The sequence below is a fragment of the Pelophylax lessonae genome (genome assembly GCF_965119305.1).
Source record: "Pelophylax lessonae genome assembly, chromosome: 4".
Taxonomy (NCBI): domain Eukaryota; kingdom Metazoa; phylum Chordata; class Amphibia; order Anura; family Ranidae; genus Pelophylax; species Pelophylax lessonae.
This window is the reverse complement of record NC_138771.1, coordinates 139559242-139669285: the sequence shown is the minus strand read 5'-3', so window position 1 is coordinate 139669285 and position 110044 is coordinate 139559242. Positions and strand designations below refer to the sequence as shown.

Genomic DNA, 110044 nt, shown 5'->3' with positions numbered 1-110044 from the left:
AAAATTTCAGTCTCTCAATGTGCAAAACTGATAGAGACATACCCCAAGCGACTTACAGCTGTAATCGCAGCAAAAGGTGGCGCTAAAAAGTATTAACTTAAGGGGGGCGGAATAATTTTGCACGCCCAATTTTTCAGTTTTTTTTTTTATTTGTTAAAAAAGTTTGAAATATCCAATAAATTTCGTTCCACTTCATGATTGTGTCCCACTTGTTGTTGATTCTTCACAAAAAATTACAGTTTTATATCTTTATGTTTGAAGCCTGAAATGGAATACTTTCGCAAGGCACTGTATATGCAGAATCAGATCCTTTTCTGTGTCTCCCTTCCAGTCAGCTCTGCAGGACCTCCGGGTTCAGCTCCTCTCTGACTCTCAGGTCGACCACCTTAGGCCCCATGGAAACTTCTACAGGGGAGGAGCAGCTGCCCCCTCCCTCCAGGACCCCAAGTACTTTTCCCCTTGGCATTTATACAGTATCTCAGCATGCACAACGCACATTCTTCTGCCAATCACCAGGGCTGTACTAAATGCCTGTGCACTCATTTGTCGGGTTTCCTCCCACTGTGCAGTATGCCTCCCTATTGGACCAGCGTGAAACACTTCAGACAAACAGCTGCACCTGGGCACCACGAGCAGATTTCACTAGTAAATCCTGCTCTCTGGTAGGCAGAGAACAATATAGATATAAATGGCAATCTTTCTGGTAAGCAGAAAAGATCCAAAAACCATACTCTCTCTACCACATAATGGAATGAATATGGAATCAAGTGTCGGTGCTCAGGCTGCAGCGTCCAGATGCATGCAATTGCTTCCAAATAACAAGAAAAGCCGACACACCAATGCTTCATTTTGATGCAATTTATTCCAGCATGACAGCGGTGTACAAAAATACATAGAACACCTGAAGTGATCTAGCAGCAGGGGGAGTGGCTTAGACATGGCGGAGTAGAACCACACGCTTGCTTAGCTCCCGGGAACCCCCCCGCTCCGCCAACATACACGGAGCTAATAATAAGAGAGAAATGACCCTGACAAGGAAAAGGAGAACCAAAGGATCGAGTAAGAAAAACAACACACTTAAGTCTGAAGGTGAGATACTGCAGTTTTTCCCGGTAACAACTGCTCCAGGATCTAAGATGGCCGCGCCTCGTGGCCGACACGTTACCGCAGCGGATGCAGCCAGCGGGAGTGCTCTGAGGGAGGAAAGCACGGGTCCATCATACCCTACCTTGCCGAGAGCCTCGGGAGTAGATGCCGGCGTTCCGGATGAGCCCGGTGGAGAGAGGGGTGGGCAGTCCCCGTGGATGGATGCGGAGCTACGAGCGTTGTTGCAGGCATTGCCTACCAGAGCGGATATCGCTGACATGATTGCCCGGCTGGAGGAGAAACAGCAAGCAGCGGTGAAGGCGGTGAGGGGAGAGATCCATGAGATGGCGCAGAGAGTAAATGAGAGTACCCTCTCCACTCTGGAAGGACGGGTAAGAGACTTGGATTCTGAAGGAGACTATGACGGACACAGAAGGACGATATCTGTTTATTAAGGGGAAAGTAGCAGATACACTACTTACATTTGCAACAGTGTATGCACCAAACGAATGTCAGGCAGGGTTTTATAAGCGAGTGTCTAAATTACTTTTGGAGTTTAAGGAAGGGCAGCTTATTCTAGGGGGAGACTTTAACGTACCATTACTCCCACGACTAGATACATCTACGGGCAGCTCAGCTATACTGCCAGCAGCAAATAAAAGTATTGCACAAACATTTTTTAATGCCCAATGGATAGATGTATGGAGAGTATTACATCCTGCAGACCGGGATTACACATATTTTTCAGCACCTCATAAGTCCTACTCAAGGATTGACTATTTCTTAATTCCGCATAGCCAGTTACATGCGGTTAAATCGTCTACAATTGGGGATATAATATGGTCAGACCACGCGCCGGTACTTCTCATATACTCTGTATCAGAATACGCTGCTTCTCGTCAAAGTTTTTGGAGACTGAACGAAGGCCTCCTACAGATTCCTGAAGTCTTAGCAGATATTTCGTTGGGTCTTCAGGAATACTTTTATTTGAACGATGTGGAGGAATGTGAGATAAGGAACCTGTGGGAGGCCCATAAATCGGTTTTGAGGGGTCTCTTTATCAAACATGGATCTAGACTTAAAAAAGAACGTGAGAAACAGTCAACACAGCTCTTAGATAAGCTTAGACATCTGGAAGCCCAATATAAACATTGTACGTCACAAATTCTAGAGTCTGAACTTATACTAGTTCGGCAGCAACTAGCGGATCTCCTTCTGTTCAGAGCCAAAGCTGCTCTGCAGAGAAGCAGAGGTCGAGGATATGAATTTGGGGACAAATGTGGGGAGGTACTTGCACGCTCGGTAAAAGACCCAAATTTATCAACTTACGTTCCTAATATCATTTCTTCACAAGGGCAGAAACTGACCCCTCCGAAAAAAATAGTGAGAGAATTTGGTCGATTCTATGCGTCGCTATACTCATTGAGGGATGCCCAGGCCTCTGACTCGGAGATGGAAGACTATCTTGTAAAATCCTGTTTACCTATCATCTCTACTGAGATAAGAGAACAATTAGAAGAGCCTATTACCTTGACAGAGATTCAACAGACCATTAATACCATGAAGTTAAAAAAAGCTCCCGGCCCAGACGGGTACACGCTCCAATACTTTCAAGTTTTTTTCCCCATTTTGGGCCCGTATCTGGTTAGACTCTTTAACTCGCCGAGAGAAAATCCTAATATGCTTAGAGACACCTTAGCGGCACATATAACTGTGATTCTGAAAGAGGGAAAAGACCCTACAAGTTGTGGAAGCTATAGACCTATTGTCAGGGATACCACATGCAGGCATCCAGCAAGAGTGATCAGATCAGTTGGCTGCACCAAGGAATCAGGACCCAGATGGATAAAGATGTAAATAAGTTTATTAAGCAAAATGACACACTCCAATACCAACACCAGTGACCATAAACAAGTAAACAAAATATAAATGATAACAGTACAAAACCCCAATAGAACCTAACAAACTATATACAAAGGGATGGAGCAAACAATTGCAGGACAGGACAGGAACAGGAGACAAGGAAAGCAGGGAGCCAGGTAAAGGAAGCAGGATGCAGGGAACAGGACTCAGGATCAGGATACAGGTTTCAGGATACAGGTTTCAGGATACAGGTTTCAGGATACAGGTTTCAGACAGGGACACGGCTAGCAGAGAAAATACTGAAGCACTGAGCCTCAGTGAAGGGCGGGCTTATATTCCCTCAGCAGTCCTCCTCAGGTGCAGCTTAATTAAAAGAACAGTCCAGCTGCTGGGAGACACCCGCTGGTGGGCCCTGGAACTGCGCCCCTCAGTTCCAGGAACAACAGTGCCACCAGCAGGTGACCCACGTAATGACACAGATCCTGACAGTTCCCCCCCTTTAAGGAGCGGCCTCCGGACGCTCCATTGTGCTTCTACCCCGAAAGTCCAAAAAGGTCTCCCCTCCATGTCTGCGGGTCTTCTAGCACTCTCTAGGCCAAAGTCCTTTAACTTGCCGGAAGGCGTGCCACCAGAGTCCAGCAATTGATCATGCGCCCCACCACCAGGGTCTGGAAGCCGTCTTGGCACCCCACAGGTCAAGTTCCTGAAGAGGCGTAACATTAGGGATACACCTGCCCTCATTGCAACACATGTCCCAACACTGGGACTGAAGGCAAGCTGGACATCAAGCAGGGGAGCGCCAGCGGCATGCAGGATATCCGGCAGTGGCAAACCAGGCTGGGCAACAGACAGTGGCACATCAAACAGGGCGGCAGACCGTTGCTCAGCAGGCACTGGATCAGCAAACACTGGGTCAGCAGGCACCGGAACAGCAAGCACTGGGTCAGCGGGCACTGGAACAGCAAGCACTGGGTCAGCAGGCAAAGGATCAGCAGGCACAAGATCAGCAGGCACAGGATCAGCAGGCACAGTAGTGGTCACCAGAACAGCGGGCACGGGATCAGCTGGCACCGGATCAGCGGGCTGAGTAAGAGACACCGGATCAGCAGGCACCGGAACAGCAGGCACTGGGTCAGCGGGCACTGGAACAGCAAGCACTGGGTCAGCAGACTGGGTAGTGGTCACCAGAACAGCGGGCACCAGAACAGCGGGCACTGGATCAGCAGGCTCAGTAGGAGGCACCGGATCAGCGGGCACTGGACCAGCAGGCATCAGAACAGCAGGCACTGGATCAGCAGGCTCAGTAGGAGGCACCGGATCAGTGAGCACTGGATCAGCAGGCTCAGTAGAAGGCACCAGATCAGCGGGCAATGTAACAGCAGGCACTGGATCAGCAGGCTCAGTAGGAGGCACCGGATCAGTGGGCACTGGAACAACAGGCATCAGGACAGCGGGCACTGGATCAGCAGGCTCAGTAGAAGGCACCGGATCAAAGGGCACTGGATCAGCAGGCTCAGTAGGAGGCACTGGATCAGCGGGCACCGGAATAGAAGGCACTGGATCAGCGGGCTCAGTAGGAGGCACCAGATCAGCGGGCACTGGAACAGCAGGCATCAGAACAGTGGGCACTGGATCAGCAGGCTCAGTAGGAGGCACCGGATCAGTGGGCACTGGATCAGCGGGCACTGGAACAACAGGCATCAGAAAAGCGAGCACTGGATCAGCAGGCTCAGTAGGAGGCACCGGATCAGTGGGCACTGGATCAACAGGCTCATTAAGAGGCACCAGATCAGCGGGCACTGGATCAGCAGGCATCAGAACAGCAGGCACTGGATCAGCAGGCTCAGTCGGAGGCACCAGACAAGCGGGCACTGTAACAGCAGGCATCAGAACAGTGGGCACTGGATCAGCAGGCTCAGTAGGAGGCACCGGATCAGTGGGCACTGGAACAACAGGCATCAGAACAGCGGGCACTGGATCAGCAGGCTCAGTAGAAGGTACCGGATCAGTGGGCACTGGGTCAGCAGGCTCAGTAGGAGGCACTGGATCAGCGGGCACCGGAACAGCAGGCACTGGATCAGCGGGCTCAGTAGAAGGCACCAGATCAGCGGGCACTGGAACAGCAGGCATCAGAACAGTGGGCACTGGATCAGCAGGCTCAGTAGGAGGCACCAGATCAGTGGGCACTGGATCAGCAGGCACTGGAACAACAGGCATCAGAACAGCGGGCACTGGATCAGCAGGCTCAGTAGGAGGCACCGGATCAGTGGGCACTGGATCAACAGGCTCAGTTAGAGGCACCAGATCAGCGGGCACTGGATCAGCAGGCATCAGAACAGCAGGCACTTGACCAGCAGGCTCAGTAGGAGGCACCAGATCAGCGGGCACTGTAACAGCAGGCATCAGAACAGTGGGCACTGGATCAGCAGGCTCAGTAGGAGGCACCGGATCAGTGGGCACTGGATCAGCGGGCACTGGAACAACAGGCATCAGAACAGCGGGCACTGGATCAGCAGGCTCAGTAGAAGGCAACGGATCAGTGGGCACTGGATCAGCAGGCTCAGTAGGAGGCACCGGATCAGCGGGCACCGGAACAGCAGGTACTGGATCAGCGGGCTCAGTAGGAGGCACCAGATCAGCGGGCACTGGAACAGCAGGCATCAGAACAGTGGGCATTGGATCAGCAGGCTCAGTAGGAGGCACCGGATCAGTGGGCACTGGATCAGCAGGCACTGGAACAACAGGCATCAGAACAGCGGGCACTAAATCAGCAGGCTCAGTAGGAGGCACCGGATCAGTGGGCACTGGATCAACAGGCTCAGTAGGAGGCACCAGATCAGCGGGCACTGGATCAGCAGGCTGGGTAACAGGTATAATTGTATGTGTTGGGAAAAATCTCCTTTTCTTTTTAGGTTTAGATACAGAAATCTTGCTAGTGGTTGCAGGGCTATGAATAGATTGTGAAGTAGATGGAAGCGAAATGGCAGGATTGGGAGATGGTGGAAAAGGAGAGACAGTTACAGAGGAGAATTTCTGAGAGGTTGCTAGGGGCAACAGAGTAGTAGAGGAAGTTTTCACAGAGTTAAATGCAGGAAAAGTGCAACTCGTTAAGCCAGGATATGAACAAGCAGTGGAAAGCAAACCATACCTAACTGCAGCTGTGGTTGCTACGGGTAACGGAGAGGAGAAACTTTGAGAAAACTGGTGTCCAGAGGCAGAAGTGAATTGGTGTGAGTTAGCTGATGCTAAATTGGAAAGATCTGACCAGGTTTGCAGTAAGGCCTGAACAAAACTCAATTTACAACCCCCTTGTCTGATTAGAGAATATACAGCATTCATGCAATCCAACAGGGCCTCTGGAGAATACACTGAATAATGTTCAATAAAATAGGGTTTATCATCTTCCAAGAGCCACACAAGAGATACCACCTGAGAGACACTAAAAGGAGGTGTTAGGAACGCTTCCTGAGCACACTGATGTGTGTCATGATGTGCTGTCTGCAACCTAAAGGGTTAATCCAGAGCAGACTAATTGCAATAATTGGCAAACAGGCTGCCTTATTTAAACAGCTCAACAGCACTGCACATTGCTGTGTTGTCTTCAGCTTCCTGTGTTCTGAACCTGCTTCCTGTTGATTTCCTGTCTGATACCTGTTGACCCTTGGCTCGTCCCTGACTTCGCTTGTTTGCTGCCTGTCCTGATCCTGGCTCATTTTGACTACTCTTCTGGATTCTCCTTGTCGGCTCATCCACCTTCGGACCTTGACCGGTTACCCCCTGGTGGGGCGACCCTGGGGACCGCGACCTGGTATCCACCTGCAGCCAAATCCATCCTCACCTTCAGAGGCCCTGGTGAAGACCGGTGGATGCTTAGACCCCGCACCTCAGGTTAGCCTGTGCTACTCACCTCGGGTTTCCAACCAAGCTCCGCCCACCGGCAACGGTAAGCCTTCTCTGCACGACAGGCTTCCACCTGCCTCATAACAGTACAACACAGCCATGTCGGAGCCTGCAAGAGAGGCCTCACCGTTGGAGGAAATTTGCCAGCACCTCGCAGCCCTGTCACAAGCCGTGAAGACCCTCCAGGATGGTTACACACAGCTAGAGGGACGATTACAATCCGCCACTCTCCCGGGGAACCCTCCAGTGTTATCAGCTCTGTCCACCTCTGCAGCGTCCACAGGATCTGCTCCTAGTCCCACGGTAGTGATGTTGCCACCGGAACCCCGTGTTCCGAACCCCGAAAAATTCTCCGGAGACCGGGGTAAATTCCGAGCCTTCCGTAATGCCTGCCAATTGTACTTCTCCTTGCAGCCCCGGACCTTTTCCCTGGAGGTCACCAAGGTGGGGTTTGTTGTTTCTTTGCTCTTAGGCGAGCCTCAATCCTGGGCCCATCGGCTTCTAGAGGAGAGCAGTCCCCATCTGGACTCATTATCATCATTTTTTACGGCCATGGCTCAACTTTATGATGATCCGCAGCGGTCCTCCACCGCAGAAGCTGCACTTCACGTTCTCCAGCAGGGTCGCAGGCCCGTCGAGGACTACGTCACCGACTTCCGCTGCCTGAGTTCTGATACCTCCTGGAACGAGGCGGCACTGCGCTACCAGTTCCGCCTGGGCTTATCTGAAGGACTGAAGGATGAACTAGCCCGAGTGGGTATACCTGACACCATGGAAGATCTGATTTCCCAGGTCATTCGGATCGACCGCCGGCTACGGGAGCGCCGGGCAGAGCGGCCTCCACAACAGTTTCGGCCAACCTGGATGCTGCCACGGGTGACTACTCCTGCACGTTTTTCCCCGACTGGACCAGTCCCTGTCTGTCCTGCTCCTACTGGTGCCACTCCAGATATGCCTGAGCCCATGCAACTCGGAGTCATGCGACCAGCCCTGTCTCCAGAAGAGAGGTGTCGTCGGCAAATGGGTAACCTCTGTCTCTATTGTGGAGAAGCCGGCCATTATGTGCATTCCTGCCCTGCAAAACTCTGCAAGTTTCGTTCTGTTCCTCCACCCAGTTGTGTGGCATCTGTTACCAATACCTCTCACCTAGCTTTCCCTGTGTCATTGCAGCTCTCGGAAGGTCCCGTCCCGGTTACAGCGATCATTGATTCAGGAGCCTGCAGCTGCTTTATTGATCGCACCTTCGCTGCTCAACACGGCATACCTCTCCAGCCGAAGACCCAAGACCTCACCATCTTTCTGGCTGACGGATCCCACATTAAATCCGGACCTGTGACCCAGGAAACCCCTCCTCTTCCCATGGTCTCCTCGTCTGGCCACAAGGAGATGATAAGTCTGGACATTATTGCATCTCCCTTATTTCCCGTTATCCTGGGGTTGCCGTGGTTGCAGGCCCACAACCCGCAGATCGATTGGACCACAGGAGCCATCCAATTCCCGTCATCATATTGCAGAAACTCCTGCCTACCCATGCCGCTCCAAGCTTCCAAAGCCCTACTCTGTCTCGAGTCTGAGCCTGAACTACGCTCCGTCGTGCCCCAGGCCTACCACGACTTTCTGGACGTGTTCAGTAAACGGGGCGCCGAGACCTTGCCCCCGCATCGTCCGTATGACTGTCCCATCGAATTACTGCCTGGGGCTGCGATTCCGTTCGGCCGGATCTATCCCTTATCTGAACGGGAACTTGGCGTGCTGAAGGATTATGTGGACGAAAACCTAAAGAAAGGGTTCATCCGCCCATCCACTTCTCCGGCGGGAGCAGGTATTTTCTTCGTGGAAAAAAAAGATCACTCTCTCCGACCTTGTATTGACTACAGGGATCTAAACAAGATCACTATTAAGAACCGCTACCCCCTTCCTCTGGTTCCCGAGCTTTTTCAGAGACTCAGGTCCGCTGCCCTGTTCACAAAATTGGACCTTCGTGGGGCCTATAACCTAGTCCGCATCCAGGAGGGGGACGAGTGGAAGACGGCTTTCCGCACCCGGTTCGGACATTTTGAGTATCTAGTGATGCCGTTCGGCCTCTGTAATGCTCCAGCTACGTTCCAACATTTTGTGAACGACATCTTCAGGGATTGGTTGGACATCTTTGTCATTGTATACCTGGATGACATTTTGATCTTTTCCGCATCCCTGGAACAACACCGCGAGCATGTCCGAAATGTTCTCAGCCGCCTCCGCCAGCATGGTCTATATGCCAAGGCTGAAAAATGCGACTTCGAGCAAAGCAGCATTTCATTTTTGGGGCTAATAATTTCCACGGAAGGAATAAAGATGGACCCCCAGAAAGTTTCTGCTATTCTGGATTGGCCTCCGCCATCTGATAAGAAAGGAGTGCAGCGCTTTGTCGGCTTTGCCAATTTTTATAGGAGGTTCATAAGGGGATTCTCCAACATCATCTCCCCTATCACCCAGCTCACCAAGAAAGATGTCCGTTATTCTTGGACTCCTGAGGCCCAGTCCGCTTTCATGATTTTAAAGAAGCTCTTTACATCTGCTCCTATCCTGAGCCATCCAGATCCCACCTTACCCTACCTCCTTGAGGTAGATGCCTCAGAAGTCGCTATTGGGGCAGTCATCTCCCAAAGACAGGGGGTCAAGGACCTGATGCACCCAATAGCTTTCTTTTCCCGAAAACTCTCCACGGCGGAGAGGAATTATGATGTGGGAGACCGGGAACTTTTGGCTATTAAAGCCGCCCTGGAAGAATGGCGATATCTGCTTGAGGGTGCGGCACACCCTATTCTCATTTTCACGGACCATAAAAACCTTGAGTACCTGAGATCTGCCAAACGTCTGCGACCCCGTCAGGCACGATGGGCACTGTTCTTCTCTAGGTTTTCGTTCCACATCACCTACCGACCTGGATCCAAAAATGTCAAACCAGACGCCCTGTCTCGGATGTTTGACAACCCTAAAGAGGTCCCAGTACCTGACACCATTCTGTCTGAAAATAACTTTCTGCTTCTTCTCACAGGTCTGAGGTCCCGTCTCGAACAAGCCTCGGCTAAAATTTCTGACCCACCGGGAACTCTCCTGTCACGCAGGGATGGCTTGTTATGGGCCGGGGAAAAGATTTTTGTTCCAGAGGACGTCCGAGTGGCAGTTCTGGGTGCCTGTCATGATCATCTTCTAGCCGGTCATTTTGGCATCCAAAAAACTCTTGACCTTCTGCAGCGCACCTTTTGGTGGCCCGAGATGGAAAAGAACTGCAGACACTATGTCCTTTCCTGCACCACTTGCTCCCGGAGTAAGACCGCGAGAAGCAAGGCTTGGGGGCTTCTCAGACCACTCCCAATTCCTGACAGGCCCTGGCAGACAATCGCCATGGACTTCATCGTGGAACTGCCTCTTTCAGCAGGGTGCTCTGCCATCTTTGTGGTCGTAGACCGGCTTTCCAAGATGGCCCACTTTTTACCCCTCAAGGGTACTCCCACCGCGAAAGAGACCGCAGACATCTTTCTCAAGGAGGTAGTAAGACTACATGGTGTACCTACCAGTATCATCTCTGACAGAGGGGTGCAATTCACGTCCCGTTTCTGGAAGGCATTATGTGGGCTCCTGAAGATCGACCTGGCTATGTCCTCATCCTACCATCCACAAACCAACGGTCAAACCGAGAGGACAAACCAGACCCTGGAGCAATACCTCCGTTGCTTCACTACCTTTGTCCAGGATGACTGGGTAACCTTATTGCCATTTGCGGAATTCGCATATAATAATTCCAAACATTCCGTCACCGGGCAATCCCCCTTCTTTGCCAATTACGGGTTCCATCCATCCTTCCTGCCTGACATCTCCTCTGAATCTGGAGTTCCCGCAGTCCAGGACATTTTCAACTTTGTCACCAGCAATAACAAACTTCTTCGGGAAACGTTGACCAAGGCTCAGGCCGCGTCCAAGAAAACCTTTGACGAGAAAAAGAGGGGAGAGTTAATCCTCCAGCCCGGTGATCGGGTTTTGCTGTCCACAGCTAACCTCCGCTTGGCCTGCCCGTCCAAGAAGTTGGCTCCCAAATTTATCGGTCCATTTTCAGTTAAAAGGAGACTCAATGCCGTTGCTTACGAACTATCCTTACCTGATACCCTGCGGATCCATCCTGTATTCCATGTCACCCTCTTAAAGCCCGTGGTTCCTGATGCCTTCCCTGGCAGAAATTCTGGACCTCCCGAACCTGTGATTATTGATGGAGACGTGGAGTATGAAGTGGAGGCCATACTTGACTGTCGGAAGAGAGGTAACCAGCTCCAGTACCTGATCAAGTGGAAAGGCTATGGGCCGGAAGAAAATTCCTGGGAACCGGAGCGGAACATCCATGCTGCAGATTTAATCCAGGCGTTTTTTCTTGCCCATCCTCAGAAAAGCAGTTTGTTGGGCACCCGGAGGTTGCCCTTAAGGGGGGGGCAATGTTAGGAACGCTTCCTGAGCACACTGATGTGTGTCATGATGTGCTGTCTGCAACCTAAAGGGTTAATCCAGAGCAGACTAATTGCAATAATTGGCAAACAGGCTGCCTTATTTAAACAGCTCAACAGCACTGCACATTGCTGTGTTGTCTTCAGCTTCCTGTGTTCTGAACCTGCTTCCTGTTGATTTCCTGTCTGATACCTGTTGACCCTTGGCTCGTCCCTGACTTCGCTTGTTTGCTGCCTGTCCTGATCCTGGCTCATTTTGACTACTCTTCTGGATTCTCCTTGTCGGCTCATCCACCTTCGGACCTTGACCGGTTACCCCCTGGTGGGGCGACCCTGGGGACCGCGACCTGGTATCCACCTGCAGCCAAATCCATCCTCACCTTCAGAGGCCCTGGTGAAGACCGGTGGATGCTTAGACCCCGCACCTCAGGTTAGCCTGTGCTACTCACCTCGGGTTTCCAACCAAGCTCCGCCCACCGGCAACGGTAAGCCTTCTCTGCACGACAGGCTTCCACCTGCCTCATAACAGGAGGAGAATAATCATCACCACCCTTAGGGGTATTAGATAAAGCCAACTCTGCACAGAGCTGAATAAGTGGCTGAATCTCTTTGAACAAAACTCTGCCTTTGTCAACAAACGAGTGGGCCAGACGGATGCATTCCAACAACTGCTCGCTAGTGTAAGTTTTCAAAATTTGGCGACAATATTCCCTGTCTTCTGTTACAAGCAAAGAAAAATAAAAGACCTCCTCTGACTGCATCTTGCAACAACCAGAAAATTCCTAATTCCCAGGTGCAACCGATCTGATCGTTAGTGGCTTCAGTATTCTGTCAGGGATACCACATGCAGGCATCCAGCAAGAGTGATCAGATCAGTTGGCTGCACCAAGGAATCAGGACCCAGATGGATAAAGATGTAAATAAGTTTATTAAGCAAAATGACACACTCCAATACCAACACCAGTGACCATAAACAAGTAAACAAAATATAAATGATAACAGTACAAAACCCCAATAGAACCTAACAAACTATATACAAAGGGATGGAGCAAACAATTGCAGGACAGGACAGGAACAGGAGACAAGGAAAGCAGGGAGCCAGGTAAAGGAAGCAGGATGCAGGGAACAGGACTCAGGATCAGGATACAGGTTTCAGGATACAGGTTTCAGGATACAGGTTTCAGGATACAGGTTTCAGGATACAGGTTTCAGACAGGGACACGGCTAGCAGAGAAAATACTGAAGCACTGAGCCTCAGTGAAGGGCGGGCTTATATTCCCTCAGCAGTCCTCCTCAGGTGCAGCTTAATTAAAAGAACAGTCCAGCTGCTGGGAGACACCCGCTGGTGGGCCCTGGAACTGCGCCCCTCAGTTCCAGGAACAACAGTGCCACCAGCAGGTGACCCACGTAATGACACAGATCCTGACACCTATCTCTTTACTTAATACGGATCTGAAAATGTTTTCAAAAATTTTAGCTACTCGATTGGCTCCACACCTCCTTGATCTAGTTCACCTTGACCAAGTGGGATTTGTCTCAGGCCGGGAGGCTAGGGACAATACCACCAAAATACTAAATCTGATCCACGTTGCAGATACCTCTCGAATACCAAGTGTCTTTATCAACACAGACGCAGAAAAAGCCTTTGACAGGGTAAACTGCCGATTTATGTTTTTGGTTCTTAAACATATAGGCTTGGGAGATAATATGCAACGTTGGATCACTAGTATTTACTCAAATCCCACTGCACAGGTCAAGGTGAATGGACTCTTATCTGATTCCTTCACTACCAATAACGGTACAAGACAGGGATGCCCTTTATCTCCCCTTTTATTCGCTCTTACGCTGGAACCCTTTCTTTGTACGGTTAGACAGAACCCAGATATACAGGGATTACAAGTAGGCGAGGGTCAGTATAAGATTTCTGCTTATGCTGATGACCTTATGTTCTCCCTGAGAAATCCAACTATATCGGTGCCGAATCTACTGCAGGAACTAACCAGATACGGATCCTTAACGAATTTTAAAATCAACTATAGTAAATCAGAGGCGACGGGAGTAGGGGTGAATGCGTCTTTTTTGCGTACGCTACAAACAAACTTTTGTTTCTGATGGACTAATAGAGCTTTATGTTATCTTGGTACATACGTTCCACCATGCTTATCTAGGGTTTATGAGTTGAATTTTCCTCCTTTGATAACGGAGACACGCATACTCCTAGATAAATGGCACATGGGCCTCCACTCGTGGTTTGGCAGATGCAATTTGATAAAGATGAATATTTTGCCCAAGCATATTTATCTGATAAGAGCTTTACCGGTTCGCCTACCTGCTCGATACTTTCACTTGATTCATGCTCTTTTTATCAAATTTGTTTGGGCAAAGAAAAAGCCCCGCTTAGCGCGGAAGCAATTAACCTGGCCAAAAAGATGGGGCGGTCTGGCCCTTCCGGACATGCAAAAATATTATCAGGCAGCTCACCTGAGTAGAGTGGTGGACTGGTGTAGACACCAGACATTGAAATTATGGACTAGTGTAGAACAAGCACAGACAAATATCCCCCTTAGAGGAGCACTTTGGTGCTACGTAGACTTACCTTCACAACTAAGACTACATCCTCTTATAGGTACTACGCTGCGCATAGGCCATCTGGTTAACGTGAGATACTCTATTATCCCCCCCAGTTCTCCAATGCTTCCGGTGATTGGAAACCCTCGATTTAAGCCTGGATTTTGATCCCCAGAACTAAGCGCGTTAGGTATAGCTGGGTGTGCTAGAGCTGAGCAATTTCTGGTAGCAGATAACTGGCCGACAGTAGGGACTCTGATGAATCAGGATGGTGACTTCAAGCTAACCTTTTGGTCGGCCTTACAACTTCACCATTTCTTGAGCACCCTGGCGAATCCGGAAGAGTATTCAAGGAGTCTGTCTAAATTTGAAGGATATTGCCTTCAATAAGAAGAAGGAGTGCTACTACATACCCTCTCCTTATTATACAATCTACTATTGTCACCACCAGATAATTCTGATCTGACTTGGGTGATCAAATGGGCAAATGATCTAAACTGTACTTTCACAACAGCACAAATACAGAATATGATCTCGCTGGTTTTTAAAACATCTATCTGTACTAAAATCCAAGAGACTAACTTTAAAGTGATGACTAGGTGGTATTATACACCTAATAAACTCCATAGGATATTTCCAGATACACCAGCGAACTGTTGGAGATGTGGAGGAGAAGATGCAGGGATACTTCACATTTTTTGGTCCTGTCCGAAACTTTCGGAATACTGGTCTGGGGTGAAATCCGTTACCCAAAAATTTACGGAATATATTATTCACGAAGACCCGGCTTTTTTTTTTGCTCCATTTATCAGATATTCCCATGCAGAGATATGAGAAGTCAGTCGTGCGACATTTGGGCAAAGGGCTGTAACCCAGCGTTATGGAAAAGTCCACATCCCCCAACGATAAAGGACTGGCTACGTAGAGTAGAAGCTATCAATAAAATGGAAGACTTGATATTGACATCACAGTGTAAATGCGGACTGTATACGGAGACCTGGGAGACCTGGAATACCTTTATTTTGTCAGAGGAGGGAGTAAAGCTGAGGCAGACATGAGCAGAAAGGGGAGAGGGATCCATAGGATGACTGCTGTGCAGGGGAGGAGAGGGAGAGGGGAGAGGGGGAGGGGGAAATGGAAATAAAATTCTTTCCCCTTTTTTTTTTCTCCCTTCTTTTTTCTTTCTTTTGGCGTTTGTTAGGTGTCTGTGTACGTAAGCGGGGTAATATGGTTGAGACTAATAAACTACTAGACAGCATCAATGTTTGAGGCATTCACAGACAATGGGGAGATATATAAATCTAATAATTTAAGAGAACCCCCCGAAGAGACATATATTTGATGAGGCAGGACTGGAATGACCTCTGAAGTATGTAGGAGTGTTAACTTTGTATAACTGGACAGTGCTGTATTACATGCTTTTTTCTTGAATTGTTGTAAATCTTTATTTGTGCTTGGAAAAAAATAAAAGATATATTTGAAAAAAAAAAAAAAAAATACATAGAACAAAATGCTAACTATACTCTCTTTCTAGCACCTACCTAGGAGGGTGCTACACAGACATGGACTGGAAACTGGAGGTATGAGGGAGACAAAAGGAACTTTTCCTAGTCTCGGGATTAGAAGGACTACCTACAGATGACCCCCACCTCCCCATAATCTCTACTTATCTAAGGATGGACTAAACGGTAATTCTTCCTCAAAGAGAAACTGTTTTGAGGTGTCTCTTGCAGGGGAATTTAGCTAATTAGCAATTGAGCCAAAGGATCCCCTACATGGTGAAGCTTATCCTGGAGATCTGGCAAAGTGTATTTGCCAAGCCATCCACACAGTAGCATAAGACTAAACCGTTAGAGGTAGTGAGAAAATGCAATGAAAAATGTACGCCCTTTGAAATTCTGATGGTGATGATTTGTTTTCGGCCTCCCATACACTGCTAGGCTCCAAAAAAGTCTCACATATGTTGTATCCCTGTACTCAGGAGAAGCAGCAGAATATATTTTGGGGTGTAATTACACATATACCCATGGCATATGTGAGCAATATATCATTTCAATGACAACTTTGTGTAAAAAAAAAAAATTTTTTTTTAATCATTTGACAAAAAAATGAAATATTCAATGAGCTCAACATGCCTCTCAGAACATTCCTTAGGATGTCTACTTTCCAAAAAGTGGTAGTTTGGGGGGGGGGGGGGGGGGGTTATACTGCCCTGCCATTTTAGCACTTCGTGAAATGAGATAGGCAGTCAGAAATTAAAGCTGCGTAAATTTCAGTATTTACACCATAGTTTGTAGACGCTATAACTTTTGCGCAAACCAATAAAAATACGCTCATTTAATTTTTTTTTGTCAAAGACATGTAGCTAAATACATTTTGGCCCAAAAAAATGACATAAATTGAGTATATTGGATATTTTTTAAAAGACAAAGTTGAAAATGTAATTTTTTCGCAAAATTTTCGCTCTTTTTTTATTAATATCGCAAAAAATAAAAAGCGCAGCGGTGATCAAATACCACCAAAAGAAAGCTCTGCTTGTGGGAAAAAAAAGGACGTACATTTAGTTTGGGTACAGCATTGCATGACCGCGCAATTGTCAGTTAAAGTCACAAAGTGCCAAGTTGAAAAAAAGGGGTCTGGTCAGGAAGGGGGTAAAATCTTCCGGGGCTTAAGTGGTTAAAGCGGAGTTCCACCCAAATGTGGAACTTCCGCTCATTTGCTTCCTCTCCCTCCGGTGCCACATTTGGCACCTTTCAGGGGGGGAGGGGGGAACGGGTACCTGTTTTTGACAGGTACCCTTCCCCACTTCTGGGAACAGTGCCGTGGCGAAGTGAGGACCCCTCCTCCTACCCTCCACCGCCGAGCCAAACCGAATGCACAGCACGTTTTGCGCATGCGCAGTAGGGACCCGCCCGTGAAGCCGCAAGGCTTCCCTGCCGGGTTTCCTGACCGGCAAAGGAAACATTGGCTGCAGGGCTGACATTGCTGGACTCCAGGACAGGTAAGTGTCCTAATATTAAAAGTCAGCAGCTACTCTTAAGGTGTTACAATGGCCCCTCTCTATTCCAACATGACTGCGCACCAGTGCTCAAAGCAAGGTCCATAAAGACATGGATGAGCGAGTTTGGGGTACAGGAACCTGACTGGTCTGCACAGAGTCCTGACCTCAACCCAAAAGAACACCTTTGGGATGAATTAGAGTGGAGACTGCGAGCCAGGCTTTCTCGTCCAACATCATTGCCTGACCTCACAAATGCGCTTCTGGAAGAATGGTCAAACCATCCCCATAGACACACTCCTAAACCTTGTGGACAGCCTTCCCAGAAGAGTTGAAGATGTTATAGCTGCAAAGGGTGAGCCAACTCAATATTGAACTCTATGAACTGAGACTTGGATGGCATTAAAGTTTATCTGTGTGTAAAGGCAATCATCCCAATACTGTAGCTGCTGACTTTTAATATCAGGACACTTACCTGTCCAGGCAGCCTGCGATGTCGGCACCCCAGCCGATTTTCCAAAACGTCGTAAGGGAATCCGGCAGTGAGGCAGTTCCCTACTGCGCATGTGTGAAGTAGGCTTTGTAATGGCCTGGTAGTGGGGGAAGGAGGAGGGGGGTCAAACTTCCGAGGGACCTTGCCGTAGCGAAGACTCCTGGAAGTGAGGCCGTCTACCTGTCAAAAACAGGTACCCGCCCCCCCAGAAAGGTGCCAAATGTGGCAGTGGAGGGGATGCAGAAAGCAAACAAGCAGGGCTTCCCCTTTTAGGCAGAGCTCCACTTTAATGACTTGAATGTTAACCCTTTAATAAAAATGTTTGAAAAAAAATACTTATGATTTATTTAATACTGTATATCAATAAAATGTACAGTACCCTTATGTATACGCATAGACCATATAAAAACAATCAATCATGTTATTTTTTCTATAATGTACAAGTATGCACAGCAAATATGCATATTATGGCAGACTTACCAGCCAAATTGCCCCTCCGGTGATCAGGGCCGGCGCTACCTATAAGGCGACCTAGGCAGTCGCCTAGGGTGCAACTCAGCAGGGGGCGCCAACATCCTACCTGCTGCACCCGGTCCTGGAATCAGTATGGACCGGTGGGTGCGGGCGACTTCCCTCATGCTGTGCTGTGCCGGCGCCCGCCTGAGTGAATCAGGCGGCTGAGCGGGCTCCAGCATCGGAAATCTTCGGCGTTTCTAAGCAGCTACTCTCCATCCCCCTCTCCTCTCCCCCCTCCTCAGTACCTAGCGCACACCCCTTAACCCTGCACGCAGTACGTAGCACACCTCTCAACCCTGCACTCAGTACCTAGCGCACCCCACAACCCTGCACTATCTAAAAAGTGCACCCCGCAACCCTGCACGCAGTACCCAGCGCACCCCACAACCCTCTACTCAATACTTAGCGCAAACCCCTCAACCATGCACTCAGTACCTAGCGCACCCCTCAACCCTGCAATCATTACGAAGAGCACCCTGCAACCCTGCACGCAGTACATAGCGCACCCTGCACTCTTTATGTAGCGCACACCCGCAACCCTGCACTCCCCTGCATTCTGTGCATTACACACTCCTGACCCCTGCCACCTACACCGTATACATTGGCAGGGGAAAGGGGGTGCACTCAGGGGCAGAGCCGGGGGGGGGGGGGGCGCGGCAAAATTAGATTTTGCCTAGGGTGTCAAAAATCCTTGCACCGGCCCTGCCGGTGATGCAACGCTGACATCACCTTGTGCTCTTTCAAGTTCATCTTCTTTGGCCTTCCTGATTGGCCACGACGGGATGACATAACCCACACTTATGAGGTATAAGTGAGTAACAGTGCCTCCTGTAGCAAGCTGAGTGCTAAGGAGGCACCAAGGTGTGTGTGATCCTATTGGGTCCCGAGCTGGACAATGTGTGTAAGCATGTGCTGGTAAGCATGAAGTGAAGGAAGTGGTGCTGGAGTCGGAGGCAGCGATGAAGTGGTGACAAAGTCAGGAAATTGTTTAGGAATAGAGAGATGTAAGACAATGCATTCAGGTAAAAAGGATTAGGCTTTAGTATCACTTTATCCATGGCCATTGATAATTGAGATATTGATTTACCTTTTATTCCAAGGTAATAAGGGCATCTTGCAAAGGCAAGATGAACAACTGGAGATATAATGATTTTGCATATGGCGCAAACTGGAGAATTTTCTTTTATTAGCTTTCTCGGATATGTGATAAATAATTCCCCCTTACATCTTGTACTGACCTGTAGTCTTTTTTGTAAATTAAATAATCTGCATCTAAAATATTTTCACTAGAACAGTAGGCAATAGGCATAAACATTTTATTGATAAATAAATGTTTACCATACACATTTTGCAGCCCATCTGGGGTTTGCTTAGCAGACTGAAATGGAGGCAGAGAAGAGAATATCTCCCAACAGTTCAATGGGACAGAAGGCAGTCGTGTGGTTCTCTCTCTGCCTCGCTTCACTGAGCTGCTTCTCTGTCATGTTACAGACTTGCCTAGAAAAATCATATTTCCTTTCTGAAATGCGTATATTGTTTATTCTGCTGGGGAAACCAGAAAGCTGATGGAACACTGTAACACATTTGTTAAGTGTACTGGAAAAGTTTAGTTACCTTTTATTTAAAATTCAAGTCTTATATATATTGATTGGTCAATTAATCTTTAAGCAATGCAAATCTACATATACTTCGGTATGTTATGAAAGCATGACAGAAAGCCTTGTCTATATTATGAACAGCAGATGTCGGGTTTTTAACCCAGTACAATCCTTTTCGAGTTATAGCAGAAATGTTTACTGTGATGGGAATGCAATCATGCAAATCATGCATCAGAGATCCCAACTAATCACTGTTTGTATTGCAGCACTTAATTAAAAAAATACTGTCCTCTGCACTGTAAGGGTGGACCCTGACATTGCAGGCTACCAGAAAGCGTCCGGTGTCCATTGCTGGTGATTTGAGATTTCTCCTGATGGACCCTGACATTGCATAGGTGTGCGCACAGGGCACACCCTAATCACCCTGTGTAGCACAGATTCCCCCTACTGCCCTGGCTCCCCTCCCCCTTACCCCCACAGCTCTTCCGGCTTCCCTCCTCTCCTCTCCAGCCGGCTGTTGCTGTGGGGATGTTTTAGGATGAGTGGGGAAAGGGGCCAGTAAATATATAATTTGCCGGCCCCCTCCCTTTCTGAATGAGTGATCGGTAATGTGTTTGTGCTTTGGTGTGCACACCCTAATTCATTAGGGTGCGTACACCTATGCTTTATTGTCCCTGCCAAGATTACTTACAATTACGTATGGTGCTCTCTCCTACTTTAAAATAACTTGTCCAAGTCCTCTGCTCTTAATATTTGGTGGATCGGGCCAAGATTGACCAGCTGCCTTTGTCCATCCTTCTCCTTCCATTGGGTGGACGACACTATTGACTATTTGGGAATTAATATTACTCTGGACCCAGCTTTCCTCTATATGGCCAATTTTGATCCACTGCTGACCCGGTTGCATACTGATTTACTCCAATAGCACTCATTCACTTTAACCTGGTTTGGCTGTTGCAGTGCTCTTAAGATGACAATTTTTTCCAGGGTATCTTTTGCAGGCCCTTCCTATCCAGTTACGTCTGGTTTTCTCCAACTTCTCCACCCTCCCAAATGCCAAGGTGGAATAGGCCTCCCAGATTTACGGGCATACTAATAGGCGGCTCCTCTCCCTAGGCTGATCCATTGGCATTGTCATACCAAGGCAAAACACTGGGTGGCTAAAGAGATAGAGAACTCATGCGGAACAGCGAAGAGCTGTCCATGGATCACTCTTTCATTGCCAAAGGATCTCAGAGATCATTCCACTCTTGGTAGCACATTGAAGGTCTCCAGAAACACCTTTCTAAACTCCTCAGTCTCTCCGATACCTTCTCCCATGATCCCTTTTCTGGATAACTGTCAGGATTCAGCAGCTAGGGAGACCAGACACATGTAGCTACACATGGAAACTAAGAACAAACAATGTAGATATCCTTAAAGTGAGATTTATTTACATTGAAACACACAAACAAGTATACACAGCAAACAATGAACATCGGAAACTCCAGCAAACAAGAACCAACCTCAAAGATAAAAATAACTAATGAACCTAACAACTGACTATATACAAATATATACAATATAAGGGACAAGGGTAACAGGGAATACACGGATGCAAAGAAGGGGGGAATCACGACTGTGTACTAGGGCAGAGAGCAGGAGAATGGCAGAGGGGTACAGGATAGATATGGCTATGTATAAGGATCACAGGAACAAGGCTCTGGCAACAGGGAGGCAATCAGAATAATGACGCACTGGGGAAAGGGAGGAAAAGCCTTAAATAGCCACCTGGCAGCTGAACACAGGTGTAACAGATCATTACAGCCTGCTGGCTTCTGGGAGACACCTGCTGGTGGACACTGGAACTGCAGCAATCAGCCCAGAGTCACCAGCAGATGAACTCAATCCTAACAGATTCCCCCCTTTAAGGAGCAGCCTCTGGACGCTCCATAGGGCCCAACCACTGGGGCCAGCAAGCTCACTGGGTACCTCACCGCAAAGGTCTGAAGGCTGACTGAGAACCCTGCAGCCGGGGTCCCACAACTAGTTTTCTGCTAGTCCGATCCTTAATGAGGTGCAACACCGAAGGCTTACCATTCTTAAAAGCAGTCTGTGTCCAAATGTTGGGACACTGAAAGATACCAGAATGCCTAATGCCAGAGTCCCTGGTCCGTGTAGGTACCCTGACACCAGGGTGTCCCATCACAACTGGACCTTCCTTCTCTCTGTCGCTAGAGACTGCTCTGTATTTTACCTGCCACTCAGGTCTACCCAGGGCATAAGTTACCCCACACGGGTCCTCAAATGCGCCAGGGATGGCAGAGATGACCCCAGGTCAGGACAAAGTTCATATGTATCACGTACCTGGAGGTGAGCCTGAACGGTGAGGAAGGCCTCTCTTACGCCTCTGACTCGGGACCTCTGATAGTGCAGACAGGAGGTGCCGAGTATAGAGTAGCACGAGTGCCTGATGTAGCTGGAAGCAGGCTGATGTCCACAGACAGGGATAGCCGGGTAGGTCCAGAGCAGGTATGCAGGCAACTGGTGCTGGTGGCAGGAGCGTAGTGAGACAAGCCGGGTCAGAAGCCAAACGATCATACAGAAGCCAGAAGGAGCAGACTGGAGTGGAGGTCAAGGGACAAGCCGAGGTCGGTGCAGGCGGAGAGCAGAGGATAGTCAGGACAAGCCGGGTCTGGTACTGGTAAACAGGATACAGGTAGCAGGTTCAAGTCAACAAGGCTGAAGACAAAGCAGCACTGAACCTGTGTGCTGATCCAGCTTAAATAGTGCTCTTCCTTGATGAGAAGGGTGGAGCCAGGATTAGCCTGTGAGTTTAACTCATCCTCTGCCAGAGCCTTTCTGACAAAACCTCTACTTACAATATGGAACATCACTCTTTCCCATAGGACCTCTACTACTAGGGTTGTAACAGCAGATGCAGTTCATGTTCAGAGTGGATATCTGGACCTCCTGGCCTTGGCATAACAGGATCAGTTGGCTGCGAAAAGAAATTAGGACAAGCAACAGTAGGGATCTTTACCCACACAGACAACTTATTTAGGCCACATATCACTGGAGCTTCAGAAGCCTCAGACACATCAGCAGGCGGGAGCTTACCCAGTCAACAGAGTCCAGCTTTACAGCAAGTAGTAAATTGGCTTAGTCCAGCTGGGCAGCGGCCCAGGTATCAGCATAGTCCAGCTGGACAGCAGGCTGCAGGTCACCCACTGCAGACTTGGCAACAGATGGCAGGTCACCCGCAGCAGGCTTGGCAACAGACGGCAGCATGGAGGAGGGATGGACACCAACAGCAGGCAGCAGCATCAAGGCGAGATGGATAGATAGCATCAGCAGGCGGCATGCTTGGAGGAGGGATGGACACCATCAGAAGGCGGCAGCATGGAGGAGGGATGGACACCATCAGCAGGCAGCAGCACGGAGGAGGGATGGACCCAATCATCAGGTGTCAGCGTGGAGGAGGGATGGACACCATCAGCAGGCAGCAGCCTGGAGGAGGGATGGACACTATCAGCAGGCGGCAGCATGGAGGAGGACAGGATCTCATCAGCAGTCAGCAGCATGGAGGAGGACTGGATCTCATCAGCAGTCGGCAGCATGGAGGAGGACTGGATCTCATCATCAGTCGGCAACATGGAGGAGGACTGGATCTCATCAGCAGTCGGCAGCATTGAGTATTGGATCTCATCAGCAGTCGGCAGCATGGAGAAAGACTGGATCTCTTTAGCAGTCCGCAGCATCGAGGAGGACTGGACACCATCAGCAGGCAACATGGATAGTGGCAGATTTGTAAGAGCAGGAAAAAAGTTCTGTTTCTTTTTGGACTTAAATACTGGAATCCTGCAAGTATTTGTATTGTGTGACCAGAGTGTACTACTGATGGAAAGTAGTAACAGTACTAGGGAGAATAGTGTAACGCTCCGGCGTTTGTTTAGTGAACTGGATTTGCAGCTGCAGAATTTCCACTCAGTAGTCGTGTAGAATCACCATATCCAACTCTCCAGACTCATCATTGTAGCCCAGCCTGCCTCAGCATGCAAATATACAGACACTCAGATAAGATGTTCCTGGAGTGATAGGTTGTATACGATAGTATAGAGGTGATGTGCTGAAAGGACAGGCGTGAGTAGTGATAGCAATGATAGGCACTCAATAGTAATGTTCAGGAGTGTTAGCAGGTGGTGATAGATAGTATGCAGATAGGTTAGCAATCATGTACAAGTAACAGGTGGTAGGGGACAGCAGATGAAGTGTACAGGAATTGCTAACTTAGTGCAAGGATATAGATGGTAGTAGACTCAAGAGCTAGCAATCTATGTAACAGTGCAGATGATAGAAATAGTAATGCATAGATAGCAACAGTCCTTAGTATGCAAGAGTAGATAGTGTAAGTTGATAGGAAGGAATCCCCTGTGGGGTACTTATCACTAGTTGGTTTAGAGAGATGAGGGGTCCGGTAATGAGATAAAGATCAGGTAGCGAGATACAGGATCAGTAGCGAGATACAGGATCAAGTAGCGAGACTCCGGTCTATCCAGATACTGGGGAAATAGCTGGAGGCTTCGGCAGCGTCAGACAAGGCTGTATAACAAGCGGTTTGTACGAACACCTTGTGAGTGAAAGCCGGCGATTGAAATAGCCGCTCAGAGCAGCGCCTAGTGATGACGTCATGCGGCTTAAAGAGATAGGCAGGTATATGCGTTCCACCTAGCTGAAAAGGTGGGACGCAATGCGGAAGAAATGGGCTGGAAGGATACAGAAGGTACCAGAATCTTACAAATAGCAGAAGTACAGGAAGAGGCCTAAAACGTTGCTATGGGTAACAGTATTGCAGGGGGAGCCTCCAATGGATTACATACAGAGGAAGTGTGGTTACTGGTGGCAGAGTACTGATCTACAGGAGGTAAAGAACACTCAGTAGCAGCTATGGCTAATCAGGGTTGCTAAGCAGGAAGAGATTCTTGATTTTTAGCAGCAGATCTGACTTTATGTGAGTCATCATGTACTGGAGATCTCTGACCAAGCTTGTAGCAGAGGGTGAACTAAAGTCAGTTTGTCTTTCCCTTGCTCACATTGCTCAATTAAAGAGTGCACAGCATCAATACAACCCAACAGCACCTGTTGTGAATAGGCTGAATACTGCTGTAAAAAAGCACCTGCACAATGTTTCAGCAACTGTCCCAAAAATCCAGCCTGGAACATAGTAAATGGGTGAAAACATCATGGCCCTGAGAGATAAACCAAAATAATAGCTCAGAACAGACCTGAATCAAAAGCTAAACTTTGCTTATTGAGAATCTGCCCTCAAGAGCTAAGGCAGGTGCTGTCAGAATGCTTTCCCAGTTCACAGTTCCTCCTTAGTGAGATCCTGCCAAAATGAACAACAAAAATCTTCATCCTCTACTGCAAGCTGGACACGACAAATAACCTTTGCTATGTCCAACTATGGCCCTCCAGCTGTTCAGGAACTACAATTCCCATTATGCCTAGTTATGTCTGTGAATGTCAGATATTTATAATTTCTCATAGGAAATGTAGTTCCTGAACAGCTGGAGGGCCATAGTTTGGACACCCCTGGCCGCCCGACTCTCTGAGTCTAAGCATTTTGACAAAAGCAAAACAAAAAGTCAAAAGCAACTGGCTCCCAGTTCCAAGGTGTAGCTGCTCTGGTTGTTAATGGGCATCACTATTATGCCAGGATTCACCAGCTAGGGAGACCAGGTGCATGTATCTACACATGGAAACTAAGACCAAACAATGAAGATATCCTTTAAGTGAGATTTATTTACAGTGAAACACACAAACAAGCATACACAGCAAACAATGAACATAGAAAACTTCAGCAAACAAGAACTAGCCCTAAAGACAAAAATAATTAATGAACCTAACAACTGACTATATAAAAATATATACAATATAAGGGACAAGGGTAACAGGGGTAACAGGGAATATAGGGATGCTAGGAAGTGGGGAATCACAACTGGGTACTAGGACAGAGTGCTGAAGCAAGGCAGAGGGGTATACGATAGATATGGCTATGTACTGTATAAGGATCACAGGAACAAGGCTCTGGCAACAAGGAGGCAATCAGAATAGTGACACACTGGGTAAAGGGAGGGGCAGCTTTCAATAGCTACCTGGCGGCTGAACACTGGTGTAACTATTCATTACAGCCTGCTGGCTTCTGGGAGACACCTGATGCTGCACACTGGAACTGCAGTAATCAGCCCAGAGCAGGTGAACGCAATCCTAACAATAACCCAAAATCTCTACTTCTCCCCTGGCCACGGCCCCAGAACCCCCTTTAGATTTCTGAAGTGGTCTCCAGCTCTGACATTTCCTTCATAAATGCTCTGCTCTTCTGGTATTTTTTGTCAACTCACGGAACTGGAGACTATCTGTCACAGATGGAAACCAATTTGCCATAGTCTTTCTATCTTATATGCGGCTCTGATTCAGCTAGCGGTGGACTTCACTCCTTGATTTCTCTCTAAATGGGAATCTGACTGTAACGGAACCGCAACCCACACTGTACTTGTGGACTTCCTGCAGTATACGGCTTCCTCCCAGTCGTGAACATAGATATCAGATTTTCCAGCCGCCCCCATACAAAGCTAGCCGACAACTTAGCTTGTACTGGAACCTTCTCTTTATTGAACAGTCACACAGGTTTTATACAGCATGGACATCCCCCTCCTGATCAGATTACCACATACAGGTCAAGGGTTGCCTGATTACATTATCATATGCAGATGAAATTGTATACAGAATTAGAATTAACCTGAACTAATTATCTAGCCATCTGGACAGAAACAATATGTGAGTTTATTAACATATAACAATGGGACATACAGGCTTAACAGAATCCACATCCCACCTCAATAGACAGACAAAAGGGAGAGCCTGTCTCTGACATTGAAGTTCAATACACATTATGATTGTAAACACAGAACCCATTTGAAGCAATCCAAACCATTAAGTATCTGTCTTTCACTCCCAGTGATGGTGAGTACCGTCACACTGATTTGGCCATGCAATTTACTGATTCACAAAAAAGAGAAAATTCTCCACTTTGCCAAGAAGTCTTCTATTGCCACAAAGGTTCGGGAGACCAATTACAAGATTTTAACCTGATGGTACAGGGTGCCCACGACCAGTGGCGTAGCGTGAGTTGTCAGCGCCCGGGGCAAGGTAAGTAATTTGCGCCCCCTACACAAATCTACTAGACCACTGCACAGACCACTACACTGACACCTACACCGACCTAGCTGACCACTACACAGACCTACCTGATTACTATACTGACAATTACACAGACCTACCTGACCACTACACAGACCTACCTGACCTCTACACAGACCTACCTGACCACTACACAAACACCTACACTGACCTACCTTATTCCTGCACTAACCAACCTGATCACTACACTGACACCTACAGTATCTAATTTATATACTGACACCTACACTGACCTACCTGACCACTACACTGACCTACCTGACCACTACGCAGACCTACCTCACCACTACGCAGACCTACCTGACAATTACACTGATCACTACACAGACCTACCTGTTTCCTGCACTAACCTACCTGATTATTATACTGACACCTACAGAGACCTATCTTACCACTACAGAGACATATCTGATTCCTACACTAACCTACCTTATTACTATACTGACACTTACACTGACCTACCTGATCACTACACTGACCTACCCTATTACTACACTGACCCCTACACTGACATCCCTGATTCCTACACTGACCTACCTGACACCTTCACTGACCCCCCCCCTACACTTACACCCCTACACTGAACCCCCTACACTCACCCTTCTTCCCTGCCCCTCCTTCACTGACCCCCCCTTCGCTGGCCCCCCTACACCGAACCCCCTACACTGAACCCCCTTCACTGGCCCCCCTATACCAGACCCCCTACACTGAACCCCATTCACTGACACCTACACTGACCCCCTTACAGTGACACATACACTGGCCCCCCTTCACTGACCTCTACTCTGACCCCTAGAATGGCCCCCTACACTGACTCCACCTACAGTGACACTTACACTGACCCCCCTACACTGACCTTCCCTACACTAACCCCCTCTACACTGACCCCTACACTGACCCCCCTACATTGACACCTAAACTAACCCCCCTACAATGACCCCCCTACACTGACCCCCCCCCACATTGACACCTACACTGACCCCCCCCTACACTGAACCCTTACACTGACCCCCCTACATTGACCCCTTAACTGACACCTACACTGACCCCCCCACATTGACACCTACACTGAGCCCCTAAACCGACCCCTTTACTGACCCCCCCCCACATTTACACCTACATTGATCCCCCTACACTGACCCCCCTACACTGACCCCCCCCACATTGACACCCACACTGACCCGCCTACACTGACACCCCCATACACTGAACCCTTACACTGACCCCCCTACATTGACCCCTTCACTGACACCTACACTGACCCCCCTTCACTGACACCTACACTGACCCCACCCCCCACATTGACACCTACACTGACCCCTTCACTGACCCGCTACACTGACCCCCCTTCACTAAACCCTTACACTGACCCCCCTACATTGACCCCTCCTACACTGACCCCCCTATGCTGACACCTACACTGACCCCCCCACACTGAGCCCCCTACACTGACCCCGCTCATTGACATCTACATTGACCCCTTCACTGACACCTACACTGACTAGGGTTGAGCGGACACCTAGATGTCCGTGTTCGACGGGTTCGGCCGAACTTTAAAAAAAAGTCCGGGTCCGTGTCCCGGACTTTTACCGAACTTTTCCCGGACACCGAACCCCATTGAAGTCAATGGGGACCCGAACTTTAAGGCACTAAAATGGCTCTAAAACACCAAAGGAAAGGGCTAGAGTGCTGCAAATGGCAGCAAAACGTAATTAAGAGCATGGCAAGTGCTCTGCAAACAAATGTGGATAGGGAAATAACTTAAAACAACAAAAAAAAACAGAAAAATAAAACAATGTTCTTCTTCATCTCTGAAGGACGAGGCCCATATGGAGTAGGAGGGAGGTTGAGGTGGTGGTGGATGTGGCGGTGACATAGGCGTGCGCACAGGGTGTGCTGGGTGTGCCTGGGCACACCCTAATCACCTAGGGCACATAGCATTGCCAGTGAGGAGATGGGAAAGATCTCCCTGGGACCTGCTCTGCTCTATTTCTCCTTGCCTACAGGTACATGGCCCCGATACATTACTCTCCCTGCTGGCAAACACATGCATGTGTATTTCAACTTTGGGGTGCACACCTTAATGCAATAGGCTGCGCACACCTATGGGCGGTGTAGGTGGAAGCGGCGGTGGAGGAGGACCAGGGCCGGATTAAGAGCATCATGGGCTTGGTGCTGAGGATTTTGAAGGGCCTTAAGGGCCGTGCCTTGCCATGCACCCAGAGGAGGAAGGGTGCAGCCATGCATGCCTAATTCAACATGGGATGCTGTCTCTGAAGCCCATAAACACATCCATGCATCGCCAACTGTCCCTCCTTGTCCGGCCTTCACGCTGTGTGGGGAGGTTCTGAGGGTGCTGCCTGGGGAAGCGAGCATAGAAGCCAGACTTCTGTGTTTACAAGTGACAGAAGAGCGGTAACAGTGAATATGGCCAACCCGGGGCCTATATAAAAGGTAGGGGCCTGGAGCTGCAGCTCCAATAGCCCCTACATTAATCTGGCCCTGAGGAGGAGGACGAGGTAGCCAACACTGCTTCTTTTCAAAAATTTTAAATGAGGGTACACCCCAAAAGAGTGAGAAAGAGCAAAAATGGAACAATGGGTGGGTAAGGTCGGTATCCATTGCTATTCTGCATAAGGTACGGAAAAGTCCCGTGGGATCCATGCCTGGTTCATTTTAATGAACGTGAGCTTGTCCACATTGTCTCTGGACAGGCGGCTGCGCTTGTCTGTTATAACGCCCCCAGCCGTGCTAAATACCCGTTCAGATAATACACTGGCTGCAGGGCACGCCAGCACCTCCAAGGCGTAAAGGGCAAGCTCAGGCCATGTGCCCAATTTGGAGACCCAGAAGTTGAAGGGGGCAGACCCGTCATTCACTACATGTAGGCGTGTGCACACATACTGCTCCACCATGTTGGTAAAATGCTGCCTCCTGCTAAGACGTTCCATCTGAGCTGCTGGTGCTGCTGTTTGTTGTGGCGTGCTGACAAAGCTTTTCCACATTTCGGCCATGCTAACCCTGCCTTCTGAGGTGCTGGCGGTGCCCTGGTTGCGTTGGCGACCTCCTCCTCCTCCTCCTCTGCCTTGTGCTTCCACTGTGGCCCCGCTGTCAGATGGGAATGCCAGCAGCATGGCGTCTACCAGCGTGCGCTTGTACTCGCGCATCTTGCGATCGCGCTCCAGTGAGTGAATTAAGGACGGTACGTTGTCCTTGTAACGGGGATCCAGCAGCGTGGCCACCCAGTAATCAGCACAAGTTAGAATGTGGGCAACTCGGCGGTCGTTGTGGAGACACTGCAGCATGTAATCGCTCATGTGTGCCAGGCTGCCCAGAGGCAACGAAAGGCTGTCCTCTGTGGGAGGTGTATCGTCCGTGTCCTCTGTATCCCCCCAGCCACGCACCAGTGATGGCCATGAGCTGGCCTGGGTGCCACCCTGCTGTGAACATGGTTCCATCTCCTCCTCCAGCTCCTCCTCCTCCTCATCCTCCTCATCCTCCAGAACTGTGCCCCTGCTGGACAATTGCGTCCCTGGCGTTTGCGTGTGCAGGAACCCACCCTCGGAGCCCCTTGCGAATGACTGCCCTGAAAGCCTTGGAAATGTTACCTCTTCATCCTCCTCCTCCTCCTCATCCTGTGCCACATCCTCTTCCATCATCGCCCGAATTGTTTTTTCAAGGAGGCATAGAAGTGGGATAGTTAAGCTGAGAACGGCGTCATTGCCACTGGCCATGTTGGTGGAGTACTCAAAACAGCGCAACAAGGCACACAGGTCTCGCATGGAGGCCCAGTTAAATTAAATAGCGGAATAGAAAATATGATCCAAAAAAAGTGTATGTATATCACACGTACACAACCACACTGGGCCCCAATTACTATTGTTTGTACCCCTAAAAGGCTAGATGAGGAGTAGGGGGAGTATGGAACAGGCAGCACCCTCAAACCTTCAGAAGTATGAGATGAACCCCAACAACTTGGAAAGGTGGATCTCTCTCACACGTACCAACACAGACTATCCCCCAATTTAACTGATCCCCAAAGGTTTTTGATTAAATAGCGGAATAGAAAATATGATCCAAAAAAAGTGTATGTATATCACACGTACACAACCACACTAGGCCCCAATTACTATTGTTTGTACCCCTAAAAGGCTAGGAGTAGGGGGAGTATGGAACAGGCAGCACCCTCAAACCTTCAGAAGTATGAGATGAACCCCAACAACTTGGAAAGGTGGATCTCTCTCACACGTACCAACACAGACTATCCCCCAATTTAACTGATCCCCAAAGGTTTTTGATTAAATAGCGGAATAGAAAATATGATCCAAAAAAAGTGTATGTATATCACACGTACACAACCACACTAGGCCCCAATTACTATTGTTTGTACCCCTAAAAGGCTAGATGAGGAGTAGGGGGGGTATGGAACAGGCAGCACCCTCAAATCTTCAGAAGTATGAGATGAACCCCAAAAACTTGGAAAGGTGGATCTCTCTCACACGTACCAACACAGACTATCCCCCAATTTAACTGATCCCCAAAGGTTTTTGATTAAATAGCGGAATAGAAAATATGATCCAAAAAAAGTGTATGTATATCACACGTACACAACCACACTAGGCCCCAATTACTATTGTTTGTACCCCTAAAAGGCTAGGAGTAGGGGGAGTATGGAACAGGCAGCACCCTCAAACCTTCAGAAGTATGAGATGAACCCCAACAACTTGGAAAGGTGGATCTCTCTCACACGTACCAACACAGACTATCCCCCAATTTAACTGATCCCCAAAGGTTTTTGATTAAATAGCGGAATAGAAAATATGATCCAAAAAAAGTGTATGTATATCACACGTACACAACCACACTAGGCCCCAATTACTATTGTTTGTACCCCTAAAAGGCTAGATGAGGAGTAGGGGGGGTATGGAACAGGCAGCACCCTCAAATCTTCAGAAGTATGAGATGAACCCCAAAAACTTGGAAAGGTGGATCTCTCTCACACGTACCAACACAGACTATCCCCCAATTTAACTGATCCCCAAAGGTTTTTGATTAAATAGCGGAATAGAAAATATGATCCAAAAAAAGTGTATGTATATCACACGTACACAACCACACTAGGCCCCAATTACTATTGTTTGTACCCCTAAAAGGCTAGATGAGGAGTAGGGGGGGTATGGAACAGGCAGCACCCTCAAACCTTCAGAAGTATGAGATGAACCCCAACAACTTGGAAAGGTGGATCTCTCTCACACGTACCAACACAGACTATCCCCCAATTTAACTGATCCCCAAAGGTTTTTGATTAAATAGCGGAATAGAAAATATGATCCAAAAAAAGTGTATGTATATCACACGTACACAACCACACTAGGCCCCAATTACTATTGTTTGTACCCCTAAAAGGCTAGATGAGGAGTAGGGGGGGTATGGAACAGGCAGCACCCTCAAACCTTCAGAAGTATGAGATGAACCCCAACAACTTGGAAAGGTGGATCTCTCTCACACGTACCAACACAGACTATCCCCCAATTTAACTGATCCCCAAAGGTTTTTGATTAAATAGCGGAATAGAAAATATGATCCAAAAAAAGTGTATGTATATCACACGTACACAACCACACTAGGCCCCAATTACTATTGTTTGTACCCCTAAAAGGCTAGGAGTAGGGGGAGTATGGAACAGGCAGCACCCTCAAACCTTCAGAAGTATGAGATGAACCCCAACAACTTGGAAAGGTGGATCTCTCTCACACGTACCAACACAGACTATCCCCCAATTTAACTGATCCCCAAAGGTTTTTGATTAAATAGCGGAATAGAAAATATGATCCAAAAAAAGTGTATGTATATCACACGTACACAACCACACTAGGCCCCAATTACTATTGTTTGTACCCCTAAAAGGCTAGATGAGGAGTAGGGGGAGTATGGAACAGGCAGCACCCTCAAATCTTCAGAAGTATGAGATTGTGTTCACTGTACCCCACAAAGATTGAGTTCACTGCACCCCACAATGATTGTGTTCACTGCACCCCACAAAGATTGTGTTCACTGCACCTCACAAAGATTGTGTTCACTGTACCCCCCAAAGATTGTGTTCACTGCACCCCACAAAGATTCTGTTCACTGTACCCCACAAAGATTGTGTTCACTGCACCCTAAAAGGATGTTGTTCACTGCACCCCACAAAGATTGTGTTCACTGCACCCTAAAAGGATGTTGTTCACTGCACCCCAAAAAGATTGTGTTCACTGTACCCCCCCAAAGATTGTGTTCACTGCACCCCACAAAGATTGTGTTCACTGCACCCCACAAAGATTCTGTTCACTGCACCCCACAAAGGATTTTGTTCACTGCACCCCAAAAAGATTGTGTTCACTGCACCCCAAAAAGGATTTTGATCACTGCACCCCAAAAAGGATGTTGTTCACTGCACCCCAAAAATGATTTTGTTCACTCCACCCCAAAAAGATTGTGTTCACTGCACCCCACAAAGATTGTGTTCACTGCACCCCAAAAAGATTGTGTTCACTGTACCCCCCAAAGATTGTGTTCACTGCACCCCACAAAGATTCTGTTCACTGTACCCCACAAAGATTGTGTTCACTGCACCCCAAAAAGATTGTGTTCACTGCACCCCAAAAAGGATGTTGTTCACTGCACCCCAAAAAGGATGTTGTTCACTCCACCCCAAAAAGATTGTGTTCACTGCACCCCACAAAGATTGTGTTCACTGCACCCCAAAAAGATTGTGTTCACTGCACCCCAAAAATGATTTTGTTCACTGCACCCCAAAAAGGATTTTGTTCACTGCACCCCAAAAAGGATGTTGTTCACTCCACCCCAAAAAGATTGTGTTCACTGCACCCCAAAAAGATTGTGTTCACTGCACCCCACAAAGGATTTTGTTCACTGCACCCCAAAAAGATTGTGTTCACTGCACCCCAAAAAGGATGTTGTTCACTGCACCCCTAAAAGGATTTTGTTCACTGCACCCCAAAAAGATTGTGTTCACTGCACCCCACAAAGGATTTTGTTCACTGCACCCCACAAAGATTGTGTTCACTGCACACCAAAAAGGATTGTGTTCACTGCACCCCAAAAAGATTTTGTTCACTGCACCCCAAAAAGATTGTGTTCACTGCAGCCCAAAAAGATTGTGTTCACTGCAGCCCAAAAAGATTGTGTTCACTGCAGCCCAAAAAGATTGTGTTCACTGCAGCTCACACACAGAAAAATGGATGTGGATCACTGACACCTGCCTATCTCCAATCCCACACCACACAGCAATATCGATTGTAGTTTGTAGAACACAGTTTCCCTAAAATTCAGCAGACTCTGTCCCTAACAGGATTGAGAAGAGATCGTAGATCAGGATTGAGTGCAGATTCACCCCACCCCCCACACAGCAATATCGATTGTAGTTTGTAGAAGACACTGACCCTATAATTCAGCAGACTCTATCCCTAAAATGCCTACAACTCGCCCTGCCTAAACACTCCGACCTGTCCCTCAATTCTATCCGGACACAAATGGTTTTTTCCTGCCTATCTTTCCCTAATCAGCAGCCAGCACATTGATGTGTGCTCTGTCCCTTAGCTAAGCAGCAGAATGACGCTGCTGCGGCGGCTGCCTCGAACTTATAAAGACTTGGTCACATGCTTCAGACGGCCAATCACAGCTACTAAGACATTTGCAGGCATGGCTGGGATGGCTTAAGGCACACCAGTTAAACGATTGTTGATTGGCTGTTGAAAGCCCGCCATGAAAAGAGCGCCAAAGCATGCAAAACCCGGAAATAAAACGACCGAACACGGATTTTTACCCGAACATACAGTAAAGTGTCCGTGTCCGTGTTCGGGTAAAAAAAATCCAATTATTCGGTACGAACACGAATAATACAGTCCGTGTTCGCTCAACACTAACACTGACCCCCCCCCCCACACTGACACCTCCTACACTGACCCCCACACTAACTCCCCCTACACTGACACCTACACTGACCCCCCTACACTGACACCTACACTGACCCCCCTACACTGACCCCCCCACACTGACACCTACACTGACCCCCCTACACTAACTCCCCCTACACTGACCTACAGCCCCCCCCCCGACCATGTCCACTTTCCTGAGCCCCGGGCCAGCAAAGCGACTCTCACCGGTGCTGTCTTCACTCTGCCGCGCTGCTGGCTGCCTGCCAAAACGATTCAATCCAAACCGGGCGGCTGAAGGGAAGTGCTGAGCTGAGGTTGGAGAAGACGCGAGGCGGAGCCGGGGCTCATGTTTACTCATGCGCCACCCACACTAAGCCACTGGACAGTCCGACAGGCACAGGCCAGCCTGCCATGTCTGTCCAATCACAGGGCGCCCACCGGCCATCGCTGAGCCGGAAGATGGCAGCTGGAGCATGGGAAGAGCGCCAGAAGATAGCAGTGCACTATACTAAAGTTTAAGTGACACTGGCACGGCCGTGGGATGAGCCCCCCCAGATTTTGCGCCCGGTGCGGCTGGCCCCCCCAGCACCCCCCCACGCTACGCCACTGCCCACAACTATGCATCACTTCTTTCCTCAGATGTCAGACACCTGCTGGAGATGTGGCGCTGGACAGGATAAGATGCTACATATTTTTTTTGGGACTGTTTTGGCAAGCAGTGGACTGTTAAACATCTGACAAATGTTGGTGAGGAAGCCCCTGGCATGCTTGCTGCACCTCCCACAACGACCCATTAAAAAATATAAGGCTTCCCTTACAATTCACTTGTTGAACGCGGAAAAGGCATGTATCCCTTTGTGCTGTAGGTTTGTGAATCTACCTTTAAAGTCGCTTTGGTTTTCCAAAATCAATGAACTTAGGGACATGGAGGACCTCATGGCTACCCTACAAAATAGGGAGGAGATCTTTCATGACACATGGAGGCCATGGCAATTTTTTGTGTACACTGATGCCTACTTGCAGAAGGTCTCACAACCTGGCTGAGCCCCCAGGTCTTTTTTCATATTGAATGTAGTTGCATTCCTATGTTGCATTTCATCTGTACATGTTGGAGACTCTGACCTGCCACCTCTTTCTGACTCTTATATTTTTTTTTGACGGTAATCTGTTGATTTGCAGATTGTCATTTCTTGGGTGCTCATTGATGCTGTGTAGACCTTATTGCATTACCACTGATTTTGCAAGTCTGTCTATTTATGTGACCTTGTTATGCACTACTTTTCTGCATGTTTAGAATGGAACTTTTTGATAAAAAAAGGAATTGCAAAAAAACGTACTGTCCTGGAACCAATTCTGTTTAACTTGTTTATAATTGATTTAGAGGTTGGAATAAGTAGTTCAATCTCAGTATTTGCTGATGATACAAAGATAAGAAGAGCAATTACTTGGCTATAGGAACTTTACAAGAGGACCTAGTTAAAATAGAGGGGTAGCCAGCTAGATGGAAGATGAATTTAATATTGAAAAATGTAAATTAATGCATTCAAAAGCTAAAAATATAAATGCAAGTTACTCGCTAGGGGGAAAACATCTGAGGGAATTAAGGATAGAAAAGGATCTGGGGGTCCTAGATCACAGACTCCGCAATAACATGCACTGCCAAGCTGAAGCAAGTAAGGTCAGCAGACTAATATTATGCATTAAAAAGGATATCTACACAAGCGGTGAAACTATAATTCTACCACTTTACAAAACTATAGTTCAGCCACATCTTGAGTATGCATTCAATTCTGGTCACTGATTCTCAGGAAGGATGAGCTTGAACTGGAGAGGGTTCAAAGAAGGGAAACAAAGTTAATAAGGAGGCTGAAGGACCTCAGTTTTGAGGAAGCACTTTAAATAATGAAATTTAAACTCCCTGAGGAAGAGATGTTTAAAGGGGGATATGATTGCAATATACAAATCTGTGAATGGTGACTTCAGCATTGGCAGAAAACGATTTAAATGAAGGTCTCTAAAGACACGCACATACACAGTGAAGTTGGACAGAAGGCAGTTCAGTCTTAAACTGTCTAAGGGGTTCTTTACTGTTTAAGCGGGATGAATGTGGAACTCCCTAACAAAGTTGGTGGTTTCAGCAGGGAGTGTAGATAAATTCAAGAAACTTTTAGATGTGTTTTTTTTAATGAATGCAATGTACAGGGGTATAAAAAATGGTACTAACATAAACACACACACACGTGCATACGCATACTGTTTTCCTCATTCATCTAATCAGTAGGACCCAAGTGGAGAAATTTCTTCAGTCAGCCATAACTGAGCAGGTCTAAACAAGACCCAAAATCCCATGATGCAGTTGGTGATTCTCCATTTAAAAAATAGATTAAGTCTTTTCTTAGCATTCTATTTGCACATTTGCATACAACAGGTTAAGCTCCACCTCTTAACTCGTTGCCAATAAAATCTCTTATACCTTCTCACTGATATTTAATTTTTGTAGAAAAAAGTCAACCCAACAGAGGCAACCCTCCGAGAAAGAGAAGCAGAGGAATATCCTCCATACTCTCCAAATAAAGTCTTCTAGAAAAGCAAAACCCCAAACTTAAACCCATAAGGGTCACAGAGAGAACAATAGGAGCTTTAACGGCGAACCCCTAGAAAATCACCCAGGTCATACTAGTGCTGGGGATGGTGACCCTTTCGAATTGGCAACCATCAGGGAGCAGCTAAGACCAGCTGCACCATATCAGCACACTACAGACCTGTCTGGGGCTACCCGAAGGACCAGAACCCCTACAGTTGTCATCCCATGAACCCTATAGCAGGCAAGGGAACAGAGCGCATGCTTGCATCTGCCTGGGGTACCCGTAGTCTCTCCCAAGTGTTGCACCTCCTTGTGAGGCAGGAAATCAGGACAACCCCCTCTAGGGATTCTCCACTGTAGGCAATCTGTTGAAAAAAAATGTCTGGTTACCGAACTCACTTCCCATGCCCATTCTCAGTGCCGGGAATTTTCATGGCAGAGAAGGCTAAAACATGCTGCGCCACCCCCCACAAAAGAAGAAGCCTTCGATGCTGCTGCCACAATGTACCTGTCGCCCTGGCTGAAGACATAGGCCACAGTGATGTTAGTGTCTGATCGGACCCAGACAAGAAGTTCATGGTGAAGGGTATTGAAAAACCCCTAAGTCAACATGAACACTCGCAGACAGAGGACAGTGAAGATCAGGTGAACCAAGAGCTCTCCCTTCAGCTGGATAGACCGGCATTCCGTAATAATGACCGTCCATAGAAAGAGAAGGAAGTACGCTCCGGCTACCCAGACAGGGGACCGGAATCACCATAAGATGAAAGCCCTCGTCAATCGGTCCAGAAGATCTGGTCGTCTAAGGAAATGCAGGTTCACCCTGAATGGACTGAATTTTTCTTTTCAGAATCCTCCCATGGAACTGCCAACACAAGGCCACCCAGAAAAATGGGTGCCACAGGAATCAGAGTCCACAAGCAAGACTGCGGGGAAGATCACACGCAGGACAATAAAACAATTGGACCACAATCCGAAAATCGTCTTTCAGAAGAAACATGCTGGCATGTCTCCTGGTCAGAACGGTCCTCAGGATGTTCCGTAACCAACTGAAGCCCTGCAGGGGGCCTTGGGTCCCCTAAGCTATCCCTCACCAGCGCTCGCCCAAGAAACCAGTCACAGCAATCCCAACTGCTTCAGCAACACCAGGACTGGAGCCAGCACCTCAGAAAAATACCGGGTGTTTCCCCGTGTCCTATCTATTGTGGCGGGAAAATGCCACTATAGATGGGACGCGCCCCCAACTACAGAGCACAGGAAACTCACATGTCCCTCGCCCATGGGAACGTGCAGGTGAGGTCCTAGACATCTACGGTTGTGAGGGAAAAACCCCCAAGAAGACATGGATGGATTTCAGTTCGATCTACAGCTTGGCCTCTGGTCCCTGAGTCGGGACCGTGAACAGAATGGAGGAACCCTCGGAACACGTGCCAGCTCGGGAAGGGGGACAGAAACCCCCTAGCGCGGCAGATTTAGTACCAGGTGCATAGAGGAAATGGGAATTGGAAGGAAGGAACTACTCAAGTGGATAAGAAGGAAACGCTATACAACAACCAAACACAAGCAATACGCAGACCCACGTGTTGGAAACAGGGGATTCCACGGTCCAAAAACCATCAGGCGATTTGCCTTTAGTAAATAAACCCCCTTGTGTATCTGGGTGTGGTAGAACGGAGAAATGCCGGCAATTAGGGTCAGCAAACAAGAGTAACAAAGGTGATAGGGAATAGAGTTGCTAACAGTTTATGGTGTCAGAAGTTTGGGTTAGGCAGGATCACCTTATTGGTTGCCCTCCTATAACAGACTTAAAGTTGGTTGGTAGGTTTAGTGTTAATAGAAGAGAACCTGATGGCTGCTGCTTCACTGCATATGTCCTCTCCAATTGATCAGACATACATTGTCGCATATGGTCTGTATTTTAGTTTAGTATTTTAGTTCAGTATTTTGGAGTGGGGCGTGGCCGCCCAAGGTGGGCAAATTGTTTAACTACTAAATTTCACCTGTGTTACCCCCCTCCTCCTTGTGCGCTGAAGTAGCACTAAGACACACTTGCTATAGTGCTGGAACCACTGGGAGCATAGAGCTCTTGGGGATATTAAAAAGCCAGGCCAGGTAGGGTGGAGATATAGGAACTTCAACAGGAAAAGGGACAAAAGTAGGTTAGGAATCTCCCTTCCACACACCCAGATATTGTGAGAGTGGTAAGTGCTTCTGTACGTACATTTGCTATTTACCTTAAAGTTATAAGTGCTTATTACGCTTGCAAAAAGTAATTGTCAAGTAGATGTTTTATTGTGTCTCTTGATGACCGCCTTAAGGGTGAAGAGGCATGGTGATGGTCTCAAGGAGTAAGAACAGGAATATTTTTGGGTGTGCAACTTGCAACTTTAAGCTGTAGTTGAAAAGTTTTGACGGTGCTATTTTAGTGCCAGTTCTCCTGTGCATAGAATAGTTGCACTCTCAAAGATACACAGGTCTGCTCGCGTAATTTGATTTATTATGTTTACAGAATGCATAAAGAGAAAGTGTTTTTTTTTTTTTTGCAATTAAATTGTTAGTTAAAATAAATTTGCAATAAGAGAGAGAAAATAAAAAGCATACAGCTGATAAAGAGGTTGAGAATTCAGGGAGTAATAAAAGTAAGGATAGCATAATGAATGAAATATGGAAATCCTTGCCCAGTGTGCAGAATACTTTGATATTAGATGCCCTCAACCCATTTACAAATGTGCCCAATGCTAGTACACCCATGATGGGGATTATTGTAATCCCCTCATTAAATTTAGATGACTGTGAGTTAGGGAATACTACGTATTTCCTTCTTCAGCTGAGATTACCAGAAGGTGTTTAAGATAATGGGTATTTTTTTTATCTTACTTTAAGTAGAATGTTGTCCCTAAATGTCAGTGCTCTGGAGTATCATGGAACAATTAGTGCCACACCTCCAGAGTCTACGATCCTTGACCGAGTGACATATCCTGGACCCCAAACTTTAGTGGATTCGGGTTACTTACATGTACAAGAGGATGTAGCGTTTAGGTGTGTCCATTAAATCCCTGCCCCTGAGAATAGATTTAACAAATATGGTTGAACAGCACCTGGAGAGTTTATAACAAACAGGAAATGTTTGCAAAGCAGGGCAGCATCTCTTAATCTTAATAGGGGGAAAAAAAAAGGAAGTTGGCATTTTTTCTGTAGAGATGTCCCGTTATTGCCTTGAGGAGGGGCCCCCATGTTGCCATATGCTGGTATTAGAGATAATCTTTGTTTTAAGACAAGTTGCCTGAAAAGGAATTGGTTTAGATACCAGAGCTCATGGTTTTAAAACAGGTTTATAGGGAAATTATATATATACAGCTGCAAGAAAAAGTATGTGAACCCTTTGGAATGATATGGATTTCTGCACAAATTGGTCATAAAATGTGATCTGATCACAATAGACAATCACAGTCTGCTTAAACTAATAACACATAAAGAATGAAATGTTGCCATGTTTTTATTGAACACACCATGTAAACATTCACAGTGCAGGTGGAAAAAGTATGTGAACCCTTGGATTTAAAACCTGGTTGGACCTCCTTTGGCAGCAATAACTTCAACCAAATGTTTCCTGTAGTTGCAGATCAGATGTGCACAACGGTCAGGAGTAATTCTTGACCATTCATCTTTACAGAACTGTTTCAGTTCAGCAATATTCTTGGGATGTCTGGTGTGAATCGCTTTCTTGAGGTCATGCCACAGCATCTCAATTGGGTTGAGGTCAGGACTTTGACTGGGCCACTTCAGAAGGCGTATTTTATTCTGTTTAAGCCATTCTGTTGTTGATTTACTTCTATGCTTTGGGTCATTGTCCTGTTGCAACACACATCTTCTGTTGAGCTCCAGCTGGTAGACAGATGGCCTTAAGTTCTTCTGCAAAATGTCTTGATAAACTTGGGAATTCGTTTTTCCTTCAATGATAGCAATCCATCCAGGCCCTGACGCAGCAAAGCAGCCCCAAACCATGATGCCCCCACCACCATACTTCACAGTTGGGATGAGGTTTTGATGTTGGTGTGCTGTACCTCTTTGTTGTCATACATAGTGTTGTGTGTTTCTTCCAAACAACTCAACTTTGGTTTCATCTGTCCACAGAATATTTTGCCAGTACTGCTGTGGAACATCCAGGTGCTCTTGTGCAAACTGTAAATTTGCAGCAATGTTTTGTTTGGACAGCAGTGGCTTCCTCTGTGGTATCCTCCTGTGAAATCCATTCTTGTTTAGTGTTTTACGTATTGTAGATTCGCCAAAAGGGATGTTAGCATTTGCCAGTGACTTTTGTAAGTCTTTAGCTGACACTCTAGGATTCTTCTTCTCCTCATTGAGCAGTCTGCGCTGTGCTCTTGCAGTCATCTTTACAGGACAGCCACTCCTAGGGAGAGTAGCAGCAGTGCTGAACTTTCTCCATTTATAGAAAATTTGTCTTACCGTGGACTGATGAACAGCAAGGCTTTTGGAGATACTTTTATAACCCTTTCCAGCTTTATGCAAGTCAACAATTCTTAATTGTAGGTCTTCTGAAAGCTCTTTTGTGCGAGGCATCATTCACATCAGGCAATGCTTCTTGTGAAAAGCAAACCCAGAACTGGTGTGTGTTTTTTATAGGGCAGAGCAGCTGTAACCAACACCTCCAATCTCATCTCATTGATTGGACTCCAGTTGGCTGACATCTCACTCCAATTAGCTCTTGGAGATGTCATTAGTCTAGGGGTTCACATACTATTTCCACCTGCACTGTGAATGTTTACATGGTGTGTTCAATAAAAACATGGCAACATTTCATTCTTTGTGTGTTATTAGTTTAAGCAGACTGTGATTGTCTATTGTTGTGACTTAGATGATGATCAGATCACATTGTATGACCAATTTGTGCAGAAATCCATATAATTCCAAAGCGTTCACATACTTTTTCTTGCAGCTGTATACATACATAATTATATATATATATATATGTTTATAGATTTACAGTATGTTTTTATTACATGTTATAAATTGTCTGTTTTTGATTTTGTCTGATTGTTGAGAGGTTTCCAACAGCTATTGATAAGTTAAGCCCATGCCAAGCGCACTGTTTAATTGGAACTATATGTCGGAAAAGTGACGTCACTACTAAATTACATGTATTTAATGGTACCAAGATTCCGTATTGTGTATGCCTTAAAATGTGAACAAACAGGTGTTTACCTCATGAAATATATTGTGTTCTCTTACTTTGGGAGTAAAATGTTGCTAAGCCCCGTTTACCTATGGAGGAAAGTTGAAATTTAAGCCTAATACCTATAAAAATTTGCAAGTGTTGGGATGCTAAGGTTCCTCAGTGAGGAAGTTTGTTTGAAAACGGTCTTAAAGTGACTACCTTTTCGGATATTTTTACTCTATTAAATTGTCATGTTGATTTTACTGAATACTGTTTTATTTTGCTTATGATAGTCATATATTGCAAAGTTAGGAAACTAAGTTCTAAATCAGAATGTGTTTAAGTACGGTGTTATGTTCTGGGACCCCATGGTTCCAATCCTGCTGCAATAATATGTTTGAGATAGATGTTCAGTTGAATATATACTGTATATTGAATCTACTGTATATATGTCTAGTAATGGAAACTGCTGCTAGGAAACATTTTATTTCTGCACGCTTAATGGACTTATGTTTGAATTCTTAGAATGGCAGTAGATTATTTTCCAAAGTTAAGAAACACTTTATCTAATAGTTCGGGTGATTCTGTGGTTATTCATGTTGACTGGAGTGTATCCACTCCGCCCCTATTCATGTGAAGAAATCCCCCCCCCTTCTCATTCATGCCCTTATCCAGATGCTCTACTGGAAGGAAGTCATATTGTGATGAAACGCGTAGGGAGGAGCCAATGGCGCATGACGCACACGCAGACTTGTTGATTTGAAACAAACATCTGTGGGTTCATTGTGATCGCTCTGGATTTGGTGGATATGCTGAAATGCTTTTATCGGAGTGTAAGTTACTACTACCTTTAATAAATGTTCTGATGATATATACACGATGAGAGGTGTCCTGCTTATCTCCACATGATCATACTGGACTATTGAGACCAAGGGAGAGGAACACTGGGAAAGAACGCTGATAGGATCCCACGGCTATTTACGTTTTGTATAGGATCTGCTGCCCACAATGACCTTTGTCACGAGGGTCAATGTGATTTAGCAAGAGGGTGTGTGATTGGGTGTTGATGGTGGTCCTCACAGCACTAATAGAAGAGTATATTAGTGAAAGATCACCTTTAAGTTCTCCCCTTGGATGTGAACACTGTCTCTATGAACTATTTAGCGCTACACTTACTCCTACTACTTGAAGGAAGGACTACATCTTTTACATGGAAATCCTTGTTCTAAAGCCACACAGAGGGTCCTGTGGAGATTCCAAAAGCTTTGCCAAGCCATCATCCTGGTATGAGAAGTCTCCACTCTTCATTGCTGAAGGTTAAAGGAAGACTCCTGCTGGAAAATGTTCCTGGGAAAGCCTAGAGCAGTGATGGCAAACATTGGCAGAGCAGATTACTTGGAACTACATTTCCCATAATGCTCAACTACACTGCAGTGTGCATGTGCATTATGGGGAATGTAGTTTCAAAACAACTGGGATGTCAAGGTTTGCTATCACTGGCCTAGAGGAAGAGCCATGATGCCAACCCAAGGCCTGAGAGTTCCAGTGAACACCATGAGAGAGAGAGAGATCCGAGGTACCGGCCCGAAGACCTAGCCCGGAGGATGCTTTTTTGCTTTGTCAGTCTGTCTGTAAATGTCAAGTTTTATCCTTACCCTTACCAAGAGGCAAGTTTTGATGGAGTGGAGAATCTTCTATTTGCATGGGTGGGTACAGAATCAAAATTTGGAGGTAATGAAGAAGGTTAGGAAATAAACTTAAGGAGTAAAATAATGTGGACTTTGTAATCTGGAAAATTTATGGACATGTAAGCCATACAAGAGAGACTCTTTTTTTGCTCTTGTCTATTTTGCTGAAAACTATTCTCATTGACTAAGAGACTGTCATGCCCCTCTTATTTTTTTCACTGACATTTTCTATACAGTTGAGATAGCGGTTTGAGTGATCTTCATTTATGTATCAGGGTCCTGTCATATGTTAATTTGAATGTGTCTATTGGTTTTTGTATTGATATATGCTTATAAAGATGGGCCAATGCATTTATAGGAAAGCAATCAGGGATAATACATACTAAAGACATTTACTGATAGTTGTCCTACTCCTATAGGTGGCAATATAACCCAATGTTCAGGAATAACAAGGAGCGTGTCCATCAATGAACATAAGAGAAATACATGCAGATACTTATCCATCATGCCATATTATCAGGGAGGTATGTGATTGGCCCCAACTTTATTCTGCAGCAGGACAACAACCCCAAATGTACAGCCAATGTAATTCGGAACTATTTTCAGCGTAAAGGAATTCTGGAAGTGATGTTTGGCCCCCACAGAGCCCTGATCTCAACATCATCAAGTCTGTCTAGGATTACATGAAGAGACAAAAGGATTGGAGGCAGCCTACATCCACAGAAGATCTGTGGTTAGTTCTCTATGATGTTTGGAATAACGTACCTGCTGATTTACTTCAAAAACTGAGGTTGATTTACTAAAACTGGAAAGCGCAAAATCTGCTTCCAGTTTTTTTTTTTGTCAAGGCTTAACTGAACAAGCTGAAGTTAGAAGCTGATTGGCTACTATTAACAGCTGCACCAGATTTTGCACTCTCTGGTTTTAGTAAATCAACTTCACTGTGTGTATCTAGAAGGCTTGGTGCTGGTTTGAAGTCAAAAGAGTAGTCTTTCCAAATATTGATTAGATTTAGAATTTTCTTCTTTATGCTCACTTTGCATTTTCTGGATTGATAAAAAACAAATATATATTTTTAAAAAGCATTCTTACTTTACAGCATTTCATCACACCTGCTTACAGTACTGTACCTCTAAGGATTTTGATTTTTAATATACTTGCAAAGATTTCAAACAAACTTATTTCATGTTGTCATTATGGGGTGATGTTTGAAGAATTTTGAGTAAAATAATGAATTTAATCCATTTTGGAATAAGGCTGTAACATAACAAAATGTGGAAAAAGTGAAGCGCTGTGAATGCACTGTATGGTTCAGGATTTTGACCAAGAGAAACAAAGCAATTGAACAACACATTGTATATTGTTGCCTACTTGCTAACCTGATTCCTGTTGATTAGTAATCCAAGAGTTTAGTCTATAAGCTAAAATTTTGGCCAGTATTTTTATATCAACATGAAGAAGCGATAATGATCTAAAGCTAGACCAAGTGTGCAGGTCAGTGGAGGGGTTAGGCAGCATGACAATAGTGAGTTCTAGCATTTCATGAGTTAGGCCGGGTTCACATATGTGAAACTGCGGGTTCGTGCCTGGGGTCCAGTGTGTCCCAGTACACTGGTTCAGGTGCGAATCAGGTCTGAATTCAAACCTGAACCGGACCCAAACACGCACATAATCCTTCTGCAATCTGGACTGCGGCCAGCCCGGACCAGTGTGAACCGGTTTATTTGAGAGCCAGTCACACTCACCTGCCATGCAAATTGGATGCAGGAAATCCGCATATGTGTGAACCCAGCCTTAAGCTGGATACACACTATACAACTTTTGTTGGTAGATTTCCATTAGATTTACCTTCACTATGTAGTGCAAGGGCCTACCTGATTGCATACAAATTGAAAGTGTTTAGGTCTGACATCATATTATATGGTTTTGGTAAGTCTGAAGGAAAAAATCTAAAGAAAATTGTATAGTGTGTATGGCCCATTAGAGTGCTGTAATGTTTCATGGAATTAAAACAGCTGTGTTCAATGTTGGGGGTAGGTTTTCAGAGATTTTATTTCATAAAACAAATTGTAGAGATTTGATTGCTCCCTTCAGCTAGGCTCAGTTTAAAGATTCAGTCAAATAAATCTGCAGTACAACCCCTTTTGCTCAGGGCTTGAAAAATCGGCTTGTAATCTAGAAGCCAGCTAAAAAAGTTAGGAGCCAGTTTTTTTTTTTCTAACTAGCAACAAACCATTTTTTTCCCCAAGGGCAAAAATAACCAATCCCAAATTTACACATAAAGACGACTAGATCCAAACATCATAGGCATTTAACTTATGTAGATAATGAATATATTCTGATGTTACACACCAAGTGTTTAATGAAATGTCATCTTTTATTCACTTGGCTTTTCGTGGCCATGAATATGCCTTGTACTTTTGCAATTAAAGTACCAATGGTCAACAGCCTTTTTCCAGGATCAAAATCCTTCACGGATGGTCCATTCATGTTGGTCATCAACAAATCATCTAAACTTTCTTGCTGCATTAATGATCTGAACTTATTTTTTACAAAGTTCATTAAGCCAAATTCGGTCTCACAACATGTGGTTGAGACAGGCAACACAGACACTGTGAACAACACGTTTCCCAAAACTGGAAATCTGTCTGTGTTGGAAAGTGCCAAATCCAGAAGTTCACTCAGTTTCTTTCCTTTTCCAAGGTTTTTAAATTCATACCACTAATTGTGGATCGCATGCATGCATTTCAGGCAGTGAGAGTTATTTCTGAAAATGCTGTGCCAATGTTGTAATGTCATCAACACCATACTCTTGTAGTGCTTTTCCCGATGGCCAGGCAAAGGTATCAAACACTGCAGTGGAACGTTCAATATTCCTTTGAATGAGAAATCGCTCTTCTAGATATTTTACACCATACTGAATCAATTTGTCCTTTTCATGCCTATATCAAAGAAATTGCAGTATTACCGAGTCCTTGCAACTCTACATCTTGATACTGTCCTTTGAGTGATGTTCCAGTTAGAAATCTCTCCTCATACTGTTTTGGCACATCTTTGAGTGATTTTAAAGAAAAAGTGTTTTTCACATGCAACTCAATTGTGCCTAAGAAAAGCTCTTCCTTTTGAAATAATTTCTAGGTAATCAAGCAGAAAATGGAGCATGTGAACAAATTTAATAACAGTTTTTTCAACAAACCATGTGCAACTGCAGAAGTACTGTCTTTTAAAGGTGGACTGTCACACATTTCCAATCTTTGACAAGAACGCAGAGAGCGCACTGAGTTTGCTTGACACCCATCTTATGGTATGCAAGTACTGACATTTCTGGATTTTTTTCATGAAAACTTTCAGCTACCTGCTTTGACTGTCGCTATGTCTTGGGTGAAAGCTGGTAAAATTGGTACAGCTTCTTTAAAACAGGGTCAAGGTCATGAATTGCATTTTCCCCCTTTCACAGAGCTTAAAACACTAAGGCCCCTTTCACACACTCCGTCCGTCGGACGGACTCAGTTTTTCTCAGCGGGGGATCGATCCACTGAGCAGGAGAATGACAGCTGTTCTCCGCGTTGTGTGCGGAGACACAGCTGTCAGTTCCCCATACGTCTCTATGGGGGAATCGGATGGGAACGGACCGTTGGTCCATTCTCATCCATTCCGATCCGCTGGACGGATGGAAAATAGGGTTTTTCCGATCCGTCCAGCTTTGACGGATCGGATGTCAGCGGACATGTCTCCGCTGATATCCAATGCCCCATAGGGATGCATGGGGGGACCGTTCAGATCCGCCAAAAAAACTGACAGGCGGATCTGAACGGTCCGCCTGTGTGAAAGAGCCCTTAAATTTAATCTGTGTGCAACACATTGAGCGCCAATCACATGGCTGAGATTTTGACATACTTTCTTTACCGGTCCATTTTCAGCTCCAATCATGCTTGCAGCACCATCTGTACCAATTCCAAACAGCTGGTTTGAAAAAAGACAGTCTAAAATACCATGCGTCTTCAGCTCTTTAGTGAGGGTTTCTAAGTACCCATCTGCAATTGCCATTTCAAGAGGTAGGACTGATAAAAATACTTTTTTGATCCTATTGTTCTTGACGTATCTACCATACAATATTAATTCTTCTACTCCTCCTTTTTCAGTTGACCAATCTAGCATCAAACTAACATATTTCACCTCCTTTAGCTCGCAGATGAGTTCCTTCCGGATTACAGTTGCAATATATGAGATGAACTCCTCTCATCTCTTGTCATTTGCATACTCCTCTCTCACAGCAACTCCTAGTTTCCCTCAGCTCTTAAGCCTTTAAAATCTGTATATGGCTTGTATTTTGCAATATAATAGGCCACAATAAATAGAACTTTTATGTAGTTGAACATCCCTTGGTCCATTTTCTGAACGCATACAGCCAGTGGCGTAGCTTCTGGAGCCAAAAGGGCATGTTTGGCCTTTATACATTTTTCATGCTGGTGTGACTTTCTATGTTTTTTGAAGGCCTCCAGTTTAAATGGTCCTGAAAACCCTTTCACAATCTTAGATGTGTAGTCAGAAATGCCAGGAAAAGAGGCACAAATCTCACATATACCTGTGTTATGGTCAAATTTAAGCCATGCAAGTTCCTTGCACCAATCTTGCTTATACTTCCTTCTTCCATCATTATGAGGGTGACTTGTTGAAGGGGACTTCTCTGCTGGTTGTTCTTCTCTTGTGCAGTTTGATTCTGCAGTAACATGTTGCACTGCACTTTCTAAACAAGAAGTCTTTGCAAAGAAATTCATCTTCCGCAGTTACTTGGTATCTTCTAGCATCACAGCTTTTGCGTCACGTTTCATTTTTTTTCTCAATTCACAAAGATGTTTTTGTTGAAATCCCAATATATGTATATTATTTGGTATGCGTAAAAGTTAGTCTACAAATTATGGTATATATACTGGAGTTATTTACAGTGCATTGCGAAAGTATTCAGCCCCCTTAAACTTTTCGACCTTTTGCCACATTTCAGGCTTCAAACATAAAGATATAAAACTGTAATTTTTTTTGAAGAATCAACAACAAGTGGGACACAATCATGAAGTGGAACAAAATTTATTGGATATTTCAAACTTTACCAAATAAAAAACTGAAAAATTGAGCGTGCAAAATTATTCAGCCCCTTTACTTTCAGTGTAGCAAACTCTCTCCAGAAGTTCAGTGAGGATCTCTGAATGATCCAATGTTGACCTAAATGACTAATGATGATAAATAGAATCACCCTGTGTGTAATCAAGTCTCCGTATAAATGCACCTGCACTGTGATAGTCTCAGAGGTCCGTTTAAAGTGCAGAGAGCATCATGAAGAACAAGGAACACACCAGGCAGGTCCGAAGTACTGTTGTGGAGAAGTTTAAAGCCGGATTTGGATACAAAAAGATTTCCCAAACTTTAAACATCCCAAGGAGCACTGTGCAAGCAATAATATTGAAATGGAAGGAGTATCAGACCACTGCAAATCTACGAAGACCTGGCCGTCCCTCTAAACTTTCAGCTCATACGAGGAGAAGACTGATCAGAGATGCAGCCAAGAGGCCCATGATCACTCGGGATGAACTGCAGAGATCTACAGCTGAGGTGGGAGACTCTGTCCATAGGACAACAATCAGTCGTATACTGCACAAATCTGGCCTTTATGGAAGAGTGGCAAGAAGAAAGCCATTTCTTAAAGATATCCATAAAAAGTGTTGTTTAAAGTTTGCCACAAGCCACCTGGGAGACACACCAAACATGTGGAAGAAGGGGTTCTGGTCAGATGAAATCAAACTTTTTGGCAACAATGCAAAACGTTATGTTTTGCGTAAAAGCAACACAGCTCGTCACCCTGAACACACCATCCCCACTGTCAAACATGGTGGTGGCAGCATCATGGTTTGGGCCTGCTTTTCTTCAGCAGGGATAGGGAAGATAGTTAAAATTGATGGGAAGATGGATGGAGCCAAATACAGGACCATTCTGGAAGAAAACCTGATGGAGTCTGCAAAAGACCTGAGACTGGGACGGAGATTTGTCTTCCAACAAGACAATGATCCAAAACATAAAGCAAAATCTACAATGGAATGGTTCACAAATAAACATATCCAGGTGTTAGAATGGCCAATTCAAAGTCCAGACCTGAATCCAATCGAGAATCTGTGGAAAGACGTGAAAACTGCTGTTCACAAACGCTCTCCATCCAACCTCACTGAGCTCGAGCTGTTTTGCAAGGAGGAATGGGCAAAAATTTCAGTCTCTCGCTGTGCAAAACTGATAGAGACATACCCCAAGCCACTTTTTTATTTGTTAATAAATAAATTTCGTTCCACTTCATGATTGTGTCCCACGCAAAAGGTCGAAAAGTTCAAGGGGGCCGAATACTTTCACAATGCACTGTATTTATACTAGTAATGGCGGCGATCAGCAACTTAGTAGCGGGACTATGATAGTGCGGCATACAATCTGACACTGGGAGGGAACTAACCGCCACTGACATCTCAAGTGACAGTAATACAGCGACCAGTGATAATATACACTGTCACTGTACTAATGACACTGGGTAGGAAGGGGCAATCAAGGCGTTAACTATGTTCCTAGTATAGTGTAAAGTGTTTACTATGTGGTTCTTTAACTAAGGAATATGACTATTTTTATTTCCTGCTTTGCAGAAACGCATAACTGACACATCCCCACTATTAGTTTATCAACACAGATCTCTCTTGTGTCATCCGCTCCACCAATAGGCAGGCCACGGTGATGAATCATTGGCCGGGACTTGCTGATTGGCATGTGCTGGAGCCGGATGTGCCAGATCGCTGCTTGCCCGCAGCAGGGCTAAATTTAAAAAACACCTGGCTGGTGCCCAGAACTGCATGTCCTGGGCGTTAGGCGATATCATTTGCACATTCCTGTGAAAGGCATGGCCATGGGCATGTTTTAAAAATGGTATGTTTTAATGGGGGCACAACACTTCTGGCCCCTAGCCACAAATCAAACGCAGTGGAAGGCATCGGGACCATCCCCAGTAGGTCAATGCAGAAAGGCAGCATCACAGCCTGTCCATCACTAGGCCACCATATACATGAAAAACCTTGTACAAACTACGTTTTTTTTTTTTTCGTTCAACCCACAGAAAAAAAAAACAAAAAACAAAACAAACAGCTCAGGTCTGAGCCGCTGTACTAACAATACAATGTTATTAGAGCAATCTCCCCTGCTGAGCTATTGTCTTCTGACAGGGGAACAGCCATTGGCTTAGAGCGCTGGTTGGGAGGCGGCAGCTGCTGATTTTCCAGCATACACATCTGACAGAAGCCAGCCCAGCTGCCATACACACAGGCCGAAATGGTGGCCAGTTTTTATTGAGCTGGCCGATGTTGCCTTCGGCCCATGTGTACGGGGCTTTATGGTGTGATGGACAGCGGCTCACTAGGGAAGGACAGTGCAGCAAGGTGGGGGCGATAGGAGATTCAGTGACCCAGTAACTCATGCCAGCTTAGGTCCATTTCACATGGGCGCCTCCGCTAAGCAGAACCAGCTTGCTCAGCGGGGATCTTTCCCCTGATCCCCGGTGAGCAGGCGGAGGACAGGTCACGAGCGGACACAGACGCAGCCCATTCTCCTCTATGGAGCAATCGGATGGAAACGGTCCATCTGTCCATTGCCACCTAATGCCATCCAATCCGATTCCCCGGACGGATGGAAAATAGAACCACCATCCATCTGTTTTTGGCAGACAGGATCGGATGGCGGCAGGTTGCCGCTCCAAAGAGGAGACTGAAGTGTCCGATCAGGTCCCCTGAAAAACTGACAGGGGGACCTGATCGGACAGCCTGTGTGAAAGGGGCCTTGGGCTGTGTGGCTTTGGCATGGCAGGGAGAAGATGAAAAATAAATTAATTTTAATGAAAAAAAAAAAAAAATCTGTTTTTATCTTTTGTGAGGGTATGAAAAGAACTGAGGCTGTTCCAACCTGCCACCCATCACTCCCTGTCCACTTATTAGGCAAAGGGCGCCAGGTGAAGCCTGCAACAACATCAGTCTCTTCTCCTCTTGGGAAGGAGATGGGCAGGCACTGAGAACAGGGAGGGGAAACACTCATCGCCATTAGTGACTGCTTGTCACACCCCCAGCCACCACAAGAGGGTGCCAGTTCCCCCGAAGAAAGCATCTCACTCCAGAAGGCCACGGCCTCTTAGTCACTGCGCACAGGGACAAGACAGCCCTTGCCGGGATGCTAATTCTAGTCGCCAATGCCACCTAGTGCCTGGGGTTTGCGGAGCCCTGCTTTAGCTAACCCATAGTGCTCTGGATATTCTGTCATGTATTTATGTTTATTTGTAAAACAAAGATATACATATTGTTGTTTTTTTTACCCAGTGCTGCCACACACACACACCTATAAATTAAGTTTGGCAAAATCCTTCCCTTTTTCTCTTATGTAGAACAGATGGTTTATATAAGCAAACATTCTGAGTGGAACATCCTTTAGACATCTAGTTTAAGGCTGTATAGAGGATTATACCTGGTTAGGTGTACTAAACTGTGAATTTAATTTTATCCTATCCCCATTGCAATGACGTACAACTTTATATATTTAAATTCTTAAAACAAAAAAAAAATAGCAATGTAAATACAGGTCCCTCTCAAAAAATTAGCATATTGTGATAAAGTTAATTATTTTCTGTAATGTACTGATAAACATTAGACTTTCATATATTTTAGATTCATTACACACAACTGAAGTAGTGCAAGCCTTTTATTGTTTTAATATTGATGATTTTGGCATACAGCTCATGAAAAACCAAAATTCCTATCTCAAAAAATTAGCATACCATGAAAAGGTTCTCTAAACGAGCTATTAACCTAATCATCTGAATCAACTAATTAACTCTAAACACCTGCAAAAGATTCCTGAGGCTTTTAAAAACTCCCAGCCTGGTTCATTACTCAAAACCGCAATCATGGGTAAGACTGCCGACCTGACTGCTGTCCAGAAGGCCATCATTGACACCCTCAAGCAAGAGGGTAAGACACAGAAAGAAATTTCTGAACGAATAGGCTGTTCCCAGAGTTCTGTGTCAAGGCACCTCAGTGGGAAGTCTGTGGGAAGGAAAAAGTGTGGCAGAAAACGCTGCACAACGAGAAGAGGTGACCGGACCCTGAGGAAGATTGTGGAGAAGGACCGATTCCAGACCTTGGGGGACCTGCGGAAGCAGTGGACTGAGTCTGGAGTAGAAACATCTAGAGCCACCGTGTACAGGTGTGTGCAGGAAATGGGCTACAGGTGCCGCATTCCCCAGGTCAAGCCACTTTTGAACCAGAAACAGCGGCAGAAGCGCCTGACCTGGGCAACAGAGAAGCAGCACTGGACTGTTGCTCAGTGGTCCAAATTACTTTTTTCGGATGAAAGCTAATTTTGCATGTCATTCGGAAATCAAGGTGCCAGAGTCTGGAGGAAGACTGGGGAGAGGGATATGCCAAAATGCCTGAAGTCCAGTGTCAAGTACCCACAGTCAGTGATGGTCTGGGGTGCCATGTCAGCTGCTGGTGTTGGCCCACAGTGTTTTATCAAGGGCAGGGTCAATGCAGCTAGCCATCAGGAGATTTTGGAGCACTTCATGCTTCCATCTGCTGAAAAGCTTTATGGAGATGAAGATTTCATTTTTCAGCACGACCTGGCACCTGCTCACAGTGCCAAAACCACTGGTAAATGGTTTACGGACCATGGTATTACTGTGCTCAATTGGCCTGCCAACTCTCCTGACCTGAACCCCATAGAGAATCTGTGGGATGTTGTGAAGAGAAAGTTGAGAGACGCAAGACCCAACACTCTGGATGAGCTCAAGGCCGCTATCGAAGCATCCTGGGCCTCAATAACACCTCAGCAGTGCCACAGGCTGATTGCCTCCATGCCACGCCGCATTGAAGCAGTCATTTCTGCAAAAGGATTCCCAACCAAGTATTGAGTGCATAACTGAACATAGTTTTTTGAAGGTTGACTTTTTTTGTATTAAAAACACTTTTCTTTTATTGGTCGGATGAAATATGCTAATATTTTGAGATAGGAATTTTGGGTTTTCATGAGCTGTATGCCAAAATCATCAATATTAAAACAATAAAAGGCTTGCGCTACTTCAGTTGTGTGTAATGAATCTAAAATATATGAAAGTCTAATGTTTATCAGTACATTACAGAAAATAATGAACTTTATCACAATATGCTAATTTTTTGAGAGGGACCTGTATGTATGACCGCTCTCATTATCCAGGTCATGTTATAGCTAATAAAAGTCACATTGAACTAGACTTGTTCTACAACTTGAGGATCACTGGACTTCAATTGGTTATACCAATATGATGCGTGCATGCCTGCAGGTTTACGTGGCGTATCATCATCTTTTATATTTAACCCAAAAATGTATTGAGTTTTTTTGCATTAAAATGTAAAAAAAAGTATTTTTTTTTTCAGATAAACCGCTGCACAAATACTGTGAGACATAAAATTGCAACCCCCACCAATTTATTCTCTAGTCTCTCGGCTTTGAAAAAAATATAGAATGTTAAGGGGTTCTAAAAAAAAATTTATAGCAAAAAATACAGATTGTTACTTGTAAACAAAAAGTGCCAGAATAGGCCTGCTCTTCAATTGGATAATGTCAAAGAGGTTCCACAGCTTACCAAGCCACTTCTTTAGAATTGGATTGGTAAGCTACTGTACATAGTGTCTACAACATTACAGAACATGTCCAATTGGATGTGGCCACTAGTGACTACTACTAGGTATAGCAATGAAAATATATTTATGAACCATCTGTACATAAATACATACACACATAGACTGCCATTTAGGCCGCCTGTTTGACATTTTTATTTGAAACAATTTGAAGCATACATACAATCCCCGGAGAATTACACAAATGTGAGGATGTTCTCATAACAGAAAATCCACGAGGACAGTCTACTCTGTACATCATTCTAATATGCACATTGTTAAAAAAGAGGGTAGAAATACTCAGATCTGTTCGTATCAAAACACAAGACGACGAGCGTAAAATCTCTAATTTGTAAAGGTGACAAGATAAATAACAATTCTGTTTTTCATTCAATTTTTTAACCATTATTTAAAGCAAGTAAATAAAGGAAAACTTGGCTCAGCATAAAAATAGGTACATATTGCAAAATTATAAATCTAATAGGCCTTGTATGTCAAGGACATTTTTGATGGGGCTGTGGTACTGGGGGCCCTGCACTCTATTCTCTGATTCAGTACAGACTAATGTACCCTGGTATGGTAAAAAAACCACGAATGTTAGGTGCAGTGCCACTTAGCGGCAAGTCTGGTTTTATATCAAACTTAATACATACCTATGGTCAACAACTTTTACAAAAACATATGTGAAAACTGCCCTTCCTTGACAGAAAATTGCATACATTTTGCCCCCATTAGGGAGATTTACCCTCTCTATTTGTCCTGTTTACCATTATCACCAAAAATGAAAGTAAAAGAAAATCCCAAATTTTGGGTTGTCCCCAGAATAGATATAGTGGGGATATCTTCCAATGGTGACAAGGCGACAACAAAAGGATTTCCTAACTTTAGAGGGATTTTCTTTCACATACTGTTTTTGCTATGGGGCTGGAAGTAAAATGGAAATCTCTCCAATGGTACACAGATGGCAAAAATAAATCTTCATGGGTTATAACCCTTTTTTACCCTATCCAAAATTAAAAAAATAAAAGAAAAAAATTGTTTTGCCTTTAGTTCCAATTCAAATCTACTTAGAAAGCAGTGACTTCATAAAGATGTGAGAAGTGTGCTTTAACCGACCACAAAATAGTTACCAGTACTATATGTGGAAGACCAGGTATGCTGAAAATTGTGCTTTCATCACAGTTTTTTAATTGCTGGAATTTTATATCAAAATGGGATGGCTGTATGAAAATTTTCAGTGTTAGGTCAGTGTTTCTGGTCTAATGTCCCAAAACATCTGCATTTATGTACTTTTCCTGATGTTGCTCAAACTATTCAACCTTATAACACACAGCACCTCCATAGAAGCCAATTCTTTTAAAAGTCAGGATCTCAAATTGGAATAAAGCCAAGAACATAATGTGATCTCTAACTTTGTAAAAACAAGGAGTTACAGTGGTGGAGACCGGGACAATGCCTGGGGAAGCAGGGTTCTAGTTGATGGGAGCATGCAACGGTCTTATATAAAGGGCCATAAAGGGAATATGTGTTACTCCTTTTGGAGCCATGTTAATTTCCTAACCCAAGAACATTTTCACATATATTTATGTTGAGTGGGTAGAGAAATGAATAAAACGTATACCATGCTGAGCAGGTCTGTATGGTGGTATAAGGTAATTATGTATTTATTACATAGATAGGGATATAAATCATACCAAGGTCACAGGAACATGTGAGATGGAAAAATAAAAGCAGTTTGTGAATGAGGAATTATATTTCTCTACCTATAAGATAGATAATATATAAATACAGAAATATATTTACTATATACACGCTCATGCATGTATGTACACGCGCACAAAAAAAAAATCTATATATAACAATATAGAATATGGCCAGTGGAACAGCACCTTAAAAATGTTTTGTGAAAGTATATATATATTTATTTATATGTATATATTTATACATAGTCAATATGACTACATTTAAATACAATAAAAACAATCTTTAATAAGTCATTAGAACATTGAAATCTGGGAGAGAACGGCTACTCTACAATCTCATCGAAATACTTAACAAGGGGTCCTTGCCTGAAAGGGACAAGATATATTCAGCAGCGACACATTGCAAACAGTAATACAGCAGAATGGAAAGTCAAAAGTTGCATATAGTAGCAAAGAAACACAGGAGGAGCGACACAAATCCTGGTTTCAGATTTTACCATTTAAATGATGCAGGAAGAATAATTTAATGTCATTTTTATCACAAATAGCAGGCTCTAGTTCTTACACTGTACATGTACACCATTAGTAAGGTAATCCAGCTCTGTACCCTGCCTTCATGTAGTTCTGGCATCAGAATATCCTCAAAAGACTGATTATCTCATATGGTTATAGGTAGCCTATAAAGCATAGGTTCTCAACATGTGGCCCTCCAGCTACTGCGCAGCTACAAGTCCCACCATGCCTCAGCCTTTGGAAGCCATGCTTGTAACGGTCATCCTTGCAATGCCTCATGGGACTTGTAGTTCTGCAACAGCTGCAGGGCCACAGGTTTAGCACCCTTGCTGTAAAGCTTCCAAAAGGTGATCAATAAGGTACAGAAATAAATGTTAATATTATGTTGCTAAAGCTAAAATGTTAAAAGAATAAATCAAGCCTTTAAAGTCTAAAAGGCTGAAGGTTTTTTACCTTTCATTCTCTTTGCAAGAAGGTAAATAAAACTTCAGTATGCAGCTCCCCCCCCCCCCACAGCCCCCCTAATACTTACCTGAGCCAGATTGTGATCCAGCGATATGCATGAGAGCGGCTGCTCTCCTGGGTCTCTACCTCCTGATTGACTGAAAGTCAACAGTGGGAGCCATTGGCTCCTGCTGCTGTCAATCACAGCTCACAGCCAGTAAGGAGGGAGCAGATCAGGGCCAAGCCCCAATTACTGTATCTTATGGATACACAGAGCAAGGCTCGGGGGCAAGCACGCATGAGTGCCCCCATAGCAAGCAGCTTGCTATGGGGGCACTGGGAGAAGGAGGGGCCAGGAGCGTAAGCGGGGACCCAAAAAAGAGGGCTGCTCTGTGCATAGAACAGGTAAGTATAACATTTTTGCTATTTAAAAAAAAAAAAAAAAAACTACTTTCAAATAGTTTAATTTCCAAGGCATACCATAAAACAATATTGGTGGCCATAGTGATCAGAATAAATCAGTTATACTGCATGTTGCCCAGTGGGTTGCCAGCAAAGAACATGAAAGTCTGGCTAGATCATTTTCCTAGGCAATCTAAACAGCTCTTTCAGTTACATGCATTGTCAGGAGATTGGGGTTTTAGACCACCTGGAAGCAGTTAGTTCCTACAAACCACCTACACTGTGATGATCAACAATTGAAGAGCAGATCAAACTAGAAGACAGCAAACATATATTAGAGTTCATGAACGCAAATCTAATCTAGAATTTGTACTGCAAATTTAATGCACTGGATGGTGGGTCCACCTAAACGGGTTGGTTAAAGAACAGACGACAGCAGTAGATTGCAGACTGTACAAAGCGAAGCCAATGCTTTGCAAAATGCGGTTTCTACAAAGCCACGTAGCTCAAGTGGTTAATGCGATAGGTGGTGGCGAGAATTTGGCAGCTGGCAAAGACAAAAGCTGTCTTGAGGGCTCATGTTTATAAGGCAGGACATGTGCTTTTATTGATCATATTAATAGAATTGTTGACACCAGCTGTAATTTTGTAGGTACTCAATACCTTGCTCCTGCATTCTGGCCTGTTTTGACCTAAGCAAAGCCTCTAAACAAGGGCACATCAATACACGTTATAGACAGAGCCATTTTGACCAATCCTTATGATTAAAAATGTATAAGATTTACACAGTGATCCATCTAACAGTCATTTTCACAGTTTAATCCAAGGCAATATTAAACACAAGATAAAGCCTGGTACAGAATATATTAAAACATTAACCGTTTTACATGAACAGTGAAATAAGTTATTTTTATACCATGAAAACAAAGTCTTGCATTTTTTACCATGAAAACCAACCATGCAGCTCAGAAAGGAGTTGCTACAGAAACCATTTTTAAGAACAAATCAGTATTGCCTTCTTATGATTTTTATGGATACTCATCTTCCCTGAGAGGTTTTACTGATAAATCTAGAACTTTTAATGGGACAATATTTACAACACATAAGAATCTAGTTATTTCACTGAACATTCACACAACTTTTACCCAGGATTTACACATTTTTCCAATTGAACCCTAACAGAAAAAAAATGTGTGAATGCATTTTTTAAATAGACCCCACAGATAACCCAACAAAGAAAAATGAGGCATGCAACTTACAAACCTTGAGTATGTTTTCAGGATACCTTATTTGTTGACACATTCTATAGAGAATCATTAGTGTACAAGTGCCCTACACCATGTAAACCCATTGAAAACAGGCAAAAAATAAATTAGAGACAAACCAGATAGTCACTTGGGATAAAAAATTATCTGAAAGGGTAGCAAAATATGACTACTATAATATGTTTCATAATTAACTGCAGGTGATCGTGGCTTCAATAGGCTCCATTAATTAAACTGCAAAAGCACTTTAAAAAGGTAATGTATAGGTTGTCCAATCATTTTTTTCTAGATAGGGCATTAGCTTGGTATGCAAAAATTGCACTATGTTTAATTTGCAACGTACATCATACTTGTTCATGACATATATGGGCTCTACTTCTTTCTTTACAGTGGTTGTTTTCTTCCCTTCTCCTGCACACAATGTAAATCTCTTGGGTCATGTACTAAAGGTAAATAGGCTATTCACAAGGGAGAGAATTTTTACTTCGTAAGGAAATTTCATCTTCGCTTAGTAAATGAAGTGAAGCTCTGTTGACTACCATCATCCCTCATTCAATCATGTGCAAGCAAAAATTTCTATAAATCTTTCTACTGCAAGACATTGGATATGGTTTTAAAAGTGAATTTTCACCACATTCATGGTAAATGCAAACAGAAACTAGGCAGATGGAAGTCCGAATGAACTGAAAATGACCTCAAAAACGCAAGCAATTTCTCCCTGATAGTATTTGAAAACATGCTGTGTTTGATTGCTTCTGAATCTGACGATCATGTACATAAATCCTAATTGAACCATGGCCTCCGTATAGCAACTAATTGGAAAATCTCAAGATTTAAGTAAAATAACAGAAAAACCTAGAAATAGCAAGCTTTGAAAAGTATGAAAAATTATTTTGTATGACCACAGAGAAATATAAATGAGTAACAAGACTAGATCGTCAAGATTTTATACAGACTGTACATTATCTTCAATTTGGTTTGCCAAGGTAAAAAAATGAAGACAAGTCTCATTGAGGTAGCAGAAGCTTCCGGAGTGATGAGCTGTATTCAGCAAAACTGCCAAGATACCAATGTGCAATATGCAGCAATGTTAAAAACAGAAATGATGTACCTTTGATCAGACCACACTGAAAGTGAATTAAGACACACTGCGATTGATCTACTAACTCCTTTAGTAAATTAACCTAAAGAAAACTACCATATAACTGCTTTTTGCCTCATGCTATTAAATAAATATGAAATAACAGATTATAGATAATCTGACATTAAGGGGTAACCAATCATTTAAAAATGATTTGCTTCAGGTTTTATCATAGTTGCAAACCTTACATACACAAACAATGCCCTCTGACCAAATTTTAAACAAGCAGAAGGAAAATGTTTGCCTACTAAGCATTTAGAGCAGATTTATAAAACTGCAGGTGCTTTATTATCTATTAAATTTATCAATATGGCATATGCTGCACAGGCAATTCTTCAAACTATGCTAATAACCAAGAATGTAGTCCCCTCTTTAAAACTCTTAGGCCCCTTTCTCGCAGCCCGTCCGTCGGAATCCATTTACCTGAGCGGGGGAATCGATCCCCCCGCTGAGCAGGAGGATGACAGCTGTTCATTCGGTCCATTCTCATCCGATCCGCTGGACAGATGGAAAATAGGGTTTTGACGGATCGGATGTCAGCGAACATGTCTCCGCTGACATCCGATGCCCCATAGGGATGCATAGGGGGGACAGTTTAGATCCGCCAAAAAACAGACAGGCGGATCTGAACGGTCCGCCTGTGTGAAAGAGCCCTTATAGAGTAATAATCTCAGTGAATTGGTCAATCTGATTTGCTACAAAAGGTCCCAAAGACCTGCAATAAATTAATAAACTACATTTTTGCACAAGCAGCAACACAGTAATGCCCCATACACACGTGCAGATTATCTGCAGACTTTTGTCTGCAGACTTACCAAAACCATATAATATGAGGTCAAATCTAAACACTTTCAATTTGTATGCAATCCGGCAGGCCCTTGCACTACATAGAAAAGGTAAGTCTGCAGACAAAAGTCTGCAGATAATCTGCACGTGTGTATGGGGCATAAGTGCAAATTTACTTCTGCTTATTCCAAAGACATGGATAAGTGGTTGGTGGTAAGGGTGACTGTCAGTAATGCAGCATTGAAACCGCAGAACTGCATACAAAGCAGAGCCCAAAGTAACTGCAATAAAGTGCTTACCCTTGGCTGTATACATCGGTACACAAGCACCACTTTAGGCTAATTAGGTTCAATATTACAAAATAAAAAGGTTGAAGGTTGAATCCAATCGCTTATTGCTATCAGCTGTTTTATTTTATAGCATCACTTACTTTAAGCCTTCTTAATAAAACAATGGTCAGTACTAGGGTTGTGCTAATACCATTTTTTTTATCAGCTAGTATTAGCAATGATGCTTTCGGTCAAGTACTCGCTGATATCAAGTACAGATACTTTTGCGGTGTGATTTGAGCCCATCCAAAATGAATGGGCTTAAATTGCATTGCAAAGATTCTTAAGGGATATGAACAGAAATTTGGTGTGATTTCTGTCCGAATTGCATGCGGTTTCCCACATCGTTCTCGTTTAAACTCAGGCTGAAATCACTGACAAGCCTGTTTTCATTGCGCCACATTCCTGTTCAAATCCCATGAATTTGTTTTGCAGTGCGATTTGAGCCCCTTCATTTTGTATGGGTTCAAATCACACTGCAAAGGTATCACAGCATTTGCATAGATACATGTGCAAATGCTTAGTATCGGCATCGATATCAGTGCAACCCTAGTCAGAAGAGAATTGAAATAGAAAAAAAAAAGATTGCCATGCCGATTTCAAATTGAAGGGACTCCTGGAAAATTTAAACTCTGTGAAAAATACGTAGGTGAAATGTTTTTAAATTTCTGGATGTGAATTTAGAGAAAAAGTATTTAGTAGTTTTGGGCCTGTAGCAGTAACAGAGAACATATAACTTCTCCGGCATGTAGACAAGGTGCTAACCATTGGTTGATCTAGCATTGTATCCTGCCATTTGCCCTTCCCTTAGATAGAGTAAGCGGTTCTCAGCAGCTGTAATCACAAGCTCTCCAGAATTCTGATCGTTTCTATCAGCATATCATGTGACTGGTACCACTGAAAAGTCAGCACCATTTTCTACAGGAAAGCCAAGCACAGCACTATTCCTTTACTACTACCAGTTGGAACTTGCATAAATCAACTGCTCTAGGCAACTCTCCCTAATGTTGTCTAGTGAAACCAAAGCAACTACAGATCTGTTGACATTTATCCTTCATTGAACTATATACTAAATTTAACGCTGTATGCCACAAGTTACAATACAATGGTACCAGATTCTGATATGCATGAAATCTCTTTAGCCACTGCATCATTTAAATGAAAGTCTGTCCAGAAAGAAAATAAACCATTTGAAAGGTCCAGCTTTCAGGTCTTTAAATATCATGATAGCACTTGAATACTATGATGTGAGTATAATGAAAAGTGAGACTGCTGTAACTTGCAAGAACTGGAAAAATAAAACTTGCATTTCCCCCCCCTTTTTTTTTGTTTCTCTGCTGTCCCCTCATTTTGCCGGGCATTGTTGGTCCGTACAATGGACAAATAGATCCTAAATGAACGGCTAACAGTTCACATAAACAAACACAGTACCTTATATCTTCATTTCTATCTTTTTAATTTGAATCAACATTCCTCCCAGTTTCTCAGTAAAAATAGTTAAGTATTTTATTAACATCTGATTTGTTTTTGCTTCAAAACTTTGATTTTGCTGTTGAAGTCCACTATTTATCAGGCCACAGGGGATCCTGCCTTCTGTCTGTTATTCGTGCTGTCTTTGTGAGTCCGTACATGGGCAGCGTGCGCGCTCTCCAGATCAAAGGTTAAATTGCACTGAGTGCACTCCCATGTCCCCCCCTGCTCTGACTTAAGACTTGAAATCTGCTTTTCTGATGTTTTTGTGTCAGGGCTTGGAGGCCGCTCTTTCTCTTCCTCCTCCTCATCTTCCTTCACCTTGTGTACAATGAAAAGGTGTCTATTTAGTGATATCTGGGATGTGTAACATAAACCACAATGCACACACTGGTATGATGAGCTGTCACTCTTGTGTTGAGGTATGTGCTCCAGAAATTCAGAGCTGCTGTCTGCTGCAAAGCCACACTTTGCACATTTGTACATCGATTTCATTTTCTTAGCATCGGGGCCGCCTTCTTTTGCTTCAGAGTCTTCAAGTTCTTTCTTAATAGCTTTCTTTGAGCTTGATGGCTGGAAAGAAGAAGATGATATTGAAATTAAAGGATAAATGTGTTTTAGAAAATGTCCTTATTTTCTTCTATTCTAAAAGAATTGGAATGCTCTTTATATGTATTTAGATTACCCATCACACCTTAAAGCATTTGTTACCCTAACAAAAAAAAAAAAAAAATCGATCCTATTCCTATAAAGTATGAATAGCAGCACAGTGCTTGTGCTGTGTAATTTGGCCCCTTGTATCATAAAATACGTGGCTAATCCTGCTTGGTTCTGCCCTCCTCCTGTAAGCTGACCAGGGTTTATCAGGGCTGCTGAGCCCTGACACAGTAGTCAGTTTACATGCTTCCATCATCCGCAGCTCTTTTCTGTCCTCCTCTCCCTTCCTTTCCTGCCTGTCAGCTGTGTCAGTGCCCGCCCCTCCTGCTGAAATAACTTGGTAATTTTCAGGCAAGCCCCTATCTCCCATAATGCTATGTACCCCTGTGTATGTGCATTATTATAAAAACGCTGTTCTATACTATATTTCAGAGCACCGCTCACGTGACTGCCCGCCGCCCTCCTCCTTCCCTCCTCCCAACTGACGTCAGCGGGGGATTCCCAGCCCCTCCCACTGTAGCTGTCAGATTGGGAGCGGGAACGGCGGGCAGTCACGTGAGCGCTGCTAGTAAATAAGGTACAGAACGGCATTTTTCTTTTTTAAATAAAGTACATACACAGGGGTGCATAGCATTATGGAAGGCAGGGGATTGCCAGAAAAATACCAAGTGGGTTTACAACCACTTTAAAACTGTATTAAACCCAAAAGAAAACACTTATTATATTGCAGATAAAAAATGGAAGATATGCTGCGCATGTATAGGGAAAAAGCACAAATAAAACAGTGTATAATAAAATTCAATATCACTGATAAAAAATATATGATGATTGAGCTGCCAACACTTGATCCGCAAATTAGATACAACAGATCCTCATAGACAATAAAAACATATAGGAGTAGCGCTTGAATAAAATACAAGAGAACTCCACAGTCCTTGGATACAGACAGTCCATATATGAAAAGTCTATGTATATAAACTTCCAAGAAAAATAAAATAAGGTGCTCCTAAGGACACTCCAAACATCACTATCCCCGTGCAGGAAGTACCACCACCAAAGATAAGGTTGGCCTCTTACCGCAATAATTTGACCCCCATAACAGAGATCAAAAATAGCCTGTATCAACCTCCACAGGCAAATCCTGCACCGGCTCGCTCACTGATCCCGTCCACTTCCTCACAGATGATAATAACTTATGGAGAGGAAAACAACTGCCATGGTGTAGTACCGTTAAGCAACTTTATTGAACATAATCACAAAGTGGCAACTCACATTTGACTGTAGTTTATCTGGCGTGTATAGATCAGGGTGTCCTCGAGGCTCGATTCCTGACAAAAATATGGCCACCGCGTCCCCTCTGTGGTCTCAGCGTGACGCACCGCAGGCTCCTCCTACGCGTTTCGTCAGAGACTGACATCGCGTATGAGGAGCCTGAATAGGCCTGAATCACCGCCAGTCTGATCCATCTGGATCGAGGTCCATTCGTGAGTACAAATAGTGAGTCTGACTTCTGAAAAGACTCCGTAGCTGCCAGGTACACCCCGATTGCCTTAACCACATCCAGGGAATGCAAGGAAATTTCCTTAGGATGTTTAGGCCTGAGACATAGGGAATGCAACACAATGTCTTCATTCAAATAAAAATCAAACATTCTTTGGAAGAAGTGACGGACAGGGACAAAGAACCACCTTATCCCTGTGAACCACCAGGTAAAGTGAACGACAAGACAATGCGCCGCCAGCTCCGAACCCTGCGCACAGAAGTAATATTCACCAAAAAGGCCACCTTCTGGGACAACATAAGCAGGGGAACTTCCCAGGGACTTTCAAAGGGAGACTTCTGAAGGACAGACAGCAGCAAAGTGAGGTCCCACGGCGCACTGGAGGAGCCAACTGTCGAACTCCCTGAATAAAAGTGTGCACCAAGGAATGGATGTTAAAAGAAAGCCGCTAAGGCCGAAACCTGGCCCTTGATGGTACTCAAGGCCAGGCGCTGCTCAACAGCCCGTTGCAATGTACGTGTTCTAAGTACGATGGTAGATTTTACTAGAAGTAGATTTTCTAGCCTTTAACAGCATAGGAATCACCGATTCAGACAAACCTCTATTCTTCAGCACCTGGCTTTCAACAGCCAAGCCATTAAATCCAGCGACTGTAAAGCAGGATAGAAGATTGGACCTCGGGACAGCAGATCTTCCCTGAGAGGAAGTCTACAAGGAGCATCGGCGATCAGCCAAACCAGATTGGCGTACCAAGACTGCCTCGATCCTGCTGTTGAGACGAGAGGCCTACAGGTCTACCTCAGGAGTACCCCACCCCAGATACGAGTGTGGGCGCCCCTTCATGCAGAGGAAGCCTTGTCCGCAGGTCTGGAAGAGCCTGCGTGTTACTTGCCAGACCAGGTCCTCTTTGAACCTCCGGTGGAGGCTCTGAAGGGCTTAGATCCCTTGTCTTGAGACCCTGAGGGACAAAAAGGCCTCTTATGAGCCAAGAAGAATGCCCCCCCCTGTCTATGATGGGGCTCCTTGCCCTTGGAAGCCTGCAGGAAGAAGAGTACTCTTTCCCCCTGTGAGGCCCTTAATGATGTCATCCACGGAAGCTCCAAACAGGCGATCCCCCACAAAAGGGGGAGATCAGATAAGGCCTTCTTAACAGTCTGATCCACAGACCAGCATTTCAGCCAGATAATATGCCGAAGGACCACTGCTGAGACAGACAGTCTAGAAATCAAAGGAGCCGCATCCAAAGAGGCATCACAGACAAACTGTAGCCCCTACAGGTGGGACCGTCTACTTTTTAAGCAAGGAATCCGCATAAGGATACCACATTGCAAAACGCTTAGGAACCGCAAAAGTACGTTTTGGACAACCCCACTGTTTAGTGACAATATTATCAAAGTAAGTGGGAAAGGGGAACACCCTCGCCTCCGACGCAGCATCCTCCATCTTTAAAATTTTAAGCACTGACACAATCAGCACATCCATCAGCGCCTTTTAATGTGTGGCTAGAGGAGCAGAGGAATCATCCTCATCTGAGCATGCAGGGTGCGTGGATACAGACCCAGAAGGGTACCTCGCATCCGCGGTGGCCGAATTAGATTCAGGATCTGATGAGACAGATGAAGCAGGGGGACGCTTTTTGCTAGCCCATTTTCCCAGGACCAAATGCACCGTGGATGACGAAGGACTCCAGGACCACCATCAGTGCAGTCAGAGATTGGTGGAACCCGGAGGGCCCAGCAGGCTCTGTAAGGGATCAGATGGAGAAATGTGCTCCAGGGACTCCATTAGGGAAGAGGAGGCCGCACACAAAAAAAAGTGTATAACACTGCTAGAGACACCCCCACCGCGCTGGCAGTACTCACAGGATCCAGCACTTCCACTGCTATAGCAGAGAGAAGGAGAGAAAACCCCAAAAAAGCTCACCACCACCACCGATCAGGCACCGACAGCACTAGGCAAACTGCACACCATGCGGCGATTAGGAAGAGAAAGATCCAGGGGTCATAACTAGAGGATGAGGAGAGGCTCCCACCGCTGAAATCACCGCCCATATAACTTCAAAAACATGACCGTCGCTATTTTCAATCAGAAAACCACAATAAAATGGCTGCCGATCCACAGCATAAAAGGCCTCAAGTAAATGGCGCCCTCGCCCGGCACCATGGGGGCCCAGGAGCACTGAACGGGGGCCCTAGCAGGAGCCCCCACCAGGTACAGCCCCCTCCAAAAGGTTGATCGCCCGGTCGCCGGCGGCACGTTCCCCCCTTCCCCCCATCACCAGCTCGACACCCCAGACCAACCTAAAAAGGTATGGTTACCCCATGGGAGCGGAGGGGGAGGGAGGGTGTGGGCAGATGGGGGGTAACAAGTCCACAGAGGACCACCGAGAAGGGGTGGGCGGGGACGCTGCATGGGAAGGAGGGGAACCTGGAGGCTCAATGGTCCCAGTGAGGGGCCCACGTCCCCCCCCCCCAAAAACCTCCAGGGTTAGAGGGGGAGACAGCTACTTACCATACCAGGAACAGGGTGGGTACCGCTTCTGACAGACCACCGCTCCATCGGAATAGGGGGGGCTGTCGGCCAGGAGGAACGCTGCAACTCAGGCTGAGGCCAGGTCGTATGCACCATCGAGGCGTTTAACTCACAGGGCAGCCCCCGTCCAGTGGGGCTATGTCACGGCCGACCCAGCATGGGGCTGAGGCCTGCGCGCGCTCGCTGGCCAGACTGCGGGGAACCTCTGAATCTAGATTGTTCAGTCAGTTCCCCAGTCCGGCAGTTGATAGCAGGTTTTTACAGGAACAAAATAACAAAGATAAGAAAAAGATTCCATTAAAAAAAAACAAAAAAATTGCCAGGACCAGAGATCCCAGCAAGGAACTGAATGCCTATAGCTGAGAGTGGAAGTATACCCACTGAGACTGCCCCATAGGCGTAGTTAAGCTTTTTCCTGCCTAGTGTCCTACTCCTGTAGGGGGCAGCATAACCAAACGGTCAAGAAAATAAGGAGCTGTGTCTGTCAATGAATGAAATAGAAAAAGGCTCTTTTTTTATTTTCTTAAAATATTTAAAGAAGAACTCCAGGCATGTCCCACTGCAGGAGTTAACTGCTCATTTTTGTCAAAGGGATTGCAGAGTGGAGATATACTTACCTAATCAACCGATTCACCGAGTACAAGACTGGTCCCCGCCGCTCCATACACCCTGTATGCTATGTCTTGTGAATGGACTGTTTCTGACCTCATCACGCCCATAGACCGGCTCTGGATAGGAGGATGGCAGGAACAGTCCCTCCTGATTGGCTGAGATCCAGCAGCAGGAGCCTCTGGCTGCTTATAACAAGTTGAAAAATATGCAGACACCCACAATGTTCCTGCAGTTAACAGAAGGCAGCTCACTAAATATTTTTGCTAAATATATGTATAATACCTGATCTTGTTCTCCACTTTGTGAAGCCGAGTCTGTTACGAGAGAAGAGGACACCTGGGTAAGTTCAGGGTTTTTAATGCCGTGCATTAAAATTATGTGGTTAGCCAACATGGACGGCTTGGCAAAAGTGGGCTTCTCTGTGCAGTAGCTGAAAGACACAAGAAAATACAATGAAACCATTTTAATTAAAAACACATAACATTTTAAAGTACAGAAAATGGATATATTTTTTCTAACCCCAAGACATAACCACATAGTCTAGGCAAACTTAAATCCATCCCTACATGCAACAAAGTAAACATTTCCCATTATTTAAATTACTGGCCAAAATGACACACTTCAAAAATGCTGTGTCAAGGAGAACTAAGCAGCAATTAGTGGGGTAAATATCATATTGCACCTACTTCAATACACTTGTTCTACTAGTCTGAGGTCCTAAATCAAAGATTCCTGATTCCTTAATCTGCATTAGCCAGGGGACTAAGAAAAAGGACTAAAATCTAAAGCATTAAAGCGGGCAAAGCTCTATCTTTACATAATAAACCTTAAAGTTTCATTAAAGTAAAAAAAAAAAAAAAAATGCTTAATTTATATTTATATAAAATGTACTATAGCTGTGTGCTGAAGCTTGCTATCATCCATATATGTTTATTTGCAAATATATGGTTTATCCAGCCATTGCATGCAATTTCCCACTGCCAATGTCTATGCCATCACAGCTGATCTTCAGGCTGCTGCACTGCAACTCTTGGTGCAAAAGTATGCTTGCCTCACCCACTGCTCTCTCAGTGCGGTGCGAAACAAGTAGATTGTGTCACATGACCGTGGGCTAAAGCAGCAAAAATGATGGTCTAGAAACCATTGATTCTACGATTATTGTTACTGTTTAGGTTAAGGAGTTTAATGACATTTTGAAGTGGAAACTTGCTAAACAAAAAAATTGTCAGCAAGTAGAGTTTTTTTTTGGTAGAAAAGACTTCTCTAGTCTCTGCCCAAAAAAAATAAAATAAATTCATAGAAATTGTGAGGAATAGAAATTAAAAATGATCAGCCACATTAAAGTGTTACTAAACCCACAACAGTAAAACCAGTCTGTATAAGCAGTAAAGCATGCTCGTTATGCTCACAGTGGAACCTAAGGGGTTAATCCTGTGCATTGTATAAAAAAAGGCTGTTTGATCCTGTGGTCTCTGATCCTTCCCTTCTTCCACAGTCCCTAATCCATCTTCTAATAAGACAGAGCCTTTGGAGGCACTCTGCATATGCTCAGTTTGGTGTGTATTGCTAGAGAGTTTTTTCACCATTGGAGGGTGCATGTGATCAGTACAGGGCCAATTAGCACTGTCCAGACAGAGGGTCAGGGATCATGCAGCCTCTCATAGCAAAGTCAGAAGAGAATAAAAACTCATCCTACAAGCTTTACGCAGACAGTGATAAAAGTCACAAGACTGCTATATACTAAAATAATTGCATTTCCATGTTCTGTGTACTGTGGAAGACAGTGATATAGTGAATGCAGGGTCCTGGGTTTAGTAACACTGACAAAATGTATTTATTTGAAAAGAACAATGAGCTGAACCTAGTTAGCTGGACTAGCAGGACACGTTTCCTTCTCTTTTACTTCTTGTTTTTTTCCATTGTTTCTATAAGGGTAATCATTTCTTACCATTGCTATGTGCAGTGACTCAAGAAATGGAATTTGTCAAGATATAATATATATATATATATATATATATATATATATATATATATATATATATATATATGTTATGTTCCGTTTGTGAATTGCTGATGTAAACAATAAACATTTTTGGAAGAGAAAAAACATGGGAGCTGCATTGACGGAGCAGCGGCAGTGAGCTTGGACCTTGCATCTCTGATGGTAAGCACGCGGAAAAGGTAAATGTGCCAAAATATGCAATTATTCTGCACATAAGCCCATAAAAAAGCAGTTAAATACAGAATGATTTAAAGTGCCAAATGTTCTTCAATACTGTTCAGCCAGTCTTGCAATATAGGCAGTCCTGTCTGACACACTGAAGGAGTAGCAGAACACTAATGAGATATTTTTCATTGCTATAGTCTCCATGTGCAGCTTTTGACTGACAGAACCTAGAAAGTGATGGTCCTCATTCTCGCAGTCCTAGTGCTGTTCTAAAGGGGATTACTTGAGGCCAATATTTTGACTGATTGAGGCACCTATACTAATCCAATTTCAAACTAATTTAATATTATTTTTAATGAACACACAACTGGGATTGCAGTTTTTTTTTTTTATATCTTTCCAAAGTTTGGCTAATGCTTGTCACTGAGAATATGTTTGATGCAGAAACGCAAATGTGTGTTCTGGACCATCCCTCTCTGGTTGTGTTGAGGTGAAGCCTAATGGGGAGGATCTTAGTAATTAATCTCATAAAGGCAGGACATATATCCCAGATGTAATGCTTTGCTCCCAAATAAATAATGAAAGAAATAGTGCACCGATCTCAAAGGTCTACTAACCCTTAGGATATCAATTAACAAAAATTAAGCAAAATTGTGTAATTCGCTTAATTATGCACATTTACAACCACTCTACTAATGCAGTATAACATTATTGTATTAGAGAAAAATGAGCAACTGTAACTGAATTGCTAAATAAAGAGAAATCAGAACAGAAATATTCCCTGCTTAACTCAGAAAATCACCCTAATTTTGTGCAGTTAAAGTAAAAGTCCATCCTAACACTAAAATACCTGCATCTACAGACATCCACAATCTAACACTAACCTATCTAGCCCTGTAAAGAAGAAATCAGTATACATTTTTTTTTTTTTTTTAAGCCAATCAGAGGACAGTGGAAGCCCCATAGTAAGTCTATGGGTGGTCACTCCCCATTCATTTAACTTGCCGTTGTCAGCTGTGTCCTCTGCAGGGATTCTGCCGCCGGAGACTGGATCAGATCGGCTTCAAAAAAGGTATGTGTGTATACAGGTTTCTTCTTTACAGGGGTAGATAGGTTAGTGTTCGATCGTGGATGTCTGTAGATGCAGGGATTTTAGTGATAGGGTGGACTTATACGTGAAAGTGATACAAAATACACACCGTTTAATTTACTTTGTCCGTTTGATTGTTTAATTTACATTGTCCCTTTTTTTTCTGAATGTGGATAATGGCACTGCAATTATTTTAATTAAAAAAACATCGAAGTAACTTTTTCCTAAGGGAAACATAAGCAGGGAAACATAAGCAGGAGGAGCTTCTAGTCCTCTGCTGCTTGACACATGTTCAATATAAAAAAAAAAAAACAGCCTTTGGAATACAGAGTAAAAATAAATACCACCAATAAATGGTTTTAAATTGGCATACAAATATATATTTGAAATCAAATCTTTATTATTTTGTGGATATAACATTGTGTGGGCGGATTTCTGCCAGTCACAGGCTGTGTCACTTCCCTGCAGCCTGTGTCTTACAAGATGAGGGAGGTGAAGCCTCTGTTAAATGTACATGTTATACCTTGCCCCCATTGTGTTTATCTGGTTAGTGGTCATAGAGGAAGGATGGAGGGAGTGAGCTGTTTTATCACTGTGTATATGCCCACATGTGTGACTCTCTAGTTACATGGGCTGCTCAGGTGTGATAGGGAGGAAATGCTTAGCATAGAAACACACTTAAAACTGAGCATGTGCAGAGTTGCCACTACAGCTGCAGAAGAATTCTAGAAGAATTCGGGACATGAACAGAAATTGGAGATTGAGAACAGCAGGATCAACCAGGTTTTTTGCAGTATACAGAAAAAAATCTCATAGGGACCAAGGTCCCTTCTACACAGAGCAAACTGCGACCCGCTTCCTCAGTAGGAGATCTGTATGCTGATCCCCGCTGAACCGGTGGAAAACAGGTCCGTGTCCGCTCTGCTCCCCTTATGAAGAGCTGTCCTTTAAAGGCCGCCAGATGTAAAATAGACCGTCTGTCAATTTACAACCAGCTGCCATCCGATCCCACGGATCCCCATCAGTCTCTTTCTGGCGGATCGAATTGCTGCTCCACAGAGAAGAATGGAGGTTCCGATCGGGTCCACCTGAAGGGAGTATGAACAGCATATAATACAGCATGTATTGATAGTTTCTTTTAAGATGTGGGTTTAGTGACACATTTTAATAAATGTAAATCATAGGTTTTTTGTGAAGCTAAGAGTTTTTATTTTTTTTTAATCTGACATTTGAAGGTCTAACCAATATTGCACCTATGTATTTAAACTTTGCATTAAAGAGGTTGTAAAGTCAAATAACACAAATTACTTTTATATCTCGCTTTTTGCAAGATATAAAGTGGTGTGTGTTTCTTTTAAATTATAATCCTAAATAACACTTTAACAATATTTATTTTCTCTGCTCTGCTTCCTTGATCTAAGAACAGCAGTGGGAGGGGCTGAGATTCCCCAGTGATGTCAGCCAGCAAGCAGAGGCAGTTTATGTGACAATATAGAGGAGTTGTGCAAAAAGGTATTTAGAATTACCATTTTAAAAAAACTGACCTACTGCATTGAATATCTTGCTAAAACAGGGAAGATACAAGGCATTGGGCTATGTAATGCATTGGAATAGAGGCAGGAGGAAAGGGGAGGGGCTTGGAGGAGATCGGCTCTGCAGACACAGACTGGAGCTGACAGGCAAGGAGGGAGAGGGGAGAGGAAGAGCCGATCAAAACACTGCAGATGACGGAGGCACGCAGGCAAACCACGGTAGTCAGGGCTCAGGAGCCATGATTATCGTGGTCAGCACACAGAGGGGGGACACAGGGACTGGCAGGATTAACCAGGTATTTTAGGTAAAACAAAGGGACAAATGACAATGCAACAGTACTATGCTACTGATCATGCTTTAAATGAACAGGAGCATTTTTTTTTTTTTTAGGATAACAACCACTTTAAGGCCATACAAACAGACAGCAAGCGACTACAAAGGGTCATAAACATAGCACTACTACTATTGACATGTTTTCTCCCCTCTGTAGAAATTCATTTTATGAGTTTCCCCCGTTTATGAACCATTGGTTTTGGGGTCCCCCCCTCTTTTGGGGGTATAGCAGCTTTTGTGGGAGACACATTGGTCTGATTCCCTCCAGCCTGTATAGTTGGTGGATATTGTGGGATAGATGGGATGTGGGAGCAGCAGCAGTGTGGTCGTGGTCGGATTCCAAAGGGTGGTTGGGAGCCCCCCCCCCCCTCCTCCCTCTCTCCTTTTTCTTTTTTCCTCCCTTTCTCCCTCCCCCTTCCTTCTTTTTCCCCCCTCCCCCCCCCCTCTTCTTTCCCCTTCCCCCCCCTTTTTCTTTTCTTCCCCCACCCTTTCTTTTGGCTGGTGGGTGTGGGCTCTTCTGGTTGCCATCCCCCTGGGATTTTTGGCTCACCACTGCATATACCTTCTTTGTTATCTATTTTTCAGAGCCTGAGCGAGCTATTGATATACTGGGGCAGCAAGTATATATTGGGCATCCTTTTTCCCTGACCTCATTTTCATGAACGCTCATCTCTGATCAAGGTGCCGGGCTCGACACTTCACCTTTTGTGGATAGCTCTTTGGCCCTGTTCCAGTTGGGGCTATGAGCATCCAGCCTGAATTTTCTGAGTGCGGGTGTGGAATCATGTCCATGACCTTTGACCGGACCTCCTGACTCTTCAGCATCTTTGTCCAGCACTGTTCTTAATGGGGTGAGCACAATTGAACTTTGTGAATACAAATGTAGGAACTACATCTTAGAGTAGGTCCTCTGATGTATTAAAATGTAAATGAACATGTGTATTTTTTGTTGTGGATATGTCTTTCTTCTTGTAATAGTCTACTCGGGACTCTACACGGTCTTTGAGAAAGCCCGCTCAAGGGCGAAACGCGTCAGCCCTGTCCCTGAGTTTGAGTGAGACTAATTTGGACATGCTGTATATCAAAGTACCATGATAATTGTTTTCTCTTTTATTTGTTTGTCTGTTTTAATGTTTAATAGAATGATTTGTATTTTTTTGAAACATGTGATTGATCTTTTTGACTTACGCTCACCCATCAGGAGCCCTCCTCAACATATCCAATATTTTTATCTTGAGGAACCAGTATCCTGCCACCCTTTTTGGGTGCCTGGATCAGGATCCTTTATTTCTTTTATAGCACTACTACTATGTTGAGACAAAAAAAATTCAGTATTTCTTAGCACTAAAAGTGTGTGCACTGAGATATTACCAGCAGGTGTACTCCTTCTTTGTGTCATGGTCATTTTTAACATGTCGTCGTAAGCTGGCTGTGGAGTTGAAGGAGCGCTCACATTGTCGGCATGGATACCTTTTCATACTCTGCAAAACAAATGGTTTTAACATTTTTGCAACACAAAATTCTTTAGCATGCTTTATAAGCATGCATTGCTATATCTTTAGGGAGGGGAAGGCAAATACATTGTCCCTTAAAGTAATTCAGTTTGTTAGCAAAACTCATACTGGCATCATGGTTTGTCTGTCCATGTATTTTGGCAACTAAATGAAATGGATAAAGTGATATGTACATGAGCAATGCATGTTTTTCTTCAGAATAAAAGGGGGAAAAAAAAAAAAATCATACCTTCCCATGACTTTTCTTCATGTGGAACACATACGTTTCTCGATCCAGAATCCACTCTGAACACTCTGGACATGTCCACCCTGCAAGTTTCTGCTTGTGCTGCGACTCTGCAGACTCGCTGTCTTTCTTGTTAGAGGAGGAATTAGCCCCAGTCTTTCCTGTGGACTTTGACGTTGAAGTGGGGTCGTCATTCTTCTCCGATGCAGCATCTGGCTTTTTCTGGGCGGATGGAGAATCTTCAGGTACTTTTGGAAGGCCATGGACGCCCTTAACCGAAAAAAAAAACAATTTGAAAGGAAAAGAAAATATCAGTGGGAATCAACACCAAAGGAGCCAATGCCTGCTTAAAATGAAAGCGCCAAAAAGAATACTCAATTTGATTTGTGATATAATGGGATAGTGACAAAAATATCCAAAGTAAATTAAGAATAGGCCCTCAAGTACTGCTTTGTGGAACACCTGAAGATAGAATAACAAAGAATATGAAGAAAATAAATGGTGTGTAAGCCCTGCTCTTTGCATGTCTTTACCTTTTTTCACTTGTTTGTAATAGTGATGCCACAGGGCAACTCTTCTTTTTATATAGGTGACTTAAAGTGCAAGTTCACCCTAAAACTAAAATCACAAAATCTATTTGCATCAACAATCAAGGACTAACCTATCTAGCCCTGAAATGCGATTATTGCTATACACATCTTTTCTAATGCTGCTCCAGTCCGGTCTCCAACGGTGGATGCTGTAGGTGCAGGAGGCAGCCAACAAACGGCTGGCAAAAAAAAAAACACTGGCCTGTCCCCCCATGCATGTCACTCATCTAGGCAATTGACCTGCATTTTATTCTTCACTCTGAAATCAGGGGTTGTCAGGCCTAGCAGTGCGTCATCAGGACCCAGAAGAGCCAGCAGCTTGCCGATGACGTCCACAAAAAGATGGGACCGAGCCAAGGGGCAGAAGAGAAGAGGATCTCAGCGGGACAATGCTGGATCTGCTGGGCAGGTGAGTATTTTAACTGTGCAGGGCCCAGAACCAGGTAAGCAAAGTTTTACCTGGCATACTTCTTTGGGATCACTAACAAAGCCAGGAGGACAGCGAAGCAACTAGCATTCTCAAAAAAGGTCAGTAATGGCACCCCCCTGTAATGTTCTCATTTTAAATGCTAGGAAAACAGAGAACCATTAACTTTATTAGTCTTTCAGGACAGGGTGGCACAAAAAATATATATCTGAACACCTCATTTAGCTTTCAATTCTTTGCAGAAAAAGAAGAGCGCTCCAAAAAACCTTTAAATTTAAATAAACACCTTTAAGATTTTCCTTTGCAGGAGGTGCACCTTGCCCTGAAATTATTACAAGTCCTAGAACTGGATGGTGACAGCGTACACAATGCTAGCAAGGAGTCCAGGTTTAGAGTGGTAACGATCTGGGTACCTTTAAAATCAATTCTATTGCCCTGCCACAAACATCAATTTAACCAACAGCCCTGGCATTTTAAACACTAGCAGTAAAAGGTTCCCAATCACTAAATGGCTTAGGGTAAAGTCACACTAGGGCTGGTGGGACTGCGTTGGGTGGCTATTCTAGTGCAGTTCCAACGCACAACAAGGTAGAACCGCATGCAATACTTTTTTCTAGCGCAGTACAGTCACTGAATGCTGGCTGATAGAACTTGTGTGGCATTTCAAAAAAAAGTTTTTTTTTTCTTTTTTTTAACAAACAGTGCGATGCGCTGGGCTTGGCGCATTAGAACCGACTGCACAGCAATGCTGGTGTGAATGGACCCTTAGATGAGATAAAAAAAGTGTAAAATGAAAAACCATGAATACTTCCAACAGAAAATGTACACAATTCTAAAACAAGTGGAATGGTGCCATTTTCATTCTTAGGCCTCATTTACATGGGCATACTATATAGTGTACGCCAATGTAAGGGCCATGTTTGCCCACAAGGGCTTGTAAAGGTGTTCTGTGCAGGCAGTCCTATTCTTTTTTTATTAGGATGCAGACGGTGCTTCCATTTTGACAGCCATGTGGATGCACAGACCCTGAATGCACACTGTCTGCATTCAGGGCCATGTACATACACTACAGTCAAATAGGGAGCGGTGGCTATGTCTGTGCAGCTGCTGTGTCCCAAATAAAATGAACTCTCATGCATCCATGTGAGCACTAGCAATATAGCATACACCTGTGTGAACAAGGCCTTACAAAAATTGGAAATTAAGTTTGTTATGGAACTTCAGACTTCCAAAAATTAGGAAAAAAAAAAATGTATGTCTCTCTCATCTATGCCTATAGACCGGCCGTCACTAAATGGCGGCCCGCGGTCCATTGGCGGCCCGCACGATGCTTTCACCCGGACCGCGAGGCCGCCTCCTTTATTCATTCAATGGTTTGCTGGGACCGCGGGTGTCCCAGCAACCAGTGACGTACTGTGTGTGCGCTGCGGTTCCCGGCCGGTGTCCTGTCGGGCCGCGAGTAGGGGCGTGACGTCACGCGCACGACCCGCCCCCCGCTCCTGACTGCGGCTCCCATTCAGCCAGGCAGCGAGTTGGGGCGTGACATTATGTGCGCGCCCCGCCCCCGTTTGTGGCTTCTGGCTCGGCTCCTGGCTCCAGGTATGTGGAGCACAAGGGGAGAAAGGAATGTGGTCATAGCTGCACTTAAAGCTGATGGGAGGTTTTTAAAGTCTGCAGATTGATGGGCATATTTTGTAGTGCTCATTAGAGTGCCCCATAAAAAAAATGTGCCCATCAGCATGCCCCTTATTTTATGTTAAGGGGCACTCTAATGGGCAGATTTAATGTTAAGGGGCACTCTAATGGGCAGATTTAATGTTAAGGGGCACTCTAATGGGCAGATTTAATGTTAAGGGGCACTCTAATGGGCAGATTTAATGTTAAGGGGCACTCTAATGGGCAGATTTTATGTTAAGGGGCACTCTAATGGGCAGATTTTATGTTAAGGGGCACTCTAATGGGCAGATTTTATGTTAAGGGGCACTCTAATGGCAGATTTTATGTTAAGCGCAACACTGATTTACACGGTTTTGCCCATCAGAGTGCCCCCTAACATAAAATGTGCCCATCAGAGTGCCCCCTAACATAAAATGTGCCCATCAGAGTGCCCCCTAACATAAAATGTGCCCAGAGTGCCCCTTATTTTATGTTACGGGTCACGCTGATGGGCCTATTTTATGCTAGGGGCACTCTGATGGGCACATTTTATGCTAGGGGCACTCTGATGGGCACATTTTATGCTAGGGGGCACTCTGATGGGCACATTTTATGCTAGGGGGCACTCTGATGGGCACATTTTATGCTACTCTGATGGGCACATTTTATGCTACTCTGATGGGCACATTTTATGCTACTCTGATGGGCACATTTTATGCTAGGGGGCACTCTGATGGGCACATTTTATGTTAGGGGGCACTCTGATGGGCACATTTTATGTTAGGGGGCACTCTGATGGGCACATTTTATGTTAGGGGGCACTCTGATGGGCACATTTTATGTTAGGGGGCACTCTGATGGGCACATTTTATGTTAGGGGGCACTCTGATGGGCACATTTTATGTTAGGGGGCACTCTGATGGGCACATTTTATGTTAGGGGGCACTCTGATGGGCACATTTTATGTTAGGGGGCACTCTGATGGGCAAATTTTATGTTAGGGGGCACTCTGATGGGCACATTTTATGTTAGGGGCACTCTGAAGGGCACATTTTATGTTAGGGGGCACTCTGATGGGCATATTTTATGCTACTCTGATGGGCATATTTTATGCTAAGGGGCACTCTGATGGGCATATTTTATGTTAGGGGGCAATCTGATGGGCATATTTTATGCTAAGGGGCACTCTGATGGCCATATTTTATGTTAAGAGCAATGCTGATTTACACGTTTTGTTTTGCCCATCAGAGTGCAACCTAACATAAAATGTGCACATCAGAGTGCCCCCTAACATAAAATATGCCCATCAGATTGCCCCCTAACATAAAATGTGCACATCAGAGTGCCCCCTAACATAAAATGTGTCCATCTGAGTGCCCCCCAACATAAAATGTGCACATCAGAGTGCCCCCTAACATAAAATGTGCCCATCAGCGTGTCCCTTATTTTATGTTAAGGGTCACGCTGATGAGCAAATTGTATGCTAAGGGCACATTTTATGTTAGGGGGCACTCTGATGGGCACATTTTATGTTAGGGGGCACTCTGATGGGCATATTTTATGTTAAGAGCAACGCTGATGGACACGTTTTTGTTTTGCCCATCTTTCTGAGTCATAGCAAAGACTTCAGATTCGGACCTCGGCCCAAAGAAAACTTTAGCAACCGGACCTCCTTGAATTTTAATTCATTACCCCTGCTATAGACCATTTAAATAATAGGAACATGTCACCAACAACTTGATCTATAGAAGTTTAAAAAACATATACAAAGTTGTATGTAAAAGCATATTTTTCCTGTCCATGTCCTCATGGCTCACCTTCAGATGCTGCACTAGCAGTTGTTTCTGCATATATGCCAGCTGGCATTCGGGACACTTGAACACGCTCACTAGAAGAGTGTTTGTATTCTGGTAGAAATGCTGGTGCAAAAGTCTCTTCTTATTGAATACAGTTTCACAAGAACATTTATAGATTATCCTGCAATACAAAAAAAAAAAAAAAAAAGAACTCCATTTTAGTGCACAGCAAAGTACATTACAGTGCTGAATCATTCTTAAAGATACTGAAAGATAGGCTATGTATTACAGAAGTAAACATGATCAGGGGAATTTATAAAGCGTAAAATGGAAACCCTCTAAAGATGTGCATAAATTAAACTGTGAGCTCTAAACACAAAGATGAGGCAAGGCAATGATATTGGCGCACAAAAGGGCTGTGTGACCGTTCCTGTAAAGTACATAGAGACAATAGGAATAAGTCCATAGAAAGTCCTTAAATGTCCATATGATCCTAAACTGCACCTGCAGCATCCATCCTAGAGCAAGCCAACTCTGTATTCAGGAAAGAAGGAGGAAAAGAAGGAAGCAACTCGAAAGCACTTAGGAGGCGCTTCCTCCTCCTCCTTCTTTCCTGCAAACACAAAGGAGGATATCCTCTCTAATAAAGTAATGTGAATAAAAAGTGTTGTGCCAGTATATAATCAAAAATCAAACTCAAATACTTGTACTATCCAGAAAATAGTGACCAAAAAAAATAAAAAACTTATTTAAATGCAAAGTAATTGTCCTCTGTGAAAAAGGTAAATAACTCCAGTCTCATTTAAATTGGATAAAATGTATGAATAAATATATTCTTGGTTTCTTTAGTATCACCAATGTCACCCACCACCAAAAGTGAATAGTGGGGACAGAAAGGTCGAGTCCTTGGTGTCTAATGCCACCTCTCCCAGTCATTTAAATAAACCTTTTATTATGTGTTCCACCACCACTGTAGTGTATCTTCTGCAGTGCCCGTGTGGCCTCCAATATATAGGAAGGACTACCCAGGCACTGCAGGTCCGTTTGAGCGAACACTTGGGTAATATTCTACACGGATTTAAGGGACATAATGTCTCCAGACACTATGTTACTGTCCCTAATAAGGACCCTACAGGCACATTATTTTTAGGTATAGATATATTTATTCCACATTGGCGAGGCAGTGCCCTAACAAGACAGATTTCTAAGCTAGAAACAAAGTGGATCTATAATGCTAAAACTTATATTCCTTTTGGTTTAAATGTAGATTAAGACGTGAATGCATTTTAATTTTTGAGCATATATTAGCACAAAACTGATTATTCACATTGAATCTGTAAAGGGTGTCTTAGACATCTTTAAAAATGATTTCAGAAAGCAGCAAAGGCGTCGCTGTTTGTACCAGATTCATGTACATGAATCTTTATGTGTCAGTACGGAGGTTGGCATGTCCTCCCTGGACATTCCCCCCTTAGTGCACCCCTACCCTCCCTCCCTACTGAGGGACTAGTTCCCCTTCAAGTCTGCTCTAATTTTAACTGACAGAGCACAGCAGTGGGTGGATACATCAACGCTATTCAGTCTAATAGCAGCTTTTGAATCCGCCCACTGTCGTGCACTACAAGTCAAAAGTAAAGTGGACTTGATGGGGAACTAGTCTCTCAATTCCCCAATCAGGCTCAACCCATCCAGTGACAAGTTATGTCCCAAATATGAGCACTGCCATATTGGAGTAATGACATCACCTATGTTTACATTTAGATCTCCTGGCTGCAGCTAAATGGGCCAGGGTTCGAGCTCTGTGCAGGAAGCTGTAACATCAACTGTGCCTCCCAGCACATGCAGGGCCCACTCTCAGTACTGGTATACCTCAGTACACCAGCTCAGTTCGTCTTAATTACCACCAGTTTTCTAATCTGAAAATTGGTGGTAGTTCTTAAGGAATTTGTCACTGCCACAGCGACAGATTCTTAAAGAGACGAAAGTAATAATTACTGTAATGTTACCAACACTGGTGCAAATGCTTACTTCAATTAGGTGCTGGTATTTCCTAAGGATACTACTGGCAAAAATCTATCAATATGGTTAGTTTGAATTTCCCTGGATTAGCCTAAAGCTTGCCATATATTTATTGTTCACTTTCTCTTAATAGACCCAAGCACTGGAATTTTCCATTTTGATCATACCATAGGACCAGCTTTGCCTGTACTGAAAACAGTTTAGCATTTGGATATGTGTGAATGTTCTCATTCATCTAGGTCAGTGATGGCAAACCCTGGCACCCCAGATGTTTTGGAACTACATTTCCCATGATGCTCATGCATTCTGCACTGTTGAGCATCATGGGAAATGTAGTTCCAAAACATCTGGGGTGCCAAGGTTTGCCATCACTGATCTAGGTCATGATACAATGAGTAGTAACTAGTTATGTTCCACTCTAAAAAGTAACTGCTGCTAATGAAAACTGAATTATACAGAAAATGCTGCATTTGAAGAGTAAATGCAATGGTAGGTGATTAGTTGACAACTTTGCGAAGAACCAGAGAGAGTATTTTCCATAGATATAAAACATAAAATAACATACTGTGCATTTTTGTGGCTAGCAGTGGGATGTTGGGCAGTGATGTGAGCAGTCGTGCTTTCTGTGCTCTTGAAGGCCATGGGGCAGAAGGAGCACTTGTGGAAAACTTCGCAGTGTTTGTCCTGGATGTGAGCCTTTAGCATCCCCAGTGACATGAATACGACCCCACAGTGGATGCACCTGTTGAAACATTCCACATTTAGTAACAAAAAAAAAAAAAAGTTTTCTGTCAATGCATTCCTAAGGCAAACACTTTTCAAAAGTCTCTCTAGTGGACAGGCTGAAGAATTGAATGCAAACATGCAGTTTTCATGGGATTGGTCTTGTCAGTATGGGACAACTACAGCTTCCAAATGATAAAAGTCTTTAGTAAAATGCATCATCAAGGGAAGAAGTATTCTACAGAAAATTATGGCAGAAGATCATGACGTCCTTTTGGAGAAGGGATCAGTACAGCCTATTTACACTTCAGTAGGCAGATCATGTGGATATGGTTTAAAGTGGAACTTTATGAAAAAAAAAATGTAAAGATGGGGAACAGGCAGGATTTTTAATGCAGAAGAGATTTATGATGGGGTGGATTTACTAAAAGGCAAACAGATTGTTCACGTTGTAAGTGCAGTTGCTCCAGAGCTTAGTAAGTGAAGGGAAGCTTTGCTGACTTTTCATCCAATCACGTACAAGAGAAATGTTTTTTTTTTTTTGCATGTGATTGGATATTCTTATAAAAGTGAAGCTTTAACTCATTTACTAAGCACTGGAACAAATGCACTTGCAAAGTGCCCAGTCTATTTGTCTTTAGTAAATCGACTACTATGTCTCTTCTGCATTAAAAGTTACTCACCTGTCTGTCCACCCCTGTACTCTGAGCTGTGCTCACCCAGCTCATTGCACAATTTCAGCAAACCCCAGATTTAGTGAGATCATCTTGGCCCATCCAATAAAAGTGGCTAGCAATCAGTACCTGAAAAACCATATATGTACTGAGTGAGTGCTAAAGACATGGATGGGTTGGTGACGGGACCAGGGCAAACCTGTGTGGCTGTCTGAATGCACCTGGAGTGGTGCAAGATATAGACAAGAACAAACAAAAAGACTGCACTCGGCGCCCACAGTGGTCACTGTATATGAAGGCTGAATAACATTAAAAGGGTCTATGGAAGGTAAAGTGTCAGCAGTTTATTTCCAAATTATAAACCTAGATAAAACCAGCATTACGATATAAAACCAATGTTTTTTTTTCCACTTTGTGGAAGCCCTGGGCATAGAGGAGAAGGTCATCCAGTACCGCAGATGGGCAGAGAGGAGGGCGCCAATTGAAAACCCTGGGGGATGCGGTGTGTCCATCAAGACTTGATAAAGCAAATGCGCGCGAAACGCATCGTTACGGAAACTGATCAAGCTTGCGTTGCTTGCTGGTTTCCCCCAGGCTTCCGCTGGTTCCTCCTGTTTCTGCCCGCTGACCAATCGTGATGTCATCTGAGTGCGATGTGCTCTGTCAGGCGATCCGAGCAGACACATCGCATCCACCGGGGTTTTCAATTGGTGCCCTCCTCTTAGTCTATCTGCGGTGCTGGATGACCTTTTCCTCAATGCCCAGGGCTTCCACAAAGGGGTACCGTTGGTTTTATCTATGTTTATAATTTGGAAATAAACTTCGGACACTTTACCTTCCATGGACCCTTTTGATGTTAATCAGCCTCCATATACATTGACCACTGTGGGCGTCGAGCGCAGTCTTTTTGTTTGTTCAAGCAATCAGTACCCAGCCACCAGCTGGCCAAAGATGTCAGCAGCCAGCTGGGAGCCACATCGCTCGGGTAAAGATAAGCATAGCTCTGTTTTAAATAGGTAAAAGTGCAACAAAAAAAGACCATGTCTAATTATTTTGCAATTTATAAAAAGTGAACTTGTGACCTCGAATGATTGTAAAAAGGTGAGTTTTTTTTTGTGGCAAAATTATACTTACCTGCTCTGTGCAAGGGTTTTGCACAGAGCAGCCCTGATCCTTCTCTTCCAGGGTGCCCCGGCGGTGCTACCTGGCTTCTCCTCTTCATCAGGTGCCCCCTAGGGGAGAGGCGCTTTCCATGGGGGAACCCGTGCGGGTGCGCTCACTAGTCCTGATGCTGCGTCCATTGCATAACATCATACAATGTAATCACGGCCACTGACACATCCAGAGCCCGCAAACCCAGAGGGTGAAGATGGCAGTGAAGGGGAGCCATAACAGTGCTGCGTGTAAAGGTAAATCTGTCATAATGTGCTAGTATGTGGTACATGCTAGTACATTATGACAAGCAGGCAGGGGATCCATTGCTTGTTTTTTTTCTAGCAGTTTACTACCACTTTAAGAGGAAAAAAAAGCAAGTCCTGGACAGGTGTTTAACAGATCTCTTCTGTGTATTATACAATTTATATATCTGTACCAATACTACAGTCAGGGCTGTGCTTTTGGCTTGCTGCGGCTGTGAGAGCTGTGGCTGTCATACAGGAAAGTGATTGTGTCATTTATCCATATCTCCTCTCTGTTTAAAGATGAACTATAAGCTCTAAAATATTTTGTGCTTTTAAAACAGTTTCGGCTGGATTCACACCATTCACGCTATGGGGGCACTCGAGCAGAGTCCCAGCTCCCAGTGTCCTTTCAGACAGGGAGCCGTGACCCGGCCCCACCCTTCTCTCTCCTGAATGGCTTGATTATTTTGATTGACAGCAGCTGGAGTCAATCATGCCACGCTGCTGTCTCAGCCCAATGAGGAGGGGAGTCCCAGCCAGCTTCGACACTCCTGCAATATCGCTGGATAAAGATGGGCTCAGGTATGTATTGGGGGGCTGCTGCACACAATTTTTTTTTTTTATCTTAATGCATTAAGACATTAAGATAAAAGAAAAAACCTTCTGCCTTTAGAATCCCTATATATATATATATATATATATATATATATATATATATATTTATTTATTAATGCATGTTGCAACACATTGTATTGCCTTGCACTGCGTTTAAGTGCAGCAAGTCCTGTTCTTGCCTCATTTGGGCCCATTAAAGACAGTGGGGGAGATTTTCTACAACTAGTGCACACAGAATCTGCTGTGGTTGTGCATATTAACCAATGAGCTTCCAGTTTTTTTGTCAAAGCTTAATTGAACAACCTGAAGTTAGAAGCTGATTGGTTACTATGCACACCTGCATCAGATTCTGAGTGCACCAATTTTAGTTAATCAAACCCAATGTATTTTTACTGCATTGGGCACATGTTCAGCCCAAAACACGGTGTGAATGATCCCCCAAAAATAACAAAGACTGAAGACTGTGCAACTTCGAGCTTCCCTTGTTAATATTACAACTGATGGGTTTATTTGCTCTTAACATGCATGTGGTTGTTAAAGAACTGCAGGAATTAGATTTGTTTACACATTTACGTCAGACCAGCTTTTCCTGAATAATGCAGGTGGCAGCTCTGTGTGGCCTATGCTGAATCAGTAATATATTGTTCTAGACTATGCTACATACAGCAGGTACTTCAGTGACTCAGTATACTAAAGAATGAGCGTCACTTGCTCCGGCGCCTCCGCCACCCAGAAGAATTGTATTTTTTTTTTTTTTTTTAATACGTCCAGTCAGAGAAAGCCTTGTACTTATTGAAAAAAAACAAACAATCAAAAAAGGCTCCTTCTGAATGGTGGAGGTGCCAGAGCTAGCAACACTCTTTATTTAGTACACAGAACGGGTTGCTGGAGCTCCGGCCTGATGAGGATACTGCTTTGGGCTACAACAGTAAAGTACTTATTCACCATCAGCCACAAGGAGATGGCATTTGCATACTTTGTTTAAGCCAAGCCCAAGCTGGACCAAAGTTAAGCGTGTAAAGTACTCCAATTCCTGCAATTTTTCTTTAATTGTACATTATTGCATGTGTAAAATGCATACTGTCAAATGAATGGTGTTACACTCACCGGAATGCCACTTTGCGTGTATAGTGTAGGCAGTTCTCCTTAACATGGGTCTGGAAATAGGCTGATCTACAAAGCACACCGCATTCTGGGCAGCAATATGGAGATTTGTGAGTATGAATGCGCTGGTGAGCCCCATAGCTGCATTTATTTGGGAGCATCATCTGGCACACCTGGCAGGTCTACATAAGAGGGCAAAAAACAGGAACTGTCTTAAATATACGACTCAAAATTAATAAAATGTAATAATATTTCAACTGAACATAAATAAAAAGGCAAACAATTATTTGGACTAAAATGGATCAGAGTGACCAAAACTAGAGGAAAACAAAACTACACAAACAACAGGGACAAAAAATAAAAAATGGAACAAATAAATCGTATACCCACCCAAAAAAAAAAAAAAAAAACACATAGCACTTGGCAAAACTTTTTTTTTTTTTTTATCGTTAGAAAAAAAACTTCTAGCAAGGCTGGACAAATCCCACTTGCCTGGGCAACTTGAGAGAAAAAAAAAAAAGGGGGGGGCATAGGACAACCTGATCATAGGCAGAACTAAACCAGAGCATACACGCAACATTGCCATTGTTGGTTTTATAGTGTTAAATAATTATACCTTGCTATGCAATTGCTGTGTGCTGCTGAGAAGCAGGACCCAACTTTCCCTACATTTTTTCTGATGTTACAGAATATTTTAAAAGAGAAAAAGGGAAGAAGCCAGGACCTGTTTTCTGGCAGTGCACATCAGTTACTCATCTGAAATGTAGGACTAGGAGAGTAAAGCATAACTCTGATCAAAATGTGTTTTCGTTTTAAATAGAGTGGGAAAAAGTGAAAATATCTGTCAGGTTCTTATCTAGATCTACGATTTCACTGGGGAGATTTTCTCCCCAATTCCCGGTCATCCCTATAGTAAAACTAGGGGTATGGTTGTCACAGTGGGAAACTGGAAGTCTTAACCTTATCGTGATACTACTGCCTACAGAAGGGTTTTACACTGGCAAACAAACTATAGACCAACCAAGGGTATAACCACTCCTATTACCAGCATGCCTCAGTTTTATACCAAAGCAGTACAGGGAACATGATCATAAACACAAAGGAGTGGAACCTGTGTCCCTTAAAGGACTATAAAAGTCTCCGGAAGCTCACTTGAAACCCTCAAGTCTGAAGCTAGCATCAGATAAGGCAGGAAAGTCCACCTGATAGAACTTCGAGAACATGCAAACAGAAGATCAGGTAGCAGCCTTGCAGATCTGGGAAACAGAGGCCTTGATGCCAAAAAACCCAGGAGGTGCTCACTTACTTAGTGGAGCGAGTTCTAACTGGAATGTGGGGAACCAATCCTTGAGACTATAAGCCTCAACTGTTAAGTTTGAACCACCTAGAAATGGTGGAGCAAGAAGCCAGATGCTCTTCCTGGGTCCATCTGAAATTACAAACCCTGGCTGAGAGACAGACTTTAACAGCCCGAACTATAGCCAAACACTTGAAGCAGCGACATCTACAAAAAAAAAAAAAAAACTTTAAAGGGTAGAATGTGTGGCTTTGTTGAGTTCAAAAGGTGGCTTCTACAGTGTGGACCAAACAAAAATCAAAATCCCACAGAGTCACAGATGACTAGAAGATCTGTGGGAACAAATTTGAGGCCCCCTACATGAAGGTCTAATTCACAGAGTATGAAATGAACAATTTCTGAAACGGAAGGGAAAGTGGAAAGCCTTGACCCTTGATGCTGTTAAAAGGTCAAACAATGGTCAAGACTCAACTGCAGAAAGGAGGGAATCCCTCCCTGGGACTCACACCAAGTGATGAACAATTTTCATGTCCAATGATAGACTTTACAAAATTATAGACTCAAGAGTCCCCTGTACGCTTAGAACCTGGGAATTAACAACCATGCCATTAAAAGACAGCAACTGAAAAGCAGGCTTGGCAAATTGGCCAGTGAGACCGAAAATCTAGATAGTCTGACAAAGACCACAGAGCATCTGCTAGACGTCTTACCTGGCACACATGCCATATCAGCCTGGACAAACCCAGAATAATAAGGATCACTGGAATGTCCTCCATCTCGATCCTACCAGGCAGATGGGGAAAAAAATAATAGTAAAAAGGAAAGGCAAAGATTAAGGTGTAATGATCCCATAAAGCTGCCAGGGCATCCATGGTTTCTGCCAGTGGATCCTTGTCCTGCATACAAACTCGTCCAGTTTGTTGTTAAACCTGAAAGCCAGGCGGTCCATTGTGACAAGTCCTGAATACCTCTGGGTGTAGAGACCACTGTTCCTTGACCAGCATCGCCTGCACCCTGAAATCTGCCAATTGTCTTGCTGCAGTAAGACTTCTGGTTCCACACTGATGTATGCCACAGCCACTGTTTGGCTACATTTACGTCAGGTTGCTCTCCAACAGGTTAGTCCAATGCTGAAGGGCCATCCAAATTGCCAGAAACGTCAAGCCTGTCTGGCGTCCATTAGGAGAATGTTCCAAAAGATGGGAAGAAAGAAATTCCCTGACTCCAGAGCCAGGCTCCAAAATCCAGAGGCCTGAGTGGGCCTTATGGAGCTCCGCCAATCTAAGAGACGACAAAGAAAGATTTGAAGGGAGATAACAGAATACAAGCTGGCAAAGCGTTCCTAAAGGTAAACAGACATCCCCCATTCTGGAAATGGGAAGTGCGCCCTAATTTGTAGGCTTGTTGGAGGATTTCAAAAGCTTGGAGTTCAGACCTTGCTGGTGGAAGGGTATCCAGATTTTGATGGGCTGAATGCTAAAGTCGAGATAGAAACAAAAAGGATGCTTCCTAAACACTCAGAGAGGAAGACAACTTTGAAGGTTGCTTCTCCTGCTAGGGAAAATAAAAGAAGTGTACTAGCCACCAGTAACCTCCTTGATGAGACCATCTAGAGCTCATATGAAGAAGTGTTGCCCCTTGAAGACCATGTGGGTTAAATGCTTCTTACAAAACAGCTCTGCAGCCCAGCACTTCTGCTGTAAGTGCCCTACGCATAGACTATATTACCAAAAGTTTTGGGACTCCTTTCTTTCATACGCACATTCATTTTAATGGCATCCCAATTTTGGTCCGTAGGGCTCTATATTGAGTTGGCCCACCCTTTGCATCTATACGAGCTTCAACTCTTCTAGGAAGGCTATCCACAAGGTTTAGGAGTGTGTCTATGGGTATGTTTGACCATTCTTCCAGAAGCACATTTGTGAGGTCAGGCACTGATGTGGACGAGAAGGCCTGGCTCGCAGTCTCCGCTCTAATTCATTTCAAAGGTGTTCTATCGGATTGAGATCAGGACTCTGTGCAGGCCAGTCAAGTTACTCCACCTCACACTCGCTCATTCATGTCTTTATGGACCTTGCATTGTGCACTGGTCCAAATCTGTTGGTTGGGGGGGGGGGGTTGTTCCTCAGGGGTTGGGCCTGGCCCCTTAGTTCCAGTGAAGGGAACTCCTAAGGCATCAGCATACAAAGATATTTTTGGACAATTTCATGCTCCCACCTTTGTTAGAACAGTTTGGGGATGGTCCCTTCCTGTTCCAACATGACTGCGCACCAGTGCACAAAGCATAAAGATATGGATGAGTGAGTTTGGGGTGGAGGAACTTGACTGACCCCAACCTGATTGAACACCTTTGAAATGAATTAGATGCCATTAAAGTTCATGTGCGTGTAGGCAGGTGTCCAAATACTTTTGGTAATATAGTGTATGTCTTGACAGAATACACATACGAGGACACTTCCAGTAAGTGGGCAAGGCTGAAATTTAGTGCCACAGCCACCTGCTCCATTTTCGTGCAGAGGGATTTTGCCAAGTCAACATGAATTGTCAAATCAGTTATAGCCAGTGAAAAACAGAGTTCTGGAAAGGCATTCCTAAAGATTCAGTTCTTAAAAGTAGGAGTATCCTCCACTGGTATGGTAGTTGCCTTGTTAAGGCGAAACAGTCCAAACCACAGCAGGAACAGACCATTTCTTAACAATCTGTGCCAAACAGATCAAGGCCAGCAAGCACTTAGGAGGAGTAAATCTATCAAGCCACTTCCAATCTAGAAACGCAGGTGCAAAGGGAAAGTCCCCAGGCTGGAAACAGCACTAGTAGAAGCAACAGGCTAATCCTATAGCTTTCTCCACAGAACCCAGTGCTAGGTGGTCAACTTTCAGACTAGCCCCACAATGTCCAGTCAAGTGGGGTCTAGTTGTATAATAGACAGCCAGGCAACTGTGGTGGATACATTCAAATTGGAGGAAAAACTTCAAGCAGATATGTAGAGGAAAGTCTTGAAAAAAAGTGAACAACCAACTGCTAGAAGAAGAAAAAAATAAGAAACACAAAACACAGGTTAGCAATTCAAATAATTGAGCTGAAGAAAAATATATCCATCCTAGGACACTAGTTAAAAAAAAAAACAACAGAGGCAGGTGGTAGTACAGTAGGAAGCCTGACTGTGTCCCCATTTAAAGAAATTTCCCATTATGTTTTGTCCAAACCGAAAGTTAGGAGAAATCTTTAATCAGGAGACAGCAAGCAATAAAAGCCTGAAAAGAGACTCTAATGGCCCAGGTACTTCTAAAAACCTTCTAAAAACCTTCAAAATTCAATAATTCAATAAGAGCTTTATTTGACCTCTTCAGTTGGATTTTCATTCCCGTAGACTTATATGTGTATGCAAAACCTATTTGATATAAAGAAAAGTCTGTTGACACAAACCCCACGTCTTTCATACACTAGCAAAAATGAAAAAGGATTTGGTTGGAATTGCGCTTAAATGAATAAGGCATACTAATTATTAATAAACACTATACCACCAATAGCCCCTGCAGTGGGGGCAGAAAAGAACTGTATATATTACTGCTGTGGAAGGGAAACATTTTCTAATATGGTTACTGTGACAATGCCGAGGATGGAAGAAATAAATACACACGATGGATGAAGACACAATGGCACGGAAAATTCACAGACAGAATGCTTCTAATGCATATTCAAAAACAAAAAAGGTACAGGGAGGGAGGTGGGGGTTGGCACAGTCACATGTGCTTTACAACAAAGGGGCACATTCAACAGCAACAGAAGCTTTACTGAAATTACAAAATGTGCGCAGCATTTTCAAAACAGGAGTTAACAAGGTGGGATTAAAAAGGAAGGTCTATATAGAGTTTACAGTTTGGTAAGAGTTCTGGGTCGGCACCTATATTGGGGTCTACAGTGCCTTAAAACACGTATTCATACCCCTTGAAATTTTCCACATTTGGTGATGTTACAACAAAAAAACGATAATGTATTTTATTCTGAATTTTCTTGCAATACATCAACGCAAAGTGGCACATAATTGTGACGTGGAAGGAAAATGATAAATGGTTACACCTGTGTGTAATTTAATCTCAGTATAAATACAGCTTTTCTGTGAAGCCTTCAGAAGTTTGTTAGAGATCCCTAGTGAACAAACAGCACCATGAAGGACAAGGAACACACCAGACAGGTCAGGGATAAAGCTGTGGAGAAGCTTAAAGTAGGGTTAGGTTTTAAAAAAAATATCCCAAGCTTTGAACATCTCCCAGAGCACTGTTCAATCCATCATCCGAAAATGGAAAGAGTGTGGCACAACTGCAAACCTACCAAGTAGTGGTGCACTGTACTTTCGGCAACCAAAATTTTCGGACGAAAATGGGCCTATCCCATCTCGGCCAAAAACGGGTTATATATGCCGAAAATGAATGTCCTCCGACTTCCGCTTGCAGTGTCAACCTGAAGTGGAAGTCTTGGGCGCTCCAACCTGCTCTTTGCGGTGTCTATGGTGAAGTGTGGAAATTGCTGGAGAAGAGCGGAGTGTGTGCCTTGTACTGTATGGGAATGCTCGGTGTGTGGTAGGTGCACTGGGTGTTCCAGGAATGGGGGAGAGCCTGGTACCCTGCTCCCCGATGTTCCAGTACCCGGAGGAGGTGGACCTGGAGCTGGGCAGTGAGTGTTGGGCTGATGTAATGAGCCATGCACAGGGTGACAGCTGGGAGCGGTTCCAGGGAGAGGACAGACCACTCACACTGCTCACAACTTCTCCAATGTCACTTCTAATGGCAGTCTGGGGATTTACTCTTCACATTTCTTCATAACAATCAGAAAAAGTCATATTTATTGATAGTCACACTAGAGGTTTAAATCTGTATTTTTGCTAGAAAATTGCTAACCCTCAAACATTATTATTATTATTATATTAATCTAATATTAATAAAATGATAGAAAAAACTATTTTAAAATCATTTGGGGGATAAAAAAAAAAAAATATTTGGGGGAAAAAGTCATTTTTGGTTTCCGTTTTCGGCCAAGGGCATCCTGAATTTTTGGTTTCTGTTTCGGCCCAAAATTTTCATTTCCGTGCATCCCTACTACCAAGAGATTGGCTGTCCACCTAAACTGATAGGCTGGGCAAGTAGAGCATTAATCAGAGAAGTAGCCAAGAGGCCCATGGTAACTTTGGAGGAGCAGCAGAGGTCCACAGCTCAGGTGGAGGAATCTGTCCACAGGATAACTATTAGTTGAGCACTTGACAAATCTGGCCTTTATGGAAGAGTGGCAAGAAGAAAGTCATTGTTGAAAGAAGGAAAGTCATAAGAAGTCCTGTTTGCAGTTTGTGAGAAGCCATGTGGGGGACACAGCAAACGTGGAAGAAGGTGCTCTGGTCAGATGAGACCAAGATTTAACTTTTTGGCCTAAAAGCAAAATGCTGTGTGGGGTAGAAAACTAACACTTCACATCAGCCTAAACACGCCATCCCCACTGTGAAACATGGTGGTGGCATCATCATGTTGTGGGGATGTTTTTCTTCAGCAGGGACAGGGAAGCTGGTCAAAGTTGATGGGAATATGGATGGAGCCAAATACAGGAGAAGAAAACCTGTTAAGAGTCTTCAAAAGACTCGAGACTGGGGCAGAGGTTCACCTTCAAGCAGGGCAACAACCCTTACCATACAAACAAAGCTACAATGGAAGGGTTTAGATCAAAGCATATTGATGTGTTAGAATGGCCCAGTCAAAGTCCAGACCTAAATCCAATTGAGAATCTGTGACAAGACTTGAAAATTGCTGTTCACAGATGCTCTCCATCCAATCTGACAGAGCTTGAGCTATTTTGCAAAGAAGAATGGGCATATTTTTTACTCTCTTGATGTACAAAGCTGGTAGAGACATACCCAAAAAGACTTGCAGCTGTAATTACAGTGAAAGGAGGTTCTACAAAGAATTGACTAAAGGGGGCCAGAATACAAATGCACGCCACACTTTTCACATTTATTTGTAAAAAATTAGAAAACCATTTATCATTTTCCTTCCACTTCACAATTAAGTGTCACTTTGTGTTAGTCCATCACATAAAATCCAAATAAAATACATTTACGGTATGTTTTCTGTTGTAACATGACAAAATGTGAAAAATTTCAAGAAGTATGAATACTTTTTCAAGGCACTGTATCAAATGCCTCTAAGGCTACAACATATGCTGACATACATTTTCACCATTCCTACTAAGGATTTACCGGCATATTACTGTAAGAATGGGTAGAAACTTCAGATAACAGAAAAAGCCTCTGGTAAATTATCTCTATAAAACTTACAAAGCAAAAAGAATAAAAGTGCTAAAATCCACTTTAACCGCTTGCCGACCGCCGCAAGTAAATTTACTGCGGCGGTCAGCCCCTGCCAGGCAGAGTGACGTTAATTAACGTCACTAGCCTGGGAGGGTCTGGGGAGCGAGCGCGCGCCGCCGGAGGCGCGCTCCCGCTCCCGCGCGGTCACGGACCCCCCTGCGCGTGTGACCAGCGGACCCGATGTCCGCTGCTCACTCGCGATCGTCAGGGGAGAGGGAGAAAGTCAGGCAGCTAGTGTAAACAAGCTGCCTGTCATTCTCCTCGGTGTTAAAACACTGATCAGACAGATCTACTATGTAGATCTGTTGATCACTGTCCTTTCACCTCAAGCCACAGCCAATCACAGTAGAAAGCACGCCCCTAGGGACACACACAGCCCCTCCCTCCCAAATAAAGTTAACCCCTTCACTACCAGTGTATTTTTACAGTAACATTGCATATATATAGCACTGATTACTGTAGAAATTTCACTGGTAACCCCAAAAGTGTCAAAAATTTCAGTCAAGGGTCCGATCTGTCCGCCGCAATGTCGCAGTACCGCAAAAAAAAAAAAAAAAAAAAAAAAAAAAAAAATCGCAGATCGCCGCCATTACGCGTTAAAAAAAAAATGACAAAAATCTTTCCCTTTGTTAGTAAACGCGATAACTTTTGCGCAAACCAATAAAAATACGCTTTTTGCGATTTTTTTTACCAAACATAGGTAGGATAAAACAAATTGGCCGAAAATGTTAAAAAATTTTGATTTTTACATTTTTTTTTTTGGGGAATTTAATATAAAAAAATGTGAAAAATAGTTATTTTTGCAAAATTTACGCTCTTTTTTTGTTTATAGCGCAAAAAGTAAAAATCGCACAGGTGATCAAATACCACCAAAAGAAAGCTCTGTTTTTGGGAAAAAAAGGACGTCAAATTCGTTTAGGTACAGCGTTGCACGACCGCGCAATTGTCCGTTAAAGTCACGCAGTGCCGAATCGCAAAATACCCCCTGGTCGTTTAGCAGGAAAATCCTCCAGGGCTTAAGTGGTTAAAGAAATAAGTGGGCACTTTAAAAGCATGAAAGGAGGCCATATCTGGAAAGCCAGCAGTAACCAAATTTTAACATATCAATAATTTGATCAACCCTTGGGCAAAAAAAAAAGATTACTAAAACTAGATTAGTAAAACTATATGGGCAGATTAGATGAACTATTAAATCAACTTCTGTGGGTTGCAAATGATTGTCTCTTCTAAAAAGAATGCAATGATCACATCTAACAGCATATGCAGTTATTATTTAAAGCAGTATTGAACCCAAAACAAACATTTATTATATTGCAGCTTACCAATAACCAAAGAGAAAAAAAGCCCCCAAAAAAGAAAATGAATGCAGTCACTACATCTAATGATTGGTAGGCTGCATTATATTACATTTTTGTTTTTGGGTTTAATATCCCTTTAATGGCATCTATAATTCTCAGTTTGGAGGCTAAATCCTTACTTCACATTTGTTGGTGTGTAGAATTATCTGGAAAAAAACATTTTGTATTTTTCTTTATTAGTTAGGCCTCACTGACGTGCTGTGGCCCTTAGAGAGCATATGAGCTTTTGGTTTATGGGGATGGAGTCACCTGGAGCTGGAGGGGCCCCTGCACTCCTGTCAAAGTAAGGCTGGCCATAAATGATACCATTTTCTTGTACAATTTTCCTTTAGATTTACCAAAACCATATAATAGGAGGTAAAACCTAAACGCTATCAATTTATATGCAATCGGACAGGTCCTTACAATACACAGTTGCAGGTAAATCTAAGGGAAATTGAATAATAAAATTGTATAATGTATGGCCAGCTTAACCACTTGCCAACCGCCAGCAGTACATATACTGCGGCAGGTTGGCTCTGTCCCGTGAAACAACGTAACTGTACGTCGCTTTGCAGGACCGAGTGTGGGGGGGGGGGGTTCGCGCGCCTATTCGCCACAGAGGGAGCCAATCAGCAGGTCTGGCGGCCGTGACTGCTGCTGGGCACCCGCAATCGCTCCCCGTGGAGACAGAACGGTGGTCTGCCATTGTAAACATGGCAGACCGCTGTTCTCTCAGTAATGAACACAGGGATCCTGTGTTCCTCTTATTTAGGTACACAGGTCTCCGTGTTCATGCAGTAAATACACCCCCCCCACAGTCAGAAAGTACCCCCTAGGGACACAATTACCCCTTTGATCACCCTTAACTGCCAGTGTCATTATTACAGTAACCGTGCATGTTTTTAGCGCACCGATTACAGTAGTAATGTCACTGGTCCCCACAAAAGTGTCAAAAATGTTAGTTAGGTGTCCGATCTGTCCGCCGCAATGGTTGCAGTCCCACTAAAAATCGCCGATTGCCGCCATTACTAGTAAAAAAAAAAAATACTGATACTATAAGGGGCTGGGAAGGTAATCAAGGTTTTGTTTTTTGGACTATCGCTCCTACTTTGGTTACAGTATGCAGACAAATTAGGCTACAAAGGCACGTACCTTTGTTCAAAGGATCGTGCATTTGTAGCCTGATTTGCCTGCATACTGTCTGCCTGTACCACTGGACTGTTTGTGAGTGCATTTGCCTTTATGTTAATACATTTATTTTTGGGGTTTTACACTACATCTGTTTCCTTTGGTCAATATCCTTATGGTCCTGGTTGTTTGTGAGCCTCATCCTCCATTCACTTCATTGGACATCTACCTAAGGAACATCCGTGGTTCCAGTCTCCCTAGAGGAATCTCAGTACCATCTTATGAGCCTTATTTGACCCTTATGCTGTACAGTATTTTGGGTCAACATCATCTGGTGAGTGTACTACTTATTCTGGTGTTGGTGACGGGATTTATCCATTACTACGATTTACCTTATCACCTTGGAGGTTTTTCACCTTGCACCCGCATATTGGGACTTTGAGTTTTCATATATATCATTTATCTGTTTTTTCATATATGTACCACTATCACTTGTATTATTTATAGAGAGCTGTTCCAGTTCTCCTCCATTTAGCGCTGCACGTTTTTTATATTTATAGAGAGAGAGAGACAGGACAGAGCTTTGCCTATGTAAACAGGGCAGAGCTTTGTCCTGTAAGTGGTGAAGTGATGGATTTTGATTCCGGAATAAAATAAAATCCGCCACATTCATTAGTAAAACCAAAACACAGTACACAGAAAAACACGTTAGAAACACAGTTAACCCTTTGATTACTCTAGATGTTTAACCCCTCCCCCAGTGTCATTAGTACAGTGACAGTGCATATTTTTAGCACTGATCACCGTCACTGTTTCCTACAAAGTGTCCAATTGCCTACCGCAATATCGCAGTCCTGCTAAAAGTCGCCAATTGCTGTCATTACTAGTATAACAAAAATAATAAAAATTTCAGTATATATCCCATAGTTTGTAGACAATAGCTTTTGCACAAACCAATCAATATACTCTTATTGTGGTTTTTTTTTTTTTACCAAAAATATATAGCAGATTAGATACTGGCCTAAATTTTTGAAGAAATTAGATTTTTTACATTTTTTTTAAAAGGATTAGTTTTTTAGCAGAAAGTAAAAAATCGTTTTTTTTTTTTTTCAAAATTCGGTCAAAATTCCACAAACAATACAGCATTGCACGACCATGCAATTGTCAGGTAAAGTAACGCAGTGCCAAAAAGCAAGAAATGGCCTGGTCATGAAGGGGGCTAAACCTTCCGGAGGTCAAGTGGTTAAATGGTCTAACATGTAAACAATCATACCAACATGGCATTGTTATCGTTTAGAGGCCTGTGCTGTGATTAAGAGAGCTGTTAAAATGTATTTACCAGACACCCTAATTTTAAGAAGTTGGCCATAAATGAGTGAAGTTTCACTCACCAGTCCATCTTTTTCCTCTGCCACTCTTTGATAATGTCCTGCAAGACTGGTGTAGTCCTCAACCTGCTTACTGCACTCAAGACACTTGAATCCATGGCGTATAAGTCCATATGGGTCTGCATAAAGTGGCATGGCTGGCGGAGCATAGGAAGAAGTCCCAGACCACACTCCAAGTGAAGTTGTTGGAGCTATGGTTCGTTGAGTGGAAGTGGAAGGTTGGGAGGCAAGTACTGTGGAAACCAAAGGTGGTGAAGCCAGCATCTGTTCTGAGGATATGGGCTTCATCATTAGCTGAGAGCACTGCATAATCAGTCCTTTACTCTTGTGTTCCCTGGCATGACTTAACAGACTGCACTTGTTATAGAACTGAACCGTTTTAGAACACTGGGTACACATGACCTCAATATGGATACTCCTCCTGTTCTGGTGCTGAACAAGGCTCTTTTCCAAGGCAAATGAATCTCCACATTCCAGGCAAGAGTAACCAGAAGCTGGCAGAGAAATATTACAGTCAGGTGGGGGGTTCAAATTTGGGGTGTATGTTGGGACAGGGTTAGCACTATGTAAAAGTTTATTAAAAGCATCCACTATTACAGGAGCTGCAATTTTAACTTGATGTACAAGTGGCACTGCCATAGGAGTACTCTGCGCTTGTGTCTGTCTCAATGGCGTAGCCTTTTGCCCCACACTAGTGCCAACACTATTGGGGACTAGGTTAAGGCTGGCAAGGTGGACAGCTTTGGGGAGTAGGCTGGTTGAACTGGTTGTGGTCTTGATAGGAGCCGGTGATTGCTTCTTGTTCTGCGATGAACCCGTGTTCTTTGATGCACTACCGCCAGGGTTCTGAACACTAGACGTTTGTGTGTTCTTCTTTTTGTCCCCTTTAGCATTGGCTATTTGATTACTGGCTGCATTTTGCTCTTGATTGCTACCAGAAAGCTTTCCAGAATTCCTTGTCTTTTCCTTTTCTGAATCTGCAACTTCTTCAACATTCACAAGTGGTTTAATATCTTCTCCAGATGAATTCTCACCGAGGAATTCCTCAGGAGATTTTACCCCATCGTCTGGCTCAACTTCTGGCAAAATTCTAGTTACAGTTCTTTTGATCTCACCTGATGACATTTTTATAGTCTTGATTCTGACTTTTGGTATTGCAGGAGGTGAGCCAGCACAGACCGATGGAGAGTCTTTGCTGCTGGTGTCACTGCAGACACTCATTGGGCTGTCTGGATTTTTTATTATCTTTTTAACTACTTCAAGTGGACTCCTTGGGCTTTTTGGTGACTTCGGCATTTTTGGGCTTCCTTTAATACTGTCCTTTAATGGTACACTAACGTCTTTTGAAATATTCAAGGGCTCCTCCTTTGGGGCTACGGCAACTTTTTTGGCTTGCAATGCCACTAAAGCAGCTACACAGGAAGATAATTTAGAGTGAGCCGGCTTAATACGTTGTCGGGGTGGCACAGCTGAGGAACACACAGTTGATGTACCAGCCAAATTGCCATAAGTGTCCCCTGCACTCGAAAAGGGTTTTTCCTCCGAAATGCTTCCATCCTGAACATCCCTGAATGCCAGGGAAGGTCCAAGGAAATTGTTGGTTTTATCAATATCCTTGATTTGCTCAGCAGGTTTATTTTTCTCTGCTTCCATGCAGTCTGTTTTTTGTTCTTTTTTACAATATTCATCAAACATACTAAGCTCAGGTTCTGTAGATTTCCCTAAAGAATCCACCATGCAGCTTTCCTCTGGAACATACATAGAAGGTTGTGGAAAGTAAGGAGATTCTGCTGCTTTTTGCTTGTTCAGCACTTCATCTTTTGAGTCTTCTGGCTCAGGGCTTGAAATTGGGCTGAACTGGCTAAAGGTTGGCAATGGTTCTGTTTTATGTGACTCAACTTTTTCACCATAGCCTCTAGAGTTGTCCCCATTGATAAAACCAGGCTCAAATTTTCCATAGCCAGGTCCAACAGCATGGGGCTCAGGACTTACTTCTGGACCACGAAACCCATTTTGAAGAAGTGTTGGACCCATGTGATTTCCTTCTTTTTCTGCTGCCTCAAATGACTCCTGCCGGCTGGTGTTTTTCACAATTACACTTACAGCAGGTACATCAGGGGCTGACACAGACTGAGCCAATGACAGGTTCTCATCCAAACAAATTCCTGAAGTTTTGAGATGGTTCTCCTGCTCATCACTTGTAGACTGGATAGCTTCCTTTGGGTCCAAACTTGTGGCATCAGGGATATCAAAGGCAGCAAGTAGATCATCAAAGTCCGGAGTCTTCATGTCCCCCATGACTGGAAATATGACCAGATCTGAAAAGGGAGTTAACAGAATGACTATGCCATATGTTTTAACTTAAAAGTAAATCAGTACAACTCTCTCAAATATCCTGAGAGCTCCACTATTCTAAACGAGAACGCCCACTATAGATAGGTTCTGAACGATAACGGCCTATGCAGATTACAGCATACAAGCAAGCTTTTAAGCTAATTTACAGCTACTGGAATTCAGACGAGAAGAAAACCCCTACTTGTTATTTGGAGTTAGTCAAAATTTGCAAAACTAGGACAAAACAGCAGCAGTTAAAGGTGTCATAGCTATAGGACAGTGCCACTGCCCAGTTAGAGAAAAACGACTTGGATATTTAGACATCATTTAAATTAGGAAATACAGTGGGAATATATGCACAGTTAAAACACAAAATGAGTATTTAAACAATTTTAATATAAAAATAGTCCCTTGCTGCACATCCTTCACATTAGTCTGTAGCATGCAGTGCCTTTTATATTAAAGAGGAAGTAAACTCTCCTCTGCAAGTTATACCTATAGGTAAGCCTATGGTAAGGCTTACCTAGAGGTACTGTAAATATCTCCTAAACATGTACCGTTTAGGAGATATTTACCTTACATACAGCCAGTGACGTCACTGGCGCATGCGCTTCCTTCAGAGTCCCGTGCCGTGACCGTCGGCTCCCGCGTGCGGGAGTGACGTCACTGCGGCTCCGGCCAATCAGATGGCCGGATGTCGCGATCCTGGAAGACGGGCAACTGGACACGTCGCCCGTCATAGAGGTAAGTGGGCGGCACGGCAGGGGCTCGTTCTAAGGTAAGTATTTCATAATGAGCTAGTATGCGATGCATACTAGCTCATTATGTGTTTCTCTTTCAGGGTGAAGAAAAAAAAATAAATGGATTTTTGTAAGATCTTACCGTAAAATCCTTTTCTCTTAAGCTCATTGACAGACTTAGTCTTCTTGATTCTCAAGAGCTGGGTTATGTTGTCTCCGCAGGAGTAGGACTAGGCAGAAAGACAAAACGTTCTGGCTCCACCCTAGGGGCAGTCCCTGAGGGTATATCCTCCCTCTCTCTGCTACAGGGAATCAGTTCTGTTTTAAAGCAGTACAGAGAATTTAACCCAACCCAACTCAATGATAGAGGGGCGGGTACTACGTCTGTCAATGAGCTTAAGAGAAAAGGATTTTACGGTAAGATCTTACAAAAATCCATTTTTCTCTATCGCTCATTGACAGACGTAGTCTTCTTGATTCTCAAGAGCTGGGACATCCAGAAGCAGTGCCACAAAATGAGGGGTGGGATTGACAGAATCAAATCCAATCTAGAAGGCCCAACCGGAGCCAACCAGAAGTATCAAAGGACTCATCAAGTAAACAGATGAGACCTACCCTCGAGGTAGACCAACAGTCTCCTCAAACAGTGGCCTGCAGGAACCTTGCAGCCAGAAGAGGCATCTGACGATGCCATCACATAAACCTTATACAATATTGTAAAGGTATGAACCGACTACTAAACAGTCGCCTTGAAAACCTGAACCACTGACGCCTGATGGCGGAAGGTCCAGGAAACTCTAAGCGCCCGAGTAGAATGCGCCTTAACAGGGAACGGGGGATCCCGACCCTTAGATAAAATAAGCCTATACCACCGTCTGTCTGATCCATCTAAAGATGGTCGCAGCAGAACAGGCAACCCCTTCTTAGGGCCATCCGTGATCACAAACAGTGAATCCGTCTTACAAATTGAATCCGTAGTATTCAAGTATATCCTGATCGCCCGAACTACATCCAAGGAATGCCATGCAATTCTCGAGGATGATTGGGCTAAGGACATAGGAAGGACAATACACTGTCCTTAATCACTGAAACTTTTAAACCACCTTAGAAGGAAGGATGGATTCGGATGAAGAACAACCTTATCCCTATGAACCACCAGATCTGGGGAACAACAGGATAATGCAGCCAGTTCTGACACCCTGCGTGCAGAAGTGATAGCCACCAAGAAGACCACCTTCTGGGATAAAGTAAGCAAGGGAATCTCCCTGATATTTTCAAAGGGAGGTGTCTGAAGAACCGACAGCACCAAATTAAGATCCCAGGATGGTAACGGCGCGTGCACTGGCAGAGCCAGGTGTCGCACCCCCTGGATGAAATTCCGCACCAAGGAATGAGTAGACAAAAGCTTCTGAAAGAAGATAGCAAATGCTGAAACCAGACCCTTGATAACACTCAAGGCCAGCTTCTGCTCAACTCCCTGTTGCAGAAAGCCAATATTCGGACTACCGAATAAAGATGTAGATGGAACCCAAGGGATTCACATGACACAATATAAGACTTCCATGTATGATGATAATCTTTCTGGAAGTCGCTTTCCTTGTTTTGACTAGAGTAGGAATAACTGAAGCTGACAATCCCTTGTCCTTCAGCACCTGGGTCTCAATAACGAGGCCGTTAAAAACCGGCGATCGTAAAGCAGGATGGAAGATCGGTCCCTGAGACAGTAGATCCTCCCTGAGAGGAAGTCTCCACGGGACGTCCGCCATCAGTCTGACCAAGTCGGCGTAACAAGCACGACGAGGCCAATCCGGAGCTGCCAGGATTACTGGAATTCCTTCCTCCTCTATCCTGCGAAGAAGTCTTGGCAGTAACCCAAGAGGAGGGAAGGCATACATTAGCTGGTATTGCCCCCACGGGGCGATCAGTGCGTCTGCGGTTTCTGCTAGAGGATCGCGGGAGCGAGCCACGAATCTCTGAACTTTCCTGTTGAATCGAGATGCCAACAGATCCATATCCGGGGTGCCCCATCGTAGGCACAACTGGTGGAAAACGTCTGGATGGAGGGACCATTCCCCCTGATCCAGGGTCTGACGGCTGAGATAATCTGCCTGCCAATTCTCCACCCCCGGAATGAACACCGCAGAGATTGCTGGAACAAATCGTTCCGCCCAGCGAACAATGCAAGCCACTTCTTTGGCCGCTCGGACACTCTTGGTGCCCCCCTGGAGATTGACATAAGCCACGGCCGTGGCGTTGTCCGACTGGATCCGAACCGGGCTGCCCTGGAGCTGCTCGGTCCAGTGAATCAGACAAAGTCTGATCGCTCTCAGTTCCAATACATTTATCGGTAACCTGGATTCTTCCGGGGACCAAAGTCCCTGGACAGATAACTGACCGAGAATTCCTCCCCATCCGGATAGACTGGCATCCGTGGTCCCTGTCGTCCAATATATTGGCAGAAATTACTTTCCCTGGCTGAGCATCGGAGACCGAAGCCACCAGACCAGAGACTCTCTGGTCTGTTTGCTCAATCGGATCTGATTGTCCAGAGATTCCGGATTCCGATTCCATCTGAGAGGAATCTCTTGCTGAAGAATTCGGGTATGGGACTGGGCAAATGGGACTGCTTCGAAGGAAGCCACCATCAACCCCAGACCCCTCATGCAAGTCCGAAGAGAAGACCAGCTGTTGGTGGACTGCTGATTGAATCTTTCGGAGTTTCCCTACCGGAAGAAAAAACTCTTGTCCTGACTGTGTCTAGAATTAGACCCAGATATTCGAGCCTCTGGGTGGGAACCAGAAATGACTTTTGCTGGTTCACCAGCCACCCGAATTCCTGTAAAGAAATCATAGTAATTTCTACGTCTTGTAGCAAGGTCTGAGGAGACTCTGCATGAAGCAGAAGATCGTCTAGGAAACCTAGAATCGATATGCCTCTTTGACGCAGAAGAGCCAATATTGGGGCCAACACCTTCGTGAAGACCCGCTGAGCCGTGGCGAGACCGAAAGGTAACGCCACAAACTGATAGTGGTTCTCTTCTACGGAAAAGCGTAGAAACCGCTGATGTCCTGCGAAATGGGAATGTGAAGATATGCGTCCTAGATGTCTATGGACGCTAGGACATCCCCTGGATGCAGAAAGGCTGCTACTGTGCGAATGGACTCCATTCTGAATCTTCTTATGAAGACAAAAGAATTGAGTGCCCTTAAGTCCAGAATTGGACGCACTTTGCCCTCTTATAGTAAATAGGTTTGAATAAAACCCTAGAAACCGTTCTGTCCAAGGAACGTGGACTACCACTCCTTGTTGTAGTAAATCTATGACTGCTCTCCGCAGATCTTCTAAACGATCTGAGGATAGTCGGATATTGGAAGGGAAGAATCGCGCCGGTGGGAGAGATCGAAACTCGATCTTGTACCCTGACCTTATGACTTCGCAGACCCATTTGTCCGGGATTCTGGAAAGCCATGGATCCGGGACCCGGCGAAGACGTCCCCCCACCCCAGTTATGGGTGGGGGCGCACCTTCAGGCTTTGGACGGTTTATCTTCAGGTCTGGAGGGGGCGGGCTTTTGCTTGCCCGACCAACGACCCCTGACGCCTCCTGCAGGAGCTTTGGAGGACTTAGTTTTTTCACCCGCGGGACGAAAAAACCTCTTGTGAGCAGAAAAAGAAGGCCCTCGTCTTTGACGAGTTCCTCTACCTTTAAAATTTTGCGGTAAAAAGGTGCTCTTTCCACCCGTGAGATCCTTAATGATCTCATCTAAGTTGGCTCCAAATAGACGCTCTCCTAAAAAGGGGATATTAGCCAATGCTTACTTGGAACCTTGGTCGGCTAACCAACCTTTTAGCCACAGTGTACGCCTGAGAACCACTGCTGAGACTGATGCTCGCGCCAATAATGGAGTGGCGTCTAACGCCGCATCACACACAAACTGTAACCCCTGTATCATTTGTTCCAACAAATCTGATACCGCCTGAGGGACCTCTTCTAAGTCCCGGCGTAACCACTAGGTCCATTCAGTTACAGCCTGCGAAAACAGACCAATAGCTATTATAGGTCTGAAAGCTGATCCAATCAAGGGAAATATGGTGCGAGACATAGCTTCTATCTTGCGATCCACTGGATCTTTAAAAGACGGAGCGTCTTCTAAAGGAATAACCGTGGCTTTATTCAATCTAGCAATTGGTGAATCCACCACAGGTGGTTCTGTCCATTTCTTAATGAGGGTTTCCTCAAACGGATAACGCCTGTTAATGCGTTTAGAAATAGTAGAAATGCGTTTTGGCAGACTCCATTCTTCTTTGATTGGATTGCCAAAACATTTGGGCAATGGAAAAACCTTCGCCACTAGATGCGTTTTTAGACCCAAAAGGGATCTCAATTTCAGCTATTTCTGACGGAATACCCTGTAATCTTAAGGTCTCTAGAACAGATACCATGAGTGCGTTTACCAACGTTTCCTCTCTGGCTATGGCTGATGCCGAAACATCCTCCTGTCTGAAAAGACAGTACACGAGACACCAATACCAGATGAAGTACCTGCAACTGCAGAAATAGGCTCAGAGTCTGAATCCGAAGTTTCAGATAATAAGGGGTTAGGCGGGGGTCGCTTACTTGCGCCCTGTCCCTGACAAGCCACTTCCACCCGGGACACAAGCTTCCATAATAGCGGACAAATGATTTAATCGTCAGTGGGGTGCTGGAGGATCCTGCAGACCCCTCGAGGGGATCCGGAGGAGATACATGAGTGGCAGGGTCCATGATAATTCAGGACACCTTTGCCAGAAAACACAAAAAAACTTTTTTTTTTTTTTTTTTTAAATAAAAAATACCTCTTTTTTTTTTTTTTTTTTTTAAATTTAAAAATTTTTTTTTTTTTTTTTTTATGTGTCTCCCCCTAGCGCAATAGCGCCCCTCAGAGTACCTGCTTCTCGATCCCACAGAGAGAGAGAGGGACCCCCAAGGCTCACCAACCGATGCAGTGAAGTTTCCAACCAACTGCAGTCAGCGTCTGTCTTTACAGACTGGAAGGAGCTGTTTGCTTTTTCCCGGGCAGAAGGCGTGGCTCCGCCCCCTGTGTACGCCTTCCGGCGTTCCCAGCCCTCCACGAGGTAGCTGGGCTCACAAAACATGGCCGCCCCCATAGAAGAGACATAAGACTCCAAAAACATGGCGGCCGGCGTGACCTGAGGACATACATGCATTCGGTCTACGGCAAAATGGCGGCGGACCGCCGATATCGTCTTCCCAGCACATCCACCTGCACTCTGCTAAGAGGTGACATATGGATCTACAGAGATACACTGCACATAAGGTAGGATTATACCTCCTATGTCTGCTGTAATGTTACAGTCTGCTGGGTAGAGTGTTAGCTCTTGAACCAAGTCCACTTCCCACAAACACATGCTGTATTACAAGGGGGACTTGTAAGTATCAGATATATACTGACCATATATGGAGGGGCCCATAATATATACTGCCTCATAATGAGGAAAAAAGGGAACGTTTACTCACCATACCGAACCGACAGGCACCCTCTCTTCACAATACCCTCTCCACCGGGGTGGGGGTTTGTGGACGCCTCGACTCTCTGGTACCTGGCGTCCAAGCGAGACTTTTAACTCGCAAAGTCAGTCCCTTCACTGGGACTCCGTCGAGGCCGACCCAGCGCGCTGGTCTGCACGCGCTCGTAGGCAGAAACCGGGGTGACCACTGGATCTCAACATCCAGCCCGTCGCCCGGCCCCGCATACTTACTTGAATATGTCGCGACCGACCAAGCGCAATGCCATGGTCTGCGCGCGCTCGTAGGCCGGCTGGGGTGACCACAAGTGTCGCCCAGTCCGGCATTTTTGCTTGAAGATCTCACAGGAAAAAAACACTGGAGAAAACTACCTAAAAAATGTCTTTTTCTTAAAGAAAAAAAGTCTTGCCAGGACCAAAAGATCCCAGCAAGGAACTTAGGTCCTTACTCCTGACTAGACAGAAAAAAACTGATTCCCTGTAGCAGAGAGAGGGAGGATATACCCTCAGGGACTGCCCCTAGGGTGGAGCCAGAACGTTTTGTCTTTCTGCCTAGTCCTACTCCTGCGGAGACAACATAACCCAGCTCTTGAGAATCAAGAAGACTACGTCTGTCAATGAGCGATAGAGAAATGTGGGTTTACAACCTCTGTAAACTGAATTATCATTTTTAGTGGAAAAAAACCTTTCCTTTGCCCAACATTGCTGTTCAGCAACTTCATGTTCAATCCCGAACCCAGTAATACAAATGCCTTTCAAAAACTAGATTATCAACTTTACATGTTTATCTTTCATTCTTGGGGAAAAAAAATCCAATATTAACTGACCAAAGCCCCATTTGTTGTAATGCCATCTTAAGAAACATGGCAATAGAATTACAACATCATCATCATTATTACATTTATACCCCAAAAACAGATGGCATTATGAAAAGGAGGGGAACTTACCAAGTGGGTCTATTGCATGGCTCCACTTTGAATAGACACCTCACAGCCTATAAATTGATAACAGATTAGTAAACAAGTAATTTATATCATAAAATTTACACTTTCCCTAAAAATGCATCTTGGAGTACAATAATCACACAATAATACCGCATGGCACAAATACATGCCTCTATCCCTTTACCAAAGAAATTTTTTTTCCCAAGTGCAATACAACGTACCAAGGCTAACTAAGCATTACATTGGCAATGTGGTCAACCCTTCACATTATAGACTTTAAAATAAATGCAACCAAGTAACATTTGTGAAAGGAAACCTGCCACAAGAGCAACCATTGTTGATCTTGAAAATGCAAGCTGCATGTCAGACATATAAATCCTCTGGCTTCAAAGTTTGGATCTACTGACCTGAACAAGCATGCAGATCAGGAGTTCTGACCTTATTTGCCACATGTCAGCTTTGAACTGAGAAAACAAAATACTGCAATCTGTAGCCTAGAACTAGTATTTTTGGTGCTATCTTCATTGGAAGATAGTGGAAAGTCCCAAAAAAATGAGAAAGCGTAGTGCCATGGAAGTCTGCAAAAACAATCGTAGTTTTATTAATGCAGGTGAACAACAGTCAAAAATCCAATGCGTTTTCGGCCATCAGGCCTTAATAATGGTGAGCCATCATTAAAGGGTAACTCCACTTTCATGGGGAAAAAAAGATTTTACAGAAATAAATAAAAGCTGATCATTTTAGGCACCCCTGCCTATTAAATGGTCTGTCTTATCCCTGTAACTGCAAGACAGCTATTCTGTGGAAAAACAACAGACTTACCGCCTGGATCACCAAATAAAAATAGAAAAAAGAACTCCAAAAAAAAAAAAATGTCCTGATGTCCTTTTTTTTCCCCCCACAAATAGAGCTTTCTTTTGGTGGTATTTGATCACCTGTGTGATTTTTATTTTTTGTGCTATAAACAAAAAATAGCGACAATTTTGAAAAAATAACAATATTTTTCACATTCTTTTATATGAAATTCTCCCCAAAAAAAATGTAAAAATCTAATTTTTTTTAAACATTTTAGGCCAATTTGTTTTCTGCTACACATTTTTGGGGGGAAAAAAAAAAACTATGGGAAAGATTTGTCATTTTTAGTGTTTTTTTGTTCTATTATTAATGGCGGCGATCTGCGATTTTTTGCGGGACTGCGACATTGCAGCGGACAGATCGGACCCCTGACATTTGACACTTTTGGGGGTACCAGTGACATTATTACAGTAGTCAGTGCTAAAAATATGCACGGTTACTGTAAAAATGGCAGGGAAGGGGTTAACAGTATGGGTGATCAAGGGGTAAAATGTATCCCTAGGGGTGTGATTCGAACTCTGGGGGGCGTGGCTTGTGAAATCATCACAGAGACATGTGATCCTATATAGCACAGATGGCTGTGTTGACACATCCGTCCGTCCTTCTCAGTCAGCAGGGGGAGATCGCCGGTGGCCATCGGAGCCGTCTGACACCCGCACTGGCTCCCCCGCTGATCGCCCCCTAGCTCCTCCCAGGCGAGCGCCGGCACTTTGCCTGTACGAGCCAGACTGTCGCAGTGCATATGCGGCGGCTGGTCGTAAAGTGGTTAAAGAGATTGTAAAGGCAGAAGGTTTTTTTTTTTTTGCTTTTATCTTAATGCATTCTATGCATTTGGAATAAAAAAAAAAAAAAAACACCTTCTGTGTGTAGCAGCCCCCCTAATACGTACCTAAGCCCATCTCTATCCAGTGCTGTTGCAGGAGTGTCTCAGCTGCCCTCCTCATTGGCTGAGACAGCAGCATGGCACAATTTTCTCCCACTGCTGTCAAAGTCAGTCAGCCAATCAGGAGAGAGAGGGAGCAGGGCCGGTGTAATGTTAGAAAAACCTACCCCGTGAGAAATGCATACCCACGTCACTTCCGGTCAGGAACAGCTGAGCAGCGTAGCAGCGCGCATGCTCACAGCTCCGGTGACGTAATTGAACAGCTGAGGAGCTGACAAGTGCGCATGCTCGGAGGCTATGCAATTTTGACGGTAGTGTGTGTAACGTTACACGGCATGAGCTGTTGCCGCGGTTACATTAAAACAGCTCGGCCGCAACATGAGTCATCTCCGCTCCGATCCCTGTCACTTCCCTGATCTCAGCTAGTAAATGTAAAAGCGGCGGCGGGTGTATGAAATGTAAATCACGGAGATCTCGACTCAGTGATCCGCTTTTACATTTCGTAGCCGACATCAGGGAAGTGACAGTGGTAGGAGCGGAGATGACTCATGTTGCAGCGGAGATGTTTTAATGTGGTGATGCGTTGTAACGTTATAAACACACTACCGTGAACATTACATACCCTCCAATAGGCCTGCACGATATTGGAAAAATAATATATATCAAAATATTTTTTTTTCAACTATATATATTGCGATATTGAGGGACCCCTCAATCCAGCCTTTCTGACCATACAGGGTTAATGTATGTTACTGTAGGGAATGGGATTCAGTGCACACTGCAGCCTTTTACCATAGGGTTAATGTTACTGACTGTAGGGATTGGGAAGGATGCTGGGAATGGAAATCAGGAAGCATGCAGGCAGCCTTGTAAATTCTAATTGCAGATACAGGGCACTGGGCAGGTCAGGGTTAATATAGTAACATCAATTACTCAGTGACAGTCAGTGACAGTGTGGACTGTGGAATCGATCAGATTATTCAGATTAGACAGTGGTGGTGGTAGGAGGCTTGAGCGGTGGACTAGGAGCCGGGAAAGGATCACAGCACAGCCGCATACACTTAAGCCCCGTACACACGTACCGATGGTCGGCTTACAAATGTTCCTCTTTTCTCCCCGGGATGTCGGTGTCTGCTGAAAAGTGCAAAGACAGCACAAGGACAGCACAAGAATTTTGTCCGCCGACTGCA

At 44.4% G+C, this 110044-nt stretch overlaps 1 protein-coding gene and 1 pseudogene across 2 annotated transcripts; both read right to left on the bottom strand.

The window, feature by feature from the left end:
- Nucleotides 1-46486: 46486 nt before the first annotated feature.
- On the bottom strand, nt 46487-52115 carry LOC309552558 (zinc finger protein 862-like; annotated as a pseudogene). Its single transcript has 3 exons — nt 52105-52115; nt 47963-48966; nt 46487-47595 (listed from the first exon to the last, which is right to left on the bottom strand). The product of its transcript is annotated as a zinc finger protein 862-like (transcript).
- A 10635-nt stretch (nt 52116-62750) lies between these two features.
- On the bottom strand, nt 62751-107172 carry ZNF592 (zinc finger protein 592). The gene is made up of 9 exons (XM_082255273.1): nt 107120-107172; nt 97576-99890; nt 86071-86249; nt 82117-82293; nt 79554-79713; nt 75067-75333; nt 74695-74804; nt 68483-68630; nt 62751-63471 (listed from the first exon to the last, which is right to left on the bottom strand). The coding sequence occupies exons 2-9, from the start codon at nt 99868-99870 to the stop codon at nt 62998-63000; spliced, it is 3810 nt and encodes a 1269-aa protein (XP_082111399.1). The 5' UTR covers nt 99871-99890; nt 107120-107172; the 3' UTR covers nt 62751-62997.
- Nucleotides 107173-110044: the final 2872 nt, after the last annotated feature.

Excerpts from the sequence above, each read along its gene's own strand:
- ZNF592 (XM_082255273.1), bottom strand. The coding sequence starts at position 99,870 with ATGGGGGACATGAAGACTCCGGACTTTGATGATCTACTTGCTGCCTTT. Across the intron at positions 86,250-97,575 it reads CAGAGGAAAAAGATGGACTG|ACCTGCCAGGTGTGCCAGAT; the intron begins GTGAGTGAAACT and ends CCTCTTATGTAG. Across the intron at positions 68,631-74,694 it reads AAGAAGGAGTACACCTGCTG|CTACTGCACAGAGAAGCCCA; the intron begins GTAATATCTCAG and ends TGTGTCTTTCAG.